Source organism: Lygodium microphyllum, chromosome 28 (assembly GCF_053477565.2).
Source record: "Lygodium microphyllum isolate KBCC chromosome 28, Lygodium_microphyllum_v1.1.10, whole genome shotgun sequence".
Classification (NCBI taxonomy): Eukaryota; Viridiplantae; Streptophyta; class Polypodiopsida; order Schizaeales; family Lygodiaceae; genus Lygodium; species Lygodium microphyllum.
The window spans coordinates 72588881-72733059 of NC_141162.1; the positions used below are offsets into that span (position 1 = coordinate 72588881).

Genomic DNA, 144179 nt, shown 5'->3' on the forward strand with positions numbered 1-144179 from the left:
AGCTGCCAATAGTCCATGACTCTCAAAAGTGGCCCAAATCCATCCCTAGGCAAAACAATGAAAATTGCCTTGAATCTCATTCAATGCTCCTTTTTCTCTAGCTCGTATGGAAAATCTGGCATGTGAGCTCCTGTTGGTGTATAGTTGTATGAAGAGATAGCACTTTAGAAGTGGACATGTGAGATTCTCTTGTGGTATAGTTGTATAGAGAGAGAGAACTTTAGAAGTGGGCTTAAGCAACTTCTTTCTTTTTTTAAGAGAAGCACTTAAGTGGCTTTCAACTTTGTTCCCTTCGAGGTAGCTTGCATAGCATCACATTGCATCTAAGCCTATGCTAGATAAACCCAAATCTAGAGAGCTACAAGTAGAGGGAAATTTTGAATTTCAAATGGGGCTAGAGCACTCTATCTATCACTTTTGCAATCTCTCTTTTCCACCTTTGATAACATCATGTAGCTCTCTCTCTCTCTCTCTCTCTCTCTCTCTCTCTCTCTCTCTCTCTCTCTCTCTCTCTCTCTCTCTCTCTCTCTCTCTCTCTCTCTCTATATATATATATATATATATATATATATGCACTTGAAGAGTCTCGCATTTCTCATAGGCCATGGCTTACTTTCTGCCTCTAACAACAAAACATAGTGCACATGCTCTCTCTCTCTCTATGCACTTAAAAGATACTTGCATTTCCCATGGGGCACTCTAAAAGCTCCCCCTCACTTATGCGGCTATCTACATGTCTATGCCTATGTAGAACTCCCACCCCCACACACATGCACATGCACATGCACATCCTGTATGCACACACACACTCCCTCCCTCCCTCCCTCTCTCTCATGTCGGGCATTAGGGAGCTGATGCACATTGTACCAAGAGAGGAGTTGTATTTGGTGCAAGTGGCATGTTGCTCTATGAAGGAAGGTGATGTCATGGTCCTCTAGGCATCCTCAATGTAAGGGACATCTCTCCCTTTGTGTGCATGCTACCCAACATGTGCAGTGCTCAAGCAATGGGTGGAGCAAGGAGTAAGTGACTAGGCGAATAAACTGGTGGTGCAATGGGGAGAGAGGGTGGTGGGCAAGGGTGGTGGGAAATAGAGCGTAGTGAGCACAATGGGAAAATTGGCAGCTGCAAGTGGACTTGTAATGTGTAGAGGATGCAAAGTTGGCCACATGCAAAGGCAATGTGGGCAGCTACAACATGTATGTATATGTGTGTGTGTGTGTGTGTGTGTGTGTGTGTGTGTGTGTGTGTGTAGACAAGCAGAGATGAGTAAAAAAGAATATGTCAGACGTAAAGAAGAAGAGAGAGGGGATGGGACCTTTGTAGATGCGCTACCTCATATAGCCCAAATTGTAGAGCTTTGGGCATGCCATTCAGTGGGATAGGGCCTTGATAAATATAATGGGTAGAGGTACAATCTCAACACCCATTAGTTAGAGTTATGGTCTCTCCTTTGTGTGGGAGCTTTCACTCAACTGCCAAGACCTTCGGACTGCTTATTGTTTCAAGCGTTCCAAGCCGAGCACTAATGGCTACCTCTCACATAGCCGATGCACCATCCATATCTACGGGTGTAGTGAGCTTACTTCCATGCCAATCGAGTTACCTCCTCTCCTGCACACTCCGGTAGCTCCACGATCCAAGTGCAAGCTTCAAGCAAGCTCCATCCTCAAACTCCACGCTCCAAGCTCCATTGCCGCGAGCAAGACAAGAGAAGAGAATAGAAGAGAAGAAGAGAGGAGAAGATGGAGAGCTTCTCCTCCTCGGTCCCTCACCCTCACACACTCACTCCCTCACACTCTCACACTCCCTCTCTCAAGCACAAGCTCAAGCAAGTAAGAACAAGAAGAAATAGAAGAAGAGGAGAGCTACTTTTTGCCACACACAAGAATGAGCTTCTCATTCACTTTTTAACTTTATATACAAAACCCTAAATCCCTTTTGGGCGGTCATCCCCTTTTCCTCTTTTTTACATGGCCGGCCGTAGCCTAGGCCCTTTTTCCCATTGTCCTTCTATCTTCCTAGATTCCTTTCCCCCGCCCGTCTACATTTACAAATTGCACGGGTGAGAGCCCGGTGCTCTTTTACAAGATTTCAGGGTGCGCCTTTTTATTTTAAAATGCGTCTTTCCCCTTTTGCATTTGCCTTGGACTTTTAAGGTTGCCCTTGCGCTTTTGGCCTTTTCTCCTATTCTTTCTTCAGTCGAGCTACCTTTTTTCCGCCTTTGCCCTGTGTCTTTTTTATTTCCTTTTGCTTTCTTCGTGTTGGGGTTAACATTACCCCCCTCGTAGACGAGTGCCAATCCCATGGCACTCACCGTCGTAGGTAACAGGCATTAGCATGCACCAAAGACGTGGGTGACAAGGGTGTATGTGGTTGCCATGGCAGAGCGTTGGTAGTGGTGGGGAGGAAGGTCGTTGGGGGCATGTCGATGGGTTAAGTGATAGGTGGTAGGGCAATGGGAGTTGGTGGTAGGGCTGTTATTTTGGGGAGATTGCACTGATAGAGTACAAGTGGCGGTTTGTTGGGGATTATGTACATGATGATTCTTGGCAGGCTTACAGGGTGATAAGGATAGGAATTCAGAGTTGAGTGTTGATGAAGAGTGAAGGACACATTCGTTGGAGTCTTCAATACGTGCAATTGAAAAACCTCTCATGTGGTCTCTCCCTAAGGGGTAGTGCTAGTCTTCTTATCATGCACAAGACATATTTTGATTAGTTTGGGAGACAGGTCGAACTCTAAAACCCAAACCGTGTATAGGTTATAGTGCGAATATTAAGTGAGTACACGTGCATATTTAGGTATTACTTAGTTAGAAGACTGTCGGCCTGGTTCCTTGTATAGCAATGGGTCAGTGAAGCAAGGGCTTAGTTGATGGAAAAATTTGTCGATGAAGACGGGGAGTACACTTGAAGATTGCTTGAGACATCATTATGGTCTTGTCAAGGCAATGTAGCACAATTAAGCTCTGTGATGTCTTAGCTTTTGGTAGCTAGTGGCTACTCGTAGTGCTTGAAAAGTATGGTGTACTTTTCCATTGTCTTTCATGCCGTGCTTACCACTGTTGATTGTAATCGCATTGAGATGGAGTGCAAAAGAATTGTGCAAGTGGTCCAGGGTGATAGGTCTAACCATAGGTGAGGCGAGCTCCCTAGGTATGTCCTGCCCTTAATGTGCGCTGAACAATTGTGGGGGATGTACAAAGGGCTAGGGGATTAGGGACGGAGCTAGCCGACCAAGGTCACTGGACGTACCTAATTTGAGGACCCTAGGTGTGGTGCTGTGATCGTGTGCGCTTTTTTTTTTCTTTCTTTCTTTCCTTTTTTTTTTCCTTTCTTTCTTTTTCTCCTTTTATTTTATTTCTTTCTTTCTTTCTTTTTCTTTCTTTCTTTCTTTCTTTCTTTTTTTGGTGGAAAAAATGAATACAATCAATGCCATACATTGAGGCTGTTAGCCTTTCATTTGGATTGAGAAATGTTGGGATTCAAAGGCTATGAAGAATTGATATTACAGAGATGATTGTGTCACTAGCCTTGATGCTAGAGGAACTATTGTTGAGATGAAGAGATACACTTGAGATTTTGCAAACCTCTTCGTAACATGTGAGACATCGAACAATTGAGGTAGCACTTGGAGTGAGCTATGCATGGACAAGGGCAGAGCATCTTGCAAATTGAATCCTGGATGATGAAGAGATGTTCGCCCTTGTTGAGAGCGTGGCTCTTGCCCGAACATAGAGTTTAGCCAAGAAGAAGGAGGTAATCGATGATTATGCTTTGGCCATGCTCAGGTGCCATATGTGCTTTTTCTACAGAGGTGTCCTTGGGTTCTCATCCAGTGGCGTTTCCGTCATGACTTTTGTTTCTTGGTATTCCTGTCACTTCCTCCATAATGGTTCTTTGTGGGGTTGGTGGTCTTGTGGTGACTTGGATATCAAACGCTTCTAGACCTTGACCTGTGTCATTCTGCATCCACTTGTCACTTCGTGAGAGTATATGCTCACTTGCGTTAAGTACATCAAATCAATGCAATCCTGTTAAGACATAATTTTTTAGAATGCTATGATGCCTATCTCATTACTTGTTAAGATCGCATACATTAACGGTAGGTGAAGGAAGTGTGTACAAGTGGGGATCTTGCCATTTACTCATCAAGAACAAAAAGTTATGGCACGATGACTTGTCAAGCTTCTTGTACATCATAGTAGCTTAGTCGATAGGTACTAGGCGGGGTGAGTCTGGTTGGCTAGGCGACCGGGCCAATGCTAGTGCGGGGCTCCCATGAGGTTGGACAGGAAACATGTCAGCCGGGACATGAATGGTGTAGTCTCGGGTCGCAACCGTTTCCAAAATGTCTTTAAACAGTTCATTAAATTCTTCCTTGTCCCGGGCCGCCTTTTCTGCCCTTGAGCATCTGGTGTCCGAGCGTACGTTGGGGATTTGTGCCACTGGTGTTGCCACATTGTGTGCGCCTCCTTGAGCGTTCGCTCCCCTGGCCCGCGAATTCTTCGGCCTTCGTCCGCGGCGGTGTCCCTTGGGGCCGCGTTTCTTGGCGTACCTTTTAAGAGTGGGCACGTAGTGCACCGGCGGAGGGGCGTGTGCTGCATGTTCCCGTCGGCTGTTGCGGAGAGCATCCTTACAAGCTAGCTGCCCTTGGTTCTCCATGTTTTCCTCGCGGGGGGCCTGTAAGATGCAAATCAAGGATTAGGATTTGTTACATGATAAGACCATTCATATGCAAGGGATTATAGTGTAGGTTATCAAGCGCATAGGACGAGGTTATCAAGCGCATAGGACGAGAAGGGGAGGGGTGGGGCATGTAGAGCTTGTTGTAGAGGGATGGCCCCCGTGATGTATATTTAGCCTCCTGCCATTAGCAGATCTTGGCTCATGCCGAGTTACGTCGGCTGGTGTTCATGAATTTAGGCAAGGCTCAACCTTGGAAGGATAGATCGGAAAGGGAAGAAGGTGTATAGAAAAGGGGATGCACCCTGTCTACACCATCAGAGTTGTTGGTCAAGGCTTCCTATGGCGGTAATGTGGGTCGTATGCCCTTCACTTGGAGGTGGGGATGGTCACATGGCTTTTAAAGGTGTGATGAGAGGAGGACTTGAGGAGCTTAGCCTGTCAGACCCAACTCTTCTCCCTACACTTGACTATCATTGCTTGTGTGTTGATATTGTTTATACACGATGACACACAAATCAGTGTTTATTTATATACATATTTATGAATCCATGTCACTTCACGAGGATAAGAACCAATTGTAGAACTCGGGGTTGTACTGGAGCGTGGCACACGCATCCAGCACTCGTGGCAACTTACTTAGTACCGATAGATATTTTGCAACATCGAGCAGCATGGACCCTTGTCCGAGTCTACTGGCAACATGTAACTCCTCCTCAGTGAGAACCTTATCAAACAGAGAGTTTTCTTGGCTAGGTTCAGCCAAGTCCATACCTCGAATGGCAGTCAGCACTCGAAGGGAAGTTGGTGCCACATAGGTTGGGTCTCTTTGAGACCACCATTTGGCCAATTGCTCCTCAGATACTATCATGATTTGAGCTCCTAGTTCGGCCATTGCAACGCGGTTTTCACACCAATGCTATTCAAATCGACTCCGGCCTGTTGACAATAGCTTTAGTTGCTCAATGTTTATGAGATTCGGTTGGCATAGCATTTCATTAAATGTCACGGTTAAGCGTAGTTCGTCAGCCTCCTTGTCAGAGATGAGTCGCATAAGAGCTCGTTATAGTGCTCGTCAAGATGTTCCTGCTCTTCCTAGGATAAAGGGAAGGGCAAGTAATCTCCAAGCTGCTCTTTAGGGAATACACGCATGTCTGCTAGGACATAGACACGAGAGAACACCTTGAGCTTAGCATCCAACTCAGTTAAGCATTCTGTGACACTTCTATGTTCGATGAGGGCTTGCTCGGTTGCTATCTCATGCAAGGTTCTAGGAGTTTTCCTAGGCTTTGGCATAGCTGGGGGTTCAGGCCTATATGAGCAAGATTGGTCAACGCTAGAATTGCTCATGCTCTTGGGGTTTCCATGTTTCTCTTGAGGCTTCATTATTGCGTCATGGTTCTCCTTGGGTGTAACTGGTGCAAATTCGCCACCCCGTCGTGACAGTGTTGTATCCACTCTTGATTTGTCAATGCGAGTTCTATTGTCAGTGGATAGAGTGTCGCAAGGGTTCTCATGGGACCTAGTTGTGGCCTGCGGAATAGCCTTGCCAGGTTGCGTGGGTACAACCGTCTCCCTTTTGGGGGAGTCTAGCTTTTCAGCTGTTTCCCATGTGTTTAACTCTTCCAGTCCAGGCTTTAGGACCTTTGAAAGTGTCAGAGTTATTAATGAAGTTGGTTGCGACACCTCCTTCACAGGTAAACTACTAAGGACACGTTCCGCCAGGGGCATTGTCACGGCCAAGGGTTGTGACTGCTGTGTTCCCTGATTGGAAGTAGTAGCAGCTAGTTTAGTGGGCTGGCTACCCTTGGTGGATTGCAGTGTCAAGTCCCTAGGGCAATCAGAAGTGGTCGCATCTCTTGTTGCCCTTTGAGCATTCATCTATATAGATCGAGCATGAGTTGATCTGGTCACATTGGGTTGCACAAGCATATCCTTGGGCTGAGGGCTGTGGCTAGTGTCATGTCCCTCCTCTTGGATATTTGGAAGCCTCGATGGAGATAGAGATTGGGAGTGAGCAGCCGCCATTGACGACCACTGTTGTGCTTCATGTGTCCGTTTGGAAAAAGAGGATGTAGGAGATCTAGGACTCTTAGGTGGACTTGGCACTGGCTGAATGATTTGCTCGTGGCTATTAGATGATTTTGCTATTTGCTCTGTTGAGCATTTACCCTTGCCATGAGCAATGTTGTGCCTATGATGCCTGCTATCCTCTTGGGGAATCAAAGGCTCCTTGGGCACTAGTGACTTGTGCATATCCTCAACGATTACACTTGATGTCTGCTTGTCAAGCACACTAGGCTGAGGATCTACCCTCCAATTGGTCTCGTTGGGTTTCTTGATTTCGACCATGAGGGGCTCAGTCACTCCATTGTTTTTGACTCGAGCCTTGGTTTTTCGTTTAGATCTCCTCCTACGCTTCTTTGCTCTTGATACGATTTGGCCTTCAGTTGACAAAGGAGGTTTAACAGGGGGTTTTGGTACCCAAATCCATTGGTTACCTGCATAATACCCTTGAGCATGTAGCAACACTTTGGATATCCATCGCGGCATTGCATTGACTCTCCATCGATGCCTGCGTCTATAAGGCTTGGGCTTCTTTTGGGGTCTTCTACGATATTTGTAAGTCCAAAGCCCGTCCTTGGCATTGTCTCTTGACCTTGTTTTTTCAGGCCTAGCCTCACTCACTAGTTCTCGTTGTTCGACCTGTGCTTGTATCAGTTTTTCCAACAAATCCTTGCTCTCGTTAGTAGGCTTAACTATTACGTCAGCACCTTCCTTGCCTTTCCCTTGAGGTTTGATGAGGTCACCCTTGCTAAAGGTCGTGACTATCCTCACACCTGGTAGTGTCAGGTGTATCCTTTGTGCTACATAGTCCGCCTCACACTTGGTCGCCCTTTTGAAGGGACTTCGTAGGAGGGTTTCTTTCACGCAGCTAGCACTATTTGGAGGAACATGAAATAGGATAGGCAAGCTTTCCGTTTCAATTGTCGCAAGGATTTTGCACTTCCCTATGAGTGCTTGTGGGTGTCCCCCATAAGGGCTAAGAGTTGTACTAGTCGGTGTGAGCTCTGGTTGGCCTAGTAGGGTCCATGATTCATAGGTCAAGATGTTAAAATCTGCTCCTTCATCAATCAGAGCATCGATAGTATGCTCTCTTTTCGTGGTGAGTTTGACCCTAAGATAAGCAGGTGGTACTATGTCTTCATCTTTCGGGTCCTGGCTTGTAAATTTAAGCCTTCTGATAGATGCCCTTGAGTCCCCACTTGCATGACCAGATGTGGATTCTCCACCAATGTCTTGGGTTGTCTGTGCAGTGTTGCTCAAGGTACATCTCTCGTTAAGAGTGTCATGTCTAGTCATCTTGGCATTTGTAGCTTGCTTATGTTGCATTTCGCTCTGACTAGACATAGTATGAACACAATGTCTTTGTGTTCTCGTGGTGTGGCCTTTTTGCTTGGCTAGATTGGCCCATTGATGTTCTAGGGTCTCTGTTTCTCTCTGTTGGGGTATGGGCTTTTGGTTGTTCTTTTGCAAGTGAGAATCCATGCTCGTGTAGAGCCATTACTACACTAGGGTCCAATTTGAAGAACCTGTCACGGCGCGCGTTTTCTCTCCAGCCTACTTGGGGGAGGTGCGGAGGGGGCAGAGCCCCCTCTGCGAGGGTCGGAGGGGGGGCAGTCCCCCCCCGCCCGCAGGGCCGTTACGGTAAACACCATGCGCAATTTGGAGGACCGTTTATAGCCAAATTTTGAACTACTTGCTCTAAGTTTCAGCCCAGTGATCTATCTATGATATGGTTTCGGATCTGTATGGTTTCTCGGTTAATTTCACTGCCTTCAGGTTAAAATTTGAGAAAATCTAAATTTGGCCCAACAGGTTCGGATTACAGGGGCTGAATGCCCGATTCGGATTGTCCGAGGGCCGAGTAGGAAGGGCCGAATGGTCCGAATGTCAAGTTCAGCCAGTCCGAGTCTGGATGTCCAAGGTTCGAGTCGGCCGGGCCGACTGGGTCGCTCGAACAGGCCGAATGAGTTTTTGGGCCGAGTCGGCCGGGGCTAAGGGCCGAATCAGGTGGGCCGAGTCAAGTGGTCCGAGTAGTAGTGGGCCGAGGGCCGATTCTGGGACTCGGCCCAGAATCGCCGTCACTTAGACACACCGAGCGCGGCGCATTTTTTACCGGCGCGATGATAATTGCCCGAATCACACTATTCAGGTCACGGCCTGTCATACATATCTCCAGATCAGAGCTATGGATGGAGGGAAAGAGTTGTATATACCTGGAATAGCCAATAAACTCCAAAATGCAAAAATCGGCAAGCAAATCAAACCCTCTTTCCCTGTTTTGACAATAGAAACCCTAATGCTGATTTTCTTTGTTTTTCTTTGTTTTCTCCTACTCTAATGCATCCAAATCACAAAGTAAATACCTACACTACTCCATCTCACAACATAAACCTCAAACAAAACAAAAAACCTAGTTGCCAAGGAAATCAAATACCATCTTCAACCCCCTCGCTTCCTACCTATCTCAAGCACCGGTTCGGGGAAACCCTTACTTTGATGCTCGATTCAAAGCACGCAAGCACTCAAGGCTTGAATCCGTTGGTCCCGGCAACGGAACCAAAATGTGGGAGCTTTCACTCAACTGCCAAGACCCTCGGACCGCTTATTGTTTCAAGCGTTCCAAGCCGAGCACTAATGGCTACCTCTCACACAGCTAACGCGCCATCCATATCTACGGGTGTAGTGAGCTTACCTCCATGCCGATTGAGTTACCTCCTCTCCCGCGCACTCCGGTAGCTCCACGATCCGAGTGCAAGCTTCAAGCAAGCTCCATCCTTAAGCTCCACGCTCCAAGCTCCATTGCCGTGAGCAAGACAAGAGAAGAGAAGAGAAGAGAAGAGAAGAAGAGAGGAGAAGATAGAGAGCTTCTCCTCCTCGGTCCATCACCCTCACACACTCACTCCCTCACACTCTCACACTCCCTCTCTCAAGCACAAGCTCAAGCAAGCAAGAACAAGAAGAAGAAGAAGAAGAGGAGAGCTACTTTTTGCCACACGCAAGAATGAGCTTCTCATTCACTTTTCAACTTTATATACAAAACCCTAAATCCCTTTTGGGCGGTCATCCCCTTTTCCTCTTTTTTACATGGCCGGCTGTAGCCTAGGCTCTTTTTCCCATTGTCCTTCTATCTTCCTAGATTCCTTTCCACCGCCCATCTATATTTACAAATTGCACGGGTGAGAGCTTGGCGCTCTTTTACAAGATTTCAGGGTGCGCCTTTTTATTTTAAAATGCGCCTTTCCCCTTGTGCATTTGCCTTGGACTTTTAAGGTTGCCCTTGCGCTTTTGGCCTTTTCTCCTATTCTTTCTTCAGTCAGGCTACCTTTTTTTCCTTTGCCCTGCGTCTTTTTTATTTCCTTTTGCTTTCTTCATGTTGGGGTTAACACTTTGACATTGGGCTCCCTTCCTCAAGCCATTAGGATTCCATTATTGCATGGAGGGTGTACGATTCAGACAATATATTACATTGGTTTGCTAGGACATTGCTTTTTTTGTAGGATGGTAGGCCACCTTGTAGCGAATTTCCCAAGGATAGAGTATAGGAGACAAAATACTAGGCCTCACTTGAATTCCTTCTAGGATGAAGGGAGAGGACCCTTGCCTTGCAAGAGAAGTGAGAGGAAGCAACAAAGGAGACGAGTTGCTAAAAGAGAGAGGACGCAGAGATAGAGACAAGGGTGAGAACATTAGGCTGAGAGAAAATAGATAATTGCTAGGGATCCCAAGCCTACTACATTCAAGAATTGGATTGTGCCACCTAAAGCGGCACCTAAAGTGGCAAGGATGACCATACCTAAGGTTCCCTCTCCTAGGCCACATGTGACAAAGGTATAGCCACCTACAACATCACCATCAGCTAGTCTGCAATGACTTCCACATGTTGGAGATCACACTCCCCATCCTTGTGAGGTAGTGATGGATGCAATTGGAACAGTTGACATAGATCTTGTAGTTGAGGCCTCCATTGAATAGTTTGTTTCTTAGGTCCTTGATACTCAATAGGAGTGACAAATTCACATGGAGAGAGAGGTGGATCCAATTACACATCATAGGGAGGGAGGGAGTGAGGAGGAGTCTGGCATATATTTGGATGATTCTTTAGACTCTATCAAGTTCCCATCTCTTCATGAGGTTGCAGAAACTGTAGCAATGAGACAAGATAGAGTACATATTAGGCAAAAAAAGAGACAAGCATGGTCCATGGAGTCACATTCATCTGAGAGACTTATATGATCTCCATGAGGATCCTCTCATGAAACATTCGAGGGTTTGGTGGAAGACTTTTCTACCAAGGATGAAGCCTCATGAGATAGGATCTCCATAGAGCACTGGTTGGAGGGTTAGTGGATTTTAATGCTACATGAGCATTACCTCTTGAAAGAGAGGATTTGCTTGTGCAGTGGGAAGCTATTGCCTAGACAAATTTTCATGTATTGGGTGCCAACTATAGGAGCCTCATAGATACATGTAGAGTATGCATTTATGTTGGTGAGCATTGGCTTCATGTAGTATAGCAGGGAGAGCACTTTGGGTATCTATGAGAGTGTAGGATGTGTTAATAGACTTTTTGGTCATATATGACCCTAATAGCTAGAGGGAGAGAAGACTTTTTTGGACTACGCTTAGTCAGTCTCTACCTCATGTTGACCACTAGATTGTAGGTGGGGATTTTACTAGACCTTGGAGGATAGAAGGGACACATGCATAAACATTAGCTTGGGAGGATTTTATCTTCCATATTAGAGGACAGATTTTATATAGATGATTGGGCTTTTGACAAGGGGGGTCTAGTCAGTATTGTTCTAAGAACCACTTTATTAGATCACACACTAGTACAATCGGTCCTTATGGAGAAAGCCACATGAATAGTTACGAGTATTAGAACTCCTTTACACTGTACTATAACGAGGAATTGAGGGAGGATATTATTGGGATTTGGAGGGCCAAGTCATTTTCAATGGTCAAAAAAACTAGATATTTGGATGAGTGTTTGCAAGAGGTAATACCCTTTCTTCAAAAGAAGCAAGAGGGAACGTCTCTTAGAGAAAGAGATGGCTACTAGACCATCATTAATAGCACCTCAAAGGGAGGAGGAAAGATAAGCAGCATGTAGGTGGGTGGCAAAGAGGATGTATGTAGCCAAATTGGAAATAGGTGCTATGAAGGAGGCTAGATCAAAATATAAGTACCGTGGAGGGCCTCTTTCTAGACACAAGCAAGAGATAGGGTGAACAATTCTTTTGCACTACAAGTTCCATACACTCTAGACAAGGTGTTAGGTGACTTAGAAGAGTAGATGGATCCCTTGTCCAAGGGCCATAGGAGGTTGGTCTAGTGGCCCCACGGATTATTACACTACTTTGTCAGGCACAACAATGAGGCCTCCATGCCCCATTTTGAGAGGAGGAGATTGTTGAGGCCTTGCTAACACTACCATCAAGGAATTGCACATGGGACCATGGATTGGATAGGGCTTTCTTTTTGAGCTATCGGGACATGATTAGCATAAGAATTTTAGCAACATTTTAGAGATAATGGCATTTGGAGTTATGCCAAAAAGGATGTCATAGGGATTGATTCACCTCATCCCAAGGGAAACAGAGACAGATTGGAGATCACCTAGTGGAGACCAATCACTTTTCTTAGAAAAATGTATAAAATCCTAGCAAAAATGATTAGCCCCATACTATCTCTCTTGATGAAAGACTTCATTCACCTTGGCTAGTCTAGTTTTGTTTAGGAACGCAGCATCCTTGACAATATTTTCACCTTATGGGAATCCACAGATCTTACACAATATAGGGGACAAAATCTCATTGTTTTGCTTCTCGATCTTGAGAAGGCCTACTACAATAGAGTTGATTGTGGGTTTTTAGAGGGCACCATGTTGAGGATGGGCTTTCTAAGCAGTGGATCAGAGGCGTATTGGCTCTATATTCATGAGCTCACAAACAAGTCCTCATTGGTGGGACCAGAGGTGCCAGATTCAGTATAGGGATGTCCCCTTGCACCTCTCCTTTTCATATTTTTTTGTAAAGACTATGAGCTCCTTCCTAAGGGATAGGAACATAGGTATTTGAGACATCTATCTTCCCATTCGAGAGTTTGAGGAGTTGTTGGATGTAGAGTTTGCATATGACACATCCATTTACCTGGATGGGGATCAGGAAATTTTAAGGCCTTTGTACTACAATGTAGGTATTTTTCATAGCCTCAAGAGCTCTTATTAATAGCACAAATCCTATGGATTTTGGGTTTGCAATACTCAATAGATAGACTAGAAACCACATGAGAATTTCAGTTACGTCCCCCTTGGCACTTTTGTGAGATACTTGGGCTGCCATATGTAGGCATTGATATTTTTTCAGAGTAACAGATGGCACCCTTATTACTTAGCATAAGACAAAAGCTACTACATTGGAGCACAACAAGACTATTACTACTAGAAGGGTGTAAATGTAAATCAAGTTCTCTTAGCCATCGTGTGGTACTTAACTTCTTGTTGAGCCTTTCTCTAGGTCATGCATTGGCCAAGTGAAGCCATGCATCAAGAATTTCATTCAGTCAAGTGGAGATGGTAGTTGTGCGAGGGCTAAGGTAGCTTGGAATGTTATCATCCAGCCTAGATCTAGGGGTGGTTTGGGGTTTATTGACACAGATAGTTAGAGTAGAGTAGTGATGGTAAGGCTTATTATGAGAGGCCTTCTTCTGGGTGAGGAGCCATGGAAGAAGCTACTATTATGAAAATTAGATACCATTTTTGCTACTCATGGAGGGTTGTGGCAGCCTAGCATACACTGCTTATTTTAGCATATCCAAGCTACAGGGCTTGGGAACAATTTTGAGGTCAGATTTTCTACATCTCCTATACAAGCATGGAGATGAGTATCTACAAGACCATCAAATTGACCCAGTGACAACAAGTGTTGATGAGAATTTGAGACAACCACTTCTTTTTAATTAGCTACTCAAGATAGAGAGAGGCCACACCATTGGAGAGGGGACCCTCCTATCTTGGGGAAGGTTCTCTACACAGGTAGCTTCTCCAATGGGGGAGTGGTTTGCCTTTCTAGAGTTGTCAGCCCCATATACATAGACAAAGACTTTGAGGTATGAAGGGGGCTATAATCATAATGGAGTGCATTTGGGAGGTGATACTGCTTGAATCGATAAATGGCACAGTAATAGATCAAACATGGATAGGGCTCTTTGCTAGAGGAGAGATCCTTCTTATAGTGGTAGCCACCAATGGAGAGAGCACATTTACTTTTTTAGTAGAGATGGATGGTAGACTTAGACAAGAGGATCTGGATGAGTTAGAGTTCACATGATGCTCTCGACAACGGATTAGTGTTAAACTCAACATAAGAAGAAAGAGAAAATTTTGAAAAAGCACAAGTTGGGACCTAAGAGAAGTGGCCCAAGAGGAAATCAGACACAACGAAAGAGGCAAGAAGGAGAATGAATAAAAGCGGGCAAGGGTGGCCTCAAAAATCAAGTTAAAGGCAAAATCACATTTTTAAATACAAGGCACCCTTAAAATTGTTGTAAAAGAGCACCAAGCTCCCCATTGTGCAAATTGTAAAGGTAGAAGGGTAGTAGAAAGGAAGCTAGGAAGATAGGAGCACAATGGGAAAGAGGGCCTAGGGCCATGTGGAAAAAAGGGCTAAGGGGATGACCACACAAAAGGGATTTAGGGTTTTGTATATAAAGTTGAAAAGTAAATGAAGACCTCATTCTTTAATGTGTGGCAAAGTGGACTCTCCTTCTCTCCTTCTCTTCTCTTGCTTGCTTGCTTGTGAGTGCTTGAGGGAGGGAGTGTGAGTGAGTGAGGGAGTGAGTGTGTGACGGTGAGGGATCTTGGAGGTGAAGCCCTCCACCATCTCCTCTCTTCTTTTTCTCTTCTATTCTCTTCTCTTATCTCGTGCGAGGCTATGGAGGATGGAGCTTGGAGGAAGAGGCTTGAGGATGCTTGAACTTGCATTATGAATCATGGAGCTATCGGAGTGCTTGAGAGAGGAAGCAAGTCAATGGGGCATCAAGGTAAGCTCACTACACTCGTAGACAGGGATAGTGCATCAACTATATGAGAGGCAGCTATTAGTGCTCGCTTGAAACACTTGAAGGAATAAGCAGTTCGTGGTTCTTAGCAGTTGAGCGAGAGCTCCCTTTACATTTTGGTTCCATTACTAGGACCAACATATTCAAGCTTGAGCGCTTTAAATCGAGTGTCAAATTAATGGTTTCATCCCCGAACTGAAGCTTGAGTTAGGTAGGAGATTGTGGGTTTTAATCTGTGCTACAAGTAAGTATTTTTTGTTTTTGATGATTAGTTGAGTGGGAGAAATCATTTCAGTACTTTGCTTTTGATTTTTGTTTCATTTAGAGTAGGATAGGATCAAGAAATCAAAGTGGAAAGCTTAGGGTTCGCTGCTGTAAAATAGACCCACACATGGCACAAACATGGAAAAAATGGAAAAAAGAAGTGCTTAGATGTGTTGGAATTGCAAGGGGAGTGATCGAAAAGATTAAGGTTGTGCCCAGCTAAGACCCCGGGAGGCAAGGGAAAGCCTCATTTGCAGTCTTAGCTTTGAGAGAGAGAGAGAGAGAGAGAGAGAGAGAGAGAGAGAGAGAGAGAGAGAGAGAGAGAGAGAGAGAGAGAGAGAGAGAGCTTGTAGGCCACGAGCTTACATCAGATTGATCGGAGCATGCCAAATTTTTCTACGAGATTCAGGTATATGAGACCCCTGTCCTACACCCATATTTGAATTCTAGAAGGTATTGTAGGTGATCGTAGCTTGAGTGTGGAGATTTTTGTCAAATTGTAGTTTATGCGTATTTCAGACCTGGTGGAATTAGATGGGCTTCCCAGTGTTCGATTCCAAGAATCCAACGTCCGATTTTTTGCAAAATCGGACGCTCGAACCAAAGACCTTGTCCGATTTGAAAAATCGCACCGCTAAAATCAGTCCCTACCACATCATCACTCGAACCACCCTATCTTGTCCAATTCCGAGAATCAGACCAGACCCATTACCTATCTAATCAGACTGGACTCATTACTGTCCAATCGGACGCTCAACTTGTCCGATTCCCATAATCAGACATCCAAAATCGGACCATCCATCCCGTTCAATCAGATGTGCCCTATTTGATTTTGACAATTGGACACCACCTGTCCGATTTTGAAAATCAAACATTCCTAAATCGGACCCAAACTAAAATTGGGCCATTGGTAATCGGATGTACGATTTTCAGATTTGGATCCTACACTATCAGACACACATGCACTAATAGATTTGGGAATCTGACACATCCCGTGCCACGTAGAGCGCAACCCACACTAGGAAAACCCACCGAACACCTTACAGGAAGTTCAAGACCTAGAAATCGTAGCTAAATGGCCAAAAAATATGTTGATACACTTAGTAGAGAATTTGACATGCTTAGGACTGTAGGTTGACCAATAGACCCCAAACTGACCGTGAACAAATGAAACGACACGGTGGAGACCCTAACAAGTGGCAAAGAAGGCTAGGAACCAGTCTTAGAGCCCTATCAAGCCACGAGCACAAGCGGGAGTGTGGAAGCTCTAAATAGTCATCTTGTCTTCTCACTCATATTGTTTTCCAGCACCGAAGTACACTTGATAAAAGTTGAAAGCCTAATTGTGCACAGTGCACGGAAAATAGTTCACACACACACTAATTGACTGTAAATTGAGAATTTCTTATAAGTAACAAGGAACACTCTCAGATGCCATAACTTGAAGGAACCCACTAGTAGGAGAAGACCCTGAGACTTGGCTAGGTGATTGAAACCCCACGTGTAGGACCCAACTGAAAATGCAACAGAGAAGCTAGGCGTAGCAAGGATAGAACCCATCGGAAAAGTGGATCTACTCGACCTAATCAATCTCATTGATGACTTGGTAGAGCATGAGACCGCAACCATGGCAGAGACAAGCACCAATCACAAACGACACGAGGAGCTTGACTTAGGCGGTCTCCCATCAAAAATCCAGTAACTAGTCACCAATTATGATTTACAGGCTCGGACAAACCACCATGGTAGGACGTCCGAGGATATCATGGCGGACCTAGAAGAGGAAAGAAGACTAGCACGGGAAGTTTTGCATGGTGTAATGAACTACAATCGCAAATAGTAAGCTAGGAGCTTGTAGTAGAACATGGAAGTGTGTGAAATTCAGTGGGTGCTAGCGCTAGCAAGTAGAGTTAGGATGGGTCCTGATGCCGAGAGGGAAAGAGCACTAGATGGAGATCTTACACTGAGCAAGCTTCTCATGAAGCGACTACTCTAGGAATCCCAAGAGAGCTTCAACAACAAGCAAAAGATCATGCCCAAATACTCAGGATAAAGGCAAGGGCACTGACTTGAGCCTAGAGCTAGCGGAGATGAGGATGGAGCTAGCTAGATTACAAGAAATAATGAGATGACCGACATGCCCTCACATCCAATGTGTATATTGTGGCAGAAACTACCTACTAGCTAAGTGTCAAGATCCTCAGTCAAAACCTTGTACCAATTCTGGTAGGTTTGGCCATGATGCCATGCATTGCAGACTGCCGAGGAGACTCCCGTACTCACAACCATATAATCAGCCATACCTAGCGAATAGGCTGCCAAACTTCTTTGAAAGGGGAGACCCATCGGCTTTCCTAGCACCCAATGATGCCAAGCTGACCATTCCCATGATGGAGATAAACCCTCGAGCATAGCTAGACCACCTAGACCCTACGTGACCCATCCACCAAGTGATGATCCAATCCACTACGTGGAAGAGCCGAACGACGAAGAGCCTTACATACACCCTTAAGTCTCATACGTGACAAAGAGGGCAATGCAATCCTTATGGACTATCAACCAGTACCGGTGATGGCATTGGGTAGAGGGGGAGGTAGAGGCTTAGGAGGGCAGAACCAAGAACCAAACTTGCAGTCACCCAGGACATCTCTTTGCGCTGCCCAAATGGGAGTAAGCAAATCGAGACAAGGCTGATCAGAGATGCACTAAATGCAGAATCACGCACCTCTTTGTTGATTTCCCCAAATGAAAGCCCTCCCCTAACTCAACGAACAAGCCCTGAGTCGCGTTAGGGTTGTTCGGTGTCAATACACTCAATGGGGAGCCCGTGGCTATCGTGTTGCATGTCATGACCCACACACAGACAAAGCACATTGGCATATCATTTCCAGGGCCTAGCAACTTGGATGCAACCTCAATCGAAAAGAGGAGCCATAGGAGAAGGAGGAGGAAACTGAACACAAAGGTCACACTGAAAATATAAAGTGCCACAACGTTGCTTGCAGGAAAGAAGGTGATGGACGTAGAAGCAGAAACATCAGCCCCAAGGACGGCTGAGAAAGGAAGTGTAAGGGTCCTGGAGTACCCCAACCCAAAGCATCGACTCAAAGCCATCGAAAAGGTGAAGAAGTGGGTGAAAGAAGCCTAGGAACACCTAAAAGATGCCCAACCCTTATTGGAGGACGAGATCAATGATCTCTCAAGTGTAAGCACGTCAGTGTCACCTCCACGACCAAAATCAAGAGATGCGGCAGCACCATAAACATTGCCACATAAACAAAGCCTAAACACTACAAGCCAGTGAAATAACTAAAGACAAGAGTGCGGCAATATCCTCACCTCATTGGTAACCACCCCTATGATGCTAAGCCTAGGAGATCTGCTTAGGCAGCATCGGCCACTATGGTAGGAGCTGAAATAGTGGGTTGAAGGACCAATGGGACAAGGTGCCGCTGACTTGAACGAACATGATGTTAGAAACGTAGATATCAAGTCTGACGCTACACTCAGTGCCAAAATCCTTAAACGTCAATGCTTTCTACTAGGAGGGGACTGAAACACACGTTGTCTTGCTAGTCTTAGCTCTAGGCGATACCACAAGGAAAGGAATCGTAGACACGGGAATCAATGTGCTGAGCCATGTAGTGCTCCAGACCTAGGGTAACCCATCAGTCAAGACGGCTAGGTTTAACATCACTCTGTCTAATGGAACTAAAGTGAAGCCATTCAGTGTGTTAAAGAATTGGCTAGTAAAAATCACAAGAGTCCAATTCTCAGTTGGTTTTGTAGTCATGAAGGGAGTGGACTATGATATTCAGCTAGGCGGTCAATGACCCTAGATGCGCAATGCGAGAGTCGTAGAAGATTGGGGCAACGGTTTGATCTTCCTAGGCAATCAAATAGAAACTGTAAGAGTAGAGATGGACACCTAGAAGACTATGACTATCTCCTCTATGCTAAAGGGTGACGGCCAGAATAGGAAATGTTATGGGACATTGACTAAGTATATCCCTTGCCCTGAGGATGAGCGAGACTGGATGCATGTCCTTGCTATAATCGACCTACTGTTCTCGAACAACGAGGAATACGAGCAAGTTGTTAAAGTAGTTGGCAAGACCCAAGAAGAGCCTTTAGTGGCAATCCACATGATGGCTAGGAGCATGCAGAGAGGAACCAACCTAGTATCATTCCAAGTACCGAACAAGAGAGGAGAGCTCCATGAGATCTTGGAACACCTGATCAACATTTTAGCTAGCAACTTGTCAGCAAACTTTAAACCACTTGAAGATATCGTGAATGGACCTAAGTGGTGATGGAAAAAAGTACACAACTTAAACTTGATGTACAATTGGGCCTTAATCACCGATGAGAAGGACGAAACATATCAACACTTGGGAATGATGAGCAATCAGATGAAGATGACTCTAACGACGAATATGAGGATTGTTATTCCTTCAGTGATGAGAGTAAAGGAGAGATTGACACGATAGAGTGCGACACTGAGGGACGAGTGATAGACCAAATACGAGTAGACATCCATGGCCTCGCAAGGCTAAGGACCCACACTCAAAACCTAGGAAGCCAAGATGAGACCATAGACATCAACATACGGTCAAGCCGTGATGGGTCCCCAAGACCTTATGGCAAGCGCAAGGCTACTATGAGGGCAATACTTGGATCTAGGCACCTAAGGCTAAAATGGCCAAAGGCCCTACTCAAATGCCTCCCTCAAGCTTGACCACATGAAACATCAAGACAGATCAGGCACTCAAACCACAAGAGATTTGGGCTGCTAAATCCCTAAAACCTCTGAAGTTTAGGTTGTAGAATCTAAACCAATTTATAGGCCAAAACCGCAACATGCTACTAACAAATTGTCTCAACCTAGGCCTACTAGTGCCCCTCAGGCACCTCAAAAGCACCTTTAGTAGCCGGAAACCAGCCTATTGGACAAGAGACCAAGCCACAACCCCAGAAGCAAGTCAAGCTACAAAATCGACTACTGAACTCTCTAGTTCGGTCAAACCACAACCACCTACAAACCTTAGATCCTCTTATTAGCAGATATCAATTCTAACCTTGGCCACGGACCTACCTTAGATGCTTGGATGCTACCTTTATGACACTTGCTAAAAGTTACGACAGGCTGGACTTAGGACTTTTGGATGAGCCTATAGCGACGGAAGTGCGCACACTCCCCTATTCTTGGAAAGAATCGGAATTTGTATTCATGAAGGTTTCCGATGTAGCTAAGGAGCTAATTGCCATTGAGGTCTCCAAAGAATACACACGAAACCGATGCCTCATCACGTCATATCACAAGAGTAGAGGGCTCTCAAATCATGACTAACGATGAACGGAGATGGGCTATCAAAACCTCTGAGTATGACCCCACTTATATAGCTCCAACCTTCTACAGGGTTTTGACAACAATTCATAACAAACCCCTAGAAGAGCAGCTCCTGACCCATCCATCTTTAGATCATATTCTAATTGAGGAGGAGTTACACATTGCTAGCCAAATTGACTTTGGTGACTTCCTAACGGATGTCCTTACCTACATCACTCGAGTAGGCATTCAACCCATCAACATGGACCACTACGCTAAAATGGAATATAATCCAAACTACTATGCTTGGCTCATGCGAAAGTGAACCACTGTGCACAGGCGATGAATGCCCTTAACCCTTTCACCTCTAATCCTATGAAGGATCCTTCTCATTCTCAAGGGGAAGGGGGTAAGGTGAATAAAAAGCACAAGGAAAACTAAAAAGCCTCAATCAATTCCAAAATAGATGAAAAATTAGTTTGTGAATTGCTTGAAGAAAAATTCTACTGATGTGCTTAAGCATCTCAAGTCAGTAAGCATGAAGTCTTTTCTTCTATGAGAGTAACTCTTTTTGAAAAGCACTAATGGTAAATATGGCTTCATGACAGGCAACCATCATGATAGGCCAAGAAAAAGTTGTCACACTACCTTTTTTGGAAGAGGAACAGGCAAAATATGGCCTCTCGGTGGAGACGAGGGCTTTCAACTAGTTCGAATTCCGGCATATCTTCGACCTAGAGGACATAGCCATCAAAGAATGGACTGTGAGACAAATAATTGAGCAGTGAAATCTATAGAAATACATGGAAGCAATATGCCAAGGGGTAGACTACATCCATTGTGCAGAGTCCTTGTGGACTTTTCACATGAATTGTGGCACTGTGACCATGCGAGAGGGGGAGGAAACTTGTTGGGTGCAAATTGAATTAACCTCGGAGCTGGAAGAAAAAGCATTGGACCTGGCAAACAAAGTAGAGAGAAAGCTGAAGAGAGATGTATATGCCTTGCTAGAAATGGACAAGGTGAAGGTCAACACCAATGACGACATCAGCTTGGCGGATATTCTAGATCTCGAAATCCAACTCCAAGCCAAGATGGTGCACGCGTTGTTCTCTAGTTAGATGTACAACACAATCATGAGCCGCATTAATGTCCCCTTGTTAGAGAGCATTGTAAGAAGGTCGCTGGATGAGGTAAACCTCAACGGTTCTGTGAGGAAGACTATCAAGATCTCGACAAATGCTTTGGCAATAGAAGGACAGCTCGTCGGAGGAGAATCCCTTGCCACCAAGACTAAAAGGAAAGCTTAGAAGGAGGAGAAGGAGTTGATGAGACACTAAGAAGGTCACCACCTCACTAGGAACAAGAGGCATAGTCCAGCGAAAGGACGCCGAGCGAGGATGAAGAAAACAGGAAATAGGAAGAGTAGTCTAAGAAGACAAAGAAGAAAATTGCATAGGAAAAGCAAGAAGAGGAAAGGAGGAAAAAAGAGAAATGGGACTTACAAAAGGCCCGCAGGGATTCCAAAAAGGTCGAGGAGAAAAGAAAGAGAAAGCATAAAGAGGAGGAGGAGGAGTTGAGAAGAAAGGAGGAGGAAGACATAGCCCTTACAACACGTAGGTCCATTGAGCAGCAGTCTAGGCAGGATGAGCTGGAGCCCACGAGCTCGCTTAGAGATGAAGAGCCGAGCTCAAGTGCCCACGTGCTGGAACTCGTGCCAGTGGCACTGCAAGAAGGCAAGGCAAGACCCCAATCACCCCATTCCTACTTTCTTGGCGCCCGCCACTACCACCACCATGTCCACACCTAGTTCAACAACCCAGGTGGACGCCAACAACCTAATGGCTTGGGTCCAATACTTTGTGAATAAAGAAAAAAGCAAAGGAGTGGGAGAAGAGACCCCTCTGGCAAGAACCAAAAGACCATCAGTAGTAGATGCCAAGTCTAGACAAGACCCGAAGAGGCAAAAGGTGGCAACCTCCATCCCTGCAATAGAGAGGCCACCTGCAGAGTACAATGAATATGTCAAGGAGCTTCTCTCTCAACTAGAGAAAGCCAAGGAGGAGGAAAAAATTGCAGTTGGCAGAGCTAGAAGTAGAAAAGGAGGACATGGCTACATTCCAATTGGAGAAAACCCACCAAATATCCATGGCCCAAAGGGAGATCAATGAGCTCAAATAATAGCTCCAGGATAAGGACAAAGTGGAAGCCAAATGGCGGGCAAGATTGTACAAAGAAATTGAAGCCATAAGGCGCATGCAAAGACACAATGAAGAGATCATAGGGCTCTATGAGGATTTGCAAGCTGAAATGGAAAAGATCACTAAAGCCACAGAGGAACTAGAGGCACTAAGGGAGTAAAGAGCACACAGGTACAAAAAGGAAGTGGAGAAATTGACACAAGAGGTAGTCTTAGGATATGAAGACCGACAGAGAATGAAAAGAGAAATGGAAGATCAAGAATAGATACTAACAGTGCTAGCCCCCAAAGGCTTTGTACTTGTTGCATACATAGAGCACTTGGTCTTCTCTTGAAGTGCTTTCTTCCTCTTTACCTTTGTTCAAGGAGTGATGCTTTGATGTCTGCTAACTTCGGATTTGGCATATTGATCAATGCAGTGGAGACATTGTCATACTCTGGAGGAAGACACTTGAGTAGGACATCAATGCATATGTCTTCTTCCATCTTCAAACTGATCCCTGGAATTTGAGTTAGTAAACTTTCCATATAATGAAGGTTAGTTACAAGGTATGCATTAGCCTTCATATCCAATCTAAAAAACTCAATGAACAATTCATATTTTGAAGATTTGGATTGGGCTCCAAATAGTGTATCCAATAGTTTCCAAGTATCATGAGATGTATCAAATGTGTCCATATGGTGGATGTAACTGTCATCAAGCTTAAGCTTGATGATAGCTTGGGCTTTGTCATCATTCTTCAACCATATATGCTACAAGTGCAACATCTCTAGGCTTCTTGTATTGGCCACTTGTTATTGACCATAAACCCTTATTCATGAGGATCAACTCGATCGTTGTTTGCCAAGTGTGGAAGTCCACTTCTTTGAAGCTAAGTGTGGATGAATCCTTGCCCATGTTGATGGTTGGAACAACAATGAATATCTGAGAATAAATTAGCAAAAGAGTTGAAATCAAATGTGTCGAAAAACACAAGTGAAAGTAGTGCCTAGAGACACTATGAGAGTATCAAAAGATACTATGTTTTGATGATTTTGATGTTGAATCTTCCCCTCCTTTTTGCTGATTTGAAGTGACAACCTCACTAGAGACTTAGTATAGTAGTACATTAGAGTGGCAGAGACCTCGTTGAGCTCAGAGGAGTGAGAAAATAAAGTGAAATATGAGCTTGAATTTGAGTGGCTGTGGTTGTCAGTTAGGGTTTTCAAGACAAGGACCTGGTTTTTTCCTCGGTGTAGCCATCACAGTGAACCGTTTGGCTTGTTATTTGAGGTAGGAGTAGCCTAAGTAATGCCTTTCCATTGTCCTATGGTTGTGAGGAGGATTGCACTACATGGAGATTGTAGGAATAGTACCACAAGAACAAGCATAAAATTGGCAGCAACATTGGAAAAACACAATGCTGATTTGGGGAGGTACCAATGTCAGGGTTTTATGTAACACAAAGAAGCTCCTTGAGCAAAGGGAGGAGGATAGAATGTGGATGGAAGGAAATAGAGTAGGATAGAATATGGATGGAAGGAAATGGAGTACGAGATGAAGACTTCTTGTGAAGCTAAGTTGAGGAATGGCTGAGGAGAGTTGAATGAGCATTGAATAGAGCTAAACCAAGATCACCATGGCTTTGATACCATGTTGAGAAACACGGATCTAGAGCAAGGTTTAGCTATGGTGGGTGGAATACATAAACATGAAACATAATGGACAAACAAGACACACTATTACTCAAGTGAAATAGGTTTCAAGATTAATTGACTTGGACTCATAAACACAATCTTGAGTAGACATGGAGACATAAGGAAAGTACCAAGTACAATTGCATTGAAATGATTTTCAAGTACATTCTTTTATAGTTGCAGGATGGTACCACTTTTCCTCATTGTGCCTATGGGATAGAGTATCTCTTCCTAGATTGAGCTACATGTTCCTTGCCTTATTGTTCCATACAAAGAGGTAACATATGGGTGTCATTGCATATTTCTCAACACATGTAAGGTGTTTGCTATCTTTAAAAATAGATACAAGCAAACTTTTGTGACCCCTTCTCCTCACCACTCTCATGTCTCAAGTTTTTTACTGTTCTTGTTAAATGCAATCACACAATTATTAGGAGTGTCATATGAGCAAACATGGCATATTGTCGAGGCCTTGACACATACGAAGAAAGCAATTCATCCCTGGCACTTCTTCTAGATGAATAAGAAAACCCAAACATCAACTTTGCACTCTATCCCTACTTTCCAAAGCAAAGAAGAGTCGATGCATGTAACCTTGTGAGTTCTTAAAGATTTTAGTGTACTGAACATGACAATCCTAGCTTGTTGGGCTCCAAGGGACCATCACACAAGAATATTGTGCACACATCCATCTCCTCATGATGATGTCGAGACAAAAGTGACAAGATTGCTGTGTCTATGTTTGTTCTAAGCTTGTTCTCACCATAGCTCGAAAGGCATGTAGGAGCAAGTGTGACGGTTTGACCCTTGGAATCTCCCATAGGACACATTTTCGACCCCATGGAGGCATCTTGCAAGACCGCGGTGCATTACGTCACAACATAGTTTCTCAAGTCAACACACACTTAGCATCCACACAACACGCACTCCTCAACACGACATGACACCAAAGTTTGCAGAATGGCCCATCTTGAGGGCAAAGCTCATATTCATAAAGGGGGACTATGTACAAGACAAGTTGTAGGGTGAGGGAGCAAGCATGTGTTATGTGGGTGTCATGTGGCAAAGGTGGGATAAACCTTGCCTAGAGGTAGCATGTGTTTCATGCAAGGCTCCATTGGAAAAGTAATAAGTGAATGGATTTGCAAGTAGTAAGAGGAACACCAATTTTCATGGCTCGATAGAGCTAGGCTTATTGATTAATTTGAGATGTTTCATTAGATTGAAATGCCAATATTTCAGAAGGGAGTTTTAATTTTCAACTAAAGATATGAGTTGTTCCATACAATTTGGCGCAAGGGGTGGAATGTGACCTATGCACAAAAAAGAGTTTGGATAGTGATTTGCATGCGATACATTTCAAGTTAACTTTGATGCCTTAAAATAGACCATCTCATTACAATTGTCAAGGGAGAAGATACCAAAAAGTTTTGTTAAGGCAATCAACAAATGGGCTATGATACTTTAGAACTAAAATTACATAAATAGTGCTCACTGTTGGAGAAACCTCCGGGCATTGATAGCGGTGATAGTGACACACATTGATAGCTATGATACTTTATAACTAAAATTGCATAAACAATGCTTTCTGTTGGAGAACCCTCTGGGCATTGATAGTAGTGATAGTGACACACATGGAAGTGCGATTTTGGAGGATGATGCGTGCTTGGAGTGTTTGGGTTTGCTTAATTGTTCAGGGTGCTTACAACAACCGTAGAAAGGGCCCTCAATGGTGTGGGGCAACTTGTATCACTTATGTATGCTATATATGCCATGGAGTAAATGATCATTTATGTTTTGGAACACAATGTTTTGGAACACTTATGTATGCTATATATGCCATGGAGTAAAGGATCATTTGCTTTGGAACACAGCGTTTTCTTTTTTGAGATTTGGAACAACAATGTTCCATACACATGCCATCAAATGCATAGCTTGAATGAAGTGCTAGACCAAATTTTGTGTATGCATTCAAGTACATGATGAGGGAAAAATGGACCCTCTTACCAAAGCCAAACCGAAGGACTTGGCATTGGTACACACCAACTAGTTACTTGTTAAGGCTCACGTCATCCAATGTTGTCACAGACATCCACCATAAAGTGCCATGGAAGTGTATCCATGCTTGCATTGTAGATGACAAGGTAGAAGGCTTGGACCATGCACACATACTTGGGGCATTAGTTGGGAATGAATGTGAGTTGCATGGACACATGCTAAAAAGACATGAATAATTCACTCGAAAGAAAGGGCAAGAAGAAGGTTTGACCAAGGGAGAAAGTGCATTCTGGGACTATTGGGAGAAAGTGCATTCTGGGACCAAGAAGAAGGTTTGACCAAGGGAGAAAGTGCATTCTGGGACTATTGGGACTAGAGCATGTGGTGATGAACCATCTCCAACCAACAACAATTGTGTATTACCTTTGGCCTTTGGCCTAGGGATTTTCGAAGTTTGTGGACCACCACTACCAAGGCTTAGGATGGTCTTGTTAAGGGTGTTCTGCATCAAAACTTCTTTCTTGCGGGTAATGCTAATCTCATGGTAGAAAGTTAGGTTGAGAGGGAACTCCTTGGCCTAGCTTGTGACAATTGGTGCGTCGACGTGGAGGTTGTAGTCACATGTGCCACTATCAGGATCCAGCAATGCTATCCACCGTAGCAACCACCCCGCAACACACAATGTAGGTTTGAAATAGCGTTGGAGCGTTCGATGACGTGACTTTCAGGCTAAGATTCTGAACTTCTTTCTTACTCGCGGTTTTTTTGATTGGGATGTCGAATGGTAGCCCTAGTGGCCAAGTAGGAGACGTTGTCTTCGGGCAAGAGGCACAAAAGGTTGTGATCGTCGGCGATGGACGAGTTGGTCGTGCTTTCTTCCAGATGACAGGCCGCAGGTTTGCAGGGACACAGAGAGTGCGCGTTTGTGAGAGAGAGAGAGAGAGAGAGAGAGAGAGAGAGAGAGAGAGAGAATTCTTGGGTATTTCTGTCAGATTTGTAATAGCTGTAATAGTTTGCTTAGTATCAGGTGTTGTTCTAAAAGGGTCGTACGGTTACCGGCTGTGGTCTACTACGTGGTAACCTGGTTCATCTTGTGCGACATCTTGAGCTAGCTAGCCCTTTAATGTACACTTGGCTATTGCATTGAGCTAGCTAGCCCTTTTGTGCATACTTGGCTATTGCATTGAGACTTCTACATGGTGTGGTTGTAACAGCAAGCCATTCCTAATTCCTAATGATGCTCCAGCGCCATCCGTACTCCCCCCATTGATGTCGTCTTAGGAACGGGAGGATAACCTTTTATATACACTAATTGCAGGGCTAGCATGACGACAAAGTCCTTGCATTGCCCTTAATCTATACACCGATCGATTGATTGCAGCTCTGGCATGGTGAGAGAATGATCTTACCCAAGATTCAATGGTCACAGAAGTCAGTCAAGTCACCATTAACGTTGGTAGTTCACCTTGGTCTGCCGACCCTAGTTCACAACCCCTAGTAGTTGGGTTTGTACGTTCCCATTCTTGTTCGGTCAACACATGCACGCCAAGGCTAGGGTCACAACCCCTAGTAGACGGGCTTGTACGTTCCCATTCTTGTTTGGTCAACACATGCACGCCAAGCGGCATTGTCGCTGCTAGCTTTGCATGTCCTACAACGTGGCTTACATCCTTTAATGTCCACAATTGCTTGTCCTTGTTACGCTGTGTGCATAGGATGTGCTCGCAAACTCACCTTGTGAGAATGTGCAATGAACAAGCATGCAAGAGGAGATCACAAAGACACATGAAGAAAAGAGGAACCATGAAATGAGAAAGCTAAAATCCGAGCAATGGAATACATATCACATACATGAGATACAAAAGTGCAAGAGTACACCACCATGTGACCCACGAGTACCCTAAAGCTCTGTGTGTGTGTGTGTGTGTGTGTAATAGGTAATTGTATTGATTACAAAAGTAGTAGAAGATTACATGATTACAAGATTTATGATGGTTCCAGGCCATCGTGCATAAACTTTGCATAAACTTGCTTTACAGAATATCAAATAACTAAAGGAGTACAAAAGTCACCGCAAAGATGCAACTGAGATTGTTGTATGTCAAGGAGCTAAATCCTCCCTAGGGAGAAGATCAATATGTTGCACAAGATCTAACTTCCAGTGTAGAAGACCCTTGAGTTTGGTTATGTGTCCTTGGATGCCTGTAGCAGAGTTAAAGAAAAAAACATTTCGGATAATCCAATTATGCCAATAGCCCCAAAATTTGGAAAAATGCAACAAGACCTTCATATGTGGCTGCACCGGGGTGGGATATTTGGCCTTGCCAAAAACCCAATCAAAAGTGTGCAGCGATAGAACAACCATTGCTTGCCAAATATTTGTTAGAAGAGTCCAAATTTTCTTAGCCAAAGGGCAGGAAATAAATCTATGATGTGAAGATTCCATGTTGGTTGTACAAAAAAAGCAATTGCTGTTTGAGATTTGGTGCTTAGAAAGGGCCGAAGTAAGGGGAAGGTCAGCAATGATCACTCTTTAGGAAAAGATCTTGCATTGGAATGGGGACTTGTTGAACCATCCTTCCATCATTGCCATTTTCCACCTAGCCTTGGATTTATGCATGCCCCAAATCGCATTGGCTTTAGTAACTAGCCAATGCTTGTCCATAACCAAGAGATGATACACTTGGCTAGCTGAAGCCTTTTGAAGACAAAGATGATTAGCAAGATCCCAATCTTGCCAAGGGCAATCTGAGTCGAGTGTAGGAAAACATTGCATAGGCTGCATCAACCTTTTAATCCAGCCCCATAAGTTGCGGTATCCATGAGGAATCCGGAAAAGTCTCCTTGTCGTAGGGAAAGACATCAGGCGGTGATGGCTCATCAAAGTGGTATTTGCAACAGAAGACAAGCCTATATGTGCCATACAATTGAACTTGGGCTTGTCCTTCTGTTTCTTGCCGTCCCAAGAGAGCAGTCGTGACACCACCAAAAATTCCAATTGAAAGGAATTCATCTCCAGACAATCTTTTGCAGGATGCCAGTGGATCTTCTGAAGAACGAGCCTTCAAGAAGGGAAAAAACGATTTACCAAAGTGGAGGAGGTGGAAAAGCGAGTATTTGAATCAAGAACGTGCCACCATGATGCTTGTATGCTGGTGTTACTATGTACTATACCTTGGACTTTTGGAAAAAAGTTGACTATAAGGACCCAAGGACAACGGTCAACACACATTGCTCTGAAGAGCTACTAATGAAGGCCCACCATATGGGTATGTACATCCAAAATCACCCCACCACCTATGCTTTTTGGGGTGTAGACATGGCTCCAAGAAATCCAAGAGATACCAACATGTAAAGTATCCTTTTTCCATAGCATGAAGCGAATGTGCCTAGTAACAACCCTCAAGGTGGAGGCAGTCCAAGGCAAAAGAGGTAAAAAATATGTGAGCTTAGAAAGCATAATGGATTGTGCCACTTTAGTGTGAACATGGAAAGGCTAGACTTGGGATTTCCAGTATAGAAACTTTGTCTCCAATTTCTAAGAAATCCATTGCAACAATTGCTTGGATTGAACATCAACACCCAAGGGGTAACCCAAATGCCACACAACATTCCCATGGGGGATCACCATCCCTTGCCATTGCTAAGATTGTAGATCCGGTTTAGTACAGTTGATGAGGGAGGATTTGGTTGCATTCATATGAAGACTAGAGGCTTGGCCAAAAAGTTTCCATATATCCAATGTTGTCTGGAGGTTCGCTTGTTCCACTTTGAGAATCATAAAATGTGACATTTGCTAGTGATTGGCCCTCAAAATGTTCGCCAAAAAGAAGAGAGAGACCAACCAGCTGTCCTATTGTCACCAAGTGAGAAAGCATAGAAAGGACTAGATGGGTTGCGAGAGCAAAGAACAAGGGATTCAAGGGGTGACCTTGTTTGACTGATTGTGCTAGAGTGAACGGCTCAATGACCCCACCATTTATCATGACTCGTGAAGAGGCATCCATGTTGATTGTGTGTATTAGATGGGACATGTGCCGATCGAAACCCATAACATGCATGAGATTTTCCCAATCCAGATAATCAAAAGCCTTTTCGAGGTTCAATTGAATCAACATGACTTCTTGCTTGGAGTGCTTTGCATAGTCAATGGCCAATTGAACATTCAATACATTGTGCAAGAAATTCCGGCCCTTGATAAATCCATATTGATAAGGATGCACAAGGGTAGGGAGGTGCTTGTGGAGACGATTAGCTATGACTTTAGTGAAAATTTTATAGATAGATTCCATCAAAGAAATTGGCTACCAATATTTCAACATCGAGGACAATGGCACTTTTGGAATCAGCTTGATGACCCCCACCTTCCATGAGGTAGGCATAATTTGCGTCTTCCAAATCTATTGATACATGGTTGCCAAAGGTTTGGCAAGGGTGGTAGCATAGGCTTAAAAAACCTCTTTAGTCAAGCCATCCATCCTAAGACTTTTGTCCTTGGGTAGATGCAATAAAACACTCATGACCTCTCCCTTTCAGATAGATCTATCCAAATCATGATGCATAACCCTTAAAGACCGGGTGCTTTAGATAAGATGAATAAAAATGCAATGGGAATCTTCCCAAGAATTGCATAGAAGGGGCAATAGGGTGTGTAAGCATGTTGAATTGCAAAGGGAAATGATTGACAAAATGTATTGTTGCAGCACGTGGATATTCAAAATCTTTGGTAGGAAAGCATTGTCATGCATAATATACATGCAAGACCATGTAGTTGAGTACTGTGCTGATTGAAAAGTAAAACTCAAATCCAATGGGCGGAGCTAGGATCAAATATCCTGTTTCAAAACAACCATCTCAAAATCATGCCACGTATGGCTCTCTGGCGTATCCATTACTGAGTGCTCGAAGGTGGATTGTGAATAATGAATGCACATATTGAAATCTCTCAATAGTATTCCTGATTGGCAAACAAGTTGCTAGTTGATCCCATAGATCCCGTTGAGACGAAGGTTCATTGGGTGCATAGAGGCCTACCGGCCATAGTACCTCCCCTTTGAATAGAATTTCAACCACTAGAAAATGGCCATGGATGTCATCCTTGACAAGGGTTGGTTGGAACTTGCCATTCACGACTGTAAGCACACCTAAATAGTACCGAGATGAGCTTCCTGCATAAAACAACTGAAAGTCATGGCAATCCATGATTGCTAGCTTCACTATGATTTTTATGCTCAATAGCACATAAAACATCCCATTGATTGTCATAGAGGACGTGCAGATATTATGCTGCTTGCTGCATGAACGAGTGCCATGTACATTCCAAGTGGCAAGCCTCATATGTCATGACCAAAGGATTTTAGCGTAAAGGCTTATTTTGCCTTGATTGCAATTTCGCAGCCAAAATATCAAGGGTGCCCTCATCCAAAAAAATCAGCTAATGCTGCAAAAGAGTTTTAAGTCCCTATGCTCCACTTCAGAAGTGGAGGGACCAGCTCCTTGTTTAGGAGCTGCCCTTGGGTATCGATGATCCCAAGGAGTGATTACTTTAATTGTGGGGAACAAAAGCAAAGTCACATAGGTGGGTCTTGGGAATGATCAAGAGAGGATTTTGAGGGCCCATTGATAGTGCAGCATCAGCAGTAGATGCTGCTGATATCTTATCTTTTCGACGCACATAAGTGCGAAAGGGGTCTTCTGAAGTGTTGGGCATAGCTGCTATTGTGTACACATCAGGCTTTTTTCCTCTTTTGGCACCAACATCAATCAAATCATGGTCAGGAGAGTGCAAAGGTTGGACAAGTTGTTTCCCTCTGTCCAATGTAGGGCACATTGGGGCCTTGTTTGCTTGAGAGCCATCGACTAAGGAAATCATGGACTAGTGTAGTCGAACCCCCCTCCGCAACAGTGGTTTTTTTTGGACATTCGGCCATGAAATGCCCGAGTTGTCCACATGAAAAACAATGCCTTGTGAAAGTTCCCCACTTCAAGTGATAGTGCAATGAAGGCATTCCAGGACAATTCAAGCATAGCCAGTTGGGCCTCTTGTGCGCAGTATCCCACAGCATGCATAGATGGTTGCGATTGGTAGCATGCAAGCCAATCGCTCCCATGGTATCCTTAAGCAATGGCCAATAGATAGCGGGACAACATTCGACTTCAACTCGTACTGGCATTCCTGTTGTAATAGTCATTGGAAGTCCGCTAATAGCTTTTAGCCTACCGCATGAATGAGGCATTTGCCAAAGAAAAATGGAACTTTGGCTAGAAGATCATCCCAAGCGCTTGTCGATTTGAGCAATATCTCATAGAAGCCTCGTGGGCCAACGAAAATTTCCTCCACACAATCGCCTTGTAGAATAGAGTTTAGCCATTGGTGGATCCAGGAAAGCATTGGGATCTTGCCAGTGAAAAAGAGAATGATTGCTCTTTTATAGAAGGTTGAAAAAGAGCACAAAACACTCTTGGTATCCATAGTAGCATCCAATATGTCATCGTTATCCTGGGCTGGAAAGGATTCGTGGTTGTGCTGAACATATTCACCCAACAACATATTGGCAAATTCGAGGAGATGTTTCCAATCTAGGTCCTGGGACTCCTTTGCCACGGAAGTCACTTGTGTGTAAGAATGAGTAGCATGCTCGTGTGTGTGTGTCTCTCTCTCTCCTCTTTCACTCTCCTCTCTCTCCCTCCTTTGTGCCTCCACCACCTAAACTCCCGTCGCCACGAGTTTAGATACCCAAAGTCCAAAAGCAATTGAATGACATTGTGGGACTTAGAAGAGAGGTGCTATAAATAGCACAAGAAGTGGACCAGGTTGGCTAGCAAAATTACCAACCAAAAGCTCAAGTCGGCTAGAAAAAGGGTCACACAAAGACACATGTGCGATAAACCCATGAAATTTACAATGTTGACACTCTCTCTCGATCATGGGTGATCAATATAATTAAAATACAATAATGTAGTGCTTGGAACCAGCCACCCAAGAAGGTCCTTGGAATATCTACCGCGTCGCATACCATAGTAGCCGCCAATAAACTCTTAAACACCTTACTACATATAACCAATGTACTAGATGCACCAAGCCTAGATGTATTGACCACTACCAACTTTGCCTTGGAAGAAGCATTGACTCAGACTTGATCATAATCCATTCGTGATGACAAAAAGAACTAACAACACAATATCTTTGTCTGCCATGTGTGGCCCTATAGATGCTCAGTGTATACAATAAATTCTCCTCCTTTAGCCATCCTGCCAAATTGTAGATCCATGTGAGAACCAATTGTGAGCCAAACTAGCTTGATGTTAGAAACTTTGATAATTGACCTAATGCCATGCTAGTTTCAAATTTTAAAATTGCTAAATAAGCGATGTATATAGAAAGCCACTTGCAATGGTCCATCACATCATATACTAGTGAAGTAGGAATGCCTACTACCAATTGAACATATGAGGGGTCCGTGAAACTAGCCTTCCTCCTTGGAGAGGGTGGTAATAAACTGATTTAACAATAATTATAACAACGAATTAAATCACATAAATTGAAATACACACTTTACCACTTTAATCTTGGACAATGGAGAGTCTATTGGCCCTAAAATTGACACCCATTGTGGTATTTCTTTATCTTCAATTGAAAATGGATGGAGTACACTTGAGATTTACTAATCTCCTCCACTAATCCAAGCGCCTCTTGTTGTCATAAATAACCAGCAACCCTTCAAACCAATTTGCCCCTTGGTTTGGTCTTCACCCTGTTAGCGGTAGAGTCATCCCCTGGACAGGCTGTGTTAGGGTTTTTGCATAGTTAGGGTTTGGTACAGTAGACAGATTATAGAGCCATGTCAGCAGTAGACAAAGTACAGTGCCACATCAGCAGCTAGTTGCGTCAGCAGATTGCTCAGGTGCCACATGGCAGCCTGTAGTGCAGTCGGACAATATCTGGCATTATTTTATTGCAGTTGACTGCATTTAATGCAGTCAACCTGTTTATTTTTATGCCTTTTATTTCTGCTTTATATAGTAGTCCTCCAGCACATTGTTGATACATTATTTAGTGATTTCAGATTCTGATCTTGAGATTTGTTGGCTGAGACAGACTGTGCTCGGGCTGACGGAGATTGAGGTCACCAAGTCGGATACATATGCACATATTTCCTTTACCCCCTTGTGTATTTCTGCACTCTTATACAACATACTACACCGCAAATTTTCTGCGTTTACACTGTCTCTCTCTCTCTCCTCTCTGTGTTCACTCTCTCTCAATCTTTGTCCTATTCTTTCGCATCGCTGTACTCTGACACACCCTGCTACTTGTGAGACAAATTTAGCCTCAAATCTTGTATTGGTTGGTTGGCCTCTTGAATCTCCCTAAAATTCTTTAATTTTAGCTATTGGAATTCAAGTCTCCTAGGCCCTCAACTCTAAGCATGTATCCCAAGGTAGCTGCCAAACCCTAATTTTGTTGTAAATTAGGATTTACAGTAGAGATTAGCCAAAATCTCCACCTTTGATGACTCAAAATGATTGGATTTTGTTGAGAATGTTGAAGAGAGAGAAAATTTAGACTTCCATCGTGAGGAAATGGAAGAAATCAGTTGTTGCCTTGTCTACATAGCCATGAAAGTTATCTCCACTGATGGAACTCCTCGAATATGATCTTGCCTAGTTGAAGCAACCCTTAAAATGCTGTCACCTATTGTTATAGTCTCTTTTGGATATGCCACTAGCACCAATGCCTAGAGGGCCTCTTGCTAGCTGGAAATGGCTTGTGAACTGTTGTAGCAACAATGGTGGCCTTCTTTCACACACACACACACACACACACACACACAGATCTTGCACAAGGCTGGAATGATCCCCTCTCTCTCTCTCATCCTCAAAAACCTTTTTTCCCTTTCATGGGCAAGTTTTGCCAAGTGGTAGCCTTCTAATCCCATTTTTCAGTGTTACCTAGCTTATTAAATTAATTGTCAAAATATTACTGTATTATTGTATGCAAACTCTACCAAAGGGCAAGTATTGCTCCCATTGTGACTTCTGCTCAGTTATATAGCATTGCAAGAGATCAAGCAGTGTAGGATTTGTCTCTTTTGAGTGACCATCTGTTTGCAAATGGAAGGATGAAGAAAATTTTAGCGAGGTATCCATATTTTCAAACAGCCCCTTTCAAAACAAGTTGGTCATCCTTGGGTCTCGATCATTGATAGGTATGGTCTGCAATAAACCTAGTAGTATCATGACTAACACTGAAAGAAGCATTTGCATGAGTAGTACTACTCATTTCTTGAGCCCCATGAGCACTAGGGGGTGCAGATGCATTACCAAACATGCCACTTTGTGCCCCGGTATCATGCCAATGCTGCCATATGTGGAGTTATGTATATCACCAGCCATACCCGGATACATTGGGCCTTGAACACCATGCATTGGTTGCTGCATACTATAAGGAGTTGTGCCATACATTCCTGTATGTGGTCCTTGATCTACTATAGCATGAAAAATAGTGCCACTACTAAAGTATCCTGGCTGCCCCATCATTGTATGCATGCCCAACTATCCAAAACCCATTGGATTGGCACAATCAAGATGGCCTTGCATTTGGGCATCGAATCCCACTGGTAGCATTTGCTTTTGCTCATTCCCAACCTTGGGTGTATCTCTAAGTTGCGGTGGTTGTCCTTTGGAAGCTTCTTGTTATCCAAAGACCTTTGAAGATGGCATTACTTCTTGCCCTTGTTGTCCTTTTTGGGAGAATTCAAAAATCCCTTGAATTGTGGATCTTTGGCAAATTGAACAAAGATGTCAGTTGCTGCCTTCAACCAGCTTTGAACTAGTCATCATATTCTTCACCTTGTTGCTGGTCATTAGCATCTTGTGGCCTTGAAGGGCCTGCTTCTTGGTCAACAACCACATTTTCTTCTTGCTGTCCATGCTGTAGCTTATTCCAAGATTAGGCATTGCATTTTTCCCTTCATTATGTGTATTTAGAGAATGAGATGCATCATCATTGCTTCATCTCATATCTACTAGTAAAATATAATTAAAATAACAGATAAAAAATAGGCTAATTAACGCATATATGAGTTTTTTAGCTTGTATCTTCATTGTAAGATGACATGCTTGCTGTAAATGCTCAGTAGAACACAATTTCAATACTAGAGCAAAACTTTTGACCTTCAATCAAGTGCTCTGGGCATACCAAGACAAGGGGATTTGATGGTGTCCCGACAGTGGAACCATGAAACCAGCCTTCCTCCTCGGAGAGGGTGGTAATAACCTAATTTGACAATAATTACAACAACTAAATAAATCACATAAATTGAAATGCACACTTTATTACTTTAATCTTGGACAATGGACAACTTGTTGGCCTCAAAATTGGCGCCCCTTATAGTATTGATTTATCTTCAATTGGAAAGGGATGGAGTACAACTAAGATTCATTAATCTTCTCCGCTAATCCAAGTGCCTCTTGTTGTCATAAATGACCAGCAAACCTTCAAGGCAATTTGTCCCCCAAATCTTGCATTGGTTAGTTGGCCTCTTGAATCTCTTTGAATTTCTTCAATTTCAGCTGTTGGAATTCAAGTCCTACGCCCTCAACTCTAAGCATACATCATGAGGTAGCTATCAAATCCTAATTTTTGCTTTAAATTAGGGTTTACAGTAGAAATTAACCAAAATGTCCACCTTTGATGACTTAAATGATTGGACTTTTACTGAGATAATTTTAGAGATGGTTGGAGGATAAGAGAGAATGCTGAAGAGAGAGAAAATTTAGACTTCCATTGTGGGAAGATGGAAGAAATCAGCTTGTGTTGCCCTGTCCAGATAGCCATGAAAGTTGTCTCCAGTGATTGAACACCCTGATATGATCTTGCCTAGTTGAAATAACCCTTAAATTGTTGTCATCTTTTGTTGTAGTCTTTTTTGGGCATATGATCAACTCCTAAAGGGTCTCCTATTGGCTGAAAATTGCCTTCAATGTTGCAGTAGCAATGGTGGCCTTCTCTCTCTCTCTCTCTCACACACACACACACACACACACACACACACACACACACACACACACACAGAGCTTGCACAAGGCTAAAATGACCCTCCCTCTCTCTCTCTCTCTCTCTCTGTGGCGTGAGCAGTCGTCATTCTCTGTGGCGTGAGTAGTCGTGGTGTAAGGGACCTGGCGTAAGGTGATGTACTTGGCATGACGGAATGCAGTCGTGAGCAGGTTTCTCTCACTCAGTCGTGAGTAGTCATGATCAGAGAATACAATCGTTTTCTCTCGCATGTTGGTTTTGAATGAATGCAGTCATAAGCAGGGTCTCTCTTGCATGCTGGTTTGAATGAATGTAGTCGTGAGTAGTCTCTCACACACTGGTTTGAATGAATGCAGTCATGAGCAGGGAATGCAGTCGTGAGCAGTCGTGACCAGAGAATGCAGTCGTGAGCAGGTCTCTCTCGCACGTTGGTCCGAATGAATGTAGTCGTAAGCAGGGAATGCAGTCATGGCCAATGTGGACTAGGCAATGATACATTGACTTTGATTTTGATCATGCCTTGGAGTATGCAGTAATGCATTGACTGGGGCTGCAATTTGTATTTTCTGTAGTGACTGAAAACAACGTGAAGGCATTTGGGCCCGTAAAAGATTATTGGGCTTGCAAAAATTTAGTGACGGGTTAGGGAAACCCTGGAAATTTGCAAGAATCACAGAAATTGCTCTGATTTGATAGTACAAGGTACAAGCTGAGTGGCTTTGCACACAGTGTGTGAGAGATGGATAATGTAGACAAATGCAAGCATCAAATTGTGGAAAATCAATATCTAGGAGACGAATCTGATCAAGAACTAACACAACCGTCCATAGAAGCAATGTTCAACACCCCTTCTAAGAACACATAGTACAAGATGTATGGCCATAGGGTCCGTGATTGGACCGTCTCCCCAGCATCTGACAGGCATGGAAAGACTTCACGCACCATGAATGAAAAGAAATACGAAGAAATTCATCTCATGATTCGCTCTGAACTACGAATTATGAGACAAGAATTGGAGAAAGAAATACGAGAGTAGGTCAAAGCCGAACTAATAGCAAATTGGAGGGCAGAAATACAAGATATGTAGATAAAGATTAAGAATTACTTACAGGCACAAATGCTGTCCAAAATGCACACGCTGAAAACTGAAATGTTGAAAGTTGTAGATGCCTATAAATCTGAAATCTTAGAATTGGGGGAAGAATTAAATACATTTAAGAAAAAAGAAATGAACACGCAAGAAGAATTACAAAAAGAGAGAGGCTTTGAAGGCATGTGGAAGGGAGGTTCACTCATGGGCAAAAGTGGCAAAGACAACACAAAAGCAGATAGAAGAAGCCAGCCCATGGATTGAGGTAATAAAAAAGAAGAAGGGAACATCAGTAAACAAGACTGAAGTAATGAATGCTACTTTGGAAGAAGAGGCTAGGAGACGGGCTAGGGTTTTACATCTACGAGTAGTAGGATGGGAGGAGAAGAGCAGCCCATAGGAAGATGCTAAGACACTTGCTTACAAAATTGGGGCTTCAGACGTACCTATCGTCAGTGCTTGGAGAGTGGGGAAAGAGGACTCTAAGTCCAAGGCTCTAATTCTTCGCTTTGGATCACCTCCAAGAGGAGAGCCCTCAAGGGTGAGAATATCTATTTGGATGAGGATCTTACCCGAGCACAAATAGCGCATCGCAGAGAATACTTGCCCAAGGTATTGGAGGCTCGCAAAGAGGGAAAGTGGGCTGTTTATAGGGATGGACGAGTCATCATTACTAACAAAAGGACTTCACGACGGTACGAGGCATATGAGACACTTCGAATGTCAATATGGAATTGTAATGGAGCCCTACGCTTGGATGCTAGTTACTTTGAAGATAGCTTCCGAAACATAGATATAGCAATGTACACAGAAACACACCAATGTAAAGGTAGCCAACTACCAGATGTGCGGGGATACAGGTGGGAAAGTGCATCTTGGCCAGCAGCTAGAAAACCAAGAAGCACTAGGGGTTCTGGAGGTGTGGCCATACTATACTGGGAAGACCTCAAAGGGATAGTGCAAGTAATGGAAAGAGATGATGATACACGATATTTATGGATTAGGATACATGCAGGAAGACCACGGTATATATTTATCACAATATGCTACTTTCCTCATGCAAATTCTACCTATGCCATATGAGATGGATCTCCCTTTGATGTACTTTATGAGGATATCATGAGATATGCTAGCATTGGGGACATATTATTAGTAGGAGATTTCAATGCACGCACTGAAGATAGACAAAGTGACTTTTATATGCATGATAATGCCATGTTCAAAGAGATTGACATAGATGAAGTAGGCCTAGGCAGGAGAGCCCATGATAAAGAAGTGAGTACCTATGGGACACGCCTATTGACTTTGGGAAGTGCACATAGACTAGCCATCTTTAATGGTCTGCCACAATGGCCAGGATTTGACAATTTGACATGTTGGAATCACAAAGGAGGGGCAAGTACTGTGGACTACCTGATAGGCTCACCAGCATTGATACCAGACATCCAAAACTTTAAGATATCTAAGAGACCAATTGGCATAGCAGCAGATCATGCTATTTTGACACTCATGCCCTCTTGTGTACATATGAAATATGAAACACCATGCCTCCTTAAACATCCCAAATACTACTTTACAGAAGACACCTCACACATCTACAGTGGTTCTCTGTAGACCAGTTTACATACATTGGACTTGAGATCATTGGAAGAATGTACAAGGGATTTAATAGAGGCCAGACATGGATCAGCCATGTATGCATTCGCACACACCTTGCCCCGATGTAGATCCACACGATCTACTACTCTCCAAAATAGCTGGTATGATGATGAGTGTAGAGTCACTTGAGCTCGCTTACAGAGGGAAGTGGAGCTAGACACTTAGACACATCGCCAAGCAAAGGCGTTCTTCAAACGCCTTGTGCGGAAGAAGAAACGAGACTACTTAGTGAAAGCAGAAGCATAGATATATCAGCTATTTTTGGGGCGGGACAGCAAGAGCGCATGGAAGATGTTTCATGAAAGACAGCCCCCCATACAGATTACATGACCGGATGCTTCGATTGACTATGTGAGACAGCTCTATGACTTGCTAGGACAGCCACCTATGCAACCCCCACAAGCTTGTAGGCCAATACAATGGTCTTTCTTCACATGGAAAATGGTTAGGGATACAGTTTATAGATTACAAAATGGGAGGGCATAGGATGAAGATGGACTAGTAGCACAACATTTCTCACATGCTTGTGACATATTAGCACCCATATTAGCACATATGTTCAATAAAGCAATATGTGAAGGTTTCCCTATGAGTTGGTTAGAGAATACTATAATTCCGCTATTTAAAAGTGGTGATCCCCTGATTCCTAGCAACTACAGGACTATCATGTCTTTGGCCAAGATATATGAATCTATATTGGAGCATGAACTCAGTGAGTGGGCTGAAATGCAAGGCAAGAGGGCACAAGGACAGACATGTTTTAGACGAGGATATACCACGCAAGACCATATTCTCACACTTAGAGCCATTATTGAGGAGGGTCGAGCCCGAGACAAGAGGATCTATTGTTGCTTTGTAGACTTTTGCAAATCTTTTGATACAGTGCCTCATACACGCATCATGCAGAGATTGCAGGACATTGGAGTACCAGAGGGTATACGATGGGGTGTCTGCATTATATGAGGCAATGACAGGTCATGTACGAGTACCTAGGGGGGCTATTAGAGAGGATTGACAGTACCATAGGAGTGAAACAAGGATGTCCACTTTCACCCACATTGTTTGGTCTATACATAGATGAAGTGCCTGATTACATAGATTGAGGAGGAGAAGTTGGAGCCAGCCTGGTAGGGATTTGATACCGATATTACTGTATGCAGATGCTATTGTTCTCATTTCAGATTCACCAAAGGGATTGCAGTGCCATCTAGATGCTTTGCACATCTTCTGTAGAGATAAAGATCTCATAGTGAACCTTGGGAAGACCAAAACCATGGTTTTCAATACTTCAGCAGTATGGGTGACTAGATCTATGTACCAGTTCACATTTGGGGGAGACATACTGGAGCATGTGAGGGAATATGTCTATTTGGGAGTCACTGTCACGAGGACGTGAAAATTTGATGCTTTGCTTATGTTTAATTGACATTTGATTAAAGGATTAATCAAATGTGCAATTAAAAGATGCACATGTGTTGCACATGTGAGGTGCAAGCTACTTTTTCACAGTTGAAGGCCGAAGGACCCTGTGAAAAAGGTGGGTGCCAAAGGCAAAAGTTGTAACAAGTTACACTTGTTAGATTCTAGGTGAATTTTGGTGTCAGTTTGCCCCTAGGACCATTAATCGGCCATTAAGTGTCAGTGGTGACACTAGGGACTAGGCATTAATTAATGGATTAATGCTTGTCCAAGGGTCAATTAATGCATGGGACCACTTTGGGTTGTAAATGGCCTAGCCAATTTATTTTTGGATGGGCAAGGTCAATTTTTCGGGCATGGATTAAGAGCTGAATTAATTTTGAGAATTAAATGGCTAGAATTGTTGAAAATGGATTAAGAAAGCTGGCACTTGGCAAAACTTTCCCATGCAAGTGGGGGAAAGGCTAAATAGGGCTGAAGGGAGAGGGAAATCTCGTTTTTTCATTTTGGAGCTGTTGGGAAGAGGTGTTGGACTGTTGCTGCAAGCTTTTGGGGCCATTTCCCAGCCATTGGAGACCATTTTGGTGATGGAGATTGCATATTCTTGACCTTGGGAAGCTGGCAATTGCTGCTGATGCACTTTCTCCTGAAGATCACAGTCTTTGATGCTCCTATTGTTGTTGGTGCATCCGTTTGGGGCTGGTACAGCAGGGCAGCAGTTGATTTTGATCCGTTCTTCGCGACAAATCTCAGAATTTTCTCTCTACAGCATTCTCTCATCTCCTTCAGCCTATGCTCAGCCATTCTCAGCAATTCTTAGCCATTCGGAGGAGATCTCAGCCATTTTTGGTGGGCTGATCTATAATTTCTGCAGTAAACCCTAATTTACAGCAGAAATTAGGGTTTAGCAGCCACCTTGGGATCCGTGCCAGAGATTGAAGGCTCAAGGGACTGAAATCAATAGCTGATAATTGAAGATTATCAAGGGATTTCAGGAGCTAGTCCATCCTATATCGATTTGGGGCAGCATTTGGCCAGCCAAGGGTCAAATTGGAGAAGAAGTCCTGGGTGAATCAAGGGCCAAATGACCCAAAAGGCTTGCTGGTCATTTATGACAGCAAGAGCAATTGGTTAGCAGGAGGAGATTGAAAAATCTCGTGTTGTACTCCTTCCAATTGAATGAAAGCTAAAGAAATACCGCAAGGGGCACCAATTTTGGGGCCAACAGGGTGTCTACTGTCCAAGAATGTTATGGTAAGGCGTGTATTTCATTTTATGTGCATTTATTTATTGCTGTAATTGAGTGCTTAATCAGGTTAAACCACCCTATCTGAGAAGGAAGGCTGGTTTCAGTCACCTTCTCCGGCCCACGTTTTTCGTTGAGAGAGGCATTAGAGGCACGTCTGGCACGTGGATACACAGCACTAGGGGCACTCAAGAGTCAATGTGCTCACATACAGTTCCAAGAGCCCCGCACCAAACTCTGGTTGTTTGATATCCTAGTCACATATACATAACTATATGGAGCTGAGGTATAGGGTTGCAACTTGTACCGCAGGCGACTTAGCCCACTCACTGATCAGATTGGAGTAGAGAGGGATTATTATGATGGTTGGGATAGCATGGAAAGGCCATTTATCATGATGATACATGCATGATTAGGAGTAAGCTCTCCACCCAACATCCCATTGTCAGAGCAGAGCTAGGGGCAACACCTATAGTTACGAAGGTACTCTTCAGGGCAGTGACCTTTTGGCACAGACTATGGGAACTTCCACGCCATAGATACTCTAGATTGGCACTAACCTCATCTAGACAACTAGCAGCAAGAGGCGAGAAGAACTGTTGGTTTTCACAGATGGATATTTGGACGAGCCTACATGGTTTGGATATTGACCGTCTTCCACCTTTGGATTATAGCCGTGATTGCCCTACACTTTCTCTCAGCCGATCAGAGTTGAACTAGGTAATCGGAGCTGATATCTTGAGGATTGAGACGGCAAGGACATGGATCCATCCACCACTCCCTCTAGGATTGAGGATGGAGTTCTACAGAAGTCATTTCTTGTGCCTCTCTGATGATGGTTTCACTATTCGGCCAGCATATATGGACACCCATCTCTCCCATAGCGTACGGGTTGTTATCGGACAGATTCGCACCTCCTCACATAGGCTTCAGATGGAGATAGGTAGATGGACAAATACCCTAGTAGAGGATAGGACTTGCCAGCTTTGTGGTCAAGAGCTTGAGAGGAGGAGCACTACATATGCAAATGCAGAGTATACTATCACATACGAGGATGGTACCACTGCCTCTTCCGTGATGGATTTGGACCCCTTCGCCACATCATGGAGTACGAGGATCAGAGATGCCTAGGTCTCTTTCACCTTTGGATTATAGCCGTGATTGCCCTACACTTTCTCTCAGCCGATCAGAGTTGAACTAGGTAATCGGAGCTGATATCTTGAGGATTGAGACGGCAAGGACATGGATCCATCCACCACTCCCTCTAGGATTGAGAATGGAGTTCTACAGAAGTCATTTCTTGTGCCTCTCTGATGATGGTTTCACTATTCGGCCAGCATATATGGACACCCATCTCTCCCATAGCGTACGGGTTGTTATCGGACAGATTCGCACCTCCTCACATAGGCTTCAGATGGAGATAGGTAGATGGACAAATACCCTAGTAGAGGATAGGACTTGCCAGCTTTGTGGTCAAGAGCTTGAGACGGAGGAGCACTACATATGCAGATGCAGAGTATATTATGACATACGAGGATGGTACCACTGCCTCTTCCGTGATGGATTTGGACCCCTTCGCCACATCATGGAGTACGAGGACCAGAGATGCCTAGGTCTCTTCCTCTTGGAGCTCGAGAGGTGCCGAACTGCACTATTGTGAGATAGGAGGCCAGCTCACATAGGGACACACACAGAGAGCAGTGATAGATTTCTTCTACAAAGCCGACCCTACTGACACTACCAGCCTAGCAGAAACAGAGCCACCCCGCTAGACAGCTTACAAGCCACACCGTGGAGTCACATTGGATAGAGCCATTTCCCTTCATCAAGCATGACGATCACGTCTATCAGGACCACGCCCGAGGAGGCCACACCACAGTCAGATTAGAGCCATTATCATGAGACACCGTAGACTCATCACCAGGCATATCAGTGAAGCAGTTAGGGGCTGCATCATAGCTGAGATCATGTGCAGATCTTGAGACCAGCTACAACCCATAGTCTCCACCACACTTTTGTACATGGTTATATTAGATCTGGTTCTCCTTTCCTTTCCTTTTCTTTTCTATTGATGGAACAATACTACACATGGTTCAACCCTAGTATAGTCCCATCGTATAGTTATTTTCAGTATTGTTTCATAGGCCACCCACTTATTTGTAATGTTATTCTTACCTTACTGACGAGATGACATTAGATATGGATGTACTTTGGATTTTGTCTCATAGGCCACATTGGCCTTATGTAGACGTTAATATATCTTTCTTTCTTTATTTCTCTCTTTATTCCCCTTAGCCTCGAAAACGTTTTTCCCACTTGCATCGGCAAGTTTTGCCAAGTGGTAGCCTTCTAATCTCATTTTCTACCATTATCTAGCTTATTAAATTAAATTTTAAAATATTATTCTAAAAAGTAATTTAATAATTATGTAAGTGCCAAAAAAAATTATTTTACTAGGCAATAATTAAATTGGCTAGGCCAATTCGTCTCCTAAGTACCTTGAGTAGTTATTGACCCTTAGATTGACATTAATTAATTAATTAATACCTAGTCTCTAATGTCACCAATGACATTAATGGCCAATAAATTAGTCTAAGCCAAAATCTGACAGTGGGTACCACCTAGTATATGTTAGACATAACTTATTACAACTTTTGCCTCTCGCATCAACTAATATCGTGGGGTCTTAGGTCCCACATTATGGAATAATAAACTTGTAGCTCACATTTGCACATTGATTAGCTTTTAATCAAATGCTAAGCAAAAGTGTCAAAATTTCACGTCCTCGTGATAGTCCAAATTCATAGGGCTAGAATGAAACTTCTACCTTAGCAACAAGAGATGCCATGGTAGTATTGAAATTTGACAAAGAGTTTGCACCAACCTTGCCCTTGTCCTTTTATTATTCTTTGATGAGGCCTCTTGACTCCTTGAATCCTTTGGAGATGATCCTTCTTGCCATAGAGGTAGCACTTCTCCTTCTTTTTCTTTTCTTTCCTCTCTCAAGTGAGTGTGCTGTTGCATATCCACTCGTAGTGAGACTGAGAGTGCGCAACGGAAGGACACGAACACAAAGAGGAAGGAAGAGAGAGATAGCAAGAAGAAGGAAGAATTTTGCATTGATTGAAGATGAATGCTGAATACAACTGTATGGACTGGTCAGTCCCCTGTATGCAGTCCAAGGCGTCAGTGAGGGCACTAGATCAGGTTGAGAATGATGATGGTAGCAGCACCGGAGACGGAGGAGTATGTTGGAGATGAAATGTGCAAATCAGCAACTTGTAGAAGAAAATGATTTGCCAAGTATGGGGTGCCAGCTATAAGTAGCCGACGTCCCCTAAATCTGGTTGATTGCTGTTTGGGGCCGAAAATATTGTTGACCTGCTACCAAAAATCTGCCAACTGCAGTAAATGCAGTTCGATTGCATAGGCAGACTACGAAAATGATGACATGGCAATATGGATGTTGATATGGCAGTATGGAAGCTGAGATGGCAATCGTAGTGTGACAGGGGGCAGCAAAATGACTTGAAAACCTAGGAAACATAGGAAAAGTACGCTAAATTATTAGAGCTTCTATGTCTTCGGTAGACTTTGACAGGAGCTCACAACTAGGAGATGACAGATTGACAAACCCTAAAATAGGCAGGCTAACACCCCCTCTTAGATCTTGGAAGTGTCTGAAGATCCAACAATCACATGTGTGATGAAGCATGGAAGCCTTGGGCAAAGATTCCATGAAGAGTTCTGCCGCGTTGTCCTCCATGGAATAGCAGGCCATTGATAACTCCGAATCCATGATCCGCTCTCAAACATAATGGTACTCAACCTCGATGTGCTTTGGGTGGGCATGAAACATAGGGTTCTTGGCTAGAGCAAGGGTACTCTGGTTGTCCATGTGTAGTGGGGTGGGTCTTGTTTGGGGACCCTATAAGTAGCGCAAAATGTGCAAAGGGGCTTTCCGGTGAGCTTGAGTAGGAGTCTTCATGAAAGAAGACAGCAATGCCACTTCAAAAGATATGTTCGGCCTGTTAGATAGCAGTATGCAAAACATTACGGCCAGAGTGCCATGTCGGCAGAGCAAGTGCCACATCAGCAGTCTGTGCAGAGTCCACGTGGCAGCAGATTGTCATCGGACAGTTTGTGATCAGTCGGACAGGTTGTGAGCAGTTGGACAGTTTTTCTGCATTATTTTATGCAGTCGGCTGCATCTTCATTTAATGCAGCTGACCTGGTGTTGGGCACTTTTTATTTCTTGGCTAGTGTGTAGCACATTCTCAGATATTCTGATCATGAGATCTGACGGAGACAGATTGGAGAGACGGACAGCACCCGGGCTGACGGAGATCGAGGTCCTCAAGGCGGAGACACATGCAGATATTTTCTCTGTACCCGTGTATATTTCTGCACTCCTATACAACATACTACACTGCAGATTTTCTGTGTTACAGTGTCTCCTTTTCTCTCTCTCTCTTCTGTGTTCACTCTCTCTCAGTCTTTGTCCTACGCCTCCGCATTGTTGCACTTTGACATGGTATCGGAGCTATCAGAGCAGTGAAGATGGATTGACTAAGTGCTGAACCTACCTGAAGAGGAGATTTCAGCGCGACACAAGGCTGCGTTTCCAGCATTCGAGGGCGAGTGGGAGGGTTGCGCATTGGATCAAGGCTGAAGTGAGCGTGGGCGTGCGGGAAAGGAGTCCAGTTGGTGAATTTGCTGGGGGTTGTTGCTGTTTGAAGGGGTGGAAGGCTGCGTTTTAGATCTTCCACTGGAGATTGTAACTTTTCATCGTCTTCGGCGGCTGAAGAAGGTTCGGAAAGCGGAGGAAAGAGCCCTAGCAGGGTGTGTTTTCACAGTCAGAGGGGGTTGCTTTTGCATTTGTGCATGACTTGGAGTTCCAGGCAAGTCTTCAATTTATTTTGCCCCTTGATTCGGGCAAAGTGACCAGCAAGTCTTCAATCTATTTTGCCCCTTGATTCGGGTATTTGCTGGTTTCTTCACTTGAATAGGCTAAAAATAGCATCAACCTTGTTGAATCCAAGTCTTGGAGCTTCCAATTTTTGGCATGCTTCGCGAGGTTGTTGCTAAATCCTAATTTCTACCTTGCAGATTAGGGTTTAGGTTAGAGAAATCTGAAATTTCTCAGCCTTGGTGATCTCAATGCTGTAATCTTCAGAGCAATGCTGTAGAAAGGCTGGGAGATGAGAGAGAACGCTGAGAGAGAAAATTCAGAATTTTTTCGCGAAGAATTGAAGAAAATCTGTCATTTACTGTTGCTGCCCTGTCTCAACAGCTTGTAGATGTAGTCACTTGCTGTTGATTGGCCTTCTCTTGCCCCCTACTTACCTCAGAAGGTCCTCCAATGGCTGCGAATCGCAGTATTTCCTCTCTCTCTTTTGCAAGCTGAATACACTAAAAATGCCTTTCTCCAACCTCTTAAGACGTTTTTCAGTCTTGCATGGGCATTTTTGACAAGTGGCAGTCTTTCCAAATGGCATTTCGTACATATATCTATCTAAAACCTAAAGTGGTGCACTCGTCATTGTACCTAAAAATGTGTTCACTCTATACTCTGCTCTCTCGCACTCTCCCTGCCTCTCACTGTGCGTAATGACTGCCTGCCTCGATCTCCGTGCCTAATCGATTCCTTCAAATTGGTATTAGAGCGTAAGGTGTTGCAGACGGTCATCAGATTGAGCGAGAGCTCAAAGGCGAGCAGGAGAGTCATAGGTGTAAGCTACAAGCAATGACTCTGCGACAAGCATGGACCAAGAGTGCGATAGGCTGTAGAGCTGACGAATGAGGAGGCTATTGCTGTGTGACCAGTCGAGCTGTGCGACAGGCGACGTCTGCAGGGAAGTTGGGTAAAACTGGCGGGCAGCAGTTGACTACACGGGCAGTAGCGTGACGGGCTGCGACAGCGTGGACCAAAACAGCTGCAGTTGACGGGCGATAGTAGGTAGCAGTCAATTCTCGATGCCAGCGGAAAGGAGACTTGACGGGGCGTGCAACACGTGACGTGTAATGCGTGATGGAGCAACGTGGACGGAGCCAGTGGGCTCACGGGTCAGCGGACCCATCATTCAAACCGTTTTTAAAAAAAAAATAAATCTTTTTCTCAAACTCCTTCCCCTAACCGTGGTTTGCGCGTGTAAGCACAAAACATCAACTTTGTGCAACTTTGGCCCAGAAAGCTGGGGCTTTGCCAGATTGAGCACTGTTTGTGGAAAATTGAGGCATCTGCGTTGGAATTGCAGACATTGTGCGCATTGAATTGGGGATTTCGCCAAAATTGTTGAAATTTTGCTCATCCGAGTGAAATTCCTCAACATTTAGCCCAAAAATTTGGGGTTTTTTTTTTCAGATTTGGGAAATTTGATGCAGGACAAGCAAATTTGTCTCAAAAATCGCAGGAATTTGTGACATTTTGTCCCCGACATTTGGGGCTTTTCATGTACATGCACAAATTGGGCTGAAATTGACCCAATTTCTCAACATTGAGGCACATTGGACCCTGTGTAATTTGGGGCTTTTGCGATTTGGTCAAAATTTGTGCAGCATTTGGTCATTTTATGTACATGCAGGTTGAATTCCACGCAATTTGGACATCAACACTTGGTAAAATTTGGGGGTTTTGCTGAAATTGTTTTATTTTGGCAAAATTGGACAGTTCTATGCATGATAGAGGAAATGCAGATGTGTGTTTGACGATTTCAAGCACAAAATTTTGGGGCTTTTGACCGATCATGTCAAATTTTATGCCCATGGGTACACGTACAACAGAAATTGCAGCTGAAATTTTGGGATTTCTCATGTAAAGTGATGTACATGCCTTTTGGAACGACTGTAATCAGTTGGATAATGCTGTAGCAGTTGGTTTGGTGCTTCTGAAAACTGAATTACAGATCTGAAATCTGTACTTCTGCGTGGTCATTTATTACTGATTGGTGCTTGTTTGTACCTTGGTCACTTGGGTGACAATTTGGGCCTGCATTTACTGGTCTTTTGGTCACTTTTGAGCTGAAAACCATGGCTGGCAGCAATGACGACAGTAATTTGATGCATATAAAGAAGCTTGAAGGCGCACATAATTTTGCAGTGTGGCAAAAGCAGTGCTACAATATCCTGTTACAAAAGAAGCAGGCAAAGCTGATCAAAACTAAAGGGGCAAAGCCTGTGGATATGGATCAAGATGATTGGGATGAGTTGAATGAGCTTGCACACTCAACCATAGAGCTATCAATTTCTGATGCCTTGCTCTTCAACATTGAAGGCTTGGATTCTGCATATGCTATATGGACTAGACTGGAAGAATTGTATGCATAGAAGAGCGCTGCAAGTAAAGTGTATTGGCTGAAAAAGCTTATGGATTTGCATATGAAAGAAGGTACAGCAATGTCTACTCACTTGAGTGAGTTTAACTCCATTTTCAGCCAGCTGGTTGCCTTGAAGTTCATGATTGATGAGGAATTTAAGGTTACTTTCGTGCTTTGCACTCTACCAGAGAGTTGGGATACATTCAGGACTGCCATGAGCAATTCTAATGTGATTCTTTTGTATGTTGATGTAGAGAGTGCTCTACTTATGGAAGAGATGAATCAATAGAACAATGTATCCAGCAGGTCTTCTAGTGCTTTGCATACTAGGGGCAGATCACAACAAAAGGGCAAATATGATGGCAAGGGACGCAATAAATCATGTGGCAAAGATGTTGAATGTCATCATTGTGGCAAGAAGGGTCACTTTAAACATGAGCACTACAAATGGAAGAAAGAGAAAGGAAAAGGCAAGAAGATAGATGATTGCAAGGAAGAGAAGAAGGACAGTCAGCCTAAGAAAAGCAGTGTAAAAATTGAAGAGGTGAATGTAGTCACTCATGACAATGACAGTGGGAGTGATGTACTCTTTGTCTCTTCACATTTTGGTGCACATGCTCTACTTGCAGATACAGATGATGACATGCATACCTGGATTCTTGATTCAGGTGCTTCTTTTCATGTCACCTCTCATTGTGAGTGGTTTTTCGCATATACAGGGGGTCGACATGGTGTTGTCCATCTTGGGGACAACTATGCATGTGAGATTGTAGGTATTGGCAGTATGCAGTTACAGTTTCAGCATGGCTTTGTCTTTACACTTCAGCATGTACGGCATGTACCTCAGCTCAAGAAGAGCTTGATCAGCACAGGGCAACTAGATGATGATGGTTTTTATACCACCTTTGGTGATGGAAAATGGAAGATCCGTAAGGGATCTAGGGTTATTGCCAGAGGTTGCAAGAGTGATATGCTGTATCCACTTCATGTATCTAGTGTGCGTGACCATGTTGTTGCCGTGATCGACCAGCCAAGTGTTTCTTTGTGGTATGGCTGGTTGGGACACATGAGTCAAACAAGAATGAAAGTGCTTTCTCTTTTGGGTTACTTGCCTTGTCTTCGTTATGCTGATTTTGAGCACTGTGATCATTGTATTTATGGCAAACATGCACAGACTTCTCACAAAAAGTCTCTTTCTTTGAAATCTTCTCCTCTAGAGTTAGTACATTCAGATGTATGTCAAATGCCATGATTATCTTTAGGGGGATAGAAATATTTTGTCACCTTTGTCGATGATGCTACACAGAAAGTATGGGTTTACCCTATTCGTAGCAAGGATAAAGTGCTTGACAAGCTTAAAAAATTCTTGGCATTGGCTGAAAATCAGACAGATAAGACACTTAAGTGTCTTCGCTCTGACAATGGTGGGGAATATGTGTCCAAAGCCTTTCAGGCATTTTGTGATAGCAAAGGGATAAAGATGGAGCCCACTGCCCCTCATAATCCATCCCAAAATGGAGTTGCAGAGCATGTGAATCGGACCATACAGGATAAGGTCCGTACGATGCTGTGTCATGCTGCATTACCCCATGGTTTCTGGGCAGAGGCTGTTATGACAGCCGTTCACTTGATAAATTGGTCACCAAACAGGTCTTTGGGGGGGGGGGGGAGTTCCCCAAGAAGCGTGGTTGGGCAAGCCACCTTCATATGCTCATTTGAAAGTGTTTGATTGCAAGGCTTTTGTGCACATTCGTAAAGTAAAACGCAGCAAACTTGAGCCAAAGTCCTATAAGTGCATTTTCCTAGGATATGGTGACGAGGGTGAAATGGGGTATAAATTGTGGGATTCCGAGAAAAGGAAAATAGTGCATAGCAATGACATTATCTTCTGGGAAGATCGCATGCACAAACAACCCGAAAAGACTGAGGAGGTCCATAGGGTTGTATTCCGGAAAGAAATACCTTTTGGACAGCAAAATATGCCCGTTGTACAGCAGCAAATACCTGCTGTAAATGAACCTGTAAATGCAGGAAATGATGCTGGAAATGATCAGCCAGTTATTGCCCATGAAAATGAGCCATTACATGTGCAGGAACAGCCAGGACAGCAAGCTGTTAATGCTGATTTGCAAGCTGAAATGCCAGGACAGCATGCTGAAAATGGAAATTTGCAGGAACAGCCAGCAAATAATGACCATTGGGTTAGGAGATCGTCTAGGGCTACTAGACAACCTGACAGATTTGTTCCTGGTGCAATTAATGTGGCTGAGTATGTCATGTTGATAGACTCTGGTGAACCGTCCTGCTTCAAGGAAGCAATGGACAGACAGGATAGCAAGAAATGGTATAAAGCCATGCTGTCGGAGATGGAATCTCTTGAAAAAAATGGCACTTGGAACTTAGTGCAGTTGCCTAAAGGGCAGAAAACCCTTCCATGCAAATGGATTTACAAAATGAAGGTCACTTCTGGTTCCTCACCAAAGTACAAAGCAAGATTGATTGCAAAGGGGTACAAGCAAGAGCATGGAATTGACTTTGATGAGATTTTCTCTCCTGTAGTCAAGATGAGTACATTGAGAACCATTTTGGGCTTGGTTGCAGTTGAGGATATGGAGCTCATACAGATGGATGTAAAGACTGCGTTTTTACATGGTGATCTGCATGAAGACATATATATGCAGCAGCCTGAAGGGTTTGTTGAACAAGGGAGAGAACAAATGGTATGTAAACTCAAAAGGAGTTTGTATGGGCTGAAACAAGCACCAAGAGAATGGTATCATAAGTTTGATACATTCATGCAATCCCAAGGCTTTTATAGAAGTCAAGTGGATCACTGCTTGTACACCAAGAAGGCAACAGATAGCAGTGTGATTATCTTGGTTTTGTATGTTGACGACATGCTGATTGCTGGCAGGGATACTCATGCCTTGGATTCATTGAAGCAAAGTCTTCATGGCAGCTTTGACATGAAGGATCTGGGTGATGCAAATCACATTCTTGGCATGCGAATACTCCGAGATAGATCTAAAGGTTTACTCTATCTATCTCAGCAGGAGTATATCTCCAAAGTTTTGCAACGTTTCAATATGGAGGGGGGGAAAATAATTGGGGCTCCATTGCCTCCATATATGAAACTCAGTGCAGAGGACAACCCTACATCTGATGATGAGAATGCTGAAATGGCCAAGATACCATATGCTTCAGCTGTTGGTAGTTTGATGTATGCGATGGTTGCTACATGTCCTGACATTGCTTTTGCAGTGGGAGTGGTTAGTAGATACATGGCAACCCCTATGAGATACCTTAAAGGCACAAAGGAGTTGTGTATCTGCTTTGGAAAGCAGAAAGCATATGTTGTTGGCTTTACGGATGCAGACTATGCTGGTCATGCGGACTGCAGGAAGTCCACTTCTGGGTATGTGTTTACTTTCACAGGAGGAGCGGTCTCTTGGATCTTCAGGCTACAAAAGTATGTAGCTGCCACCACTGAGGCATGCAAGGAGGCTTTATGGCTTTCACGTCTAGTGGGAGAGCTTGGCATCACGGAGTTACCTGTTCTCCATTGTGATAGTTAGAGTGCTATCATGCTAGCACGGAATCCTGTTTTCCATGCAAATACAAAGCACATACAGGTGAAGTATCACTTCATTAGAGATGTACTTGATAGCAAGAGCATTGAGCTTGTCAAAGTGCATACAGATGATAATCCTGCAGACCTTCTCACGAAGGGTCTTCGAGCAGAGCGGTTTGCTCATTGCCGACAGATGATGGGAGTTGGATAGATATATTTATTTTAGCTTTGTATATACTTAGACTTCGCTGATTCTTTTCTCCTCTTAAGGCACATTGCCTTTAGGTGGGAGGTTGTTGGAAATAAAGGGCCATCATGCCTTTTATATGTGCACGGATGTGAACACACCCTTAGCACATTGTATTTTCATACATATATCTATCTAAAACCTAAAGTTGTACACTCGTCATTGTACCTAAAAATGTGTTCACTCTATACTCTGCTCTCTCGCACTCTCCCTGTTTCTCTCATTGCGCGTAATGACTGTCTGCCTCGATCTCCGTGCCTAATCGATTCCTTCATGCATCTGCCAAGGAAGGAAGATGATGATATGAATGATTGCCAAGTGGGAAATGACTATAAATAGCCACAAAACCCCTAATCTGGTCTATTGAAATCTAGAAATGCCATAAATGCTGGCCGACCAGGATTTAATGTTGGTCTTGGCATGATAAATGCCTAAAAAATGTCAAATGGCCACCAAAAAATCTGATTGGTAAGGACAATGTTTGGTAGGTGTGGATAGCTTGGAAAATGTAGAAACTGCCCATGGAAAACACATTGGAATCCAACAAACAAAACAAATCGCTCAGATAGCCACTCTGGAATGAGTAACCTCCCCCATTAAAACACATGACAGACCTATTGGAGCTCCAAAAGTCCTCGTTTGACTTAGATTGAGGCTCACAAGCAGGAGATGCCAAGGGATGACAAACATGATTGCTAACACCCCCTCTCAGATCCTGGATATGGTGGAAGGCCAAGGAAGAAATGGATCCTGGGGTGGCAAGAGGAATGCCAATGTCATTGAAGTCTGGCGATAAAGATTGCCAATGAAGAAGCTCCTCAGGATCTTGGGAAACCCCCTCTGAAACACTAGAGGCCAGGAAATCCACAACCGCATCATCGAGATCGTCCCTCTCGGAAAGGGATGGGGGGTATGAGGGAACCATTTGAGGAGAGGGTGAGGGATGGGAAGGAGCGTGTGGAAAAGATGGTGCACAAGTGGGAACGTGTGTAGCAATAGACAACTACCTCGGAGGACCCTGCATAAGAGAGGGGTATGGAGCCTGTAAAACCCACTCTCTTGCCAACTTGTCGTGATAACATCCCATGTAGAAGAATCCTCGATACAAATGGCCTGCTTGGGGAAGTGCCAAGGTTACTAAGGCCATAAATCGAGAGGAGTGGAAAGCCCAAGTTCGGAACATAAAGGGTCTATGAAAGGGAGCTTGACACGCGGTCGGGAAATAAAGGCAAAGTGCCAATGCCACAAATAGGCATCGAAACAATGTCACCAATAGTGATAGAACCCTCAAAAGGGCAGCGTAGATCCTGCAACAAATCACCTCGTGGAGTCATATGACTAGAAGCTCCAATATCAACCAGCCAAGGGCTCTTAGAAGACGAGGCAACCACGGAAGAAGGCTTCTCCAAGTCAATAGTATGAAGGAACACTGACTCATGGGTAACCACTGAAGTCGAGGTAGAAGGCATGGGTGTCTTAGCTCCATCCTTCGCTCTTGGATGAAGGTGAGCTTCCAACATTTCTCCTCTAGATGTGTCCCCTTCCCATAGTATGGGCATTTAGGCTTCTCCGAATTTGAGTCAGAGCTTGAAAAACTCTCGTGTCGTTTAGCCTTTGACTCCTGTTTTGTCTTTTTTTCCCCTTTCGAACTTGCAACAAAAGCTTTGCTGGAGGTGGATCCACTGGCAACCTCTTTGGTGCACTCGTCATGCTCCAAAACAAGTGCGGCAAGCTTCTCCCATAGAAGCTTCTTATGGGTCCTCGATGTAAGAAGGCTGGTGTAGAAGATATTAAATTGGGGAGATGGCAGTTGAGTCAAAAGAATCATAGCCATATCCTTTGAAGAGATCATCTTGCCAAGGGATGCAAGCTCATCCCTCATGTCCTCCAACTTGTTGATATGATCCTTCATAGAAGGAGAATCATCAACAACAAGCATCTTGAGAGTAATTTGGTGGGCAAATGTCTTTTGATGGTACAAAGAAGTAAGCTTTGTCCATACTTCCGCTGCTTTTTGCAACTTGTGCATACGCACGAGGACAGAATCTTGTAAGCTCATAAAGAGGAAAGATCAGGGTCTAGATCCCATAAGGCAGCACAATCCATGAATGATCCAACGGTGGGAATCTCCACTAGACGGGGAATAGGGTGGGTAACAAACTCCCAAAGATTGAAGGTATCAAGATACACTCCACTTTACATTACCAAAGCGAGTAGTTGGAACCATCAAGCGTCTTCTTCGGGCAAAGAAGGGAGTACGGGCACTTGTTTAGAGGGTGCCATGAATGGCATATAAAGGCCAGTAGAAGGGGACTTCTGTGAAACATGGAGAGAACAGGGAGGAGAGGGATCCCATACAAACGGGCTAGGAGACCTCTGTTTGTCGCGTGAACTAGTACGAAAATATCTTTGTCTCTTAGAGGAAGGAATAGAGACCTCATCCTTTGAGTTAGCAAAGAATTGGTGACAAGACATCTTCAAACTTGCAATCTCCCATAAAGTTGCGTTGGATAGAGAAAACAACTGTCGTTTGCCAGTAAGAGGTTTTCACCTGCATAAAAAACTATCATCTATAGTAGAAAGCTGTTGCCAAGGTGGAGGAAGTTGTTGCTTGTAGAAATACGCTAACGGCAACAGCAGGGAGTGAACACCAACAAAATTTGCGTTCTTGGCAAAACACAAAAGTTGATGCCGCTTGATGCAAAAAAGTTGCCGCTTGGTCCTTGGAGATAGTCGCTTGGCTGCACGGGGGTGAAAACGGTAGTGGACTATGTGTTCAGGCTATAAACACAGGCTAAAAAATATGTGTTTTGGAAATTTCAGCTGCCTCTCAATGATGCAATCTTGTTTTTCTACAAGAAATCTCCAGATTGTGTCCTCACTTAGGTAATGATACCATGTGGGACTGTGCAACGGAAGATAAAAATGAACATAGAAAGTAGAGAGAGAGAGAGAGAGAGAGAGAGAGAGAGAGAGAGAGAGAGAGAGAGAGAGAGAGAGAGAGAGAGAGAGAAAGCAAAGGATGAGGGAAGAATACTGCACTGACTGAAGAAGAATGCTGATACAATGATGGACTGATTAGTCCTTGCATGCAACCTATAGCATGAGTGAGGACAACAGATAAGGCTGATGATGATGGCAGCATCAGAGATGGAGGAAGATGATGGAGTCGGAGTGTGCACGTGCCAAGGAAGGAAGGAAGATGATGATATGAATGACTGCCAAGTGAGAAATGGCTACAAATAGCCACAAGTCTCCCCTAAACATGCCTATTGAAATTTGGAAATGCCATAAATGTTGGAATGCTGGTCGTGGCACAATAAATGCCTAAAAAATGCTAGGTGGCCACCAAAAAATCTGATTGGTAAGGTCAATGTTTGGCAGGTGCGGACGGCTTGGAAAATGCAGGAATTGCCCATGGAAAACACTTTGGACCCAACAAACAAAAGAAATGCACTGAGATAGCCACTCTAGAATGAGTAACCTCCCCCATCAAAACACGATAGACTTGTCAGAGCCCCAAAAGTCCTTGTTTGACTCAGATTGAGGCTCACAAGCAGGAGACGACAAAGCATGGCAAACATGACTGCTAACAACAACATTTGAATCCCAATTCATAAGTGCCTCAAGGTACTCATCCTCTTTCACCTTTTTGGTTGAACTAAATTGAGGTAGACGCTACGCCAAGGTTTCGAGATTTGTCTTGAGTCAATAGGCCACAATCTTTTTTGCACAAACCAAGCTTAAATGATCGCTCTCCAAGTGTGATACTTAGGACCTTGGAGCTTATCATGGAGAGGTTCACAACCAACAACCAACAACCAACACTCAGATCCAACAATTTTAGTGAAATGGTAAGTCACACGAGATGAGATCCTCAACATCATGACACACATGTACAACAAGAACATGCTCAACAATGCATGGAGTTTAGTGTACCCGCTGGATCAACATAGAAGAATCCTCTATCAAGGAATCACATAGTGAACACAAGTGTAGATCAATACACATAGAAATGCAAAGTCACCAAGACCAATCTCAATTAAGATACAAGTGAGAGGTGGTGTAAACTAAGAGTTGCCCTAGCTAGGAGATCCCTTGGAGTTGGTTTTATTACAAAAAGCACTGACCAATAAGCTTTTAGGTAGGATGTTCTTGCCCAAGCACTAATCAGAAATGCATACTTTCAATGTTCTTGGGCTGCCCTTTCTAAGATGTTGTGAAAGACACCCCAAATGCAAGAATTTGGCATGTTCAGAGCAAGTTTCTACATGACCTAATGGAAGTATAGATGCCTTATATGTAAGAGCGAGGATGGTTGAACAGTTGACACCCTATGAGAATGTGCACTAAATATGTAAGAGCGAGGATGGTTGAACAGTTGACACCCTATGAGAATGTGCACTAAATGGAAGAAATAAGCATGTGAGGCAAGATTATAAGACAAAAGATAATGCGTTAATGCAAGATAGCTCAAAATCTGGTAATGGAATTGTGACTGCATTTTCTGCATAGCAGGCTGCCTTGCTGCAGCCCAGCTGGCAAGACCTCATCCATCAGCTGATGACTTGTTTTTGTTAGCAGTATTGGTAGCTCACTAGTGAGTTTGGGCCATGCCTAGTATTACTGGCTATTTTAGGCATTTTATTGTGGCCTATATGATGCATATTTGGGCATTTATTGCTGGCCGACTTGATGCATTATTTGCTTTCTTTTTGGCCTATTTATTTGGGCTTCTCCTCCACATTCAGTCATTCATTACTTGCAGATCTAGTGCATACCTTGGTGGAGAGAGGAGTTGGTGGTAGTGCCCATGCAACTAGTGACTCATCGTTGTACGTGACTGTCTCGTGTTTGGTATATGGATTCCATTTCCCGAGCATTCTTCTAAGTTCTCTTCTTTGCAGTGTCTTGTCTTTCTTTCTCTCCTGTCTCGTGTTCAATAGTTTGTTTCAGTACTTGTTTATTCTTCCATTGCTGCATCACTTCTGACATGGTATCAGATTTCAAATCTCTGCTCCTACTGCTGTTTTTGTGCCGATTTCAGGTCTGCCCGTGCTAATTGTTGCCTTTTCCTTCCTGCTGCACATTGTCTATAGCTTGGTGATTGTTGTCTGCTGTCCATTGCCCTGTTTCCAGCCTTTTCTAGGCTGTGTTTTGGTCCAGTAGGCTGCATTTTGATTTTCTGCATTATTTTATTGTTGATTAACTTGTGTTTTGATGTCCATCTGCTGTGTTTACTGTGTTCAATGCCTTTGCAGGCTGGGTGACAGCATGTGCTACCTTGTAACAATGTTTGTTGGCTGTTTATCCTTTTCTACAATCGATTCTGGGTGATCGGCTTATGAATACTGCATGTGAACTCTATTATTGTGCAGTCCTAGTTGTTTGGTGGGTTGTACTCTCTCTCTCTTCATACATTCACTCCTCTATCTTCTCTTCTTATCCTCTCCATATGGCTCCTCCGTGTACTTCTATTGATGATAAGTTACATGGACCTGACTATCTAACATGGAGTGCTGTCATGAAAGCTTGGTTGTGCAGAAATGGTTATGGTACATTGTTTGTGGAGCTATTTCTTATCCTCAGTGTCCTTTTTCAATTCTTGAAAATTTTGATGGGGACAACCATGAGGAAGTTGTTCTTATATGGGATACAGATGATGGGTATGCCTATTGTGCTATTTTTCGATGTATTTCCAAAGAAGTTCTACCAACGGTTACCTCTTGTCGGACATCTCTAGAAGTATGGTTGAAGCTTCAGCTGTTGTATGAGGCACCCTCCACCATGGGTGCAGTGACCCTTTATGGACAACTTCAGCAGATGAAGTTTTGGCCTAAGGACACCATTCAATCATTTTTGCTTTGTGCTACATAGGTATGGGACTAGCTTCGACACATGTAGTCTATCCTTCCAGAGGCACATCTTGTTTGAATGGTACTCTACAAGCTTTCCCTAGAGTTTGATGGAGTGGCCAATGCTTTGAGGGTGTAGGCATCATCTACACATGTGAGCTTCACACATATGTTCCTCAATGTTGCTTGCGCATGAGGCATCTTTGCATCTGCAAGGGAGGCTTTAATCTTAGTATGGAGGTTTAGCTTAGGCTCTTGCAGTTTTAAAGAGAAAGGTAACAAGAGGAAGTCGAAGGCTAGTGTTACCACTGTGGTAAGAAGAGACACTTGCGGAAGGACTGCAAGGAGTTAGTAGTCTTACGGAAGAAGGAGAAGAAGAAGAATAGGAACGTGGACTCTTTCGATGAGTTATTCTCTTTCTCAGTTTCTGACTCCAATCCTTCGGCTAAGGAGAATTCCAAGGTGCGGAATGGATCCACTTCTTTAGATCAAGGGAAGGGCTTGGTTGCTCCTCCCTCTACTGCTTTCTAGTGTAGGTGAGTGGTCATCCCTCGTGACTCTAGGCCAGAGAGGGAGTGTGAGAGGGTGTTGAGATGGGGTAGCCGCACCTCATCTATGTAGGTATACAGGTGCTCAAGTTGTAGAGAGGGACGTCCCTGATGCATTGATTGAAGTTTGGCAGGTTCAAAACCCTTGTGCTGGGATTGACATTTAGGTTCATGAGATGAGCTGATTATTTGAAAAAGAGCGGGATTGGCTCCTAGTCTGAGCTCACATGAGGGGACACTTTGGTAGTTTGGCCAAAGGCGGGGAAATCCACGGTCATGTATGTTTAGAGTCATTTTTGATAGGATGTTCTTGTATGCTATTGCGAGACATTGATGACAGACACAAAGACATGCTATGTTTCTTTTCTATTTTTAGGAGCTGGTACAATTGACATTGACATCAGGTTCTCTCTAAGGCACCTTCGTGGCAGCTTGATTACCCACTTCTTGGGTACCATGGATCTACTTTGGTGGTTCTATGTTGTATGGACTATGATCTGTCATTATCATTGTATCAGATCACCCATGAACTGAGAGAGGGTGTAAGCAGTATTGTTAGCTCACGAGTGAGTTTGGGCCATGCCTAGTATTACTAGCTATTTAGGCATTTTATTGTGGCCTGTATGATGCATATTTGGGCATTTATTGCTGGCCGACTTGATGCATTATTTGTATTCTTTTTGGCCTATTTATTTGGGCTCTTGCTTCACAGTTAGTAATTCATTATTTGCAGATCCACTGCATACCTTGGTGGAGAGAGGAGCCGGTGCTAGTGCCTGTGTATCCCCATCCTAGAGAAAAAATCTCTAGCTTCATGGATATCAGACTCTCCTCTATGAGTTGTGATTTTTTCCACACATCTATATCGACATATTACATCTTCCAACAAGAACTTGCATTACAGTACTAGTAGCTTAGGACTTAGCCTTCAACTTGGTTTATGAGATCTTCTCGTGCAAGTACAATATACCTCATCTGCAATAAACCTACAGGCATGGTCACTAAGTCCACAACCCACTTATAATGCATAGAGAGTGGGTAGGTTGGATGTAAACCATCACGATGTCTTATAAAAGAATACATCTAACAAGTAGTACAAGTCTTCACAAATTGGAAGATATCCCTAGACATGCCTTTCCACCAATATGTCTCTTTTATATTCTCAAATGTGGTCCAAACTCCTTGATGAACAGCCCATAAGCTCTCATGAAACTCCTTCATAATCTACAGCTGAGTCTCTCTATCACATACTACTTGCAGTAGGGTACCTCTTCTATGATTTGGGCATGTCCATAGAAAACCGTTCTTTAAGAAATATTCATCATTGGTATTCAACAATACAACTATGCAACTCCATGTCTCTAATAACGAAATCTAAATAGTGGATGTAATTAATCATCATCGAACCTCCCCAAGACCAACAAGTGGGGCTCCTACACCGAGCCTTTACATGTGTATGGACGCTCTAGGCAAGTAGTTGCATACGGAATGTTCTTTCTTGTGGCATCACAGAAATGAGGGGGCTCTAGTCAAGTTTTTAATAATTTTTTAGGTGGACCTATTATAGATAAGAAACGTCTATGATTACAATGCAGTGTGTATTGGGAGCTCGAGACCACGACTTGGATGCTTCTCTTTGGATCCTCTTAAACTTCAAATTTGTCGACCCTTTCCTTCTCATCAAAGTGCTCAAGTATTGTCAAGTTTGCAGCGATTCACCTTCATGTAACTGCTCTCAAAAAGTTTCAATTGAATAGATATAACATACACGGTGAAGTGTTGTCCTTGCATTTTCACCTTCTTTGTCATTTGCAACCATATCTTCTTCATCCTCATGTCTTGCTCTTGAACATATCAACTATATTGGATTGTCTTTATCTGCTACATATGGAAACTTCGGATTCAAGGACTTAATGTAAGCAATCTACCGAAGCATTGCAATGTCAGGAATGGAATAACTAGTGATCATATCAAGAACCGGTAAGCAATCCATCTCTGCAGTAACTGGAGCTTTAATAAAATACTCTTTATTGCACTTCAAGGCTCTCTTTTGATTTGTAGATACTTTCTTTGCTGTTGATTCAGTACTTTAGTTCCAAACCTTACAACATATTGGCCCAACCAATCCCTATAGGACTCGTGTCAACAGTAATAATGATGGGGTTTCCACCTGTGTAATTACCCTTTCTCAATGTAAGTGTTATCCACAACTTTTTTGCTTCTCATTGCCTTTGTGTGCATTTTATCCCCAAAATTTTCCCATTTTTTAACGACTGATAAAGTGCATCTGCAATATGTGCAAAGTGTGGAGTCCATATGAGATAAAACACACAAGCTCCTAATAATCTTCGTACTTTTGAAACTGATGTGCAAGTTTAATTTATTCTCTCAATATCATTTGCCTTAGCTGAAGATTGCCATCGTCGAAATAGATTGTGTTGAGCTAAAACACGCTTTATAGCTGATTAAGATTTTTAAACAGCTCCAAAACATGCTTAATTAATGAAAAACAAAAAATTGGTGCGCAGTTCGAGAGAGTTTATCCATATGAGATAAAACACACAAGCTCCTAATAATCTTCGTACTTTTGAAACTGATGTGCAAGTGTTATCCATTCTCTCAATAGCATTTGTCTTAGTTGAAGATGGCCGTCTTCCAAATAGATCGTGTTGAGCTAAAACATGCTTTATAGCTGATTAGCATTTTTAAACAGCCCCAAAACATGCTTAATTAATGAAAAACACAAAATTGGTGCGCAGTTCGAGAGAGTTTTAGTAGTCCCCCAAAACTCTAATTTTTGGGGCACCCTTCAGCATCTATAAATAGATGGACTGCCCACCATTTAGCCTCATCCTTTGGTACAAGTTCCTCACTTTATTGTGCATATTTCAGCCATCAGCCACCTACCATCTGCTGTCCAGCCATCGGTGACTGCAACCCATCACTATCCAGCCCTAGGCGGCTTGTTTGCAGCCATTAGCTGCTGTTAGGAGGTCTCCATTTGTGGTGTCATCATAGCACGTGATCAGCCTACGTTTTCAGCATTTGGTGCTGAGTGACAGGTTGCTACTGTCTCTTCCACGAGGTGATTGCTGCAATTCTAGCGTTTTTGCTGTTCAACAGCCTGTTTACATTAGCAAACATCTCTCTTGTTGTCGCCTCAGTTCCCCGACACTTTGGCGATTGGCATTTGGTGTTTTCCACACTTCGATTGGTGGTCACTGCACTTGGGATCTGTCTACGTTGGACATCACTCTCCGACATTGCATTGCTTTGCCCTTGGGCATTCTGTGCACTCTTACATTCATTTACAACATTCATTCACTTTAAAGCTTCTTCTCTCTGTCTTTGTCTTTGTGTTTGAGTTTTGAGTTTTTACTTTTTGTGTTTTGTGTTTTGTGTTTTGCATTTAGGGTTTGAGTTGTGCTTGTCCCTCTCCGAGTCTTGATGTTTCAGTCTTAGTCATACATAACGTGTTTCTCAGTGTAAACCCTAGTATATACTATTCCATTTGGACCGATTGGTGAGACTGGCTATCTCTATGTGAACTTGGAGAGACTACGACATTTGGCATGTCTAACAATCCATATCCTTTATCAGAGCTAGGCCTTGTGCCAGGTTCGTATAATTCTTTTGAGTTGTATGAATCAAAACCCTCTCTCTCCTTTTGGTGTGCAGGAACCAAATGGTTTTCAGTATGTTAACTTTAATAGAGGAGGCTCTCGAAATAGACACCCTTCATTAGGTATATCTCTACCATCTTTTTCATTTGAGCAAGTAAACCATACTTCTTAACTTCCTCCCATCCCACCACTATCTTCTCCACATTTTGATGTACTCACATCTTAATTCCAAAATCTGGGATTACATTCCACTTTTGCTCAAAGCACACTAGGGATTGGATCTTTCATCTTTGCTCCTAATACTTTCTCTTTCTCTATCCCACCACCTACCTAAATTCATTCACCCTATCGCTTGCTACATCGTTGGGAGGAATACCACCCTTTACCATTGTACCTTCCACCTACCCCCACTTCTCCCTTCACTACCCCCGGACACTCACAAACCCCCCACATGACCTTTCAGATGCAAAATATGCATCCTCTACTTATGGATTGTTGTTACACATCCCTTGGGTCACTCCTACATAGGGATTTCCATCCATTGCTCCCTGTGTCCCTATCCCTCCACCATGGGCTCCACAGGCGGTTACCATGTCCACACCCAGTCTATACTTGCCCACATTTGGATCCTCTATGCTCGTATGCATGGTGGATACTCTGGGATTCCTTCCCAAGTGTACTCCACTCCACCCTATTTCCCCTATTCACCCTACCCCCATTATACACCTTCTCCATCTCCTAGCATTACCACGCTTGTTTGCAACAGCCAAGAATGCCTTCACGGATAAGACACGTTTTAATGGGTTGAATTTTACCACTTAGTCAAACTTCATGCAACAAGTGCTTGAATCTCAGGGACTTTGGTATCCCATCGTTGGTACCAAAGACCCTCGATTAGCTCAACCTGATCACATTTGTCAATGGAGAGCCTACAATGCATAGCCAATGTTGAGTTAATGTAGGGGTTGCTTCTCGAGTTTCACTCTTAGTTATAGCATTTTTCCTTTGCATCTGACCGTTGGAGTCATCTCATTGATTGCTATGTGGCATTTGATCACACTCGATGTATCAATCTCGATTTCGAGCTTCAAGAGTTTTCTGTTAAGGAAGGGGATGATTTGAAAGTCAAGTTGACCGAGTATCGGTGTTTACTAGTCGAGTTTGCCACTACTAGCTCCTTGAAGTCAGACGACGATTAGATCATGTTATTCTTGAACAAGTTGCTTGACAACTGCTTTCATTTTATTTAGCATATTATCTCACTACCTAGATTGTAGACTTTTTACAAGTTTGAGTACTAGTTCTTGCGTTATGCAAGGCTGCATGATTAAGTCCACAAGAAGTCCTCCACACATACCCATTCAGAGGGGTAAAGGTTGGTTGCCTCTTCTTTAGGAGGGAAAACCACCAGTGGCAAGAACATGCAAGATGTGAAGGTAAGCCAAAACAAGGGTGATACCATTTCCTTTGATGGAACCAAAGAAACATGACCCATTTAGTAACAAATTCCTTAGAAAAATAGGTTTTGCGTACACTATTAGAGGTCGAGCCATGTGGATGAGGAGTGTTGTACCAAGGCCCAAGGTCTTCCACCTAGAAAATCATAGTAGACTGTTGTGACTGCTAGCTAGTCTCCTATTGTTGCACTATTTGCTTCATTTGCCCCAGTGGCTATTGCACATGTGGCACGCAGATAGTCTCAGCAGCCTATCTCCTTCACTACTCTTGAAGGATCGGTTGATTGGTGTGCTAGTGGCTCACTTATTGCTCATTACACATCCATTGCTAGGACATCCAATGCACCTTCTAAGACCACTTCTCCACCTCGCTATATGTGATGGTGGCCACACACTTAGCCTTTTCCTTTTTGGACTTCCATTGTATACTTACATAATCATTGCATTGCACTTAGCTTTGCTTTGTTTTTTTTTCACCTTTGTTTTTTGGAGCATCTCACTACTAACCTCTGTGGTTGCAGATTTTGACTTCTTTTGTAGGGTTTTGTATTTCAGTGTAGGGCTAACATACAAGCTTGCACCAGTTCTTCTTGAGATAGAGACAGGAGGTGCACGCCGTTTCCTTTATGGTTCCGTCTACTTGGTGTTTTGCTTTTCTACTAGCATGGAGACTTCTCCTCTTGAGGTGGATTGTGCAACATCTCTCTTGATGTTATCCTGGTGGTGCCTTCTATCCTTGCTGTTCCAGTAGGGATGCTTCATCATCTTCATCCCCATGGTTCTCGGCACCACATGAAGATCGATATCTTCCTGCTGCTCCTCCTCCTTTGATATCGACATCAAGGTTGAGAGGGGGTTCCTACCTTTCTTGGTATTATATAGGTTTCGGCACTTGTCTTTGACATTGGCCTTCCTCCTTGTTGTACCTTTCCCTATGCATTGCACAATTTCATCATCTTTGTACTAGGGTATTCTATAGGTTTCGGCACTTGTCTTTCACATTGGCCTTCCTCTTTGTTGTACCTTTCCCTATGCATTGCATAATTTCATCATCTTTGTACTAGGGTGCTTGGGCAAGTAAACAAATTCTCCACAAGGGACATTGTCCAAGTGGCACTTGTTGGTGCATGAGCATTCTTTAGCATGTAGCATCCTATGCATTCCATTGTGTAGAGCACTATTGAACGGATTCTAAGCTGTTTCCACCGATGGATTATACCACCATTCTTCTTCCCATGATACTTCATTATCTTTCCCTCATCATTGACATCCTCGAGTGGTTGGGTAAGCTTGTACTGTTTTGTGATGTGTTGGGTGTACCATCTCTACTTGCGACTTCTAAGTCATTGTTATCCTATTGGCCGCCACCCCTAACATTAAGTTTTCACAAAAAAAAAAAAAGGTTAAATGTGGTTCCGTTCGCCTTTGTAGGGCTTGGTAGGCCATTGGGTAGTCGACGGAGCACCCTTTGTTCGATGCCCTATCCTCTTTGGGGTGACTACTTGGACTCCCTTGGTAAGATAATCATCAGCTTTGTAATCTTGGTAGGCTAGGTTTGATGCCCTGGTTGCTTTGAGGTGGGATGCCTTGGGGTAAACATTGCCGGCCTTTCCTTTTAGGCTCAGTTTTGGGCCTGAGAGGGGGTGTTGAGCTAAAACATGCTTTATAGTTGATTAACATTTTTAAATAGCCCTAAAACATGCTTAATTAATGAAAAATGCAAATTTGGTGCGTGGTTTTGAGATAGTTTTGAGTGGTCCCCCAAAACCCTAAATTTGGGGCACCCTTCAACATCTATAAATAGATGGGCTGTCCACCATTTAGCCTCATCCTTTGGTGCATGTTTCTCACTCTACTATGCAGATTTCAGCCATCAGCCACCTACCATTTGTTGTCCAGCCATCATCGACTACAGCCCATCACTATCTAGCCCTAGGAGGCTTGTTTTCAGCCATCGCCTTGTTGTTTGGAGGTCTCCATTTGCTGTGTCATCATAGCACTTGATCAACCTTCATTTTCAGCATTTGGTGCCAAGCAACAGGTTGTTGCCATCTCTCCCACTAGGCGACTGCTGCAGTACTTGCGTTTTTGCTGTAGGCCATCTATAGCAGCAAACACCTTTCTTGTTGTTGCCTCAGTTCCCTGACACTCTGGTGATCAAGGTTTGGTATTTGCTGCACTTCGACTAGTGGTCATTGTCTTTGGGATCTGTCTCTAGTGGATGTCACTTTCCGATACTCATTGCTCTACCATTGGGCATTCTGTACACTCTTACATTCATTCACTTCAGAGTTTCTTCTCTCTGTGTTTGTCTTTGTGTTTGAGTTTTGAGTTTTTGCGTTTTGCATTTAGAGTTTGAGTTTTGCTTGTCTGTCTTCGAGTTTTTGTGTTCAATCTTAGTCGTACATGTGTTTTCTTAGTGCAAACCCTAGCATATCTTCACAGACCGCAATATGTTCTAAAATCAATATTTCATTTATCCCAAAGATTGACTTTTGTCTTGAAATAGTGATTTTTCACCTCTTTCAATCTAGTCAAGATCCTTTCATAGTCAGCTATGTGCTCTACAATAAATCTCCTACATCCCTTTTCATCCAATTCTTCATCTTTGTCCTCTTTTGTGCATCCTTTTGTCGGTACATCATCTAGAAAAGGCATAGTAAACCATGGCATATGAAACCAACCATCCTTCTCGAATAGGGTGGTAAATAACTAGATTTAACACTAGTTACAACAAGTGTAAAATTCACATAAACTAAAAAGGTAAAAGTTACCACTTAATCTTGGACATTGGACAACTTGTTGCTCCCAAAAGTTAGTGCCCCTTGTAGGATTTCTCTAACTTGTATTGCAAATGGATGGAGTATAATTTAGATTCTTCAACCTCCTCCACTAATCCAAGTGCCTCTTGTTGTCATAAATGACCAACAAGCCTTTAAATCAATTTGCCCTTGATTTGCTAGGGGATTGACCTTCACATGTGTTCCTTAGGAAATAAGTTAGCCCCAAATTCAATGTTACCTGCTTGGCCTCTTGAATCCTCTTGAAATACATTGATTTTAGCTTTGAAAATTCAAGTTTGAAGCCTTTAAATCTAGGCATGTTTCCAAAAGTTTCTATTGAACCCTAATTTCCAAGTAATCCTAAGTATTTACTAGTCCAAGACTGACTTAATAATTAATTAATGCCAATTTCCCAGTATTACCATTGACACTAAGCAAGTTGTGACATTGGGCATCACTAGTTAGCAGCCATGTTTGTCATGCCTTGTCATCTCTTGTCTATGAGCCTCAGTTTGAGTCAGACGAGGACTTTAGAAACTCTGACTTGTCTATTACTTGTTTTGACGAAGGAGGTAGCTCATTCTAGAGCACTTAGTTTATTGCATTTCAGTGCATTTTCTTCTCTAGTGAGATTTTATGTGCATTTCTCGGGCAAATTGTGCATTATTTTGCTTGCCTCACTTGTCGGGCATTGTCCATCCTTTTTGGGATTTTTTTGAGCATTTTTGGTATTTTCACTATTTTTGCCCTAGATTTCAGGTCGGCTAGTTTTTGGGATATTTGGCTATTTATAGCCATTTCCCACTCAGCAGTTAGATATATCATCATCTTTCCTCCTTTCTTGGTAGATGTGCTCTCTGACTTCGTCATCTTTCTCCGTCTTCGGTGTTGCCATCATCATCAACTTGATTTGGTGCTCTCAGTGATGCTATGGGCTGTGTGCAGGGATTGATCAATCCTCCTCGTGTATTCAACATTTGTTCCTTGTTTAGTGCAGGTTTCTTTTATTCTTTTCTTGTAGATTGTCTCTCTCTCTTCTTCTGTGTTCGAGTTCTTTCTTTTGTTGCGTACTCTCACATGGTATTAGAGCATGGTATCATTGCCTAAGAGCGACATAGAGCTGACCTCTCGTGGAGGAGACTACCGTAGATTGCAGGTGGCCTTGCCACATCAGCATTTTGCTGAAAATGTAGTTTTTTGCTTGGAGGCATCCCCTTTTTTGTTCCAGGTACCCATTTTGCTGCCCACTTCCTCTCTTGTTGGAGGCGATAGGCTTGCTTAGTCAAGCGATAGTCTTCTGCTGCAAACGTAGTGTTTCTTGGTTAGGTGACCGCTCTCTTGAGCAAACACACATAGTTTTTGTGCATGCGACAGTCTATCTCCCCTAGGCGGACTCTCTACATTGACTTCCTTGTGATCCTGTAGCTGTTCTCTCCTGTTTCGGGGCTGTCTACCACCAAAATGCAGCTTTCTTGTGGGTGTCTTGCAAGATATCGAAGATGTCTTATCACAAATTCTTTGCTAACTCAGATGATGCGATCTTTGTTCCTTCCTTTGAGAGATGGAGAGATTTTTGTGCTAGCTAACGTGATGGTTGGAGGTTACCTAGCCCGTTTGTATAGGATTCCTCTCCATATTTCGCAGAAGGCCCGTTCTACTGGCCTTCATATGCCTTTCATGGCACCCTCTATACAGGTGCCGATACTCCCTTCTTTGCCCAAAGAAGACTGGCTTGATGGTTTCAACTATTTGCTTTGGTCGTGTAAGGTGGAGTGTATCCTTGATACCTTCAATCTTTGGGAGTTCATTACCCACCCTATTCCCTGTTTAGCAGAGGATCCTACCATTGGATCATCGATGGATTGTGCGGCCTTATGGGATGGGCTCAACTGTAGAGCCTGGTCTTTCCTCTTTACGAGCTTATAAAATTCTGTCCTTGTGCATGTGTGCAGGTTGGAGAAAGCAACGGAAGTGTTGACAAAGCTTGCTTCTTTGTACAATTAGACGACATGTGCCCATCGGATTACTCTTGAGAAGAAATTACAGATGCTCACTGTTGATGATTCTCCTTTCGTGAAGGATCATATCAACAAGTTAGAGGACATGTGGGATGAGCTTGCGTCCCTTGGCAAGATGATCTCTTTAGAGGATATGCCTATGATTCTTTTGACTCAGCTGCCATCTCCCCGATTTGATGTCTTCTACACCAGCCTTTTTACATCAAGGACCCGTGAGAAGCGTCTATGGGAGGAGCTTGCTTCGCTTGTTTTCGAGTATGATGAGCACGCCAAAGAGTTAGCCAATGGATCCACCTCCACCAAAGCTTTTGTTGCAAGTTCGGGAGGGGTGGCGAAGAAGAAAGGGAAGTCAAAGGCTTAAAGACAGGAGAGTTCTTTAGGTTTTGACTTCGACTCGGAGAAGCCTAAATGCCCATATTGTGGAAAGGGGACACATCCAGAGGAGAAATGTTGGAAGAAGTATCCTCACCTTCGTCTTGGAGCTAAGGATGGAGCTAATACATCAAAGTGTTCTACCTCTACTCCAGCGGTTATCCATGATTTAGTGTTCCTTCATATTGTTGAGGAGCCTTCTTCACTGGTTGCCTCATCTTCTGAGAGGCCTTGGTTGATTGACAGTGGAGCTTCTAGTCATATGACTCCATGAGGTGATTTGTTGCAGGATCTATGTCCTTTTGAGGGTTCAGTCATTGTTGGTGACATTGTTTTGGTGCCTATTTGTGGTGTTGGCACTTTGCCTTTATTTCCTAACCGCATGTCGAGCTCCGTTTTATAGGCCCTTTATGTTCCGGACTTGGGCTTTCCACTTCTCTTAGTCTATGACCTTATTAGGTTTAGTACCTGGGTTGTCTGCACCGAGCAGGCTGTTTGTATTGAGGATTCTTCTATAGGGGCTGTTATCACGATAAATTGGCAAGAGAGTGGGCTTTACAGGCTCCATTCCCCTTCTCTTATGAAACCAGCCTTCCTTCCGTGGATGGGTGGTAATTCCCTGATTACAACCCGGTTACAACAACAACATTTACTACAAAACTGAGAAATGCAAATTAATGTACAATCTTAGACAATGGACACCCTAGTAGCCCAAAACAGGCACCCCTTTCGGTATTTCTTTAACTTAATTCAAGAAGAAGCTGATGTACAATGGGATTTTCCCAATCCCTTTCAATATTCCAACTCCCCTCGTTGTTCAAAATGACTAGTTAGTCTTCAATCTGATTTTCCCCTTGATTCAGGCAGTCAATTGGCCTTCACCCGCTTTGATGGAGATGGAAAATGTCCCAAATTTATTGATTTGCTAGTCCCTCCACTTGAAGTTGACTGAAAACAACTTCAGCCCTGTTGAATCCAAGTCTTGGAGCTTTCAATTTTTGACACACTTCTTGAAGCTACAGTAAATTCCTTGATTCCTTTAAGCAGCTCACTAATATATTTTCTCACTTGCTCATGAAGGGGTACGGGGCGATAAGAAGTAATAGGCAGCAATGCATCCGGAAACTTCTTATTATATTGCTCCAAATTGTTACATTCCTTAGCATCCAGCTTATTCCAAGTTGTCATGATGTCCATCTCAAAGGTACTTGTCAACAAATTAGATGCAAACATTTGCTTGAAATGTATCCGTGTTGACGGTGCTCTACCTTGCATCAAAAGAGTGGACTACCATTGTAATGCATCCCTTTCAAGAAAGTGGCTGCCTTTCGAATCTTCAAGGACTTAGTAAAGTTCCCCCCTGAATAGATTGCATCAAATTGTTGCATGAAAGTCAAAGCTTTCAATCCATCTTGTGTGCCATTGAAGGACTCAAACTTTACTGCTTTTTCATCCTCATCATAGTCTTTTGCTATCCCTTTGGGTGTCAAGTTGTCATACATTGGCTGTTGCAAAAAGGGTGCATTTGTTGAATTTACATAAAAACCAATGCCAAATGGAGCATTTGTATGACCAACATTTAGTCCTTGAGCCCCATAAGCATTCAGGGGTGCAGATGCAGTACTAAACATGCTACTTTGTACCCTTGGCATCAAACCAATGCTGCTATACATAGTTTTGTATATTTTCAACCATATGTGAATACATTGGGCCTTGCACACCATGCATTGGTTGCTGCATACCATAGGGATTTGTGGTATACATTCCTGTATGCGGTCGTTGTCCAACCATAGTATGAAAAATTGTGCTTGCATTAAAATAACTTGGCTGCCCCATCATAGCATGTATACCCGACTGTCTAAAATCCATTGGATTGGCACTTTCGTGATGGCCTTGCATTTGCATTTCTTGCCCCGTAGGTATCAAATGTTTTGTTTCATTAGCATCTTTGGGAGCTTCAAATCAAGGGTTTGGCATTATCTTCGGTGTACCTTGCTATCCCAAAGGTGTAGAAGACATATTCTTCTTCTTACCTTTGCTGTCCTTCAGAGCATTCAAAAATTGGGTAAATTGAGGATCCTTTGCCAATTTAGTAAAGAGATTTGTTGTTGTCCTCATCCGATTCTTGAATTGGTCATCGAATTCCTCTTCACTTTGTTGGTCTTCAAACTCCTTATACCTTGAAGGCCATGCATCTTACCCAATAGCAACATTTTCAACTTGGTGTCCATGGTCTGAGCCTTGTCTGCATTTCCTTCATTCCCGTGTGAAAGTTCATATTGAGAGATATCATCATTACTTGAGTCCATCTCACTATATGAAGACATATTGCTGTAATTTCTTAGTTGAGAGTAAAAATTAACACTAGCACAAAGATTTGACTTGCAATTAGGTGCCTTGGGTCCACCAAATCAAGGGATTGAGTAGTTGTGGCAACGGAACTATGAAACCAGCCTTCCTTCCGTGGATGGGTGGTAATTCCCTGATTACAACCTAGTTACAACAACAACATTTACCACAAAACTGAGAAATGCAAATTAATGTACAATCTTAGACAATGGACACCCTATTGGCCCCAAAATTGGCACCCCTTTCGGTATTTCTTTAACTTAATTAAAGAAAAAGTTGATGTACAATGGGATTTTCCCAATCCCTTTTAATATTCCAACCCAAAACCCCCCCCGCTCCCCCCCCCCCCCCCCCCCCCCCCCCCCCCCCCCCCCCCCCCCGGGTTATTCAAAATGACTAGTAAGTCTTCAATTTGATTTGCCGCTTGATTCGAGCAGTCAATTAGTCTTCACCCGCTTTGATGAAGATGAAAAATTTCCCAAATTTATTGATTTGCTAGTCTCTCCACTTGAAGTTGACTGAAAACAACTTCAGCCTTGTTGAATCCAAGTCTTGGAGCTTTTAATTTTTGGCGCGCTTCCCGAAGTTGTTGTTAATCTCTAATTTTTGCTATCGCAGATTAGGATTTACAGTAGAGAAATCTGAGATTTCTCAGCCTCTAGTAATCTCAATACTGTAATCTTTGGAGCAAGTCTGTAGAAAGGTTGGAAAATGAGAGAGAATGCTAGGGGGAGAGAAAATTCAGACTTTCTTCACGAAGAACTAAAGAAAATAAGTCATTTACTGCTGCTGCCCTGTCTCAACAGCCTGTAGATGTTGTCACTTGTTATTGATTGTCTTCTCCTTGCCTTGGTTGCCTCAGAAGGTCCTCCAATGGCTATAGATTAGATTAGCAGCATCTCCTCCCTTTCTCTTGCAAGCTGAATGAACCCAAAAATGCCTATCTTCAGTCTCTAAAGATGTTTTTTAGTTTTGCATGGACATTTTTGACAAGTGGCAGCATTCCCAAATGGTTTTTCTAGTGTTATCCATAATTAAATATTAATTTTCAGTCTTTAAATAAGTAAAAATTAATCTAATAATTATTTTGGTGTCCAAAAGAATAATCTGATTGGCCAATGATTGAATTGGCTAGCCAACTTCCATTCTCAAGTCTCTTTGCGCCATCTTTGACCATCGGATTGGCGTTAGGTACCATTAAATGCCACTCTCTAGTGTCACCAATTGACACTTATGGCCAAATGAATAATCTAGGCCAACAACTGGCACAAGATACCACCAGGTACTTGTGTGGTATAACTTATAGCAACTTTTTCCTTTGATATCCCATGATTTCCTCGAGTCTCGAGCTTGTAAATTTACTCTAATCCCAGTTATACCTCACATGTGTAACATTTACTTAACCATGTGATTAAAAATTAATCCACATGCTAAGTGAGGTTTCAAAAATACATGTCCTCGTGACATCTTATGCAGGGTTCTCCGAGGCAATTGTCTATTGCTATACCCGTTTCCGCTTGTGCACCATCTTTTCCATAGGTTCCTTTCCATCCTCCACCCTCTCCTCCGGTGGTTCCCTCGTACCTCCCATTCCTTTTAGAGGGGGATAATCTTGGTGATGCGGCTGTGGATTTCTTGGCTCCTAGTGTTTTAGAGGGGGTTTCCCAGGATTATGAGAAGCTTCTTCATCGGCAGTCTTCATCAACGGACTTCATCGACATTAGCATTTTTCTCTGGTTGGAAATTTATGTGCATTTCCCGGGTAATTTCTGCATTCTTTAGCTTGCCTCACATGTCCGACATTGTCCACCCTTTTCATGATTTTTCTAAGCATTTCTAGCATTTTTACTAGCATTAAATGCTGATTGGCCATATTTTTGGCCCTAGATTTTAGGTCGGCTAGTTTTTGGGATATTTGGCTATTCATAGCCATTCCCCAATTGATAGTCAGATATATAATCATCTTCCCTCCTTCCTTGGCAAGTGCACTCTCTAACTCTGCCATCTTCCTCCGTCTTCGATGCTGCCGTCATCATCAGCTTGATTTGGTGCCCCCACTAACGTTGTGGGCTACGTGCAAGGATTGATCAGTCCTCCTCTTGTATTCAGCATTTGTTCCTTGTTTAGTGGAGGTTTCTTTTCTTCTTTTCTTGCAGATTGTCTCTCTCTCTTTCTCTATGTTCGAGTTCCTTCTTTCGTTGCGTACTCTTGCACCACCTGGTACTTGTCAGGCATAACTTAGTACAACTTTTACCTTGGGTACCAATTGATATCTTGGGGTCTTGTGTTTCACATTGCAAAATAATTGACTTGCACCTCACATATGCGATTCACATTTGCACATTTGATTAACTTTTAATCAAATGCTAAGCAAAGCATTAAAATTTCACATCCTCGTGATAGTATATAATCCCAAACAACCTTGTTCATAGCATTCATCCTATGAGCAACAAAATTCATTTCTTCTTGTAGCAAAGTGTACATCTGTACCAAACCCAATGGTGTTTTCATAGTAGTGAGATCTTTACTTTCGGTACCCATCTAAAACTGATCATAGCCAAAATACAGATAGCTCTCCAATAAAAGGTTCTATAAATTTGTCCACAATTGGATCCGCTCCTACATTTTGAGTCACTTTGTTTACCGATTATATTATCTTGAATAAACCTCAATGTTCCATTTTTCTTCGGTAGTTTAAACCATCTATTTGAATATGGAGATGAAGAAGGCTTTAGAATCCCCATTCTACTCTTTTCATTCAATAAATCAATTAGCTTGGGTAGATGAGCTTTAGGCACTGGAATCGGACACAAATTCCAAGGTACATGAGGGATAGCAAAATTAATGATAGGTGCTACAATACCTGGATTATCACAACCAATTTCATGTGGTTGAAATGCGAATGCTTTACTATGTCTGGACAGCATATTCATAAAGCACTGTCTCTTTGTAGGTGTAAGGAAATCCTCTGAGTCAATCTTTAATTTCTTTAGAGACTCTATTATAAACCAATGCCCAATCTTTTTCGGGTCTCTCAAATTTGACTAATGAGAAGCCAATTTAATCTTCTTCTCATTGTTAGAAGGCAATGTTAGTGCAATAGGATTTATCTTTTTGGCCACATTTTTATACTTTATATGAACCCTTACTTCAGCCCTTTCATCTGAACCTATACATGCTTATTTTACAAACTCTTCAATCACTTGATACATATCCCATGAGCATACTTCAACCAGGCTATTTTCAATGTTTAACCCAAAATTCAGTGCTGAAAGCTCATTCATGGTATTAGTATAGGACAACTCATCATACATTTGTGATGTACATTCTTCAGCTTTCAAATGTTTGGAAACATATTGTACTATCTGCTGAAAATGCAACGAAATCCGTAGAGAAACCTACTATATGAGGTAAGAGCCTTTTCCATCTTGCATCACCATAGTTTCGCTTTACAATGGTACCTGCTGAAAACCCATTGTCTCACTAGAATCTTTGAAATCTTTAACATTAGGAGGCAAAGGATAGTCTCTCAGAATATAATGATTTCTTGAATGATTGTCACAAACAGTAATAAATTGCATAGCCCACTTTCCATTGCGGGTTCTAATTCTAACATATGCTAAACTATTATCCAAAACTTCGGTTTGCATGCAAATTGCTGTAATGTACGATTGCCCAAGGATCATAGGATATGAAGAAGAATCATGTACAAAGAAGTATTGTTCATCCTGAGCATCCCCAATAGTAACTTTCACATTAGGACATGTTGCATGTAAGTCCCTAGGTGCATTATTAGCAGCCCGTATCCTTCATCCATGTTCCATATCCACTGGCCATATGTTGTTTTCATAAAGACTCCTGACCATAACATTAATTTTAGATCCATGACCAATCAAAGCAATACAAGGCACTTGAAGATCTCCCACTTTTATTAGTGTCTTAGTGGTTGCTCTAGCCTAGTGATTCCGCATATAGTGGCTTCTAGGTATAACACATGTTGCCTCATCTTCACTAAAATGCACTTGATGTACTCTTCTTGAGGTATGGCTGCAAACACTACATTTTCAGCATTAAACTTGCATTTTAGCATCAACAATTGCATTACAACATTAGCAATTGTATTTTTAGCAACCGCATCATTTTCTTGCATTGCTTGTATACCTTGCAAACTTGGTTCTTCTTCTCTCTAAGCAACAACATGTGTTGGATCCCCAACAAAATGCCGCTTTCTCTTTATAATATCAATAATCTCCTCATGAAATTCTCGCTTAGCAATGTTAAGAATTTCACCCATGGTGAATTCCACTTTACTATTTAAAATCTACTCTCCCAGAACCTTCTTCAAATCAGTAACTGTCTCAATATCAGAGTGCAATTTGTAACTTGGTTGCTTGCCTTTTGGTTTACCATGATCCTCCTTATTTTCTTTTAATACATCTTCCACAAACTACTCAGGCAGAGTCCTAATAGGAGCTAAAGGTTGATCAGGCTCTAGCCTACTACTCTCCTTTGCTGCCCTTGTTGATATCCTTGGATTTCGATCATCCTGCTTTCTCTTTTCCTCTACAATAGTCTTGGTATTTTGGGATTTGGCAATTCATGCATAAATAGAGAGAGAATCAAGTGGAGCATTGCATCCTATTATTTCCTAAATATAGTTCCTTTCCTTGTTCAACTCATCTCTATGAATCTTCCCTTTCTTTGTGGTATGCATTGGATGTGACCAAGGTTTCATTTTCTTGCCAAACACGGTCTCACATCCAGAATCCTTGATGGAAATATTCTCAATTTGCAAGCCAAAGGTTGCAGCCTCTACTGTAACATATGTATTATTAACAACCGTTTCATCTACTAGTTTCTGCATACTACCCTTCTAAAGTTTTGATTAAGTGGCAATCCAATTTTACAGAAATGAAATTTTCCTTCTTTGAAGAAAATCAGATTTTTATCCAAAGCATCTTTATATAGTCACAATCTCTATGTTCATTCTCCGTACTATCACACCAAATACAATTGCAAACAAATGAATTTTTCATTCTTTGAAGAAAATCAGATTTTTATCCAAAGCATCCATATGTATTTCACAATCTCTATGTTTATTCTTCGTACTATCACACTAAATACAATTGCACACAAAGCCTTCACGAATCTGAAACTTTGGTCTCGTAGGCCACCCTTTTTCTTTCAATTTTGCAAATTTCAGCTGCAAGTCTCACATATCTTTCACCAACTTATCCATTACATCATCCTTTACCAGAGTAATAGTAAAGACCAATTGTTTATCTATTTACTTAGTTGCCTTATTTGGAGGTGAAGGAATACCACCTACATGCATCTTCATCCTTCTCCTTTGTTGTTTCACCATCATAGACACAATATCTTTTATATATTTCCAGACTGAATTCAAATCTTGCTTTGTGGTTTCACCCTCCAAAAGTAGCTCAAGACTCGATTGCAGTGTAGAGTGTGCTGATCGAATAAATAACTTGATCTTTTCGGATTCAAGAGATTGCTGCAATGCATCATCCAGCTAAGCATATCTCTGCTCAAATTAATAAAGGAGCTTTGCTATAGCCAATCCTTTGTTGCGCTTTGTAACCCACTCCAAGAAGGTTCTCTTTGTGACCAACCTTGTATCTTCGTCCTTCTCCTTTGTTGTTTCACCATCATAGACACAATACCTTTTATATATTTCCAGACTGAATTCAAATCTTGCTTTGTGGTTTCACCCTCCAAAAGTAGCTCAAGACTTGATTGCAGTGTAGAGTGTGCCAATCGAATAAATAACTTGATCTTTTCGGATTCAAGAGATTGCTGCAATGCATCATCCAACTAAGCATATCTCTGCTCAAATTAATAAAGGAGCTTTGTTATAGCCAATCCTTTGTTGCACTTTGTAATCCACTCCAAGAAGGTTCTCTTTGTGACCAACCTTGTATCTTCTATAAATATTCTTCTTTTAGTGCTCTCTTAAAATCATCCCATGTGGTTCCGTGAATTGCATAAATTTCATTTATGCACAACTTGAGTCACAAACTAGTGACCCATTTGGTTTGCAAGAATCCTAAAAAAGCTGAAATTTTTTGCATAGACCTTCTAATACTTTATTATTCCTGCCGTCAAAACAGTTTCACTCCATTTTCCACAGCTTGCAATGCTTTTGTCACAATTGATTCAAGCTTAGCGACATCCTATTGTTGTTGTTGTTGCTGTTGCAAATACATACTGAAGGTTTGAAGCAAAGTCCCCTATCTTGTAGAACTCTTTTTTTGGCCTTTTGCGTTGGGTTCAACAAAGATGTTGGGGGATTTTCTATGTATAGCCAATAGTCAGAGGGACTCAGGTAAGAAGAGTTCAAGATAGGGAGAAACAATTCCAGACTTATGATAGAGAAGAGAAGAAATGATAGTTTGAGATAGGGGTTCAAGATGTAGGACTAAAAAATCATAACCAGCATATACAATAGTTATGGGGTCCATATTTCATCATGAACAGGGCCAATATCAACCTAAAATCCATATATGTCATTATGGTTAGGAGTAGACAACATGCTACAAAAATTGACCTTTGGAATAGCTTTGAGGTAGAACAGCCCATATGCATTCAAAATTGCATGTTTAGAAGCTAGAACATTCGATAAAAACTCCTCAAATCTTTGCTTTGATTGATATGACAGCATACATACATGATGGTATCAAAACAATCCATAGATCTCTTCCAAACAAGAGATTTAAGAGCAAGAACTATAGAGAAATAAGTACTAAAGTAGTGCTGCCCTGTTTCTTTGTATGTACAACAGTGAATCTTCATATAATCAGGCCAAACTAATTCCCTATTCAGCCATGAAATATAGCACAATGCTCAACTTCATTCCAATCATGTGTGCCCTTCAATATGCTTTGAAGGATGCTTCCAATCTTGACCACTAGTAGTTTGTAAAGAAATGTCCTGACACAGAAACTCAAATACAATTGTACGACAAAGCGCAACTGATAATAGAACACAATTAGGGTTAAGGTAACTTTGAGACAATGAACATAGCGAATAAAGAAATGAATAAATCTGAATAGAATACGATGCTCAATGCAGCAAACACACCATGCAGTGATGAATGCTGAACCTTGAACCCTTGTGTCTTGGGGACTGGGGCAAAGATAATGAGCTGGAGAGTGAGTCGTACTCTTGAATCCTGATGGATCCCAAAATGCAACAAGCAGCCTCCAAAGGTGTTTGACAACAGGAAATGCATCTCAAGTGTGGTCGAATCAGTGACAGGCAGGCTGAATCAGGTCAGAATCAACAAAACACAGATGTGGTGATGACATTGCAGCACTGATGATGTTAGAAACAGGAAAACACTGAGCTGGCAAGTGACATCAGCATCAATCGCAGGCTGCTCTACAGTAGATGCAGGCTGCACAGGGCAGACAGCAGTAAATGCAGCGTTCTGGGGCTGGAGTCAGAAGGTGGCAGCTGCTATACTAGTAGACAAAAGCTGCTTTGCTGTATAGTAGTGAGAGAATGGCTGGAAAGAGAGGAATGGTGAGAGAAGGTTGGGTAGTAGGTGCCAGTTGATAGACAGCAATGGTGGGCAGCTCTAGCTGAGATCTCCTCCATGAATAGGATGTGGACAACATAGCTCTAGCACTTGCAATCTGCAAAAACGAGATTGGGCTGAATGGAGGGCAACTTGTCTATTTTTAGAAAGTTTGGGGCCTCCCAAATTAGGGTTTGTGAAACCGGTCTATGACTCACATAGAGCAGTAGTTTCTTCAATTAACACCTGGACTTACATACACACACATAAACAGAGACCTCTCTCCCTCGCTCAACACCAGATTGGCCCCGAAGACCGGCACCCCTCGGTATTTCTTTATCAAATTAAAAGATAGAAAATTACAAAAATGGTAATGTTCCAAAATACGTAACTTGTGAACAATTGGTTTTCATCTCTTCTAAGTAAATCCCAACTGCATAGGAACAGTACAACATGTTCAGATCAACATCCCTTACTGTCCAGCATGTGCAGAATTTATTGTTCTTACTGTCCAGCACACTGTTCTTTCTGTTTAGCATATGCAAAGCTCATTGTTCTTATTCAGCACGAGTAGAGTTCACTGTTCTTACGATTCAGCATGAGCAGAGTTCACTGTTCTTATTCAACATGAGCAGAGTTCACTGTTCTTACGATTATTCAGCATGTGCAGAGTTCGCTGTTCTTATTCAGCGTGAGCAGAGTTCACTGTTCTTATTCAGCATGAACGGAGTTCACTATTCTTACGATTCAGCATGTGCAGAGTTCACTTCAATGGAATCAATCCATCATGCAAAGCATTTCTTCTGAGAATAGAGAGAGAGGTGATCTGAGGGAGCAAGCTCTACCTCCGTGCTTGAGTCAGAGACATAAAAGTACTCTTCATGACTGGTTTTCTTGCAGCAATCTGCCCTCGGCTCCTCCAAACTTCATTCTCCCATTTGCCCCTTATGCCTATTACGTTTTTTTTTAATGCTCTCTCTCTCTCTTTTGTGAATTTGTGCCACATGGCATACATGTAACGATTTTCGTGTTTAAACCTGCCGGTCTAAAATTCTCTATGATCGGTGCAAAATTTGACCTTGGCACAGACCAAAGAATTAATCCTTGTGTAAAAATGAAGACAATGACGCGAACAGATTCAAGGGTCCAAAAATAGTAACTCCCTAAATTTTAGGGATGGTGCCCTCTGCATTCCTCAAGTTGTTCTGTGCAACTTTTATCATTGTGACCACATCAAAAGTGTAATGTGGCTTAGTTACAATGACTTTTATTTCGTGAGCATTCTCATATGTGCATCTTCTATCTTGGCCAAGCTCATTGTCCTGCACCATCGCCAGTGGCTAAGCACACAGTCCCAAACCACTGGCATTCTATTCTTCAGTGTCCATTCAATATGGAACTGGTCCTAAGACTCAGACAAACCATTAGTCCAATTTTTCCCAATGGTTGCCTCTTCTGGCCATGCAAAGATTCCGCTTATTCCAAGAGAACTTTGGGGGTAAAAAGCAACAGCAACAAAAGAAAAGAAAAATAAAATATTTATATAAGTAAATAAGAAAAGCAACTGTAATAAGTATCACCACCTGGTGACATATCCCCCTCTTGAAACAAGCAAGCAACCTCGATTGCATGCTACACATGCTAACGGATGACACATGGGGATAATAAGATTCTCTATGTTATTAGTGCCATCGCATGTATCACTTGCTAATAGATGACACAGGGTGATGGTAGGAGTTTTCCCACTATCATTTGTGTCATTGCAAGTTCAAGTCTCACATAGATGGAGGATTATATCCTGTATCCAACTATGATTATAAGGAGCCTTTCTAATATACATGTTTCCGGATGCAACACAGGGCGATAGCACGTATGCGCGAACTATTAGTGTCACAACATGCATATTCATTCAACTAAAGTGTAACAAATATAACTTCAAAGCACAGAGATTTCATTCAATGATACACATGTTAATGCTAAATGTAAGCCATATATTATGCATTATTCAATGAGATACAATTTCAACTGTACAATAGAGAATGTACATTGCTTCAAAAAGCATTTTTAGTCATTGTGGATTCCAGTAAGAAAGCTTCTCGGTAAAGTTGCAATAACTGAGGCGAATCTGCCAATTCAGCCTCTTTCATCCATTTGGCATCCATTGGTGAATAGTTTTTGAATTTCACCAAAAATCTTCTTATAACTCTACCTTTCACTTTCCTATCCTTATGTGCCAGGATCTGCTCAGGAACTAGAATCTCATCTAATTCCTCTACTTAGGCTGTTCCTCTTGAACCAAATCTTCTGGCAGTTCACCAATAAAAGGCCTCAATAGGCTCACATGGAATGCATTATGAATTTTTCAATTCTCTGGCAATTTCAGCCTATATGCTACTTCATTGATCTTCTCTGAGACTTGAAAGGGGCCATGATAACGCATACTCAACTTTGGAAACAAACGTTCTTTGTCCTTCTGTTTTCTCAAACGTGCCTTTTCAAAACGCAATAAGACCCAATCATCCTTTTTGAATAAGAGCTCTCGACGATGACTATCAACAGCTCTTTTCTGTTTAGCTTGCGACTTTTCTAGGGCATACTTGACCTTTTTATATGCTTCTTCCCAATCTTTTACATAACAATCTGCTTCAAAGATGTTATCTTTTGTCTGCAAAATGGGTGGCAATTTCTTTCCACCTTCCACAATCTCAAAAGGTGCTTTGCCAGTAGATGAGTGCACTGTATTATTATGTGCATACTCAACCAATGGCAAGTAGTGTTCCCAAGAAGTCTTATGATTTGGAACATTACACTTCAGTAAATCTAAAACAGTCGAATTTGCTTCTTCAGACTGTCCATCAGTTTGTGGATGAAAAGAAGATGAAAATTTCAGCGTAGTGCCCATGTTTTCAAACAATGCTTTCCAAAACAAGCTAGTTATTCTTGGGTCTCTATCACTGACAATTGACCGTGGCATTCCATAGTACTTGAAGATATTTTGCATAAATATCTTTACCATATGTTCTGACTTAACCTTTTTCCTTATAGGAATGAAATGTGCCTGTTTGTTGAATTTGCAAATGATAGTCCAGATTCCATCATTCCCTGAAGAAGTTTTTGGAAGATAAAAAATGAAATCCATGGCAATACTTTCCCATGGCCTTTCTGGAATAGGTAGTTGTTGCAATAACCCCGGTATCTTCTGTCTATCAAATTTGACCTTTTGACATACAAGGCAAGATCTGACATATGCATCAATATTAGATCTTAAGGTTGGCCAATAGAAGAAAGTCTCTACCACTTTGGCTGTAGCATCAATACCACGATGTCCTGCATATGATGGAGCATGACTTTCTAATAAAACTTTTGGCCTTAGCAGTTTTGTAACGCATAGTCTTCCATACATCATGATAAAGCCTTCTTTGAACACATAATGATCATGATGTTGACCATTGATCAACTGTTCATAGATTTCAGAGAAATCTTCATCATCAGCATACTGCTCTTTCATATCATCCAATTCATAGTGATAAGGCATTGAAACAGCTGACACCTGTGGTTTGCGAGATAAAGGATCTGCAACTACATTCTTTTTGCCTTCCACATGCACTATCTGAAAATGAAACATAGATAGGAAATTTTCTCAACGCATGTGTTTCTCTGACAATTTAGCATGTGTGAGAAAGTATCCAAGTGTTTGATGATCCATTTGCACTAAAAAATCAGCGCCAAGCAAATAGTGCTTCCAACTAGAGAGTGCATGGATCACAACCAATAATTCTTTCTCATAAATTTGGTAAGTCCTTTCAGCGACAGAAAGTACTCTACTCTTGTATGCCACAACTCAGCCATTCTGCATTAATACAGCACCAATGTTGTTTCCACATGCATCACATTGCACTACAAATGGCTTAGACAGATCTGCAAAATAAGTACTGGATCTGTAGTCATTTTCCCCTTCAAACATCTAAATGCTGATTTCTCTTTGTCAGTCCATTGCCATTTGACATCCTTCTTTTCAAGCGTATATAAGGAGAAGCAATCTGTGCAAAGTGTCTTACAAATCTTTTGTAGTAAGAGCATAGGCTAAGAAAACTGCGGACATCATGAATAGTTTTCAAGTCTGGTCAAGAGACAATTGGTTCTATCTTTGCAAGATCCATCTTCGCACCATCTTCAGAAACTATGTGCCCAAGGAAGTGAATCTCTTCTAAAACGAATTCACTCTTCTTACCATTAATGAGCAATCTGTTACGCTTAAGCTCATTAAAGACTGCAACTAGGTGTTTTCTATGCCCTTCATTCTTTGAAAAGATAAGCATATCATCAAAGAATGTGCCAACGAAACTTCAATAAGGGCGGAAAATTCTATCCATCATCTTGTTAAACGTAGCAGGAGCATTGGTCAATCCAAACGGCATGACTAAAAATTCATAGAGACCAAATGTCGTTCTAAAAGCAGTCTTATGGATATCCTCTGGCCTGATTCTGATCTGATGGTATCCACTTTTTAAATCTATCATGCTAAACATTCTTGCTCCTTGTTATCGAGTATCCAAGATAGCATGCTTCCTATGGCACCATGGGATACCCAACAGAACATCACAGCCCTCTAGAGGCATAATATGGAACTCCTCTGTGTCCACATAGCTCTAAATATGCATACGAAGTTTGCCAAGAATGGGGGTGACAGGTTCAGTATGTCCTTGGCATGCCAAATCAGCCTGTCCAACTGGTCCCATTTCCTCGGGATGTATACCCAATTTAGCTGCCAATGTTGGTGAGATAAAGTTTGCACAAGCTCCAGGATCAAAGAAAATAAGCATTGTGGAATCTTTGATCTTTCCCCAAGCTTTGCACAATTCTGTAGCATCATCAATTGATTGATCTTCCATCATATCAGGCACTAAGCCAATGTTGGGCTTCTTTTTACTTGGTGCATCTTTATCCTCCGCATCTTTAGAAAATTGGTGTTGGCACTTAGAAGCAATATGGCCTTTCTGTTCACAAATAAAGCATTTTCCAGCCATCATTAAAGCCTTTCTTTCTTCAAATGATTTGCCAAAAAGTGGCATCTTTTGTCCTTTACCCTGTTTAAAAGAAGTCTGAGGTTGTTGCTGAAATCTTTTCTTCCAAAAAGGCTCCTTTGTAAAACTGGTCCTTTTTGGAAATTGCTTCTTGTTCTTGCCAGGATCCTGCGTAAACCGAGAATCCTTCTTTTCAGTGCCTTTAAAGCTGTCGGCTTTTCCTTTCAACAATGCATTTGCCACACTAGCATTTTCAATTAACTGTACCATATTTGTAACCCTAGTCTTGGTACAATAATCCTTGATGGCTTCAGGCAAACTGCAACAGTACTTTTCAATTTGTTCTGACAGGAGCACTGTCCTGTAAGAACTCACGGTTTCTTTACCAGCTGTTGGAAAGAGCCAACCATACTGAGGAGTTGTGCCATAAACAAGTCCTCTTGTTCTTGCTCCTCATCGTGTGGTTCAATCTCGGTTCTAGAAGGTGCTGACACCTGTGCACCAATACTCTCTCTTCGGTGTCTATGAGCAGCAGAAGAACTCTCTTCTTCATGGGGGAGTTTTCCTTTGCCTTTATCCATGTCTGCAATCTCTCTAGTCCTGTAATCTTTGTAAAACCTGTATGTATGGCCTTTTCACCCAAAACTGTCCGAGCTTAAATTCTTACAGAAAAGAATTCAAATCTTGGGGATGGAATCATGAAACCGGTCTATGACTCACATAGAGCGGTAGTTCCTTCAATCAACACCTGGACTTTACATACACACACATAAACAAAGACCTCTCTCCCTCGCTCAATCCTAGATTAGCCCCGAAGACCGGCGCCCCTCTTGGTATTTCTTTATCAAATTAAAAGATAGAAATTACAAAAATGGTAATGTTCCAAAATACATAACCTGTGAACATTTGGTTTTCATCTCTTCTAAGTAAATCCTAGCTGCATAGGATCTTACTGTTCATCATGTGCAGAGTTCACTGTTCTTATTCAGCACAAGCAGAGTTCACTGTTCTTACGACAGCAATAGGTGCTAGTTGATAGACAGCAATGGTGGGCAGCTCTAGCTGAGATCTCCTCCATGAATAGGATGTGGACAGCATAGCTCTAGCACCTGCAATCTGCAAAAACGAGATTGGGCTGAATGGAGGGCAACTTGTCTATTTTTAGAAAGTTTGGGGCCTCCCAAATTAGGGTTTGTGAAACCGGTCTATGACTCACATAGAGCAGTAGTTCCTTCAATTAACACCTGGACTTTACATACACACACATAAACAGAGACCTCTCTCCCTCGCTCAACACCAGATTGGCCCCGAAGACCGGCACCCCTCTCGGTATTTCTTTATCAAATTAAAAGATAGAAAATTACAAAAATGGTAATGTTCCAAAATACATAACCTGTGAACAGTTGGTTTTCATCTCTTCTAAGTAAATCCCAGCTGCAGAGGAACAGTACAGCATGTTCAGATCAACATCCCTTACTGTCCAGCATGTGCAGAATTTATTGTTCTTACTGTCCAGCACACTGTTCTTTCTATTTAGCATATGCAAAGCTCACTGTTCTTATTCAGCACGAGCAGAGTTCACTGTTCTTACGATTCGGCAGGTGCACAGTTCATTGTTCTTATTCAATATGAGCAGAGTTCACTGTTCTTACGATTCAGCATGTGCAGAGCTCACTGTTCTTATTCAGCATGAGCAGAGTTCACTGTACTTATTCAGCATGAACAGAGTTCACTGTTCTTACGATTCAGCATGTGCAGAGTTCACTTCGATGGAATCAATCCATCATGCAAAGCATTTCTTTTGAGAATAGAGAGAAGAGGTGATCTGAGGGAGTAAGCTCTACCTCCGTGCTTGAGTGAGAGACGTAGAAGTACTCTCCATGACCGGTTTTCTTGCAACAATCTGCCCTCAGCTCCTCCAATCTTCATTCTTCCATTTGCCCCTTATGCCGATTACGTTTTTTTCAATGCTCTCTCTCTCTCTCTCTCTCTCTCTCTCTCTCTCTTTTGGAAATTTGTGCCACATGGCATACATGTAACAATTTTCGTGTTTAAACCTTCCGGTCTGAAATTCTCCATGATCGGTGCAAAATTTGACCTTGGCACAGACCAGAGAATTAATCCTCGTGTAAAAACGAAGACAATGACGTGAACAGATTCTGGAGTCGAAAAATAATAACTCCCTAAATTTTAGGGATGGTGACCTCTGCATTCCTCAAGTTGTTCTGTGCAACTTTTATCATTGCGACCACATCAAAAGTGTAATGTGGCTTAGATACAGTGACTTTTATTCCATGAGCATTCTCACATGTGCATCTTCTATCTTGGCCAGGCTCATTGTCCTGCACCATCGCCAGTGGCTAACCACACAGTCCCAAACCATTGGCATTCTATTCTTCAGTGCCCATTCAATATGGAACTGGTCCTAAGGCTCAGACAAACCATTAGTCCAATTTGTCCCAATGGTTGTCTCTTCCATGCAAAGATCCAGCTTATAACTTTGGGGGTAAAAAGCAACAACAACAAAAGAAAAGAAAAATCAAATATTTATATAAGTAAATAAGAAAAGCAACTGTAAAAAGTATCACCACTTGGTGACAGTTTGCATGTGGGACACAATAACTCTCTAGAATCTTTTTCCTTTTAATAAAGTTTGGTAAAATTTATTAATTAAGTATGTTTATGGGCTGTTTTAAAGAAGCTTATGCAATTTGAGCTCAACACCCCTTCTGAGGTCCAAAATTGCTAGGAGGGACTATAAACAAACCCAAGCTTTTGATGGTAATCTTACCAAGGGAGCACAAGTGTTTACCCTAGAGAGGCCAGAGCATCAGATAAAGGGTGCACATTGGTTGCCTAGTGGCCTACTACGTCTTGCAAAGGCAAATAGAAACGTAGTGAACTAACTATTTTGTTTTCCGAGGGATTTTGTTTTTGTTTTTCAAGATTTAACATTAAGTGAATGTTTTCAATTAGTTTTTGGTCTATTGACTATCTGTGCCCAAAGGGAGAAGGATATGTTAGAATTTCCCAATTTTTGGGAGTGCCCAATGTAATTCATGTGGTGTGCGGATACTTATTAAAGTGCCAAAGTGTGGTGTGGACACCTTGAGTCTGAGGGCTTTAATGTGGCGACACTAGGCCCTAGAGTTAGTTAATTAAGCTCTAGTTAGGGTGTGGAAGGTTGGCTAGCTTACCCTTAGACTTTAGTTTTACTTTCATTGAGTACTTTTATTCTTTTGTTTTCACTTGAGCTAATACACTCTCTTCAGCTCACACTATCATTGTCTACTATTTCTTGTTTCTCTTTGCTTCATAGCCAGTTCTCACATTTGGTATTAAAAGATCAAGTCACCTCGCTGCTAGCTCCGTTTGCCAAGGAAGGGAATGAGCTCAGAAGGTTGCTGCCATGTGTGCTACTTGTGCAGCTAACCTAGCCATTCCACTTCTGTAGCCACCTTATGCTACATGCTAGCCACCTTGATGCACCTTAGCCAGTGCCAGTTACAGTGCACCACCTTGTGCCTAACCATCGTCACCCCGCCAACTCCATTTTCCTACCACATGCATCCTGTTGTAGTGCTAGTGTGAGCATTCTATAATCTGCCATTGGCTTTGATAGTGGCACCTTTGTGCCCGGTGAGCACTGCCATTGCCTTGCATTTTACTGGCTTGTCCTTGTCTCAACTGCTAGCTTGCTTTTCTTCTCTGCTTGTCACTCAGAACCACCCAATGGTTGACCAATGTCGACACATTTGGGTCTTTGCATGCATCTCGAGGACTCAAAAATTTGGGGCTTTTGCTTGATTCGAGGTCCTTTCGTGAATCTTCACCAAAATTGTTGACATTGTGCAATTTCATCAATATTTTTACAAGAAATTTGGGGCGTTTGTGATTTTTTGGTCTAGCACACATCTTGAGCTGCAGTGAAGTTGCTGATTGCAGTCAATCCACATCCTAAGGTGACATTTCATTGAATTGTGAGGCTATAACCATAAAATTTATTCAATTTCTCAAAATTGCTTCAAGAAAATTTGGGGCTTTTGAATTTCACTCATCCCAAGGCAGCAAACAAGTGCAGGTACAACATTTATTTGCTGATTGATGTAGTTCGGGAACAAAAATTTATGCAAATTTGGGGATTTACAGCATTAAGTTGGCGAAATTCAGTTTTTGGGCACGCATTCCTAGGTGCAACAGTGCATTGCTGTTTTGTGCAGATTTGGCATGCTTTACGAGGCATTTCCGGTAGACTTTGTTTTGTGATAGTTTTGAGATTGCATTCTCTATCTTGTGTTGGGATGGTTTCACATGAGTAGATTTTATACTTGAGTCCTTACTCAAGAGGAGAAATTTGATGGCACCAATTACTCCTTGTTCAGTTTCATGGTGTGCAATCTGTTGGTTGCGAAAGATCTTTGGGATTATGTGACCAGTGATTTGGCTAGACCGGGGGGGATTGCTCTTCAAATGCCTCAAAGAGGTGGTAGAGGATAGCCGGATGTCCCTACTGCTGCCCCCATTCCTCCTATAGCTGATCAGAGGAGATGGGACTCCAAGGATGCACGTGCCAAGCTTGTCTTTAATTGCTTTATTAGTCAAAAGAGCAATAATACCTCATATTTGGTCTTGCAAGACCTCAAAGGCAACATGGGATGTTCTTCAGTACATGTTTGCACTAGGAATGAGGCTTGAGTCTTTTACTTGAGAAGAGAGTTGGCAAAATGCACACATGGATGAGGGCGATGGCATGAAAGATCACCTTATCTATATACATGATTTGAGAGAGCAGCTACTAAATATTGATAAGGTGATACCCGATGAAGAGATTGTCACTCACACTTAACTCTCTTCTAGAGTCTTATCTCGGTTTCCATCATTGAATGTCCTTGAGGGGGCACAATAACGCTTCACATTCATGGAGTCAACTGGCCTCTTGTTGTAGGAGGAATAGACTTGGAAAAATATGGCTATGAGATCAAGTGATGTAGGTATGCTTTCAAGGTGTAAAGGCAAAGGCAAACACAAGCAATAGGTGAAAAATCAGCCTGAGGCTGTTGTGGAACAATCGTCTGGCAAGGTTGCCTAAGATACACACAAAGGAAAGAAGAAGGGAAAATGCCACTACTGCAAGAAGCTCAGTCATTACATATGAATGTAGAAAGAGGTTAGGAATGGAGAAAAAGAAAGACTCTGGCTTGGCTGTCCAAGAAACATTAACCACTTGATCTTTGGATAGCAATGCTACGGCCAACTTGGTTGAGGAGAATTATGCATTTTTCACTTGCAATTATGATACATCTATGGCTGGTTCAGCATTTAATGCTGTTGAAACACAACATATACGGTATTTTATTTGTAGGGCATCCTGGTACATCAGTTCTAGAAGTGTTTGTTCGCATCCATGCAATCATCCCCTACGGGGAAGAGAGTTTCTTGTGCAAACTCTCTAGTTATGATGTTTGTGGCATTGGTATAGTTGTGATTATTGCTAGAGATGGATCAGATTTTCAGCTTATGGATGTATTATTTGTGCCCAGGATTACTAAAAATCTTCTTTTAGTTTCAACTTTTAATAAGCAAGGCTTTCAGGTCATCTTTGAAGATGACAAACGCATTGTTAGAGATATCGAGCTTGATTCCGCTCTTCGTTTGTTAGGTACTTTGTACAAAGGTCTCTTTTTGTTGGATACTTATGAGAAGAGATCTCATCATATGCTCTGACAGTCAGTACACTTCTGCTAATGTGGATCTTTGGCATGCTTGATATGGTCATATGAGCTTTGTTAGTTTGATGACACTTCCAATGTTATTTGATGGTGGATGCTTTGCCTCTAGTTGATACTCCACCTCCCCATGCATATGAGGAGTGTATAATTGGAAAAATGCATCGCTTTGCTTTTAAGAAGGATGTTGCAATGCGTGCTGTCCAAAAAATGCAGCTAACACACTTTGATGTGTGTGGTCCTATGTAGACTAGAGCTCTCAATGGTCATTTGTATTTTGCCACTCTATAGATGACTTTTCTCATTACACATGGGCGTATGGTCTAAAGGCAAAGTCCAATGTATTTATGCACTTCACACATTTGGTTGCAAAATTGGAAGTAGAAACAGGTTTGAAGGTTCAAACATTGAGCATGGATCGAGGGAGAGAGTATATGTCTCATGCATTTGAGACATTTTCGCTTGAGTGTGGCATTACAAATCGGGCCACCATGAGGATGGCACCTCGACAAAATGGAGTGGTTGAAATGAAAAATCGTATGCTCATGGAAATGACCAGATGTATGTTGAAAAGCAAAGGGTTGCCACACAAGTTTTGGCTTGAGGGCCTTCAGTGTGCAAATCATGTATTTAATTGTGCTTCGACTAAGGCACTCAAGACGATCACTCTCTATGAAACCAGCTTTTCTTCTCGGATAGGGTGATAATTCTTGATCAAGCACCTAATTACAACATTCAGTAAATAAGCATAAACTTAAATTCACACTTTACCTTCATAATCTCGGATAGTGGACACCTTGTTGGCTCCAAAACTGGCGCCTCTTTCGATATTTCTTTAACTTTATTGACTAATGGATTGGGCACAAGTTGAGATTCCATGATCTCCTTGGTTGATCCAAAAGTCCCTTGCTGTATGCAAACAACACACAAATTGGGCAAATTGGCCCTTAAATTTCACCTAGGACTTGCTCTAATTGGACCCCAATTGGCCAAATGCTGCCCCAAAATTCACCATGGATGGGTTGGCATCTGAAATCCCTAACAATACAAAAAATTGCAGGTGCTGATTTCAATGTACGATGCCTTCTACTGATGGCATGGGTCCCAAGGTGGTTGCTAAATCCTAATTTCTGCAGAAATTTAGGGTTTAGGTAGAATTCCCTTTGCTGTCCACCAAATCTAGCTGAGACATGCTCCAAATGGTTGAGATAAGCTGAGATCTTCTGAGAATGGGCTGGGGAAAGTGAGCGAATACTAGAGGAGAGAGAAATTCCTGATTTCCATAGGGGAAATGGCTGAATTCTGCCTGCAACCTTTCAAATCTGCCCCATGAGCTGTTGCCTAGTGTTAGGGAAGCCAAAAACTGCTGTCGCCAGCTTTTTGATGCAGTCGCCAGCCCCAAAGATTGATTCTCTTGCTATAGCTTGCCTGTTGAGCCCCCCAGGTGGTTGTCACCTGCAGCAGTTTACTGTTTCCTAATAAAAAATGGACCAGCAGCTCCTCTCCCTCGTTCAGGCTGAAAATTGATTGAATGGCTCCAAAAAATGTTCTCTGTTTGCATGGGTATTTTTGCTAAGTGGCAGCCTTCTAAACCCAATTTTCAGCATTATCCAGCCATTAAATTAATTTTCAAAATTAAATAATGTCGAAAATTAATTTTAGCCATTCTAACCTAGCCCAAAATTAAATGTGCCCATCTATAATTAAATTGGCTAGGTCATTTGCAACCTGGAGTGGTCCCGAACCTCAGACTGGCATTAATCAATTAATTAATGCCTTGTCCCTAGTATCACCACTGACACTTAGTGGCCAAACAATTGTCCTAGGATCCAAACCGGCACCAACTGACCACCAAAGCCTAGCTACACCCATTGTTTCCTTGGGGTCCTTGGCCTCTTAACATGAAATAATTGCCATGTGTAATATGCGTTTAACAACCTTGCATATTTGATTAGTAACTCAATCAAATGTTATCAACAAGATTAAAGCATCTTAAAAGTTCATATCCCCGTGACACCTTATGAGGTATGGCATAAAAGAAAGCTGAAGGTTGATTACTTTCGTGTGTTTGGATGTATAGCATTTGCTCATGTGCCTGAAGAGCTTTGTGGGAAGCTAGATGATAAAGCACTTAAATGTATTTTTGTTCGATATAGTTTGGAGAGCAAAGGCTACCATTTGTATGATCCTTGCACTTGAAAGATTTTTGTCAGCACAGATGTCATTTTGGCTAGAAATGCAGCCTATTCTCTGGATTAGTTTGGGATGCCTGCCACCTATGAGTTAGGTGATGCCTTTGAGGGTCTTTTGCTGCTTGGATTGGGATCCACACCTACTATAAATGCAGAAACAGATGTATTACAGCAAGATGTTGCTGCTCCACTTTCCCCCAGATCAACCATTGGTTGATCATGTTTTGCCTCCAAAAGTGGACCAAGTAGTTAAGCAAGAAAGGGCTGCTGTAAGTGCAGCAAAATAAGTCGGCTATTAGAGACTCTCTAGGGGGTAAGATTGATGCTCCTTTGCCATAGTGTAGCAGAAAGGTTGCTAATAATGCAGGGGGGACACATTTTGTGGAAAATTTGGAAGTGGATACTCTTCTTGATGAGCATGCATTCATGAGCTCACTTTTGGATGAGAATGAGCTTACTTCATTTGATAATGCACAGTAGGATGTACATTGGTTTCAGGCCATGAAAGAGGTGTTGGACTCCATTTTTACTAATGGTACTTGGGATCTTGTTGAGTTTCCACTTGGCAAGAAGGCTTTTGGCACTGGGGTTTTTAAACTCAAATGCTAGGTTGATGGTTCCATTGACAGATACAAGGCATGCTTGGTTGCCAAATATGCTCAAAAAAAGGGCATAGATTTTGAGAAGATTTTTGCTCCTACATCCTGCATGAGTACAGTTAGATGTGTTACTACTATGGCTGCCTATCATGGATGGAAAGTGCATCAGTTGGATATTAAAACAACATTTCGTAATGGTGACCTTCATGAGAATGTCTATGTATCACAACCTCTGGGGTTTGTGGTTAAAGGCAAATAACACTTGGTTTGCATGTAAACAAGGCTTTGTATGGCTTGAAACAAGATTTTTGTACATGGTATTCGAAGATAAATGCTTATTTAAATAGCAAAGGGTTCAAGAACAATCCAATTGCTCCTACTCTATACATTAAGAACGAAGGGGGGAGTTGTTGGTTATCATTCCTCATGATATGCTGCTCACAAGACCTAAAGAGGATAGAATTGTAGATTTTAAAGTTGAATTGAAGAATACATTTGCTATGTTAGATAAGGGCCTTTTACATTACTATTTGGGGATTTAGCTCACCCACAATCAGCATAGTGTCATTATGTCACAATCACAATATGTGGAAAAGCTTCTACATAGGTTTAATATATAGGATCATAAACCCATGAGTACTTTGATGAAGCCAAGGGTAAAGCTTTCTATGCATGATGGTAGTGAGATGACTAATTTTGCAATTTACAGCTAGGATGTTGAATGCCTTATTTATCTCTACAACACACGCCATGACATACAGTTTGCAATATCTCAGGTGAGCAAGTTTATGCACAACCCACGCACAGTTTACAGGCAATTTGTTAAGCGGATCTTTTGTTACTTGCAAGGTACTTAGCTAAACACATGCCTTGATATTTCCCGTGGGGAGACTTGTAGCTATAGGCTTACAACAATTTAAATTGGGTTGGAGACTCAGATACTCCGCAGTCTACTAGTGGATATTGTTTCTTTTTGGGCCATTCATGCATTTCATGGCTTAGCAAGAAACAACCTGTAGTGGCTACCTCATCTTGTGAGGGTGAGTACAAGGTAGCCTTCATAGTAACAATAGAATGTGTATGGCTGCAAGACTGATAGCTGATGTACAAATTTTATTGGAGGGTTCTACATCCATTCTCTTGGTCAGTCACAATGCTATTGCAGTAGTACGAAATCCTGTGTTTCATGCTCTCACGAAACACATTGAGATTCATCACCATTATATTAGAGAGAGATCTTATGCAGGAGATATCAGCTTGACGTATGTTCCCATACAGGAAAATGTGGTAGACATTTTCACCATAGCTTTACCACATGGGAAGATCGAGGCTTTCCATAAGTCCTTGAGCTTATGATTCTTGGACTTCATCAGATTGATACTACAAAGAGGTGTTAGAGTTTGCCAATTTTGGGCAATGCCTAATATAATTTTTGTGGTGTGTGGACACTTAAACATTTAAATGTCAAAGTGTGGTGTGGACACCTTGTGTCTAGGACTTTAATGTGGTCCCACTAGTTCCTAGAGTTAGTTACTCTAGTTAGGGTGTGGAAGGTTGGTTAGATCAACCTTAGACCTTAGTTTTCTCCCATTATTACTTGAGCTAATACACTCTCTTTAGCTCTTATTGTCATTGTCTACTGTGTCTTGGTTCTTTCTCCTCCATAGCTGGTTCTCATATGATAAAGGATGGTCAGTCCCAAGACCTTTAAAAACAAACAAGCCATCCCTACCACTACTATGTGTCAATGACAAGGAAGAGGGGAATGTGGGGAGTATGTGGTAGAGGCAAGAAAAGGTAGGTGGAAGCAAGCTAGGCAAGTTGAGCAAAGAAAGCAAGCAAGAGAGATTTCCATGGGAGATATGTTGAATATGGTGGATCTAGAGTTGACCACTCCAAAGACCGAAAAGGGGTAAATGGACACAGATACATGTTTATAAGAAGAGAATGCGATGCATTGGAGTTATGCAAGAGACCGTGCCACTTGGACAATGCCGTTGCAGAGGAATTGCTTACTTACCAAAGCACCCTTTTATAATCATAGTCATCCTAATGATGTGGATGATGATGCAAAGTATAAAATGAATATATAATATCTAAATGAAAAGTAAAACCTTGTTATCATCAAGAGAAGGAAGCCCCCTCTCAAAGTGGAAGAGAAAGTTGGAGGAAGTTGCCCTCTCCCCATCAATTTGAAGCAGTAGGGGAGGGTGTACCTAGATAACCGGTATTGAAGAAGTGGCCGATTGATTGCCTTTGTCAAAATATTTGCAAAGTTATCACATGATGGCACAAAATGTAGGTGAATAGTGTGACCAAAAGTCAATCCATAAGAATAGGTACACCAAAGATATCTCAAAACATGTAGACTAAAGAATAGGTCCATCCTTTGAAACCAAGACTGTAGTGCTTGCTTTAGTCCATAAAGACCTTGTCTTTCCAGTCAATAGAAGAAAATGTAGGTGGCTGCTCCACATGGACTTCCTTCGTCAGATAACCGTTTAGAAAGGTGCTTTTTACATCTATCTGGTAGATCGGTCAACCATGGTGAGTGGCTAGTGTGACCAACATACGAAAATATATCAATCGTATAGTAGGAATAAAGATCTCCTCATAGTCAATACCTTATGTTTGTCGAAAGAACTCTTGCATCACACGGTGAGCCTCATACTTGTCTAAAATTCCATTAGCTTTTAGCTTGTCCCTAAAAATCTGCTTGGTCTTGGTGACTTTCTTATGACTCGGATGATCCACCAAGATCCAAGTCTAATTTCGATTAATACTCTCTAGCTTCTTTTTCATGGCCTCTCACCATTCGGGTTTCTACAGAGTCTCTTGTCAACTTTTTGGCTTGGAATGTGCTATACAGTTTGATGTAAACAGAGATGCAAATGAAGCACGAGGGGCAAGCACAATAGATCTTCTAGGGTGTCTTCTCGCGGAGCTTTCTACCACTGGGGCTTCTAAGTCCTCGGATGATCAAGTCATATTGTTTCTAAACAAGCTGTTGAGGAAATACTTTCGTTTGTGCAGTAAGTGATCTCACAACCCACTATGTCCACATTCTATGAATTTTTTGAGAAGGGGTAGCAAGGGAAGGGTAAACAAAATCAAAATTCCAATCAAAATCCAAAACAAACTCAAAATCAAAATCAAAATCAATCTAGTGAGACCCAGGGAAAGTCCTAGTCATCTCTAAAACCTGGGTAGTAAAATGTACAGAAGAAGAATCGGTATTGTCAACATTGTTAGAAGGTTGGCCACTTGATGACAATTGTCTATGAAAGGTAAGAGGCATAACACCGAAAGCGAAAGCTTAAACCTTTGCCTGTTAGTCATGCAATCCCCCGTGGGGGAGACATGGTGGTGGCAACCCTTAGCAAGGATAGTGGGGAGGCCAGATCCACACTTCCACCAGTTAGCCATTATAGTCGATAACGTTCTCAACGCTAGAGGGTTTGTTTGACTGGTATGTAGAGGCCATATCATCTCGGTAGAGACATTTGAGGATAGGAGTCTTATCCACATCAATGAGTTGCCTCCTGATGAGGTAACTGCAGAGGCCCACTCCTCACAACTGAGTACTTTAGCTACTCCTTGGATTATGGATAGTCATATGACCTCCATTGTGGATTGAGACGACGCCCAACCTTGGGGTATGGCATCCCTTTAAGAATGCTACTGTTTGCACATGTAATATGCTTCCCAGCAGGGGCTGAATGCAAAGAGGAAAACAAATACTTCCTTGAGGTGGTGTGCTTTGAAGCTCCACTATCAAAATACCACACTTGTTGCGTTTCAGCAGCATTAAATGCTGAATCAGCCATTGAAGAATCATAACTGCAAGTCAAAATTGCATAGTCCTCCACAAAGCTGATTGAAGCATCGCCATCAGTAGATTTGTTGGTTGATGTCTCTTGGACGGCCAAACTAGAGTTCTTTTTCTTCTCTTTGGCTAATCTCTTACAACATTCATCAATATAGTGGCCTGGCTTCTTGCAATAATGACATTTCCCCTTCTTTTTAGACTTTTCTATGTCTTGGACAACCTTATTTGAGGGCTGTCTAGCATTACCCTTTTGTTGATTTTTTTGCATTTTGCTTGACTTTTTTTTCGTCTTTGAACTTGGAAAGCATAGCACATCTCTTGAATGCAATGCAACATTCTTCGGAGTTTGTTGCTCTTGCAACAAGAGGCCTTCCAACTCCACAAATGTAAAGGGCTGCTGCCCCCCCCTCAAAGACAACATCAAAGAGGTGTGGAAACCAAGATACAACTCTGAAAGAGAGTTTAGTGTGATGTTTATCAATTCAGCATCTTGAATGATTTCATCCACATTGAGCAACTACTCGCGCAAATCCTATATGTGAGTAAGGTGATTTTGTCATGCTATCACTCATCCATGCTCACATTGGCCAACTCTCTACAAAGATAAGATATTTTGGCCTTGTTACATGTTACAAACATACACTCAAGTACATCCCATGTTGATTTTGAGGTCTTCAAGACCGGATGTGTGGAATGATCGATGACAAGGCAATCAAAGAAAGTACATGTGCATCTTTTGAGTTCCATCTCCTTTGATCCTTGATAGGAGGGGGAGGAGGGGCAGCAACACCAACGTGCTCTCTAGTGTTACGTTGAGGTGTTTGAGGTGCAAGACCTCCTGGTCGCTGCAAATCACCGATAACATAGTCCCACAAGTCCTTTGCTACAAGAAAGTTGGAGACCGTAAAGGTCCACAGCGGGTAGTTTGATCCATCAAGTTTTTGAGGACACCAAGGATGCTACTCTGATCATTAGTCCCCCGACGTGCCATGCTATCAGTAATGGACAAAAAACTGTAGCCAAATACTTCTCTATTGAAGTATAGATTGTTCTCCTCATAATAAAAAAAATTCCCTCAAGATTATGCAACAAGTACCAAACTATCACACAAATACCAAAGTGTGCTGGCTTGTACAAGCCGTTTTTACTGTTTCTAGCAAATTTTGAATTTTTTTCTTTCATTTTGCAGCAGTCCATCGTTTTTAATCGGATTTTTGTTACATTGCATGTGAGCTTTTATTTTGTGAAGTCTTTACTGTTGGTTTGGTTGTATTTTCTCTCTATATACCTTCTATTCTCTATTTTCTCTTTTATCCTCTCCTAATGGCTCCTCTGTGCACTTCTAGAGATGATAAGTTACATGGACGTGATGTGACTATCTTACATAAAATGATGTGATGAAAGCTTGGTTTGTGTAGAAGGAGATTTGGTACATTGTATGTGAGGCTATTCCTCGGCTTTAGCGTCCTTTTTCTCTTCTCGAAGATTTTGATGAGAACAATCATGAGAAAGTTGTGCTTACATGGGATTCAGACGATACCGCATACTTTGCATTGCTTTGGTGTATTTCTAAAGAAGTTCTACGGGCAGTTACCTCTTGCAGGACTTCACTAGAAATATGGTCAAAGCCTTAGATGTTGTATGAGGCTATGGATAGTTTCAACAGCAGATGAAGTTTGAGCCAAAGGACACCATTCAATCATTTTTCCTCCATGCTACACAAGTACGAGACTAGCTTCGACACATGCAGTCTGCCCTTCCAGAGGCACATCTAGTAGGAGTAGTACTCTACAAGCTCCCCTTGGAGTTTGATGGAGTGGCCAATGCTTTGTAGGCATTGACATCCTCTACACATGTGAGCTTTACACATGCCCTTAATATTGCTTGAGCATGAGGTATCTCTACATTTACAGGGGAGGCTCTCATCTCATTAGGGAGGTTCCATTGAGGCCTTTATAGCTACAAAGAGGGGTGATAGGAAGAAGAAGTCCAAGGCCCAGTGTTATCACTATGGTAAGAAGGGACACTTGTAGAAGGACTACAAGGAGTTAGCAACCTCACGGAAGAAGAATGAGAAGTAGAAGTAGGATACAGACTCCTCTGACGAGTCATCCTCTTCCTCACACTCTGACTCTGACTCTGATCCTCTAGCCAAGGGGAAGTCCAAGGCACAGCTGGGATCTACTTTTTCAGACTGAGGGAAGGGCTTGACTGCCCCTTCTTCTACTGCTCTCTAGTCCAAGTAATGTAGTCATTCCTCACGACTCTCTAGTGCCAAAGAAGGAGCATAAGAGGGTGGTGAGATGGGGTAGTTGAGCCTCATCAACCACTATATATAAATGCACAGGTTCCAGAGAGAGACGTCCCTGATGCATCAATCGAAGTCTGGCAAGTTCAAATCTTAGAGTTGGGATTGACATCGAGATTCATGATGGGCTGTTTCTTTGACAAAGAGTACGATTGTCTCCTAGTCCAAGCTCACTCGAGGGGACTCTTTGGCAATCTTGGCCATAGGCGGGGAATCCATGGTCACATATGTTCAATGGCATTTTTGACAAGTTGGTCTTGTATGCTACTGTGAGACATTGTTGACATACATAGAGAACTGTCATGACTCTTTTCTATTTTCAGGAGCTAGTATGATTGACATCAACATCTAGTTTTCTCCAAAGCACCTTGGTGGTAGCTTGATCACCCACTACTTGGGTATCCATGGTTCTACTCTAGTGGTTCTATGTTATGGATTGTGATGCATCATTATCATTATATTGTATCAGATCACCCATGATCTGAGAAAGGGTATTAGTAATTCAGACAGCTCATGTGTGAGTCTAAGGGCATGGCTAGCTTATTTAGGCATTTTATTATGTTAATTATGATGCTTATTTGGGGCATTTTATGTTGGCCAACTAGAATTAAATGTTGGTTGGCCTACCCCTAGTTTAGCATTATTTTCTTCTTTCTATACACAGCTTCCTCCTCATTTAGACACATCATCACCTACAGGTTTTGTGGAGAGAGGGAGCCGGTGCCAGTGCCTTGGAGCCAAAGACTCACTATTGTACGCATCATTCTCGTGTTTGATATATGGATTCCATTTCATAAGCACATCTTTGAGTTCTCTTCTTTTGCAATATTCTTTCGTTTTCTTTCTCTTCTGTCTTGTGTTCAGCAGTTTATTTCGGCACTTGTCTATTCTTCCATTGTTGCACCACTTCTAACACATCTTGTATTGTTGGCATTCCTCCTTAGGTTCTTCATTTGAAGAATGATTGTGTTGACAAGTTCTCTTTCTTCGTGGTGTGCTTGAAGTAACTACTCAAGCATCTCCAAGCTTCTCTCACTAGTTGGTATCTCTTTTGAGTCGGGGATTTGCTCCTTATTGAGGGCTGATAAGATCACCCTTGTTGAAAATTGTAACTATCCTCACATTTGGGAGCATCAGATGTATCCGTTGTGTTACATAATCAACCTCACATTTTGTTGCTCACTTGAAAGCCCTACCAAGAAGTATTTCCTTTTCCACGTTCTCACGATTTGGGAGCACATGGTATAAGATGGATAGACTTTCGGTCTCGATAGTTGTGAGAATTGTACATTTTCCTAGGAGAGAATATAGGTTTCCCCCATAGGGATGGAGGACTACCTTGGTCGGTATAAGCTCTAGTTGGCCTATTTCAATCCATGCTTCAGAGGTCAAAATATTAAAGTTCACTCCTTCATTGATGAGAGCATGAACAACGTACTCTCTTTTTGCAGTAAGTTTGACTTTGAGATAGGCAAGAGGTATTATTTTCATCATCTTTTGGGTCTAGGTCCATAATCCCAACCTTTGGAATTATAGGTGCACTATTGGACACCGTTCATATATTAGAATTATGACTCATTTGTGTAGTGCTACTCGTAGCACATTCAAGGTCAAGGTCATTGAGTTGAATCATTTTCGTATTGATCTTCAGAGGATGTTGCTTTCTATTCAGAGTGAGTGCAATTTGAATGTAGAGTGCAAGTATTCTTGTGTGGCCTAGTTGTGCTTGATGGCTAGCGTGGCCCCTTTGAGTTCTATGGTCTCTATTTTTAGCCATTTTTTTGTGGGATTCCTTTGTATAAGAATATTCCTTGGGCTTTTGGCTTAGACCAACTCTAGCTTCATTTCCTTTTTCACTCAGTCATCATTAGGAATTCTGTTTTCCAGCATAGTGGTGCCTTAGTCCCTCTTGAATCTATGTTGGTTCGTTATTCACTTGTTATTGTTTCACAATTGTGGCTCCTGTTTTTTCCTTGACTGTTTCGATTGATGGTGTCACAGTTTGTTTTCCTGGTGTTTCTTTTAAGCTCTTGGTTGACTGTGTTTTCTTACAAGATTAGCGGTGCTAGCACTTTCCTTCCTAAGCTTTTTGGATAAGTATGTGCTCAAACTGGAATCACCTTCCTTAGCCAATGTGTTTAGCTGCAATTCAAACGATTTATGCACAACTCATACTGAAGCAAGACCTTGTCTTTCTGGTCAACCGTGTGTCAATGTCATGCCACTTTGCTTGTGGTAGTGATGTTCAAACAAGTTGTCCACTTTCTAGTCAATTGTGACTCGTTAAATTTGGTGGTTTCATCCAATCACGATTTCCTTCTTAGCTTAGTGAGCTTTCTCTTTGCCTAGGATAATGTAGACCCCCTTTCCTTACAATCAACCTCTTGTTAGGAGTTATTCTAGTTAGTTGGCTTATATTGTAGTCTTGTGGAGCTTAGTAGATTCTTCAACATGACCATGTGTGCAACCAAGGTGGTTGATCTAGTTGTGTAGAGTCCCAAGAGTTTAACTGTGCTAGTTTAGATATGTGACATGCATGGAGGTTGCACCAAGTGACTCAAGGCAAGAGGTGAACATGCAATTTGCTAGTATTACACATGCTCCCATCCCATGTGTGAACATACTTTAGGTGTGTAAGTGTGCGTCAAAAGGGGGTGTGAACTACACCTCCCAAATTCAATGAAAGAATGGAAGGAAAAAATCTACACTGAACTGAATGAAAGCTGAATACAATGAGGACTGATCAATCCTTGCATGCAGCCCAAGGCATCAGTGAGGGCACCGAATCAAGCTTATGATGTGTCAACACCGGAAGATGGAGTATCCTTGAATGTCAAAGTGTGATGAAACTCACAGAGGCAAAACCTGTGAATGATCAGCCAACTGAGTGGGCCCGCTATAAATAGCAGGAAATGCCCAAATTTGGCTGACTTGGTCAAACCAGCCCCAAAAATGCTGGCCGACCTGAATAAAATAATCAAGAAAATATTGTCACCTATTGGATCAGCTGGTCACTCATCTTGACCAATGTGAACAGAGTCCTAATCCACTGAAAACGAAATGCAGAGGCTGGAAACTAAGCAGTGAGTGTGAACACACCTAAAACCGACTGAAAAAGAAATGCATCCTGTAGAAAGAGGTGTGGCCTCCGTCAAAACACATGATAGACCGAGTGTCAGAGCTCCTAATGCCCCTGTCTAACTTAGACTGAGGCTCATAGGCAAGAGATAACCGTGCATGACCCAACTACTAACAGGCACTAGACTGGGATCGCCCCAAGCACAAGTTGGAGGAGAGTCCTTAGTCTTGGCTTTCTAGACACTTTGGGACAGATGATATTAACTCTGGAAGCAGTGGCTTAGACTACAAACAGAGTACCAGCTTGTGCATATGAGGATTTTTAGGGGTGCATCTCTTTCATATTTCAGGTCTAGAGGACAGGGTACAACATCAAATCGAATATCTCAGCCCCACAGTGGAAGAGAAGAGAAACAGTATGCTAAACAGTAGGCAATTCGAACCCAAAACAGCTGTCAGTTGAATACAATCTGGAAAGGAAGCCTATATACAAGGCACGGTGACAAGCAAAGCAAATCATGTTGGTGTACACTTACATTGAGAGCAGCGTGTAAAACCAACCAGCAATACTTGTGGGACCACCACTCCGTGGGTCTGACACAGCTCCTCTAATGTGGGTTATATCTATGTTGTCTTGTTCATAAAATGTCTTATCATCACAAAATCTTTGTGCCACATTTTGTGATGATAAGTTTTGTGAAACATGCTAATTTCTCAGAAAACTGACCTTCCAAATACTTCTCTCGGGTTTCGTATACATTTGTTTCCCAATGAAAGTGAAACGGAAGAAATACCACTTGTTCTTGGATCTCACGGTGTTCTTCTTATGGTTACTAATGCGCATCCAAAATTTTAAAAACATCATGGAAGTGACTTCGCAAATAGTTTCTTGAGTTTTGTGTTAATACACGTCCTTCAAAGGCTAGTTAGGGTCCGCAAATCAAAGAATGCTGATGCTTCTTGAAGATTGACAAATATATCGTGTTCTTATCGTAGATTTCGGAGATGAGATTCTTTTATGATGTTATATTTTGCATCAGGGGGAGATTGGTGGCAAGGGGGGAACGAGTGACATCATTGCAAGATGAAGATGAACCATTTCCCATCATCGTGGCCACTCACTGTAGTCATCTTGAAGCTGTACTGAGTGAAACTTGTTCACATCGATGGAAGGACATTGTGTTTCTCCAGAATGGTATGCTGCAGCCTTGGCTCCGCCTCGATGGTCTGCAAAACAACACTCAACTGCTTTTGTTCATGTCAGCATCACCTGAAAATCCTCTGCAGCCCAAGGGGAATATGCATATCAGACCTGGAGGTCGAGACTCGCTAGTTTGGGGAAGGTAAAGACTAAAACACGTTGTGTTTTTGCAAAAAGGTAAGAGCAAGAGTACGCATACAGTTATATTGTGACATAATTGTGGCCTTGTTTTGGCATGTGCCGCATTGGCAAGCATTCTTGTAGAACTATGTTGTCATTGTTGTGTGCAGAAAATGCAGGGTAGGGAAAGTCAAAGAAAATCGCATAAGCTAAACGTAATAACCAGGTCTATGAGTCTTAAAGTATTTTACACCGTTCACTTGTCACATCACAATCATATGAAAAGAACAAGGAAAAGGCGAAAACAAATTTCCATGCGCTTTATCTATCTCTAATGGGTTTTGCCTTCCAACTTTCATGGCTAAGGGTTTAGCCCAGCTCAATTCACCTTTCCCGAGATTTTGATTCTTCTTTAATTGCAAGAGCACAACCAGCAACTTGATGCACTGAGCATCAATCATCTGCTAGGGCTCTATTTAAAGTGGACGTGATCTAGTATGTTAGCTTTAGTCCCTTGCCTACGTTCTTGAGGTTTCTTTCATAGGCTTTCTTTTCAGTCCTGCTTCCAGCTTGGAACAGCACACATGCCAACTTTGATGGCATTGTTAAACTTACTTTCTACAAAGGTGTCTGTCGAATCTGTAGGTTTCTGTTTATTGAATTTGTAGGGCCATCTCCTACTTAATAATGCACGCATGCTCGTGTCCCCTTATTCATCATTTTATACTTGACCATGACATGACAGACATGTATATGATTGTTGTTTCACTATGAAGGTGGGGAAGGGCCATCAATGGAATCATGCATGCTGGAGGGTTGCCATGCTCAGCAGTGTCTCATGAGAAGTATTTAGAAGTGATGGTTGAGAAGCTACTTTGGAGTTCTATCTTTTGGCTTTTGAGTGCTGGCCTTGGTGGATTGTCAGTGGGAGCCATAGTGAACACGCATTTGCCATATGTAGAGGAATTGGTTATTGAGCTGCTGCCACTTGCCGAGTCATATCTAAAGTCTGCTACCTATCAAACCGAAGAGATGATGGAGAGGCCTGCAGATTTTAGTTTTCCGAAAGGCTCTGAGATGGTGACAAGGATGTGTGACTACTCCAACGCCATTCATAATTCAGTTCCCAGCAAAAGCATGGCTCTTTCTGAGTTCCATTGGAGGAATGGATGGTTTCTGTCACAGAAAATTACAGATCGTCATGTCCATTGGCTAGGGCAAGCAGGAGTCAGTCCAACATTCTGGCAGGAAACTTGTTAGCGAAGTGCCATTATGAAGAAATTTTAACAGTTCAATTGGTAATATGCCACTTTTGGAGGCTGTTTAGTGAGAATATATATCATTTCTTCCCCCTGTGCAGGTTATTCTTGTTGGTTCTTGAGTTCCAGGCATGATACAGGTTGTCACGTTCTTAGTCCCCATTGCTGAACTAGTCCTGCACTCCTGAGATACCACTGATCGTGCCAGTCGTCTCCCATTGTCGTGGCACCATGCTTCATACAAGCAAGCTGTGTCCAACAGTTGGAACTTCAACTTGGACAGCAAATACAAAGAGGGTTCCTGTAGAAATTATGCCATCCACGAATACAAAACAGTGATGCATGCTCTTTATGTTTCTTGAATCAAGGGTCGATTTGCATAGCTTTTAAAATTGTGTGAGATTGGCATCATCTAGAGGTTAGCTAATCTTGTATCTTGTTAGCATAACGTTTTTGAGGCGTAACCTATTCTTGACATCAACCTTGTGTCTGTATAACCTTGTATCGTGTGTTAGTGTAAGCTTTCAATGCTGGGTGCTATCATGATCAGCCTCACCGTTTCCAACTAAGGTTCGGGATAACAACTGTAAGGATCTCTGGATTTCCCCAACATTTTACCAGTAACTGTGTCAGGCCAATTAACGAACTGCATAAGAACTTGAGCAATTGTATCCCATTGTTTGAGTTGTTGTTACAATGCAGCCAATCAAGACCTCTGTGATTAATGCCATGTTTCTCCGTCACAATGCTTGAATTGACCCTCACAAAGAGCTCTTAGGCAGAAGAGGCTTCCCAAGTTTTGCCAGCCGTGCTCTCCAGTCTGGCCATGATTGGCCTTCAGAATAACTCAGCACCTATTAATCAGGCCAAGTGTGAGGAGGGCTTTTGACCCATGCTTCATATAATACTTCCCCCACTCTCATCTGTACAATTTTTGTGTTTACAGTAGGAAAGTTGCGACTAAACAGAGCTTTTTATTCAACTTCAAAGGAGTTTAGGTTTGTTTCTGTGTACTAAGTCGAGCGCCCTTTTCAGTGTTCTTTCCATAGGTTAAATCTTGTGCATTCCCATGGTTCAACAAACAAAGACGAGTTTGTTTGTGCTCGCAACTTTGAGATGAAACAGAAACATGGCTCCCTTCACTTACACACACACACACACATTGCATGGTATACTAAACCCAAAAAGATTCTTTCCATCCCAAAACGAACAAACAAACAAAAATTGCATTGTTTATGGCTGGCCCTCGATGGAATTTCAAACATCATTGTTGGAGCTCAGATTGTGCTAAAATATTGTTAGCTCTATACTATCCTTGATAACATGTCTAGAACAAAAATCTAATGTACGATAAGCTACAGTAGGCAAATTATGGAATATTTCTCTAATGATAACCTTTTCTTCAATTTGTGTGTGTGCGTGTGCGTGTTTTTTTTTGGCTACTTTTATCGTTAACTACTTTTAGTTCTACCAACTAATAAGCAGAGATTTGATGATAATGGATGATGACAGCTTTGGTTTTTATTACTCATATATGCAAGAGGTTTCACCTCTTATAGTAATGTGCTTGTTTGCTTGTCTATGCCAGATGTCCACGACATGACAAACCTCTAGGATCACTCCATCTTCCTCTCTTAAGACCATAAACCATAGATGCATATCATAATGTGATCATAAATATACAACAATGCTTAAGTTTTAGAGGTGTGTTAATACATAGGACTATCAAGTTTTATAGGTACATTGATTTAGTTGCTTGTTTGTTTTGCATATTTACACATTGGGTCCAATATCATGATTTGACATTATCATTTAAATAAGGTACAATTGGAAGAGAACACTCAGAAAAGATTGAAATCTAGCAAAATAAGCATGGTAGGCAAAGCTTTACATGGCAAGAATCTAGTAGAAAAGAGAAACAAGAATTTGAAAAAGTCATTTACGCACCCTTGTTTCATAGTAGGGTATTGTGGTTCACAACAACCATAACCAATAAGATGCACATCTTAAGATCATAAACCATAGATGCACATCATAATCTGATCATAACTATACAACATTGCTTAAGTTTTAGAGGTGTGTTAATACATAGGACTATCGAATTTTATAGGTACATTGATCTTGTTGCATGTTTGTTTTGCATATTTACACATTGGGTCCAATATCATGATTTAACATTATCATTTAGATAAGCTACAATTGGAAGAACACTTAGAAAAGATTTAAACCTAGCAAAATAAGCATGGTAGGCAAAGCTTTACATGTTAAGGATCTAGCAAAAAAGAGAAACAAGAATTTGAAAAAGCCATTTATGCACCCTTGTTTCATAGTAGGGTATTGTGGTTCACAACAACCATAACCTTTAAGATTCTTAAACTAGGTTTGTAGATATGTAATAGTACTTTGCTTAAAAGCCAACAAATCAAGGAGGTTAACCTACATGGACCTTCTCATATCAATGGACATCGGATCATTAATTTCTTGTTTTATTACTTGGTTAGCCTAATATCAAATTTTCAAATTCTCAAAGCTCAAATCCACTCATTGAAGCTTGGATGGTTTAATCATATGAAGAAAAGCCATATGATGAGAAACAAGATAAAAGGTACACTTAATATGGCCTACAATGAAGAAGCTTAAAACTTTTGCTTTTGTTCAAAGGAAATGTGACAAAATGCATGGCTTTAAAGTTGGTCTATTGACCTAAGAGTAGTCTTGAAAACTTCTCTAAAAGTGCATGTACATAATAAGTGATTGGATTAGTAACATTAACTTGTACCATGTTGAAGAAATTGGGTTTTGGGTTGTCATGTAGATGTGTTCTCTATGGCTCGTGTATTGTATGGACTACAAGGGTTCAACACATTGAGGACATCATAATCAAACCCAATGAACTTTCTTACAAGAATGTCGACATTCAATAAAGATAGTTGGATATGGCTTTGTAATCTTGTAATGTCCTTGTAATAGATGGCCATTCCATTAGTGTGGTACATGTGAGCTAGTTGAAGTTGATTAGCTTTGGCATATCTCCTTGTGTTTATGCTTCTTGTAGGCAAGGAATGTCAAATTGTATGCATTTTGACAATGCAAGGATGTCACTAGTGTGGTTCTTTAGGGGTACTATTCAAATTGTATTAATTAGTATTTGTGTGCAACAAATGATAGGTTGCTTGAGGACAACTTTGCATATAGCCACCAAGCTACTTGTGAGGAAAGTGAAATTGTTATGTTATTGCACGACAAGTTTGCTTTCCTTGCTTCTTCTTACCCCTTTTGTACCTTCCATTTTTCTCTGCTTTCTCTTACACTTCTCAGAGTCCTCACCTCTCTCTCTCTCTCTCTCTCTCTCTCTCTCTCTCTCTCTCTCTCTCTCTCTCTCTCTCTCTCTCTCTCTCTCTCTCTCTCCATGGAATGCATAGTTTGGCCAATGACCCACTAGATATGGAATCAATATGGACCACTCCCCCCTTTTAGTATGACATTGATTCCCCCTTTATACACCTCTCCTAGACTCAGAGAAATTTGGTCATGCAACATAACCTTTACAATCTGCACATATAGGATACATGGATTTCACCTTGATAGCCCATAGCCCCTTCCACCAAAGATGTACTACAGGGACCACATTACGAGGGCTATGATGGATGACTTCTTTATGAGATCTAGATACCTAGATGTATACATGCCACATGAGATGCAAGTATCCATTGGCCCACTCAAGGTGTCATCTTATCTTGAGATTGAGATTGGGAGGACATCTCACATTCCAAAAGCTAAGCGGATTTGCAGACTATGCTAAGAGATGGAGAGCAAGGAGTACTATATTTGTAGATGCATAGCCTATAGCACGGTTTGAGAGCTAGATACCCCATGTTATTTGGAGGAGACACCTTCCTCATACTAGTCACATAGTCCCCAAACCAACGTAGAGGCTTTGTACATCATTACAATAGGCAGGCACCACATAGAGAGGGGGCGTTAGTCATAGCTTACCAAATTCTTCCAAACAATGACAATACATAGTAGCCACATGGAGAGGGGTGATAATCTAGAGAGCTAAGGAGACTAGAGTAGCATGCTAACCATGGCTACAAGGATACCAAACATAGTTGCTACACTAGAAAGAGATAAGGGAGATCAGCTTGCAACAAGAGCAACATGATGGAGTCAAGGGATTATCCAAATGATATCCCATATTATTTCATTAGGATGTATGACATTATACCCACCGATCTTGATTGAGTGAAACTAGATGTTTGTATATCATTCAACCACACAGGTAGATATGTATGGCTTAATCCTCCTATTGTATCCTTACACGGGCACAAAGTTGTCTTGTACATCACCTTAACTTCTTTTCACAATATATCACCGATCATCTTCTAGCATACCACACTTTGATATCTAGTGACAATCAACATTGTATATGGTTTTGTCTCATAGGTCAATTTTGGCCTCAGAAGATGTTAATATTTCTTTATTTCTTTCTCAATTTAGTATTTTCTTTTCTTTTTTTCTCTCTCTTCTTGTAGCTCTCTCTCTCTCTCTCTCTGCTCGCCCCTTCTCTCTCTTTTTTCTATCGCATGTCTCTCTCTCTCTCTCTCTCTCTCTCTCTCTCTCTCTCTCTCTCTCCCCCTCTCTCTACCATATTTTCTTTCTTCTCACATTTTCTCTCTTCCCTTAAAAAAAAAAAAGTAAAAATTCTATTAACACGCCTCAGAACAAAGTGTCCCAAGGCAAAAAAACCAAGTACAAAGTAGCCCTGTAAGAAACTTCCATACCAGACCATGTGGGTCTAGAAGAGGAAAAATACACCAGAATCGCATGTGTTGAGAAAAGCACATCTCCTCGTGGGTCTAGAAGAGGAAAAATACACTAGAATCGCATGTGTTGAGAAAAGCACATCTCCTCTTTCTTAGAGCCTTCGAACTACCTTATATTTTCTCCCATGTCTCAAACAATATGCATAATCTCTATCCAAATCCTGCAAAGATACATCCAAAAAGTCAATAGCTTGGCTATGTCTAGCTATCCATATGTACCAATCAATAATGCTAACTATGAGCTCTCATTTGTAATAATGCTCCCAATTCCATGCTGTCTATGAGAAATTTAGCATGAAAGTCATGTTCACAAGCTTCGCGAGATGAGATAAGCCTAACACCCTATACATCCTCATACCCACAAGTTGGGCCTCTATCAATGACCTTGCAACTATGCCCCACATAGCAATCATAGAATTTGTAGTGCAATTAAACCCCCACATAGCTCTCCTTTAGACCTCCTGAGCATGTGCTATCCCATTAGCAATGCCTCTAACTCACCTCATGCTCCCCATTTCTAAGACAAGGAATATGGTCTCTACCATAGCTAAGTTATGTACCAACTACTAAACTCCAGTGTGCTAGTAACCAAAGAAAGAGTGAAATCATTCTTGGTCTACAACTATCCTCCAATCTTCTCCAAAAGTCTTTAAGGAAAAGATACGATATACGTTGCATAGTCTAGTGCTTAGCTATAGCAGTTCACACCACTCTAATCCTCCTCATATGTATTCTCCTCCACAACCTAGTAGTATAGCCAAATAAGGGCACATCCCAAGGCATCTCTGCAAATGGATCTCTCCTTTTCCACTCCCCAAGATCTTACTATAGCCTCTGTAGCAGCCTCCTCCTATATGCCCAATGTCTCCATTCATCTTTCATACAATCTGAGGATCATGTTCTAAATACCAAGTCCTATCACAATGAGACACAACTCTAATTGTAAAGGGAGCTCTTGCTCAACCGCCAAGACCCACGGACCGCTTATTCCTTGAAGTGTTTCAAGCGAGCACTAATAGCTACCTCTCATATAACCGACGTGATATCCCTCTCGACGAGTGTATTGAGCTTACCTTGATGCCTAATTAAGTTGCCTCCTCTCTCAAGCACTCTTGATAGCTCCATGATTTGTGATGCAAGCTTAAGCATCCTCAAGCCTCTTCCTCCAAGCTCCATCCTCCATAGTCTCGTGCAAGACGAAAGAAGAGAAGAGAAGAGAAGGAGAAAAGAGATGGTGGAGGGCTTCACCTCCAAGATCCCTCATCCTCACTCACACACTCCCTCACTCACACACGCTCCCTCCCTCAAGCACTTACAAGTACGAAAGTAAGAGAAGAGAAGGAGAGAAGAATGAGAGTCCACTTTGGCACACACCAAAGAATGAGCTCTTCATTCACTTTTCAACTTTATATACAAAACCCTAAATCCCTTTTGGGTGGTCATCCCCTCATCCCTTTTTTCTACATGGCCTTAGGCCCTCTTTCCCATTGTGCTCCTATCTTCCTAGCTTCCTTTCTACTGCCCTTCTACCTTTACAATTTGCTTTGAGAGGAGTCTGGTGCTCTTTTACAACAGTTTTAGAGGCGCCTTGTATTTAAAAATGTGCTTTTGTCTTTTGACTTGATTTTTTAGGCCGCCCTTGCCCTTTTAGTCATTCTCCTTCCTGCCTCTTCCATTGTGTTTGATTTCCTCCTGTTGGGCCACCTCTCTTAGGTCCGAACTTGTGCTTTTTTACTTTTTTCACTTTCTTCTTGTACTGAGGTTAACATTATCCCCCTCCTAGTTAAGTACCAGTCCCGTGGCACTTATGTGTAGTGGTTGGAAGGTGGGATGGATGTAGCCAGATGGCTTTTTTGAGTTTGTATACAAGCCCTTGCGAAGGATGGTGTGGGGTGGATTTGTCCTTGAAATTTAATATCATGTTGGATGGATCCGTGCTTGAAGAATGGTGGGTTGACGAATCTGTGTTTGCAATTGAAAATGGTCTTAGACGGATTCTTGTTACTTGGAGAATGACGAGTGGACGTATTTGTCTTTGAAATTGAAAATGGTGTTAGACAGATCCCTACTTGGAGAATGGCGGGTGGAAGGATCTGTCTTTGAAATTCACGATGGTGTTGGACGGATCCGTCTTTTGGTCCTCCATGGTTGCCTTCTCCTATGTTGTTCCAAATAAGCTTCTTCATTGTTTTTTTGACTAGGACTGCCGCAATCTGTCTCTGCCTTGTTTCGCCTACATGGTGGCGCTGTTGCATAAGGTGACCTCTCTCTTAGGCAGGTCCTAGTTCCAGGACACTTGCGGTTTTGAGTTGATTAAGATTCGATGAGAAATGGCAGGCATGTGAGTCGATGATGATGGGGTCACAGGGGAATCAGTCTTGGGAGGAAACTGATCAACTAGTTAAAGGGACAGAGGTTGGGAGCACAATGCATGGATGATGAGCCTTCATCGTTGGTTGTTGGAGCCTTGTTTATACCTGAAAAGAAAAGAAGGTGCACTACCTGGGTCTGTGTCTACTTTGCCGTGTGGTGCATTGTGCTTGTGCTAGTCTAACTAGGAGTTGGGAACCACATGCAAGCCTGGATATTGTCCCCCACTTGAGGACCCAATTTGTGCGTAAGGGAGGTGCGGTGCATGTAGCCTAGGGTGACAGGTCTAACCATAGGCGAGTGTTACCTCCCTAGGTATGTCCTACCCTTGATATGCCCTAAGCGTGAAGTGGGGAATCAAAATGAGGTTAGGGGATTAGGGGTGGAGCCGGCTGACCGAAGCCACCAGACACACTTAACTTGAGAACCCTTAGGTGTAGTGAGTGTGGCCTATGTGGGGTAAGATGCGGTTCGTTGTAATTTCTTCTCTTTTCTTCTTCATCTTTCTTTCTTTCCTTCCTTCTCTTTCTCATTCAGTTTCTTTTGTTTTATTTTATTTTATTATCTTTTTTTTTTGGATTACATAGGTAGGACGAGAGCTAAGCTTTGTAATCCGAGTGGGGTGGAGAAGGGGGCCTAAGAGACTTATTTAGGAATTGTCAACTTTGCAAGTACCCCTTGAGGTTCAAGTGGACTTCCAGAGTGGTGGTAGAGAGAAACAGATGATTGCATCGCATAAAGCGGCTATCATTCATATCTTCTAGAAGGAATAAACAAAATGAAGGGAGAAGATTAGCGTGCATCATCAATCGTGCCATGGCGCAATTGTCTATGGCACTGGGATCAAAGAAAAGGGGCAAAAGGTTGTGTTCTTGTGGAGTGGGATTTTGCCTAAGTAGTATTCTAAGTAGCCTAAGGTAATTACAAGTAGTAATGAATGCAGGGTCGAGGCACGATGAGAATTCATCTACAAAATGGACTATAGAGTCGCCCAGATTTTTTGGGGTGAAGATAAGGGCCTCCTCCGGCATAGTACAATTCGCATTGTAGATTACGGGGAAGTCGTACTGGCCGTGGACATTGGGGCCAAAATGCACTCCCATTCTTCGGCGGTATGGCGTGAATGTCGGGTTGCTGCTTTCGAATGGGAGGGTGTTGCAGAAAGCCACCCAAGTCTTCCGATGTTGATTGCCTCTTCCACCATCTTGATTGGTAAAACCCTACGCAAGTTAGCAGGGAACGGGAAGTTTAGGTCGAAGGAGTTTTTGAAGGTCTCATGTTGCTCCCAAATCATCAAATCAGCATGGAAGCTTGCTGGGACACTATCGTGGCTCAGTGGAATAGGTGCAGGTGTGGCACTTGTATTGGTTTGGCATTGAGATTTCTCCTTTCTATTTTCTTTTTTCCTTGAGTGTTGCCCTTCTTTCTTCGGATGTGTTCACCTGTTGTTGGTCTTTTGACCATGGTGGGGAGGGAGGCTGTGGGGCTATCTCTTCTTCATGGGGTCCCATCTCAAAGCTTGGGTCAAGGTTCTACTCGTGATAGCCTCTGTATACTCAATGCTTTTCACGGTTGTGATTGAGGAGGGGTGTTGAGAAATATGCAATCACACCCATGTGTTGCCTCTTTGTATGGAACAACAAGGCAAGGAACATGTAGGTTAGTCTAGGAAGAGATACCTCTTAGCGCAAGAGAATGGGAATGAGAGGCATTGCCTGTTATAGTGATTCTTAGGACCTTTTGGCTTGCTATATTTGAAAAATCATATTATTTTCTCCTTGCATGCTCTCCTTTTTGCATTGGAAAGTATGATCAAGGCAATGAGTCTATCTAGGGTTTCAGTGTTGTGTGTCAATGGTAGGCCTTTTTTAGATTGGTTTGTATTTTATCCAAATAGTAGGCCTTTAGGTGAGTTTGTATTTATGTAAATACAAATCCACCTAAAAGAAGGCCTACTATTGAGGCTTCACCTTTAGATGGGTCTATATTTATGTAAATACATTGCCTTGTACAAATCTTCAATGGTAGTGACAAGGAAATGCACATAGGTTCTTGGGTGCGAAGTTGTTATGTGCCTAATACAACATTCCATAGTTTGTGTAAGTCCTTAGGAGCATCTAGTTTGTTGCCTATGTAGTATTCAAAGGTTTCCTTTAAAACCTTTGTGATTGTTGTCTGCTTGTTCATATAAGAAGTGCAACAGCTTGCATTACGATGTGCATTCAAGATTAATTATATGTCTATATTTGCAATTGCAATCCATATTGTATGCAATTTATAGTTTAAAGTCTTTATGGGGATGTCAAATAGTTTGTGTTTATATACTACTTTTGGGCTAACAACCATGCAAGTCAATGCTTTCTTGTAGGTTGCATATCTGTGCCAAGGGTCTCCAACCAATCAACAAGCTCATTGTTTGAACAATGTGGCAACAAGTGAAGGCTTGAAACACTCACTTACTTGGTTATGCTAGCTAAAAGGTGCCCTTCTTGGGTGTGTTGCCAATATTAACAGGTTGCATGAGTGACTTGTTGCAAGGTGGTTTCAAAGCTAAACATGCAAGCTATTTTCTTTTTCCCACAAGTTTATTTGCAATAGTGGACTTGCGTGTTTGCAAGGTGTTTGGAAGTAGGCTCTTGTCAATGGAGGTGTATCAATCAATAAATACCAAGGTTTTATCTATGTTTGCATTCTAGATATCAGGGACTTTGGCTAGTCAAATCATCCCATGGTCCTGCTTATCATAGCAGCTTTGAAACTTAATCATAAACAAATAGTAAGTCAGGAGCCTTCACATTGTGCATGATCTCGTGCTTCAAAGACTCAAACTTGTGCAAGTAGTACCTTGTGGCAATCATACGGTTTGAGCATAGTAGATGCCTTGTGAATGATGCACTTGAGTCATTGTTGGCCTTCTAGATATGTGGATTTTGCACATAGATAACTACCCAATGGTTCCTAATGGCACTCTATTGCTATAGACAAATGATGAAAAGATAGGTGGCCCAAGCTAGTGAATCATTACAAACACATCCTTCACAGTTTATCCTTGCAATCATTTAACATGCAAACTATCTCAAAGTTATAGCCAATTTGTCAATGCAATAATTGTTCGATATTTGTGTCATTGGTAATATCGCATACAATGAGGTATTTTCTATACATCCAATAAGGTGTTTCCTATTAGTCCCTTATGTGGATGCGCCCATGTTGTTGAGGATGCATCCATCAAAATTTGTTAGCTACCACTTTGTGATCTACTAATCACATATTTGTGTGATTGGTATATGTTTCCTATTTGTCCCTTATGCAAATGCACTTGTGTTGAGAATGTGATCATGTCAAGGATGCATCCATCCAAATGTTTTAGGTGCCACTTTGTAATCTACTAGTAGTTGTAACATATAGATTCAACAAGGCTCGTTGCAAAATAGCTTTAGAAATAAAGCTCCTCACTATGCTTTCTTGGATTTAGGATTGCAAAAATGCACATATACAACTTGGAGAAAAGAAGCTTGAGAGAACACAACACAAAGTGTATTGAGGAATATCCATGTAGAAGATTTACAAATCCATGTAGAAGCTCCTCAATGTAACCCATACTAGATCCAATGAAAGTCTTTAGCTAACTCACATGGAACTCATTCTGAATCCTACTGGATGAGAGAAGTGCCAAATTATCAATATGCCAAGTCTCCCACTCTCTTCAAACTCCAATAAGAACCATAAGATATGGGAGCTAGTTTGATGCTAGAACCATCCTTGAGAGTAACATAATGCGACTTGGGCACTTTCAAGAACACTAAATAATGTTCTTGGGAATCTAGACTCTGCCTTTTCTCATGAGCATAAAGCTTCATTTGATCTTGGGCCTTCTTTAAATGCACTTTACATTGTTCAAGGAGAGCTTGTATGCGATCCAATCCTTCCTTGCTCTGAGGGTTTACCTTGTCATTGAAAATGATTGTGGAAAGGGGTACCTTGTAAGCCATACAAAGCCTCAAAAGTTGAAACTCCAATGCTGGAATGAGTGGAGTTGTTATAGTCTAACTCCGCCCAAATGCAACCATGAATCCCATGTATTTTGTATATCATGATAAAAGTGTCTCAAGTAAGTCTCCAACCACTTATGAACCCTCTATGTCTATCCATGTGCTAGAGGATGGTAGGCTATAGAAGGAGATAATTTGGTGCCTAGGGAGATGAATATGATTGCCAAAAGTTTCTCATAAACTTGGCATCTATATCATGCACTGTGACTTGTGGTAATCATTGTAACTTGAAGACATGCTCCATGAATTGACTAGCTACTTGAGAAGCTATATATTGAACTTTTGTGGAAATAAAATGGTCTCTCTTGGTGAGTCTATCCACCACCACATAAATGCTATTCCATCCTTTCTTAAGTGATAGGTAAGCCCATGATAAATCCATAGTATCCATTTTCCTTTAGAGATAGGTAATGGTTGTAATAAACTACTTTGCTTCAATGTGCTATCCTTGTTTTGCTAGCATGGTACACAATTAGAAACAAAAATTTTAACATATTTTCAAAGGCCCTTCTAATGGAAACTCCTAGCAATCCTATCATAGTTCTTGACAACACCAAAATGACAATCAGTAGGTGAGGAATGCATCTCCTCGATAATTTTCTATGGTGTGAATGGGGAAGTATTTGGACAATCCTACCCTGATAACATGCGAGACCGTTTCTTAACTAAAATTGGAACTTTTCAACCATAATGCCTTGTTATAATTTGTAAGATATAGAACTAAATTCATGGTCTAAAAGTTAAGCCTCCTTGACCTCCTCTATCCAATCACTATGAAGTTTTGAAATGGTTGAAACCTTGCATACCCACTTCCTAGATAAGGAATCAACAACTATGTTATCCTTGCAATTTGTATGTTAATATCAAAGTTGTAATTTTGTAATGTAACTACCCATTTGCATGGCTTTGGAGTGAGGTTTGACTGAGATAGGAAATATTTGAGGACCCTATGATTATGTTTACCTTTCATAAATTGCAAATTCATAACCCATTTGACTAGTTTCAATTACAAACTAATGTTACAAAGAAGGATCTGATTTGTTTCATTTTAATAAGTCACATACATCACATGGTGTGTGTGTGTGTGTGTGCGCGCGCGCACGTGCGTGTGAAGATAGTCCATATATTGAAGTTCCAAAAGCTTTAAAAATAGAAAATGATATGTAGAAAAATAATAAGCTAGAATTGTTATGAGCTTTGTGACATAAGGTTTGGTTCTTCCTCCTTTTGTTTGTAAAACACATCACCATCTATAATGAACCATATTTAGAGCCTAGGCCCTTCTTAGGGACTTCGGGTAGGATTTCCTAGTTATATAAAGGGAGCAAAGGTTCTATAACTCATTATCTTGATACTAGTTATATGCTTGTATGTTTGCTTGCTCCTAGTTAGCATATTGATATTAGTTACATGCTTGTATGTTTGTATGTGTGTTGTGCCATTTATGGAGTTGTGAAGCTCATGAGGCTATGCATGACTCACTTTGCATTTTGGTGAAGGGAAGAAACGGTAATATTGTACAATTGCTTCCCTTTTCTCACAAAAATAGATGGGCGACACATTTTGCATGCAACAAATGGCACACTTAACAAGTTGCTAACATGGCCTATTGTTATCTTTGATTCACTCATGGAATGGCACTACTTGAACTCTACCTCCTTAGTTATAGCTTTCTAGTGTTTGTACTTATCTATTTTCTCTACCACTTCATTGTGCCTTGTTCACTTCACTTTGCAAGAAAATGGAATTTTCTCGTAGAATTAATGACACGATTAGTGCACAACAAATGGTGTGATGCATGTGTAATGTTGTGTAACCAATCTGAAGAGGCAATTAATTATATTTTTACAATGGCCAATTGATTCCTTTTTTTAAATTCTATTTCAATGTTAAAAGATCACATATTCCAAAGCATTCAAGGTGTATCTTTGTGAAAGAAGTGCACATAAGACAACATAAGAAGACTTGCCCTATTTCCTACTAGCTTGCAAATGAGGATTGTAGGACCTAACCCAATGACTTTTACAAATATATGGCATAAATACTATAGCATCTCAGCCCTTGTCCTCCCCGCATGTGAAGGTGGGGGGGTGTTTATAAGGTTTAATAGAACTTCAATTTCCTATTTAAAACAAATGAGAGAAAGAAGAAAATCAAAATTTTTAATTAGGCCACCACCGTCTTTTCCATCATCAGCATCTCTTTTGTCACATGAATGCTAATGATTACCATGCAAACTCGAGCATCACCAGCCTTAGGACAATTGCAACAATGGGGAGAGCTCAGTCTCAAGATCATCATGAAAAAGAGAAGAAAGAGAGGAGCAAGGAGAGCATACTTGCTACCATGCCTACGTCCCCCTTCTATAACACCACATATGAAGACGCATCACAAGACCAACCAACATGTAGACGAGAATGACGATTAAGAAGATGCCCTAGAGTACTACCCTAGCCCCGACCACAACCACCTCTTTGTCCTCGGGCCTATCAATGTCCTTAAGTAAGTCACCCGTGCTATGAACCGCAACAATGAGGACTATTGCTCCCCTGTTGTGCCAAAGATCTCCAAGTCTATCCTCGATGGTGTGAATGCGCACAACAATCAAACCACTCGATAGTCAGACCAACCATAGGACTCAGACCAAACTACCAATCAAAGCACTCTTTGGAAACAGACTCAGTCCAGTCGGACTGTCTCTTTGAAAGTCAGACTACCCAAAATCGGATAGCTCGATTCTAGGAATTAGACCAACATACCAAGGCAAAAAACACTGAGCCAGGACCACATCCACAACTCATAGCCAATTAGCTTGGATCCCAAAACACCCCTAGAGTGTGTTTGATCTAAGTTAATCATGACATTAATCACACTATCCTTAATTTCATTTTACCCATCATATAACAATTGTTTAATTTGTGCCACAACGGTTCTAAGAGACACTAGTAAACACTCAATATGCATCAAATGCACGGCCTCTCTCCATGATTGGGTTGAACGAAAAGGTACCTTTGTAAATGAAGCTAGGAAGAGAGGATCAACTCGATGAACTTTAGCATTATGCACATGCACACAGGAGCCTTTGTTCACCCAGCTGGTGTTGATTAATGTTACCAATTATGACACTTTGCATTGTGAGGACTGGTGTACAGGTTTTTAAAAGAATAGTGATGTGTGACATATGCAAATATGGTGTAGCATGTCATGGACCTTTTTCTTATAATTAATGAGTGTCTTATGAGTGGCATCTTGGTAGTGAAACACCATGGCCTATAGTGTGGATAGTTTCTAGAGAACCTCATTGTCAATAATTTAATAGTTCGGTCTCATTACCTTGAATTGTTGTATGGTACGCACACATGTTGTTGAGAAACACGAATCTAGAGCAAAGTTTAGCTATGATGGGTAGAATACATAGACATGAAACACAATGGACAGACAAGACACTACTACTCAAATGAACTAGGTTCCAAGATTAATTGACTTGGACTCATAAACACAATATTGAGCAGATATGGAGACATAAGGAAAGTACCAAGTACAATTGCATTAAAATGATTGTCAAGTACATTCTTTTAAAGTTGCAGGATGGTACCACTTATTCTCACAGTGCCTATAGGATTTAATTTTATCTTTTTCAGCGTATGTCTCTGCATGAAAGTAATCATCAAACTGACTGATGAATGCAAGTACAGTCTTTCCATCTCGAGTTCCATTGAAAGTACGGAATTTGAAATTTCTTTTACATATCTTTGTTTCTTTGCAGATGGATTGAGCTTCGAGCCTCGCATCAATGGTACATAGAATAAGATCTTCGAGTTGTGGTTCATCTTTATCGGTGGTAGATCTTTGTAAATTGGCCAATTGAACTTGCAAAGCTTGTCAGGTTCTTCGTTCTTCATCAAGCTGCATCATTATTAAATCCAATTTTTGTTCCATGGTAGGTTCAAGAAGATCGCCTTCAAAAAACACACGAGTGATTCAAAACAATTTAGCCAAGCTCACAAGACCAACAAGCTCCCAAGAAGCCATGCACCTTCTTGACCCATTGTTCCATGCAGGTTGATTGGCTCTATGTGAAATTGTGCAGACCCTCTCCACTTTAAGGAAGGCCACCCGTCTAGATTTTGTCATGAATCTAGCCTCAATATCTACCAAATGGCTCTTTATGGTTGTATTTGATTATGCATAGTTCGATCCATATAATCTTAAACAGGTTGCAACCAATGAGCGACACCTTATAGATGACAAGAAGGCATATGTTCTTGTAGCAGGGGAATATGCTAACCAACTTCTTCGATGTCAGTGAGGGGTGAGCTACTGTTGCTAAGGGGGCAGTCACATGGTAAAATGTAGGGTGGTCATTGCATAATAGATATTGTTGTTGTACATACTAGCCTTCCTTGTGCATTGTCAACAAATACACCATGAGACGGTCAATACCATCTTTGATCCATTGATTATTGAAGCAAACTAATCCCTACCATAGCAACAGTAGCATGAATATCCTCCTTGTGTGTGGTCCACCTCTCAAGAAGAGGTGCATCCTTTTGTTTTGGTGTCACAGTTTGAATAGCATGATAATGTCAATATAAATGCATCATAATCTACCTAGAGTTTAGAATTCACAATCTCACAAAGAAATCTTTCATTGGCCATCACATTGTAGTGTTTACCTCAGAGCATAAAAACAAAAACCAAAATTGCGAGAGTCATGTTTTGAACAATTGAGAGGAGGACCCTTTTTTGTGCAGGAAAGGGGCCCATCTCATGGTGTTGGAAATGCTATTTAATGGTGTAAGAGGGGAGTCTTCTTGTGGTGTTTAATTGTTCTTTAGCATTGTGTTGCCTTGCTTCTACCAGGTGGTCATATAGCTCACTCATGATTTAAAATCCATGTAGAACTAAATAATTGATCCACCTATAATATCCTATTCAAAGTGACCTTGCTCAATTGTTGAGATAGTTGAGCCTCATTTTGTGATATGAGGCTTCTAGGACCTATCAACATGTCTTTGAAGCAGCTGATAGAACTTTAAGAGACGTTATGAGTTGTGATAAGCCATTTGGTGAAAATATTGTTTTATTTGGAGGGGATTTCAGATAGGCCTTGCCAGTTATGGTGAAGGGAACACATGAGGATATTGTTAATGTTGCACAATATTACTCTAATTTGTGGCATTATGTGAGGGTGTTAAGGCTATCTGGGAATATGCAAGTGTCAATAGTTGGTAATCTGATGAACATTGGGTTCATTTGTTGGATTCAATAAATAGGGGATCGAGTGGGCATTACCAAAAATTGTGATAATTGCATGTTCCACCTAGTATAGTGTTAGAAAGACACTCTATCAAAACCTTGATTGATAGTGTCTACAGTGATGTGTCCAATGTCAGTGACTATACAAGGTATTTTAGTGAGTGGAGGGCTATACTTGCATCACGGTTAATAGGGGCAGCTACCCTGAATGACCATGCATTGTAGCTGATGCCAAAAGAGATTAGGCAATATTATAGTGCAAATTTGGTTGTAGAGGCATATAACTCATTTTTGTACTTCATGGAGTATTTAAATACATTATAACTTGGAGGTGGATTTCCTTCTCATTTATTATTGCTAAAGATAAATGCACCCATTATTCTCCTCAGAAACCTTAATCTAGGAAAGGTTTTATGTAATGGTATGGTTGATATATAAGGCTTTCAATAGGAAAGTGATAAATACTAAGATAATGACACAAACAAACATAGGCGAATGAGTTTTCATTTTGAGAATTAATTTTATTTCCAATGCTATGCAACTACCATTAACTATGAAATGGAGACAATTTCCCATTCGACTGGTATTTGCTATGACAATCAACAAGTCATAGGACATACTTCATTCGTTGTTGGGCTTTATTTAAAAGCACTAGTATTTACACATGGTCAATTGTATGTTGTATTTTCAAGGATAAAATCCTCACGTGGTGTGAAAGTTTTGCCAGATGAAAAGGACGCGAATATGGCCACAAACATTGTACACAAGGATGCATTTTGAAAGATCCAATTATGTGCATTGTTTTTTTGTAGAGATATAGTTGTTAACTCTCTAGAGTCACTTTTCTGACATATGTGTGAATTGGCTCTTCATGCCATATTTGGTTATCATATACTCTTTTTGGAGGTGGATTATTTTCCAAGCTTTAGTATTTATTTGACTTTTGCAGATACATACATGAGAGTGGGGATATTACCTAGCTTTTGAGTATCAAAAGGAGTTACAGTGCACGTTGTGTGTAGTAACAATCAGTGATATCATAAGAAGGATGCTTGCGAGAGTTGTTGAGCATTTGCATGATGATGTCAATATAGACATTAGGCTACCAATTTTTATCAAAGTTGTACATTGTGGATACACCCAATACTTTAAGGTGCATATGTATGGGGTTGACTAGAAGAATAAGTTTCAATGCTCTCATACTAATAAGATAATGAGGCATTGCTTTAAGAATGGATTCAAGGATTTGGATTGTTTACATCAATGTCTTGTGGTACCTATTGGATGGTTCACAAACATTTGGCCAGGTATTACTGTTTGAGAATGAAATGGTCTTTATTAGTTGTTGCACGTACTTATATTGTGATTTTATTCAAATGTAGGTACCAAAAAGAAAGGTGAGACTATTACATCCCCTGTGCCATTACAAGCAGAAAGTCTGGATTAGCCCTTCTTCACCTTCACATGTTTTGCTTGAGGACTAATATTTTGCTAATGATTTCTTAAAGAAGAGAAAGCTCCATTTTTGTTAGCTTCCTTAAAGACATTTCCTTTTTCTGTGGCATCAGGCCATTTTTGTAACACTTGGAAATAGTCAAGCATGTATAGACAAAAAGTAGGATGTTTTAAACCTGGACTTCATAGCTTACTAATGGAAAGTAGGATGTCTTATACCTTCCCTTTCATGGCATGAATGCTAGAAAGAGGCTAAATATGTTGGCGTCAGAGGTTGTTTCAGATGAGAATGTCTTATTTGGAGATAAAAATGATTCCTTAAATAGGAGACAACTTCATTTTGACTAGATCTCCTAGAGGAAGTCTTTTTGTAATGCTTGGTCTTCGATCCATTTTGGTATAACATTGTTGTTTCTAACTATCACATCAAGTAAGGATGTGTTTTCTGGCATATGTGTGAATTACTCTTCACGCCGTATTTGATTGGCATATACTCATTTGGAAGTGGATTATTTCCTGTGTTTTAGTATTTATTTGACTTTTGCAAATGCCTATCCTAGAGTGGGGATATTATCTAGCTTTTGAGTATCAAAAGGAGCTACAGTGCATGTTGTGTAGTAACGACCGACGATATCATAAGAAGGATGCTTGTGAGAGTTGTTGAGCATTTGTATGATGATGTCAATACACACATTAAGCTATTAGTTTTTATCAAAGTTGTGCATTGTGGATACACCTAATGCTTTTAGGTGCATATGTATGAGGTTGACCAGAAGAAGTTTCAATGCTCTCATACTAATAAGATACAGAGGCATTGGTTTAAGTATGGATTCAAGGGTTTGGGTTTTTTTTGTGACATCGCATCAATGTCTTGCAGTACCTACTGGGATGGTTCACAAACATTCGGCTAGGTATTACTGTTTGGGAATGAAATAGTTTTTCTTAGTTGCTGCACGTACTTATATTGTGATTTTATTCAAATGTAGGTGGCAAAAAGAGAGGTAAGACTATTGCATCCCCAATGCCATTACAAGTAGAAAGTGTGGATTAGCCTTGCTTTACCTTCACATGTTTTTCTTGAGGACTAAGATTTTGCTAATGATTTCTTGAAGAAGAGGAAGCTCTGTTTTTGTTAGGTTCCTTGAAGGCATTGCCTTTTTGTATTGGCATCGGGCCCTTTTTGTAACACTTGGAAATAGTCAAGCATGTGTAGACAAAAAGTAGGATGATTTAAACCTGGCCTTCATAGTTGGATGTCTTATATCTTCCCTTCGTGGCATAAATGCTAGAAAGAGACTAAATATACTCGCATCAAAGGATGTTTCACATGAGAATGTCCTATTTGGAGATAAAAATTATTCCTTAAAAAGGAGACAACTTCATTCTGACTAAATCTCCTAGAGGAAGTCTTTTTGTAATGCTTGGTTTTTTATCCATTTTGGTATAACATTGTTGTTTCAAACTATCACACGAAGTAAGGATGTGTTTTTTGGCATATGTGTGAATTGCTCTTCATGCCATATTTGATTATCATACAGTCTTTTGGAGGTGGATTATTTCCTGTGTTTTAGTATTTATTTGACTTTTGCAAATGCCTACCCTAGAGTGGGGATATTATCTAGCTTTTGAGTATCAAAAGGAGCTACAGTGCATCAATGTCTTGTGGTACCTATTAGATGGTTCACATACATGTTTGGGAATGAAATGGTCTTTGTTAGTTGTTGCATGTACTTATATTGTGATTTTATTCAAAATGTATGTGCCAAAAAGAGGGGTAAGACTATTGCATCCCCCATGCTATTACAAGTAGAAATTGTGGGATTAGCCTTGCTTCATCTTCGCATGTTTTGCTTGAGGACGAAGATTTTGCTAATGATTCCTCAAGGAAGAGGAAGCTTTGTTTTTGTTAGGTTCCGTGGAGACATTGCCCTTTTTCTGTTGGAATAGGGCCATTTTTGTAACACTTAGAAATAGTTGCGCATGTGTAGATAGAAAGTAGGATGTCTTAAACCTGGCCTTCATGGCTTGCTAATGGAGAGTAGGATTTCTTATACCTTCCTTTCATGGCATGAACGCTAGAAAGAGGCCAAATATGCTGGCATCGAAGGATGCTTCACCTATGAATGTTCCTCTTTCCCCCCAACTAACTAGATCTCCTAGAGAAAGTCTTTTTGTAATGCTTGATCTTTGATCCATTTTGGTATAACATTGTTATTTTTAAATATCACACAAAGCAAGGATGTGCTTTCTTATTATCATGTATAGATGAAAGTTTATAAGTTTGGTGCAGAAAATAGATTGTTTGTATTTCTGGCATTTTGTGTTACAAATTTTATAGATTACTTTTAGTTTTAAGTTTGATGAGAGAGAGAGAGAGAGAGGATATATATATATATATAACATGACGCAAGCATGTGTTTTACAGTCGTGTGTAGATGATATTGTATATATATCTGGCATTCTCTATTATAAATTTGATAATATGAGAGAGAGAGAGAGAGAGAGAGAGAGAGAGAGAGAGAGAGAGAGAGAGAGAGAGAGAGAGAGAGAGAGAGAGAGAGAGAGAGAGAGAGAGAGAGAGAGAGAGAGAGAGAGAGAGAGAGAGAGAGAGAGAAGAGAAACAAACTAGAAATAGAGAGGCTTTCAAGCGAGAGATGAATTTTTTAGACTTTGAAGAAGAACCCAAGTAGATGTTTTAAGGGACACTTAGTAAGAAATTGTTTGACTATCTTTGAGGATGTTCACATGCAACACTATATAATAAAGAGATAGAAGAGAGATTTAACAAAATTTCTCTTTCCAAAATTTTGACAATTGAGAATATTCAATGTGTTCACCTTTGAGTTCTTTAGGCTACTCTTACACAACCCCAAAGAAGTTGTCTAAGAAGGGCATTGACAAATTAACTTTAGAGAATGTTCGTGTTAAAACAAAGTGTGCACATCACAATTTTTTGTGTGATTGGTACCATATTATCATGGCCTTGTATGGCACTTACACAAAATCTGAGTGTTAGAAAATAAAGGAAGAGGTTGAGACAACATAAGAAATTAGAAAGGAGGATGAGATTGAGGATACATTGGAAGGGATGCACGTAGTAGTAGAGATAAGGAGGCAATGCAATCAAACATTCAGGCACTACAAAGAGAGAATACCAAAATTATAACCAATAAAAAGGAGCATGGTCTAACAAAGGAGGAATTGATATTCCAAACTCTAGTCTTCCCTTGTTTACCATTATTAATCAACATTATAATCTCTTCTGTAATATCAAATAATCATTTGACATGAAGGAGAACTATTATCTTGCTATCATTCCATCGAATCTTAAGAAGCACAATAGCTTTATGGAGGGCAATGAGATACATAAGTATCTATTATTGGATTCTAATGTCGATAACCATGAACTCATGAAACCTACAAAAACCCTAATAATGGTATGTTATGATGCCATGTGCTACAAACTCAACCTCCCAATAAAATAAGAGTTTGATGCTACCTAGTAAAGATGTAGGCTCATGTGTGCACCCGAAGATGCAATATAGGGTCATCCTCCATTCAAAATGATAAAAAAAGTATCAACTTATGAAATGCTAGTGTGTTGGAAGATGAGGAGAATAAAAAAGGAATTATTTCTAAACTTTTGTTTTTATCAATCCAAATATCTATGATGTGTATTACTTACATGTATTTCAATGTGTTGGAGCTAGTTGTGTACAAAGATAAATTTGTAAACCAAGCTAAAGCGAAGTAGGTTGAGGGCTTAAACAAGGACTTGATACTTAGGGCCTACATAGGAAAGCTTAGATTTTCATGAGTTCTTCATGCTAGATTTTCAAGAAACCAGGCCAAGCTTCCATTGTTTGCTCTAAAGACTCTATCCAATTATTTAAGGGATTATCCTTTGAGAAAGAATGCATTTAAACCGGTGCTTTTAGAGACATAGTTTTAGTGGTGAGAATTTTTTGATAAGGGATATGTAAATATACATTACAATGAAAGAACTTTTTGCCATATGCTGCTTATGGGATAGCATAGGATACATGACCCAAATAAATAGTGATTATGAAAAGAGAGAATGATTGAGATTAAAATATTGATATTCAACAATTGCAACATGAGATATAGTCATCTATGAAAAAGACAAAGAGGAGAAGGAGTACAGTGATAGAGCCATGAATGATATACTTAGAAAGCTATGTATCATAATTTTACAAATGACATTTTCTTGAATTTAATGTGTTATCCTTGATTTTTCTAGGTAATAATATTAAAATCTCATCAATTTGTGTAAAATATGTATCTATTCAAAAATTCCAAGTCATTCTTTTGAGTGTTACCACTTTGTGTGTTTAGTTTGCACATTAGAATGCTCTTAAGTAGCCTTTCTCTTTTTTTTTTGGTTTATATGTGCCAATGCTTGGTTGATGCTAGATGATTTGAGTAGGCCCTACCTCTTCATTCTAGGATAAGATCCTCATAGGTCCATTGATTTAATCTTTTAAGGTAGTAGCTCTCTCTTCACCAAGTCCTATATGTTTAAAATAGCATGATCGTGCTTTGTAATGTGTTTTTTCTATTCTTTGGGCTCATCATATTAATACAATATCATGTTCTTTTTCAAACCATAGAGTGTAAGTGTAGATGATAACTGCAACATAGATAACACCAATTGAGTACAAGGACTTTCCAAATTTCTTTTATAGTATAAAAAGTTGTAAGAATCAAGGCTTTCACTATAGTGGTTTATGTATTGTTCTGTCCAAGCTTTAATCATTGACTTGTTGAATTCATGAAGTGCTCTTTGAAAGTAGTTGTAAGCAGTCATTATCATTACTAGCTTATTGCAAAATTTGAACATTGTATCCAAATATTTCCAAGCATTTTCCTTTTGTGTTTTGGCACATCCTTAGTCTACATGGTCCATTACTACATTTTAAACACATTTTTTTTTGTTATACTTTACATTTGACTTACCTTCACCTTCTTTGATGTCAACTCATTGATAGCCATTGTCTCATCATTGAGGCAGAGAGTCATTGTCCTATGTGATGTATATAAAATCTTCTTGCTTTTAGACATCTTGTAGAGGGCTCTATGAGTATCTTTTCTATTATTGATATTTTCTCATTTCTCTCAATCTTTAGTGTAATATGCCAATGAAACTAGTGAAAATATATTATTTTCAATTACAGTCATTGTTTCTTTTAGCAAGAAGATAAATACTTTTTACATACATCCCAACTTTATTTATGTATGAATTCTAAACCACAAAGTCAATGACAAATCCATAAATTGGAAACTAATTATCCACATAGTCTCGATCATCGTAGGTTATGAGAAACCTTGAGAAATCAACTTGACAAGATTGGAAATTTTTATGCATGAACTATGCCTAAGGAAAGTGGAAAATAAGGTGGTTTCTATAAACATGGTAAAAAACTCAAACCCCCCTAAGAATATGTTGACATCTCCTCCCTCTCATTTGTATTTTTAAAAAAATGAAAATGAGAATTTCTCTTGAGATGAAGAAGGCAATGTGGATTGAAATTCTCCCATTTGATGATAACCATGCCCTCCTCTAGCATGATTCAAAATATATTTCCCTTCCTCATGCCACCTATTAACAACTTACATGTCGTGATGTAAGTAGGCAAACCACCATCCCCCCCCACTCCCCATTTTCTATAAATAGGGGCCAATGGGAGAAGAATAGAGCATGAAAAGCAAAGAGTGAAGCGATGTCAAAATGAGCTAGCACAAGTAAGATAGAGAGCCAGAAAGAGAAAGAGAGGAGTGAAGCAAGTAAAGGCGAAGGGTGAATGATCAATATGTGAAGGCAAATTAATTGAGGCAAGAGTATCCTGCACTAGGTGAACATAATTGGTGATCCATCTCTCTTAAAATCCAAACCTTCACTCCCTTTTGCAATGTCGCCTTATGAGAAGATTAATATGCTGAGACCCTAAAATGTGGTGGCCCCCTCATCAATCACCAACAATGTAACTACACAATCCCATGACTCTAATAATGAAATCTAATTATTCGTCTTATGACCACAAATCGATTGTATTAAATAAATTATAGAAAAAGACTTGTTAAAAACTTCCTAGGCAATAAAATATATATATTATTTTTCAAAAGCATATTGGTAAAATAAATGAGAATGGGTTGGCCACAATATGCATTAGATCTTTCAAATTTAGAATATGGAATCCAATTTATGTGCTAGGTATAACTTCAAAATATCCTTAAAACATGAATGGTTGTAAAGACAAAAAAAAGCGCATTCTAAACTACATAAACAATTGAATACTAAATGCCAAGCTATTTTAAACCACTAGTTGGAACTTGCAAAATGTTAAATATGCTCTAACTTAGTCTTGTATGAGAAGATTCCTAGTAAAAATGAGGGCACACTATCATGTGCAAGAGCATTGCCCTTTGTGTGTGTGTGTGTGTGTGTGTGTGTGTGTGTGTGTGCACCCTTTTCTTTAATTTTCTAAGATAAAATTTTTAAAAAAAGTAAGATATTCACATATTTCAAAGCTAAGTGGATCACTTAACTAAAGTTAAAATGGGAAAAATTTTTGGGACCTGCACCACCTTGTCATAACACCATTATATAAGCATACACCCTAAAGGGCAATGCTAAGTAATATATGTTACTCGAGTTAGAATGAAAAGAGATAAGCTAAAGTTAATATAAAATTTTCAAAAAAGATGTTAAACTAAACAATGCTCCACCTTGTTGAAAACCATATAGTTCAGGAAGATAATTCATCTCGATAAGATTGTAATCATATAGGATTGTACTATTGGGTGGGTCTAGTGTGATACACAAGCAAATGAAAAAGTTTTCCTTTAAATAGAGGTGATAGGGGAGTACTTTCTAGATTCTGATATAGAAAGAGGCAAAGTAACTTGGCAAGATGATAACATGGTAGATGATTAATGGAAGAGACAAGTTAATGGAACCTAGTTAATTTCATGACTCTCTAAGTATTTCTTAAAAACAAATACGATGATTTAATATGGTCATAACTAGGAAATACCAAGAACAAGTCCAAATTCTTAAAGTAAAGGGATCTACTAGATAACTTCATTAGCAATGAATATTCCCTATCATTTAAAAGGTTAGAAAAGTTATAACAAAATTGAAAATCTCCACAGACACTCCCCTTTATAGTCGCATTGTGATCCTAGGTGCTATAATATAAAGCTTGGATTGATATTGATATTTAGGAATTCCCAATTAAGTCCTACCTCTAATTTAGGCCAAAATTTGCTCCGCGATGCAAATAGATAATTAGTAGAACTATCTAAGATGGAAAGATAGAGTAGTTTAAAGTGAAAGCGTGATTCTATCATAAACATCTCATTCGTGGATAGAAAGAGAAACTGACACCTTGCATAATTAGAAGATCCCCAAAAAACTATTGATTGACTCCAGAATTCCCAATATATGATTTACAAGTCCCTTACACATTATACCATGGAGTTATTAAATTCAATAGATAAATGTCTTTAAATTTAGAAAAGTAAGCCTGATTATGCACTAGAAAAAGTCAAACAATGAACCTAGAAAACCCTAATGTCCTTTGTTGACATATAAGCAATGTAAATTCATCCTTAGAACAAAAGCCTCGACAAATTAATTAGGAAAAAAAAGCATTAACTTAGAGTTTGGGAAGATAGAATGGTTTAACTAAATTTCAAAGTGGTGAGAACAAATATGTTTACCATGGAAATTTACTACAAAATTAAAGAAAAAATATTGCTTGGAAAAGATTGATTAGTAACTATATTGGACAAGACTTGATTGTGGTTTATATTTGCAATTTGATGGAGAATAGTGCATGCCCAAATGGCAGACAAAATTAATTAGCATTGCACCTCCTCAAGGGCAATAGTTGGGGCTCCTACAACCGAGCCAAATTTTACTTGCCTATGGACACTTGACCTATTTCTAGGCAAGAGGTCGTGTATGGAAGGTTAGCTCTTATGGCCCATGGAAACAAGGGGATCTAGTCAAGTCTTTGGGAATTTCATAGTTGGACCTATTATAGAAAATATATTTGTGTGATTACAATGCAACGTGCATTGTGAGCCTGGGACTATGGGCTAGGTGATTACTCTCTAGTAGGGTAGAATTTTTGTACATAAGGTCCTTATGAGTAGATCTGCCAATGTAAATATCTAAATTATCAATATAATTATTTGGAGAGGAATGATTTCTTGATTTGGTGTATGTGCACTAAAGAGGACGTGAAAATAATCGAGTACTAAGGCATAATTAACAAAGTTGTTTTTATATATCAAACAATGTAACTAGCCGTGTTTAGAAAACTAAATGATAATGCATTTACAAATGGGAAGTGGGTGAGCAAATTTTCTTAGCATGACGAAAGTACTGATGATTGGGTGGACTTGATTGGATAGGTGCTTTCCAACTATGAAAAAATAGGACAAGGCTGATCGATGAATTTTTTAGGGTTTGATCTAAGAACTTGATTGAGCATCATTTTAGGGCTGTAGTTGAGATTTTGCCTTATGGGTAGAGGGGTTGAGTCCAACTCTTCCTCATCTCTCAACTCTCTTTGAACCAAGTGCTATAATTAGTCTACTCTTAGGCTTCACTATAAGGGTTTCCCAATCATATCAGAGTTTGATTATTCTTGTGGAGTGTAGATGGTGGCAATTGGGATGAGATCATGAGTGACTACCAAACATTACCTTCCATTTGAAGCGATGGGTACATTACTCATGGTATTAGAGCAAGATAATTTACACTCTTTCTCAAAATAAAAAGTGTGGAAAATAGAATGATAAAGGAAAGCCAAAGTAATATCTTAAAAATGATGGAAATATTATCAAGGGAACTAAATGCTTGCAATGTCACTAGTTTTTCCTAGAAAAGATCCAAGCAAAAACCCAAAATGTACATCATTGCAAAAGCAAACACTTGAAGTATGGATAGGATCCAAGGGGGGTGGAAGGTAGTAATTGATCAAAGATCCATAACTAAAAAGGATCCAATAAAATAATATGACAAATTAAATCATTAAATGCCTATATTGTGTTATAGAATGGAACCAAGGATCTGTTTAGGAAAGTTTCTCTCAGTTCTTGATTTTTGTATAGGATGAACTACAACAATTTTGTGCACTATTCCATGTAGTTTATCAAGTAGGATCTCAGTGTAGACTTGTTTGAAGAGAGGAAATGGTTTGAGCTATGAAGTAGATATTTATCACTCCAATCTATTGATTTAATCCAAATCGATGGACCAAATAGCAAGGTTGGGGCTAGACATGTTCCTACTACTCCATACATGTGGACTTAATAAGTAATATGGAATACAATTTATGGAGGCTGGAGGCTATGCTAGGCAGAAAGACTACACTTAGTTTGACTTTTCATTTTCAACTGAAGTCATGCAAATCCTATTGTCAATAGGAAATGTGAAGTTAATGACTCTAACCAATGGGCCTATTCCTACATCACTTGAATTATCCCACCAAGACACATTATTCATAGCTTTCTAATCTCGTATTAACAATTATGAGATTGAGGATCTTCCTAACTTGCCTAGTGAATATATAGCACTAGATACTTTCAAAGAGTCTCCCACTTAGAATACCATGCCCATACAACTAATCCATGGCTGATAGATGTATCTACTTAGAACACATTTTTTAAAAAATGCCTCAAAGAAAAACTAAGACCTTGTACATAATTCCTTATATAGAGCCTTTGGACCTTAAAACCTATAAAATTGTATAGCCTATGGTGCAACAATAGTATAAAAATATAACTCTCCCCTTTTTTTGGCTAAGATATTGCCAAATTTGGTTGTATGTTATCAAATTTGGATCCAATATATCCTACAATAAAGTAAAATTAAGCAAAAAGTTATTAATAGACATGATAAATCCCATGATTAAGTTGCAATGCTTGAAATTATGGTCATGCCAAGTTAAATGACAAAAAAAATTTCTCTTTTAGGATGTCAACTTTGCAAAATCAATTGAAATATCTTGAAGGATTCTGAAATATGGGAAACCAAGAATTGAATTGGTCTGAAAAAAGATGTTGTACACATATTTAAGATATCCTCAATTGGTCTACCTTCAATTGCTATCACAGTTGATCCAATGAAGACAATGAGAGAAATGTTCTTCTTTAATAGGTTAAGCTACTTAAATTTTATGGGGAAGGAACAAAGGTAAAAATAAGTGCCAAAACCTAGATCGAGTAGATGTGAGATTGCTTCTCTATTATTGCAAGAACTAGAACATCCAATGAGGTAATGATTACATGACTCATTCTTATAGGAGAAGCATTGTTGTGGTGGAAGAAATTGTGTCATGACAAAGCTACTTCTGAAGCCACATGACTTGGAGCCAAATTAAGGCTACAATCCAAGGCCGGTACTTGTTATCTGTCTGTCAAACCCTAAAGATGAATGAGTTCTTTAGCCTAAAGTAGCAAGGGTTATCTTTAGAAGGTTACTATTCTTGCTTTGTGATGCTATAGAAGTACACCCCTCCCCCTACATGTCTATGAGTCAACATATTGCATGCTTCTATTAAGGGTTAAATCCACCTCTCAATGGCTAGCTTGAGGAGGCGGTGAGGCCCATGTATCTAGAAGATGCTTTGATGAGAGCACAACCATTAGTGGTCACCCTTCCCAAGAAAAATAATAGGTTCAAATAGAATAAAAATAGGTTTCCCTATCTACTTGAGTAATTTATCAATAAGGCAATAATAATTAGGGCCATGTAAATCTTGCCAACACTCCCAAGAATTGCAATAACAATAATTTCAACAATAGGGACATGGATAATGAGTTGTGCTGCTTTAAATGAGATCAATCTAGTCATTTTTTAGCTCAATGTCCCAACAAGGAAGTAATTACCAAATGCTAATGCTCCTCATAATACTCTAAGAGGAGAAAACTTTAATAATTGAGAACATGGGCTAGGTCAAGGCATGGCGATGGGTGAGGAGCAAGACGTGGAGCTAGAGCATCTGCATGTCTTGTTTTGATTGACGAAATAAATCCCTCCTTGGAATTTTAAGTTCAAATAGGTATTGCCCATGTTGCCATTAACAACTAGGGCATTGGGTGACAATTCTTCATTGTCCAAATTCCAGTAGAATACTAAACTACTCCTTTTCAAATCCTCATTGATTTTGAGGGTAGCCATTCATTCATCTCTCTTAAATATGGAATAAAGCTAAAGTTAAATCCAAATCCTACTAGGAAACTTTTGGTAGAACTAGCAAATGGGAGGAAAAAACAGTCAACTCAAGTAATCAGTAATACCTTACCTAGTTCAAGCTAGGCAAGACAACTACTAAATCAAACGTTAGGGTTATGCCCATAGGAGTCTATGATTGCCTATTAGAAATGGAGTGGCTAGTGCCAAACTAGGCAAACATACACTATGGGGAAGGATGAGTCACATAAAGAATCTTTTTGGGAAAATAGTTCAGTCACACCACAATGAAAACTAGATAAACCTAGAATTCAACTAGCTAAAGCCAATCGAGTCTTGAAGGGACTAAGGAAAGGGCTCCCAATCTACTTGATCAAACTAAACAAGGTAGAAAATATTAAGGATGTGGATGACCTTTGTGGCTGAGTGAATATGTAGATATCTTCTATGAGGAATTAATTGAATTACCTCCTGAGTGAGATGTGGATCATGATATCAAATTGATACTTGGAGCAGAACTAGTTTCAAAAAGACCATATAAAATGCATATTCTCAAAGTGATTGAACAAAAGATACAACTAAGGCAACTAGTGGATCAAGGATTCATACACTTGGAATTTTGCTTGGGGTGCTCCTATTCTACTCCAAAAGAAATAGGATGGAACCCTTAGGTTGTGTATTGCCTATAGGGGACTACATAAGGTTACTATAAAAAATGAGTACCCCTCCCCTCATTAATGTTAAAAAAGAAATTTTTTAAAAAGGATAAGGAGGAAGGAGGCGGCCTATTGAGCAAGCTACCATGATGGCATCCCCCAAATAGATAATATTAGTAATTTTTTAAAAATAAAAGTAGGGGGAGGTGACTTGAGCAGGTTGCCATGATGGCACCCCCCACAATGGATTTGTTAGATATATATACATATATATAATTATTTTTTAAAATTTTAAAATCACCCCCTCTCCTCCATCAAGTTGACTCTCTCTCCTCTCTGTTTAAAATTTGCTTTTTTCAAATTTCATATGATGAGAGAGAGAGAGAGAGAGAGAGAGAGAGAGAGAGAGAGAGAGAGAGAGAGAGAGAGAGAGAGAGAGAGAGAGAGAGAGAGAGAGAGAGAGAGAGAGAGAGAGAGAGAGAGAGAGAGAGAGAGAGAGAGAGAGAGAGAGAGAGAGAGAGAGAGAGAAGATAACCCTCTTTCCTCTTGACAAGGAGTACCCCATATTTTTTACCAACCAAATTTTTTTAAGAGGAGTGAGAGGGTCGTACATAACCCTCCCTTCTCCTCTTCCTAACATGTCTTCAAACTCTCCTTTGAGTTTATCAAATATCCTAAGGATATTTTGTACTTTTCTTCTCCCTTGTTTGACAATTAGGAAACTTCCAATCTTTAATTAGAAAACTTCAATGACTCTTCCCCTCCTCAATAAGAAACTCTTAATAAGAAATTGGAAACAAATTACCCTCTTGCCAACACATTATCCTCCTTTAAAAATCTAGATATTTTATGACACTTGAAAATTTTGTGATAAACCAAATTTTAATAAATTCATAGCTAATGACACATTAGTAATCCCATAAAAAAATCTACCCCTTCTCATGCCACCATCTGACACATCAAAATGCCAATGACATAGGCAGCTAATCCCTTCTCCTTCCTCCTCAACTATAAATAGGGCCTAGATTGTAAAGATTTGGGCAAGAGATTTAGACAATGATGAAGCTATGACAGATAGGGAGCGACATTATAATAAGGATACAATTCAACCATTGAATCTAAGATACCATATCCATGGAAATTCTCTGGTCATTGGACTAGGGTATTTCTTTCAATGTTAATTCAGGAAAAATCCATGGTGGAAATAATGTAGAATGGGACTATGGCCATGAAAATCTATTTTTTAAAAAAGAAACCATATAATGAAAATAAAAAGTTATTAGATTTGTGGTTAGAGCTAGCCAATTGAGATGACAAATGCCCTTGCCATTTCTTGATGACTAATCTAAACAAAGCTTAATATAATTTAAAGTGATCAAAACCCTTAACTTAGGTATGGCCTACAAAAGAAAATCAAAAACTTTTGTCTATAATAAGTGTGAAGAAAATTACTAAAGGCATGTAATTCTAGCTAGAAGCATATTTTGAGACCGTTTCAAACTAGCTAAGTGAATAATTCCACGAATTGGACTTGTCACATCCATGAAAAAGGGAAAATTACTTTATCATTAATGAATGTAGATATATCAAAAGGATACATTACAAGCAATCATTACTATTTTGGAAAAGATTGATTGGTTTATTGATTAACGAAGAAAACCTGATTGTCATTTACATCCATATTTTGATAAAGTTCTTTATTCATGCCCAAATAATATGGAGTTTTGAGTAGTTGGTACCTTTCCCAAGGTCAATTGCTTAGGCTTGGTTATGAGCCGATTTTGAGTTCCACCTATGAGTATCTCTAACTAGCACCTTGGATGGAAGGTCCGGTATAGAAGGTTCTCTCTCCTATGGCAACACATAACTAGGGGGCTCTTCCATGGAAATAGTTAAATGCCTAGTTGGTCCTAAGATGGAGGAGAAATCCGTACTATTGCAATGTGGAAAGCATTGGAAGCCCAAAAAAATATGGAATGGATATCGCTCTTTTGGATCCAAAAAAGATGATGACTTTTATAATTGGCTCTATGGAAATAAATATATAAATTGTTCAAAAAAGATTTCCTTCACTATTATCCTATTGTGCTTTAGTGAAGACATGAAATGAATCCCGTGTAAAGGTTAATAAAGGAAGTTGTTTTTAATTGTCAAACATAATGGTAGCATGCCGTGTTTAACTAAAGCAAATCACGTTTCAATTGGGAAGCAATTGATCATCTAGCCTTGTTGTAAGTGATCAATGGTGGCTAGGTGGACTCCATGAGTTAGGTGCTTTTCTGAAAAGGAAGAATCAGGATAAGAGTTGAATCGTTGACTTTCCCTAGGGTCGCGATCTTAGAATTGACCACACGTTGTTTTAGGGAAACATAGATGAGATTTTGCCTCACTAGCAGAGGGGTCGAGTGCAACTCTCCTTCATGTCTCACTCACTATGAACCAAGTGTAGCGATTGGTCAGTCCTCCTTGGCTTTGACTAATTACTAATTGATTGTTGAGTTTGAGCACTAGAATGCTAGTAGAGATTGCTAGGTCTTTAGGAACCTTGGGTTAGTCCTCATTGGGTGAGGTAGAGTGCTTCTTTATGAGGTGGTAGGGCTACCCAGTTAGATCAAAGTCTGATACTTCCCATGCTCTCTAATTGATCAGGGCTTTAGCTTTCAAGCAAAGCCTATGTAAAGATGAATGAAATGCTCAATTATTATGCAAAGTGCATAGATGTAAGCATTGGGTAAAGAATGCCTAAACCTAGCTTGAAGTGTAGATCTTTGGACATCTAGTGTTGGCTTCCTTTGACACATTGTACATGCATTTGAGTGGTGTCTTCAAGTCAATGGCTATGTGCCATTCAACATTCTAGATTCGAAATCCCTCAACCAATAGCTATTTTTCTACTTGTTGACTCTCAATCACATTAGGTATTAAAATCTAATGAAAAAACCAATATAGTATGTGCCAATCCTTTGTATCTACTTCAAAATCTCTTATAGCCATCGAATATTGTGTTCAAATTGAACACTAAATGACATTGAATCACTACAATTACTTGATGAATTTTCTTTAGTCATTAAGGTAATAGATACAATCTCTAATTTTGTAAACCTCAAAATCTCACTTTCATCAAGTTTAATCACAAATGTGGCTACTCCTTGAGCCTTTTTTAGAGACAAATCATATAATTTAATCATTAAACATTGTAGAGTGGAAAGTCAAGAAAATTGCTGTTAAATTCATTAAATAGAACCTCTTTTTTCTTATCCTTGAAGCTAGCCTTGATATGGAAAGGCTCACCCACAACTTCCATTACTTTACAATGAACTCATTGTCTAATAGTCTTTACTAGAGATTGCATTGGAAGTAAACAATTGCATACTTGAACTTGTTTCATATTTGATTGCATTAGTTAAAAAATTTGTCTATATGCATCTCGATTAATATCGATACTATCCAGAATCTTTTGCACCAGCTCAATATCCAAAGAATGATGCTTAATGAAAGAACCCATGCATTGTCTCTTTTCTTTTTTAAATTTCTTTCTCTCAAGAATATCCTTTGAGATAAGTGAAGGAAGAAAATAATAATAAAATTGAGATGACTTTGAAGCATCTCTCTTACTTGTATTTGGCTGAACAAGAGATCTAAACATGATCAATATCACAAATAAAATACAATCATAAATAAAGTCATATCTAATATTTACAAAGTGAAAGGTGTACCCTATTGCTTGGATTCTTTTACCATAGCCACTCCTTCTCTTTGAGATTCTTGATATTCTTAAGAGTTCTTTGTTGATTTCAAAGGCTTTAAAAAGTTTATTTTTTTTCTCTACAATACAATTAAGTACATAATAATTATAATCATCACCAATAAACTTCATCAATAAATATCTATTGTAGAAAGGAGGAGTGCTATTTTAATGGGATATTTGGGGTATAACCTTCCATCTAATCAAATTTTAAGATTTTTTTCCTTCAAATATAAACACATATTTTATTGACTGCTTTGAAATAATGTTGGATTTTATTCTTTTCTTGATTGGTTCATACTTAGTTTCTATCTCAATGTGAAGATGATAGAGAGCTCTTTTACCAATGTTACAAAGATAAGTGGATGATTGATCCATAGCTATCTAAAGCTTCAAATGGAAAATTTATGAGAAATAAAAAAAGAAGCATAAGGAAGAAACTAGCAAGAAGGAGGAGAAAGGAAGAGGAGAATGAGGATGGATAGAGATAATCAAATGCTTAAAAAAATTTAAATTAAATATTTACTTTCACTTTTATTTAGTCAATGATTGTCACCTTTATGGTACCCTAGATTTTTAGCTTTGATGTAAGACATGAGAATATTATGCTAGTGGCTTTTTAATGATTTTAGAGACGTTTATTTAACAAAATATACAAGTTTAAAAATAAAAAAATTATTTTTATTTCTTAAAATAATTTCTCTCTCTAAGATCTCTTATAGGGAATTTTAAAGACCTCAAATCTTTCCTAACATAAGCACTTGTGGTGTTAGAAACTATCATCAAGAGGAATAGGGTAGAGGATAGACTCCCAAAGTGAAGTGATATTATTACTTGTTTTCTCAAACATAAGACATCCATTGCTAACAACTCCATTATGACATCCACATAAAAAATAGTTACATGTGTAGCAATAACCTTGGAGATCAAAACTTTGAGTTTGCATGTGACTTACAACTTCTTTAAGGAAAATCATTTGTACATGCATAATACACCAACACATATAGGAATTACTCAATTTCTAGATAAAGAATAGTTTTTGAGACTCAAAACAATGTTGAGAAATCCAAACATTTGTATACTTTTCCATGAATCTAATATAGAGTTTAATATGTAATATATTAGCACAATACTATTAGCAATAAAATTAGTGATAGTCAATCTTGGATCACCAGTTAAAAGAAGTCAATACCTCTAAGAACTAAATTCATTAGAAATGTTTTACTTGTAGAGGCTCTGCTAAAAACGTGTTGCAACATCACTATGAAGAGTGATTCGACACCACAAGAGAGTGATGTGGCAACATTAAAAGTAGTATCATAGTACTTGAAAGTGATGTTGTGTAATAAATCAAATAAGTGCCTTGGAAAGCATAGGGTTAGGGTAGAGTAGAAAAGGCTTGAAATGTTACTCGTGCATTTGTTTTTTCTCAGTAGTCAAATTTCCTTAACCAAATTTGCACATGAAGACTCCTACTTTGGACCTCCCACCATAGCAAAGGGATGTGTGCCTTGCTCCAATGTAGCAAGAAGTGGGTATCTTGTTATCTTTCTCTATTTTCTCCATTGTAACACTTCACCATGGTATGAGATTCGAAGCTATGGTGACCTTAGCTATGGCTATTGCAAATTTATTATTGTATTTTGAGTATTTAATGTTATGAAGAAATTGCCTTCTTTACATTGGTTTCTAAGCAAGTTTAGATCCAACTGTGTTGTCATTTTCAAGGTTAGATATGGCTACAGTAGTTTATGCAGAGTAACAAGATTTACAATTCTTGGTTACTATGACAAACAAAATTCTACAGTTAATTGTGACCACATTTGAAGCCACTTGGAACATTTCTTAGAAACAATGGTAGGGGGCTTCACCAATTTAGATGGCTATCACAAAATCTGGAGCTATCTTAAAGGTTTGTGGATAAAAGGAGAGCTATAAGAGGCTAAATGGAACTAAAGTACCCACTATTTTTTGAAAGTAGGGTTTTATCTTGTTCTTCCTCATCTTTCTCAAGCTCTTCAACAAGGTTGCATGGAGAAATCCAGTTCCTTCTGTCACACAAGCTTCTTGGATCAAAGGAGATACAACAAGAGTGCTCTTCACTCAAAATGCTTGAGACAAACAATATGCCAAGTTTGTGCTACTCCGTGTGGCCTATATCCAGCACCATGACTTTTATCTTGGCCATGTCTAAGGCATTGTTGAAGCTTTATGCTTCCAACTAACTCTTAAACTCAAGATTTCTTAAGATTGAAGGTTATTCTTGCCAGGCAAGCTTTGAAGTCATTCTCACCACATGAGTAGCAGTAAAACATGGAACATATTGTGCTAAAGGCATGTTATTATAAGAGCTCCCTCATAAGCTTCATTTTTCCACTAAATTGGTCCACTTGAACCCAAGCTTCAAGCATAGTTTATCTTTACTCAAGGCATCATTTGTGTTGTTTTTGGGGGTGCATGATGCACTAGCCTTAAACCTATATTTTGTGGTTTCATCATTTTGGCTTGCACTTCTTCTTTATAATGATTCCTTGGTGCATCACTAAGACAGTTTGAGTGTTTGAGTATGTCTAGGATTGATCTACTTGTTTACTTCAATAGGGAAAATCTTGAAGAGGTAAAGAAGAGAGATAGAACTACACTAAGCCTTGAAGCATGCCATGGGAATTTTCTCAGCTACTATTGAAGCAAAAACTGGTGACTACTCACAAGAAGCAGAGAGAGCTAAGTTCATAGTTGAGAAAGGTGAACAAGATAAAATAAGTGCCCTTGTTTGAGCATAAGGAGAGGCTAAAAGTGCTCAAAGAAATTTCTAGTACTATATCCAATTTAGCAAACAAATATTTTCTAAATTTTGATGGATTCATACTCCAAGAACTTTATCGGATTTTGCATCAAGAATAAGCTTCATCAGTGTTTTCTCTTGTTGTCCTAATCTTGATATTGTGTTCTTCATTGGTGTGAAACTCAAGGTAAAAATGAGGATGTCATTTTAGCTTGAGCTATGGCTTCGTGTACTTCAACCAAATGATAGAGGAGATGTGCTTCTAGAAATTGGTAGAAAACCATACAAAAAGAGGTTGAACTTAGAGGCAATCAGTGTAGAGCTTGGGAAATTCCTTCATGTTCAAAGTCTCATTTGATGTGATTATTAGTTTCTTTCTAGGAATATCAAGAAAAACAACCTTGCTCCCTATTGTTGAAATAGTAGTAGTAATATCAAGCAAAACAACCCTACTCCCAGCTGCTGAAACAATAGTTTCCTGTTGCTAAAACAACAATTCTAGTGACAACAAATTGTGTTGTTTTTCATAAATGTGAAACAACAATTCCAATGACATCTTTGCATAATGATTATTATTTTGAGCTTGTGCTTGCTCATAGCCATGTGACTTATCAACAATAAGGCATAATAGAGACTCTCTCCATCTTGTTTACATCAACAATCAGGGCTATTAAGCTTGATGCAATGCCAATTTTGTAATTGGATGCTATGTTTCTTTGTTTGAAAAATTTGGCTTTGGTGATACTCTACTATCAGATACCTGAAAGATATTAGTTTGCACATCTCCTATTATTTCATCTCAAAGTAAATAACCTTTCTAGTGCTAAACCTTTCTAGCATACACAACATGAGTTCCTTCTAGGTATTATCTAGTTCAAGCCTTTGAGGTTGCAAGATAGGCACAAATAATGTGACATTCTAGCAAGGTTTGGGACACCATGACTACCAATAATGGCTAAATCTTGCTCAGAGAGATATTAGAAAGTAAATGGGGCATGCTAGTTTGACCAACTTGAACACTACACCATCAAAAGGTTTGAATATAGTTGTATTTGTAGAAGATGTGAGCATTTTTTTACGACAAAGGGTGTACTAAAAAAATAGATTGATCACTTGCTAATAATGACATTGATTCAGTAGAGAGATTTGCAAGAAACTAAAGCGAGGATGGAGCTATAGGTTTTTTAAAAGGTGGGATCCTCATCCAATAAAAATGGCAATTGCTCTTCTTGCAAGGACTTGGACATACTAGTTGAAAACAAGTTTCTATCCAAGGAAGGATGGTCAGCAGATCCTTGCCTCATTAGCTATGCAATAAATCTATGCATTTTTAAAAACCCTTCAAAAGATAATTGTTCCTCAGGGTCCTGGCATGTAGAAGCTTGTGGCAAAGGTCTATACATTCCTAATTTATAGCCAATAACTCACTTATTTTATTATTTTTGTATCAAAATCGAGAGGTAATTATAGACATATAGTTGGCTTCCATTTGATCTTAGCACTAGTAATGGAGTGAATGCTTTCATGGATTCTAGACATGGGTATTATGGATGTGACATTCATGGTTTCCCATTTAACCTTGGGACTAATTGATTCCAATGACAACCATTCATCCATTTTATCATCATTACGATGATGGTTTTCTACTTATTTTATGGTGTACTAACCTATCTTTCCAAAGAAGTCAAAGCCCTTCACAATTGTGTACTTTATACAGTTACAAGCTAGTGGACAACTTGCTATGTGAACTTTTTGTCATCAATTAAATTGCCTAAACTATTGAGCTTTATGTGATGTTGTGGTTCCTTATGTCTCTACTTTGAAAACATACTTCATTAATGTTAATCAAACTTCTCCATCACAAGGTATGGGAAAATTTTGATTTCAACAACGTTTTGACCATCTAAAGTAATTAATTGAATTCTCTCATTTGTCTTTATTGGATTAAGGGGACTTCCTTTGTCATAAAGGTTTCTATTTCAACATGGATTTCTATTTCAATGTGGATTTACAGGCCACCAAGCTATCCTTTGAAATTTCATTGTCAGTCCTCCAC

At 40.9% G+C, this 144179-nt stretch overlaps 1 protein-coding gene across 3 annotated transcripts; it reads left to right on the forward strand.

Annotated features, from left to right (window-relative positions):
* The first annotated feature begins 26824 nt into the window (after positions 1 to 26824).
* LOC148011591 (uncharacterized) lies at positions 26825 to 106140 on the forward strand. 3 transcript variants are annotated; one of them, XM_087670581.1, is made up of 4 exons: positions 26825 to 26967; positions 27073 to 27180; positions 104209 to 104511; positions 105266 to 106140. In XM_087670581.1, the coding sequence occupies exons 1-4, from the start codon at positions 26906 to 26908 to the stop codon at positions 105747 to 105749; spliced, it is 957 nt and encodes a 318-aa protein (XP_087526707.1). In that variant the 5' UTR covers positions 26825 to 26905; the 3' UTR covers positions 105750 to 106140. The 3 variants fall into 3 exon arrangements, with proteins under 3 accessions (XP_087526707.1, XP_087526709.1, XP_087526708.1); XM_087670583.1 differs by lacking the exon at positions 27073 to 27180 and having other exon boundaries at positions 26832 to 26967; XM_087670582.1 differs by lacking the exon at positions 26825 to 26967 and having other exon boundaries at positions 26974 to 27180.
* The last annotated feature ends 38039 nt before the right edge of the window (positions 106141 to 144179 follow it).

Coding starts and splice junctions, on each gene's coding strand:
- LOC148011591 (XM_087670581.1), top strand. CDS start 26,906: ATGTGCCACTATCAGGATCCAGCAATGCTATCCACCGTAGCAACCACC. Junction 26,968..27,072: donor ACCACCCCGCAACACACAAT/GTAGGTTTGAAA, acceptor GTCGAATGGTAG/CCCTAGTGGCCAAGTAGGAG. Junction 27,181..104,208: donor TTCCAGATGACAGGCCGCAG/GTTTGCAGGGAC, acceptor ATTTTGCATCAG/GGGGAGATTGGTGGCAAGGG.